Source organism: Betta splendens, chromosome 15 (genome assembly GCF_900634795.4).
Source record: "Betta splendens chromosome 15, fBetSpl5.4, whole genome shotgun sequence".
NCBI classification, from domain to species: domain Eukaryota; kingdom Metazoa; phylum Chordata; class Actinopteri; order Anabantiformes; family Osphronemidae; genus Betta; species Betta splendens.
Window position 1 is genome coordinate 6,304,000 of NC_040895.2, and position 110,724 is coordinate 6,414,723.

General features: G+C 45.8%; 15 protein-coding genes and 1 long non-coding RNA gene across 31 annotated transcripts; 9 read left to right on the forward strand and 7 right to left on the reverse strand.

The window, feature by feature from the left end:
• Positions 1-6,960: 6,960 nt before the first annotated feature.
• On the forward strand, positions 6,961-8,689 carry nanp (N-acetylneuraminic acid phosphatase). 3 transcript variants are annotated; one of them, XM_055502553.1, is made up of 2 exons: positions 6,961-6,988; positions 7,802-8,689. In XM_055502553.1, exons 1-2 carry the CDS (start codon positions 6,976-6,978, stop codon positions 8,437-8,439), a joined length of 651 nt encoding a protein of 216 aa, XP_055358528.1. In that variant the 5' UTR covers positions 6,961-6,975; the 3' UTR covers positions 8,440-8,689. The 3 variants fall into 3 exon arrangements, with proteins under 3 accessions (XP_055358528.1, XP_028983274.1, XP_028983273.1); XM_029127441.2 differs by lacking the exon at positions 6,961-6,988 and adding an exon at positions 7,005-7,545; XM_029127440.3 differs by lacking the exon at positions 6,961-6,988 and adding an exon at positions 7,009-7,565 and having other exon boundaries at positions 7,798-8,689.
• Positions 8,690-8,869: 180 nt separating this feature from the next.
• On the reverse strand, positions 8,870-14,413 carry polr1b (RNA polymerase I subunit B). Its single transcript, XM_029127439.3, has 15 exons — positions 13,727-14,413; positions 13,313-13,480; positions 13,017-13,163; positions 12,808-12,940; positions 12,578-12,714; positions 12,219-12,442; positions 11,965-12,136; positions 11,678-11,849; positions 11,312-11,593; positions 11,053-11,186; positions 10,810-10,980; positions 10,581-10,737; positions 10,297-10,493; positions 9,970-10,220; positions 8,870-9,842 (listed from the first exon to the last, which is right to left on the reverse strand). Exons 1-15 carry the CDS (start codon positions 13,901-13,903, stop codon positions 8,960-8,962), a joined length of 3,405 nt encoding a protein of 1,134 aa, XP_028983272.1. The 5' UTR covers positions 13,904-14,413; the 3' UTR covers positions 8,870-8,959.
• Positions 14,414-16,306: 1,893 nt separating this feature from the next.
• Positions 16,307-18,481, reverse strand: dnajc12 (DnaJ (Hsp40) homolog, subfamily C, member 12). The gene is made up of 5 exons (XM_029175637.3): positions 18,157-18,481; positions 17,664-17,742; positions 17,240-17,379; positions 17,008-17,152; positions 16,307-16,773 (listed from the first exon to the last, which is right to left on the reverse strand). The coding sequence occupies exons 1-5, from the start codon at positions 18,232-18,234 to the stop codon at positions 16,691-16,693; spliced, it is 525 nt and encodes a 174-aa protein (XP_029031470.1). The 5' UTR covers positions 18,235-18,481; the 3' UTR covers positions 16,307-16,690.
• Positions 18,482-18,922: 441 nt separating this feature from the next.
• On the forward strand, positions 18,923-24,137 carry sirt1 (sirtuin 1). 2 transcript variants are annotated; one of them, XM_029175634.3, is made up of 9 exons: positions 18,923-19,336; positions 19,723-19,845; positions 19,972-20,207; positions 20,311-20,463; positions 20,923-21,070; positions 21,195-21,274; positions 21,822-22,005; positions 22,103-22,603; positions 22,746-24,137. In XM_029175634.3, exons 1-9 carry the CDS (start codon positions 18,991-18,993, stop codon positions 23,027-23,029), a joined length of 2,055 nt encoding a protein of 684 aa, XP_029031467.1. In that variant the 5' UTR covers positions 18,923-18,990; the 3' UTR covers positions 23,030-24,137. The 2 variants fall into 2 exon arrangements, with proteins under 2 accessions (XP_029031467.1, XP_029031465.1); XM_029175632.3 differs by having other exon boundaries at positions 18,924-19,336; positions 22,743-24,137.
• A 254-nt stretch (positions 24,138-24,391) lies between these two features.
• Positions 24,392-27,954, forward strand: cacul1 (CDK2 associated cullin domain 1). Of its 2 annotated transcripts, XM_029175636.3 has the most exons (8): positions 24,394-25,044; positions 25,121-25,247; positions 25,342-25,444; positions 25,541-25,636; positions 25,784-25,886; positions 26,048-26,137; positions 26,219-26,357; positions 26,438-27,954. In XM_029175636.3, exons 1-8 carry the CDS (start codon positions 24,726-24,728, stop codon positions 26,475-26,477), a joined length of 1,017 nt encoding a protein of 338 aa, XP_029031469.1. In that variant the 5' UTR covers positions 24,394-24,725; the 3' UTR covers positions 26,478-27,954. The 2 variants fall into 2 exon arrangements, with proteins under 2 accessions (XP_029031468.1, XP_029031469.1); XM_029175635.2 differs by having other exon boundaries at positions 24,392-25,247.
• Positions 27,955-28,104: 150 nt separating this feature from the next.
• Positions 28,105-43,847, forward strand: mypn (myopalladin). Of its 4 annotated transcripts, none has more exons than XM_055502444.1 (20): positions 28,105-28,484; positions 29,720-30,817; positions 32,957-33,132; positions 33,208-33,259; positions 33,331-33,565; positions 33,648-33,722; positions 33,804-33,945; positions 34,580-34,696; positions 34,773-35,541; positions 36,117-37,172; positions 37,258-37,390; positions 37,844-37,921; positions 38,254-38,475; positions 38,557-38,706; positions 38,786-38,865; positions 39,302-39,428; positions 39,509-39,716; positions 39,899-40,064; positions 40,140-40,273; positions 43,680-43,847. In XM_055502444.1, exons 2-20 carry the CDS (start codon positions 29,721-29,723, stop codon positions 43,718-43,720), a joined length of 5,058 nt encoding a protein of 1,685 aa, XP_055358419.1. In that variant the 5' UTR covers positions 28,105-28,484; position 29,720; the 3' UTR covers positions 43,721-43,847. The 4 variants fall into 4 exon arrangements, with proteins under 4 accessions (XP_055358419.1, XP_029031464.1, XP_055358418.1 ...); XM_029175631.3 differs by lacking the exon at positions 43,680-43,847 and adding an exon at positions 40,391-41,430; XM_055502443.1 differs by lacking the exon at positions 43,680-43,847 and adding an exon at positions 40,391-41,430 and having other exon boundaries at positions 39,509-39,680.
• atoh7 (atonal bHLH transcription factor 7) lies at positions 43,829-44,733 on the forward strand. The gene has a single exon (XM_029175638.3). It carries the CDS (start codon positions 43,829-43,831, stop codon positions 44,255-44,257), a length of 429 nt encoding a protein of 142 aa, XP_029031471.1. The 3' UTR covers positions 44,258-44,733.
• Positions 44,734-46,016: 1,283 nt separating this feature from the next.
• Positions 46,017-51,688, forward strand: pkd2l1 (polycystic kidney disease 2-like 1). The gene is made up of 15 exons (XM_029127062.2): positions 46,017-46,531; positions 46,681-46,794; positions 47,525-47,652; positions 47,739-47,992; positions 48,078-48,302; positions 48,390-48,618; positions 48,702-48,872; positions 48,953-49,134; positions 49,216-49,336; positions 49,409-49,507; positions 49,585-49,706; positions 49,779-49,896; positions 49,996-50,126; positions 50,219-50,330; positions 50,545-51,688. The coding sequence occupies exons 1-15, from the start codon at positions 46,255-46,257 to the stop codon at positions 50,620-50,622; spliced, it is 2,361 nt and encodes a 786-aa protein (XP_028982895.2). The 5' UTR covers positions 46,017-46,254; the 3' UTR covers positions 50,623-51,688.
• On the reverse strand, positions 50,369-58,584 carry tial1 (TIA1 cytotoxic granule-associated RNA binding protein-like 1). 4 transcript variants are annotated; one of them, XM_029127809.3, is made up of 13 exons: positions 58,404-58,584; positions 57,834-57,930; positions 57,549-57,647; positions 57,364-57,418; positions 57,182-57,269; positions 55,581-55,656; positions 55,196-55,304; positions 54,595-54,690; positions 54,438-54,522; positions 54,131-54,257; positions 53,656-53,798; positions 53,445-53,564; positions 50,369-50,643 (listed from the first exon to the last, which is right to left on the reverse strand). In XM_029127809.3, exons 1-13 carry the CDS (start codon positions 58,430-58,432, stop codon positions 50,589-50,591), a joined length of 1,179 nt encoding a protein of 392 aa, XP_028983642.1. In that variant the 5' UTR covers positions 58,433-58,584; the 3' UTR covers positions 50,369-50,588. The 4 variants fall into 4 exon arrangements, with proteins under 4 accessions (XP_028983642.1, XP_028983644.1, XP_028983645.1 ...); XM_029127811.3 differs by lacking the exon at positions 58,404-58,584 and adding an exon at positions 58,274-58,314; XM_029127812.3 differs by lacking the exons at positions 57,834-57,930; positions 58,404-58,584 and adding an exon at positions 56,311-56,380 and having other exon boundaries at positions 57,549-57,634.
• A 177-nt stretch (positions 58,585-58,761) lies between these two features.
• Positions 58,762-65,238, forward strand: bag3 (BCL2 associated athanogene 3). The gene is made up of 4 exons (XM_029127808.3): positions 58,762-60,948; positions 62,492-62,827; positions 62,915-63,265; positions 63,382-65,238. Exons 1-4 carry the CDS (start codon positions 60,751-60,753, stop codon positions 64,111-64,113), a joined length of 1,617 nt encoding a protein of 538 aa, XP_028983641.1. The 5' UTR covers positions 58,762-60,750; the 3' UTR covers positions 64,114-65,238.
• On the reverse strand, positions 63,665-66,601 carry LOC129602991 (uncharacterized). Of its 3 annotated transcripts, none has more exons than XR_008692510.1 (3): positions 66,453-66,601; positions 63,879-64,044; positions 63,665-63,804 (listed from the first exon to the last, which is right to left on the reverse strand). It is a non-coding gene; the product is annotated as an uncharacterized LOC129602991 (long non-coding RNA). The 3 variants fall into 3 exon arrangements; XR_008692509.1 differs by having other exon boundaries at positions 66,407-66,599; XR_008692511.1 differs by lacking the exon at positions 66,453-66,601 and adding an exon at positions 65,881-66,008.
• On the forward strand, positions 65,942-76,987 carry inpp5f (inositol polyphosphate-5-phosphatase F). 2 transcript variants are annotated; one of them, XM_029127802.3, is made up of 20 exons: positions 65,942-66,398; positions 67,827-67,907; positions 68,387-68,523; positions 69,122-69,250; positions 69,376-69,561; positions 69,646-69,702; positions 69,789-69,987; positions 70,138-70,317; positions 70,417-70,484; positions 70,753-70,877; positions 70,964-71,041; positions 71,217-71,337; positions 71,738-71,866; positions 71,966-72,083; positions 72,181-72,379; positions 72,472-72,543; positions 72,624-72,697; positions 72,859-72,987; positions 73,065-73,152; positions 73,276-76,987. In XM_029127802.3, the coding sequence occupies exons 1-20, from the start codon at positions 66,302-66,304 to the stop codon at positions 74,441-74,443; spliced, it is 3,435 nt and encodes a 1,144-aa protein (XP_028983635.1). In that variant the 5' UTR covers positions 65,942-66,301; the 3' UTR covers positions 74,444-76,987. The 2 variants fall into 2 exon arrangements, with proteins under 2 accessions (XP_028983635.1, XP_028983636.1); XM_029127803.3 differs by having other exon boundaries at positions 69,394-69,561.
• Positions 76,988-77,123: 136 nt separating this feature from the next.
• On the reverse strand, positions 77,124-82,091 carry mcmbp (minichromosome maintenance complex binding protein). Its single transcript, XM_055502216.1, has 16 exons — positions 81,908-82,091; positions 81,384-81,475; positions 81,144-81,284; positions 80,978-81,019; positions 80,812-80,903; positions 80,542-80,681; positions 80,234-80,379; positions 80,022-80,119; positions 79,774-79,946; positions 79,427-79,550; positions 79,221-79,338; positions 78,975-79,140; positions 78,717-78,850; positions 77,921-78,088; positions 77,655-77,743; positions 77,124-77,412 (listed from the first exon to the last, which is right to left on the reverse strand). Exons 1-16 carry the CDS (start codon positions 81,963-81,965, stop codon positions 77,286-77,288), a joined length of 1,908 nt encoding a protein of 635 aa, XP_055358191.1. The 5' UTR covers positions 81,966-82,091; the 3' UTR covers positions 77,124-77,285.
• Positions 82,092-82,454: 363 nt separating this feature from the next.
• Positions 82,455-88,316, forward strand: sec23ip (SEC23 interacting protein). 2 transcript variants are annotated; one of them, XM_041067595.2, is made up of 18 exons: positions 82,455-82,694; positions 83,168-83,685; positions 83,829-84,036; positions 84,137-84,330; positions 84,404-84,493; positions 84,583-84,703; positions 84,982-85,071; positions 85,147-85,288; positions 85,481-85,689; positions 85,784-85,863; positions 86,046-86,216; positions 86,314-86,409; positions 86,506-86,670; positions 86,758-86,913; positions 86,997-87,099; positions 87,318-87,500; positions 87,581-87,743; positions 87,914-88,316. In XM_041067595.2, the coding sequence occupies exons 1-18, from the start codon at positions 82,562-82,564 to the stop codon at positions 87,993-87,995; spliced, it is 2,904 nt and encodes a 967-aa protein (XP_040923529.1). In that variant the 5' UTR covers positions 82,455-82,561; the 3' UTR covers positions 87,996-88,316. The 2 variants fall into 2 exon arrangements, with proteins under 2 accessions (XP_040923529.1, XP_028983637.1); XM_029127804.3 differs by having other exon boundaries at positions 82,460-82,694; positions 85,784-85,872.
• csgalnact2 (chondroitin sulfate N-acetylgalactosaminyltransferase 2) lies at positions 88,253-93,489 on the reverse strand. Of its 2 annotated transcripts, none has more exons than XM_029127806.3 (8): positions 93,334-93,489; positions 91,111-91,933; positions 90,809-91,025; positions 90,600-90,701; positions 90,337-90,515; positions 90,131-90,225; positions 89,973-90,054; positions 88,253-89,885 (listed from the first exon to the last, which is right to left on the reverse strand). In XM_029127806.3, exons 2-8 carry the CDS (start codon positions 91,760-91,762, stop codon positions 89,593-89,595), a joined length of 1,620 nt encoding a protein of 539 aa, XP_028983639.1. In that variant the 5' UTR covers positions 91,763-91,933; positions 93,334-93,489; the 3' UTR covers positions 88,253-89,592. The 2 variants fall into 2 exon arrangements, with proteins under 2 accessions (XP_028983639.1, XP_028983640.1); XM_029127807.3 differs by lacking the exon at positions 93,334-93,489 and adding an exon at positions 92,161-92,265.
• A 1,017-nt stretch (positions 93,490-94,506) lies between these two features.
• ret (ret proto-oncogene receptor tyrosine kinase) lies at positions 94,507-109,180 on the reverse strand. Its single transcript, XM_029175743.3, has 20 exons — positions 108,924-109,180; positions 101,768-102,013; positions 101,254-101,547; positions 100,934-101,172; positions 100,662-100,857; positions 100,383-100,582; positions 99,892-100,174; positions 99,671-99,802; positions 99,328-99,438; positions 99,112-99,225; positions 98,787-99,031; positions 98,562-98,709; positions 98,346-98,453; positions 97,860-98,074; positions 97,649-97,771; positions 97,497-97,567; positions 97,212-97,349; positions 96,973-97,072; positions 96,282-96,429; positions 94,507-95,470 (listed from the first exon to the last, which is right to left on the reverse strand). Exons 1-20 carry the CDS (start codon positions 109,003-109,005, stop codon positions 95,313-95,315), a joined length of 3,351 nt encoding a protein of 1,116 aa, XP_029031576.1. The 5' UTR covers positions 109,006-109,180; the 3' UTR covers positions 94,507-95,312.
• Between the last annotated feature and the right edge of the window lie 1,544 nt (positions 109,181-110,724).

Here is a 110,724-nt window from a genome sequence, read left to right on the forward strand (position 1 = left end):
CCCTCGTGTTTACTTCTTTCCCCCGTGAGAGGTCAAAGGTGACGCGGCGCTCAAAGGGGAGCTAAGCCTCTCCTCAGCGACCCCTCCCCCACCCCCCTCCCCTCCCCGCGCCCGGCTTTGGTGTTTTCACAAGAGCGTAATGATGAAGGACAGTTATGCTGCACGGGCCGAGGCCCGCGGAGGCGCATGTCACGCGAGGCGCCGCGACCCGATCGCTGCGGCGGCTCCTGGACTCTCCAGAACCGCGGCTCCTGGACTCTCCAGAACCGCGGCTCCTGGACAAAGCGACCCAGCAGCCAAAGCCGCCCATAAAGACGCCTGTGTTGCGGACGCTTAATGACGGCAGCTCACCTCGGAGCCGGGGGCCGTGTCGCGTTGCAGATTGTTGTCTTGTGTTTGTGTCTTCATGGCTGGAAAGGCCCAAACAAACCCAGCATCAGTCCTCTGAAGCATTAAACTGTGACTTATTATGCCAGTCATGTGAAAACAAACTGTGTATAAAATGCCTGGCCGCGACAGCGGGACGATCGGAGCGAGGAGGCCTAGAAAGTGGAGGCACCGTGTTTATTTACACGGAGCCAGTGCTGTTTTTGAGGCTTTCGTATTTGGAGGTCGTCTACTGATGACTCATTTTTATCTCTGGATAACAGTCTGAGCTTCTTTCTCCAGGAATCGAGTGTTTCAGGAAGTCCGATGACCCACGATGCTCTCTGGCTATTCTTGATCACCTGAGCGTCTTCGGACCGAGCACCTACATCCACCTGATGCCTCTTTTGTTTTTCCTCCACCAGACAACCTGGATTTCAACATGGGAAAACGGGGAAATCATCATCGTTAGTGTTTTTTAGGATCAGCTGATAGAAGACATTAGGTTCTTGTTGCTGTTGAACTAAACCAGAACTGACAGAACCGCCACATGTTGGAAGTAAGACTGGATTCTGGATGGGTTCGCTTTTTTTGTTTTTGATGTGCTGCTTTAGATCTCATATAGTAAGTACATTTATCTCTGATGACTTTAAATATTAGCCACAACAACTATTTATTTCTGATTATTTAATTTTAAGAATTGCAGGACACAAAACAAAGAAAGTAGTGTGCAATAAAACACCCTATTATATAAATCTTTACATGCAAATTGTCATCATCAAGTGACTCTATGCACAACATTAATGCTGTGAGTTAATGTCCTTGCCTATATGACTGAATTCCTCTGTGACGTAATCTGGCAAAGCGTCTTTCAAAACAGGCTGTCTACACATTTTTACATGTCAATGTAAAAAGTTTTTAAAAAGTGCATTTCAAAGTAGTTTCATCAGGTTCTTGTTTTTATTTCCATCAAATTTAACAAGGTTTCCTCACATTTAATAAAAACTACTATATTCACATTTGACTGTAACAACTCTCTGTTCATACACCATTCATGTGTCTTTGCATGCTCCTAATAATCAGCAGTCATTTCTGTAGCATTTGGTGACTTGAATAATTCAGCCTGACTGCGGCATTTATGTGATGACAAAAGAATCATCGCTAAGCGGGTCGGACGTGAAGCCTCCCGTCGGGTCCCTGGTACCTCCTCACCGCCGACCGTGACGCAGTGACGGCGGAGCTCTGAACCGTGACGGTCTCATGGTGTTCCTCCAGCACAGAGGCCTGTGGCCGCATGGGAACCTGAGCAACGGAACGCACCAGTGACCGGTCGGAACCAGGTCAGACGCCCAGTCCCGCTCGTCGTTGGGGTGTGAATGAGTTGACATGCTCTAATAACTCGGACTGAACTCTAATGAGACCCTCGCTGGTGGATCTTCACGTGGGTGCCTGCGTCTCGTTTGCAGAGCCTCTTGGGGTCTTTTGCATCCACTCCACTGAGACTTTCGTCTTCCTGCACAGTGTGATCACGTGATCTCCGGTTGCTGAGGCGCAAAGCGCAGACAGCGGTGTGGGACTGTTTGTTTCTCAGGCTTAAGAGTAGAAAAACACAGAAGCGCTGTCACGTCTGGTGGGAGGAGAGAGGCCTGGCCCGTCACTCTGGATTACTTCTGCCCTGACAGCACGCGATAACGTCGTCACGCTGCAGGAACACGCGCTTCCTCGGCGTGTTTGCGTTGGCTGCCGCGGACGGGACGCGGGCTCGACGGCCGATCGCGGCTGCCATTCAAGCGTCTGCAGCTTCTCCAGGGGAAAAAAAACAAAAACAAATAAACACCCGTTGCGCCTTGAGCTGAAGCGTGTTCGCGCCCCGCGTGAAACCGCCCGGGCTCCGTTCGCTCAGTCTCACACGCTGCGCGCAACAGTCTATTCCTGTGGATTTGTGAATGGTATGTGAGAAAAGCCTCCTCCATTCATAAAAGCCGTGGTGTTTTCACAGAGCATCAGCATTCTTTGTAGTTTACATTCCTGCTCGCGACCAGGTAATGTGTGTGTGTGTGTGTGTGTGTGTGTGTCAGACTGGAGCGAACACGCCGAACTGGACGGGCAACAGAAGCTTTGGAACATCACGCACACACACACACACACACACACACACACACACACACACACACACACACACACACACACACACACACCGTGCAGAGTTTGGGTTCATTCCTCATCGATCAGAACCTAACTCTCCATTCCGGGTCAGGCTCGGCCCTGGATGGGAGCAGTTATCGCTGCAGTGCAGCCGGTACGTGCGGCGGCTCTGCCCCGACAACTCTCCGCTGCGCTGCCTTCACACGGAAAGATCGCGTGCGGGAGGGGAGGCTTTGCGCCGTGTCAGACACGGTGACACAGTGCAACAAGCGAAGCTGCTCTGATCTGCCAGCAACGCACACTACACCCTCACAGAGACCCCGGACAGACATGACGTGATCTTTGATCAAGCATTAACATGTTCTCCTGTAGGGGGTAAAAAATGAACTTTTATTTTTTTTTTATTTTTTCCCTTCCGGCTGTGCGTCATTGTGAATCTCGATCCCGCCTGAGCTGCGTGTTCCATGAAGCTTTGAAGACCGTCCGCCGAGCGCGTGCTGAACGCGGCACTTTCCACGCACTTAGTGACAGACGCTTGTTGTCATGCGCCTGGTCAGTACTTACTCATGTCATCACTTTCCTTCCAGTGCTTCAGGTTAAACATATTGTAGCACGAAGGTGTCGGAAACATTTACAACCATTATTAACCTATATCCTTCCTTCCCGTCAGCTGACGGGACCAGGATTAGGCAACGAAACCCAACAATTACCCAAAGTCCAAACACGCCGTTCCCTGAGCCAAGCATCAGAGTCACGACATCATTCCAGCAATATTAAGTGTGTACTAGCACACCATTAATCAGCAGCCAACCACGGCTGCAGGCTTAGTCATGGTAAATGAGTCCTCGGAGCATTTCACCACACGGTTAATGGTTATATCACCGCTCACTATCAGTCACAGCTGCTGCTTTAAGACCACAGACAGTGGGTTTATTATGACTAGCACATTGTGATGTGAGCCACGGCAGCAGCAGATAAACATAGAGGGGACACAGGCGTGCGTGTCCTCACAGAACGGAGACTCGGCCTCTTTGTCGCCCATCAGTGGTGCCAGACAGGAAACAAAAGGTTCCCATCCGGACTCTGCGGGCCCGGTTTCATGGCCCAGTCCTGGCGAGACGAGGGGGTGCTTCGGCAGCTGTAAGCAGCGCTCGGTGTGTTTGTGTGCATCGTGTCTGTGCTGATGAAACCAGCTTGTCTCTCACTGGACCGTCACAAATATTTGGCACCTTGAACTGAAACCGAGCTGCCGAGTAAATACGGCCAGTGCATCGACGTGGGAACCATCCTGCGTCTTAATCGCCAGCAAAGAGGACCTGAAAAGCAGCTTCACACAGAGGAGAGGTTTGTTGTCTGTCTGTTGAGAACACTCTGTCCTACTGGACGGACTCCTATTGTTCATCTCAGCTCCTGCAAAGTCACACGAGGACATGAATCACATACTCAGTTCATTTGGAACCCACCTCCTCCACTCTAACGTCCTCTGGAGTCTTCCTTTGAACATCTGGTGCTGGCTCCTCTGGTGAAGAACCACCATCCGAAGCTTCAGCCTGTGACCACTTTGTCAAATAATCCATGATTTCTTACTTTTATGACACATTTCCAGTTAAGAATAAAGTATGGGAGTAAAAACATTTAATTAAACTTCATTACAAAAATGAGTTCACCAGCTTTTACTAATTGTAATTAAATGTAATTATTGCAATTAAATGTTTAGTGAGTTGTTTGGTCATTAGTTTTTACCAGTTCTTTTGACAATGGAGTTGGAGGAAAGGTGAGATTTTCAGCAGTTTGAGTTCCTGATGGATACGAATGTTAGGGGAATTTTATGAGATATGTCAAATCAGGTATGCAACGAAACTGACGTTATGACAAATAATATTTTCAGTTATATGAGATAGTTGGTTATAAAGTCTACACAATTAAGTGAACCAACTTGAACATAACAGTCTGCCATCATTTATCTCATTCTATAAACATTCAGGAAATGAACAGGAAACCGAGAAAGGAGGGGCCCCTCAGATTTCACCTGCGGCCCCTGTGGAGCTGGTGAGCCTCAGATTGGGAACCCTCATTCTAACCATTAATAGTATTCTGTTAGGTGCTATGTTTAGACGAGTCAGCCTGAAAGGAAATGTTACGAGCTTGAATGAGTAATCATCAAGAAACTTGATGCCGTCAAGTGATGTTCAAGCGTCTCACCTTCCTCAATGTCCCTGCAGGGATTTTCCAGGACAAATGTTCCGTGCAAACCCATGATGTCACAGTTTTTACATCACACCGGGAAGTCAGAGTCGACCGTCGCAGGCCAAGTAAAACTATGTTTCGTGTTCGACTGTTTCTTTCGGCCTCAGTCCAACAAATGACACAGCGCCTTGGATCTTTTACAGTATTTTGTTTTATGGTTTCCGATAATCACAACAATAACAATGAGAGCGGGGCTTCTTCCTCTAAGTGAACGCTTTGCTGCTGGAATCGGTACAACCACGGTGGATCTCTACGTCTGGGCTTTTCTCCCAGGTCACATGGGTTCAGAACCTGGAGCTGTGTTGGTGACGAGCGTTTTCCAAAAGTCTGAGGCTGTAAATGCTTTCAATACGATGAGTTCCTTATCTCAGATGGCAGTAATGATTCACGAGGGTTTATAAAGCAGCAACATTATTTTTCCAAGCAAAGCAGGAGGGGCACGGTTCATTAGAAACCAGTGACTTATTTATTCATTGGAAATTTTCTGCAAACCTGCTGTTGCACAGGATGATGATGAGTAACAAATATTTCAAGGACCAACGAACATCTGTTGTTTTAGCTTGTTTTCCACTTAGCGACTACCGTAATGCCAGGACAAAATGCACATGTTGCTTTTAATTGTAATAAATAAATGCTCTCATTTCTACTTATGGCATCGTGTTTTTATTATGTATTTGATCTGTCATCTTCATATTTAACAGAGCCTGATGGAAATATGAGGTCCTGTCTTACAGTGTTGGCAGTATGCCTCATACTCGTTAAATCAAATTACTTGTTAAAAACAACAAGAACATCACCAGATCTGGCTGTAGTAAACTTGATGCTGGTAATAGTAGAGGTCTGGTGTTTCACGTGTTAAAATGTTGAAAAGGTTCCACTAAACTCTAAAATTAGGAAATACTTTGGGGACCTCTTTAACCTTTGAGCTGTAAGCGGCAGACAAACCAAAAGATTGGTTCATTTAATGCAAATATTGACAAAAGCAGCAGGTAGTAAATACAGGTAGCAGGTAAATACACACGTCTTTAACAGTATGATGATGAAGTCCACACATCCTGCTGTGTTGCTGACCTTTGCTGTACTTCTGCAGCGACTGGTTGCGCTTCCACTCAGCTCGCGTGGAGGCTCAGGTGTAGCAGCGCACGTGCTGTGAGAGGTCTTTGATGTGTGTGTGTGTGTGGGGGGGGGGTATCACGGGTGTATCAGATACAGTGTATCACGACTGTCCATTGTTTGTGGGGTTTGACTTTGAATCTGCTTTGAAGGTGAGTGCTAGGAAACAGCACCGCGTTCCGCTGATTGTTTTCCCTCTCGTGTCAGCGGAGCATCACTGCATCCAAATCAGTCATCTGAAGAATGTTTAATATTTCTGAGCAGCTCATTGAAAGGGAAGATAACGACCTTCGGTGTCACACAGTTGCGTGTGAGGAAATCCGCGCATCTTGATTTACAGGTGACCTGCTCAGTTCTCTTGTCACGGAACGCACGTGCGTGCGCGCATGCGCACACAGGCTAATGAAAACTACTAATAAAACACAGGTGCAGCTAAATCCCAGGGCCCGTGGAGCCTCATAGAAATTTTGAAAAATGATGCAGATCGATTACACGGGAGCGGTTTGTTCCTGCTGGGGAGAGAGCGCCACCCCGACTAATTACTTGTTTTATTATAATCTGCGGGAGATTCATGCCCAGCTGAGAGATAGCGTGTGAACGTGCACGGCCACCCACACAGATAAAAGAGGAAGACCGTCACGAAGCCTCACCGGTGCTTCGCGTGTCTGCGCATTGCTGGGGGGGTCACGCGTGGACTGTCAGGGAAGTCATTTAGCTTATTTTTCCTCTCCTCTGCATCAGAGGGGGAATTCCACCTTTACACCCGCACGTTCACCCTTCAGACATCCACTGTTTATGTTTCTCTTCCCTTTAAGGGTTCTTCCGACGCACGTCTGTCATTTCAACGAGCGCGTTCCTCCTTCGCATGCGAACGGCAGCTGCTGTTTGTTTCTGGCGGTTAATAGCGGGCTCGGCCTCTCACGCCGTTTCTTGATTTACTGCTCATCTTTGACACTTAATTGAAACAATTAAGAGCTTCTGCCCAATGAAACGCGGGCACCTGACGTGAGAGCGCGTCGTTGCGGGTTCGGGTCGGGTCGGGTTTGGTCCGGTAGCGCAACAGGTCTGCACGCGGTTGCGTGTGAACCTCTGGCTCGTCGCCAGATGAGAGCGCGAGGTAAAGGACGAGTTGCATAAGTATGGGGCTTTGTTTTGATTTAGGAAACTGTGTGTCACGGAATGTGTGTTTGAATTGGCAATATCCACCGTGACGAGACACGTAAGGACATTTTAGTGTTTAACAACTGATCGCTTCCTCTTTCTTGGAAAGGTTGTGTCTGATAATAAACGGTTCACGGTCTCAGAGGCTGTGATCCGTCTCGACCTCGCCAGTTTAATGTTTTGCTTGACGTCAGAGGGTTAAAACAACTGAATTCATAAAATAACCACTGAGGAGAGACTCGCAGGTGAAATCAATGAGTCGGTAGCACGAGCGCTCCAATAGGACATTATGAAGCGTCATTAAGTTCGTGTTTTATTTCCTGGCGCCATCTAGTGGTTTAACGTCGAACAACACGTCAGAACAGCAACTCCCAGAATGCACTTCCGCAATTCCGCCATAGAACAACCGGCATTGTGGTGCAAACGTGGAGCTACACCTGATGATGGACAACAAACCCGTGAAGGCGATATTATTTGACTTGGACAACACGCTGATAGAAACAAGCCGCGCAGGTGAAGTGGCGATGCAAAAGGTGATCATGTCTAGAAGAATAACGACGGCGTTGTGAGTGCAAAAGCCTGGGTGTTATTGGTGGTTCAGTCCAAGAGTGAAGTTGTTTAGGAAGTTACATCATGACATTTGCTTGATTTTGACCATAAAATCAAAATCAATCAATCAATTATGTAACGTATGCTGACATGTTGTAAACTTGTATACTTTTATTTAATATACCCTTTTAAGTAATTTGTGTGTGTATTTTCCAGACAGCTGAACTCCTGAAGTCCTCCCTGAGCCTTGACGACGACATCATCCGTAGCATCTGTGACAAGTTTAAGAGGAAGCTCCTGCATGAAAGCTTTGACCCCACAGCAGGCAGATCCATAGACGAGCTCCGCGTGGGCCACTGGGAGGAGAGCCTGCAGGAGGCCGTGGGCGGCGCATGCAGCCCCACCCTGGCAGCTCAGTGTTACTCCCTGTGGAAACGCAGTCGCCTGGAGAGGCTCAGTCTGGCCCCTGAAGTGCGCAGCCTGCTCGAACTGCTGCGCAGCACATACAAGCTGCTGCTGCTGACCAACGGAGAAGCTGCCACACAGAGGCAGAAAGTGGAGGCGGCCGGATGCGAGGAGCTCTTCGACGCCATCGTGATCGGAGGCGAGCATGCAGAGCAGAAGCCATCCGTCTCCATCTTCATGTGGTGTTTTCACTTGCTGCAGGTGCAGGCAGAGGACTGTGTCATGGTGGGAGACTCCCTGGATACGGACATTCAGGGCGGCTTTGACGCGGGCGTACGGGCCACAGTTTGGATCAGCAGCGCAGCGGGTGTCGTTCCACATGATTCAGTAAAACCAGATTATACTATTCCTACAGTGCTGGACCTGCCCCAGGTTCTGGCACAGCTGAAATAGGCTAAACTGGACACAGAACCAGTCTTAAACTGAGTCTTGATATTTTACAGACATGTAGTTGACAGGTTATATTTCTACTAAAGTAATTTTTATTTGCAGGTTTTCCAAAGATTCCCATTCTGTTTTAATTGCATCACAGATTGTAATACAACTGGTTACAACACTAAAATGTCATCTATGCACCAATAAGTTATTGTAATTTAATACAAATTTTATTGCAGAATAAAGTTTCCCTTTTTGGAGAAATATATTTTGCAGTTCATTTTGCCTTTTGTTACAACACAAAGCATCCTGAAGATTACATTAAACATAGTGGGACATGACATCAGTTTTATTTCTGGTCAGTTTTGATTCGTTTAACAACTCCACAGATGTCAACACATTCATTCTCTCGCATGCTGTTGCTTGGTTATTTGGCCAATACAACACTTCAGTCATCGCAATATGACACACTTCAGTCAGAAGACCATTTACCAGTTTAACTCTGATAAAATCATGTATCTATTGAACTAATCCGACATCATTTGATGTCCAGTTTGACTTTAATGTTCATTGCTGCAAGCTCAGCTACAAAGTAGCGGAAGACGTATGGAACCGAGACAGAGTCAATAGAGTCACTTTTGCCACACAGGGTGCAGACAGTCTTCCGGTGGCGCATGGCTGACCAGTAGGGGGGTGGCTTCTCTAAAAGTGGGGAGAGCAGACTGCCACAGTCCACACACACCTGAGCCACCGATCGGTCTGAGCAGTTGAAGAGGCGATCGTGTAGCAAGAAGGAAGCGCCGTGAGCCAAGAGGGCGTCGCGCTCCATCTCCCCGAAACGGATCCCTCCCTGGATGTTCCTCCCTCCCACCGGCTGGTTGGTCACCTTGTCCCGCGCTCCCGTGGTCCTCACCTGGAACTTGTCGGACACCATGTGACGTAGGCGCTGGTAGTACACGACGCCGATGAAGATGTCAGCCTCCAGCTCCAGACCGCTTAGTCCGCTGTACATTCGCTCCGTGCCGTAGTAGTTGTAGCCACCGGCGCGTAGCATCTCGCCAAAATACTCCAGCGCAGAGTTCTCCTCAGAAAACGTGAAGGGCGTGGCGTCGTGGCTCAGGCCGTGGAGGGCGGCCGACTTGCCGGCCATGCTCTCGATCAGCATCCCGATGGTCATACGCGACGGGAAGCCGTGGGGGTTGAACAGGATGTCGGGGGCCATGCCGCTCTCCGTGAAGGGCATGTCCTCCGCCGGCCACAGGCGGCTCAGGATGCCCTTCTGACCGTGGCGGCTGGCGAACTTGTCACCGATGGTGGGGTTTCGTGGCACTCGTATAGTGATGCAGACGCGTTTAAAGCGGCCGGAGCCACTTTCATTGCTGCAGATCTTGATGTTGTCCACAACGCAGGCTTCTTGGCTCCTGGGAAAAAATGAATTAGCGATTCACTGAGAAAACAAGGATTCAAATCAGAATTAAAAAAATTTTCAATTAGAAATGTCTAAAGTTATTTGAGACGCTAAAAACAACCACAGATGCCAACACCTACTTGTAGTAATTGGTGAAGGTCTGGCCAGTGTTGAGGTTAATGTAGCTGTAGAAAGGGTCTCCATATTGAAGTGTTGATCCTATGTAAGGAAGTCCATCAGCGTCCAGTTTGTCACTCGCCTTAGGGTCGCCTGGTTTAGTCCCAAACACCACGCTGTCCTGTCCCTTCACTTTGTCTGCCAGGTCGATCAGCTCAGTCTTGTAGATACTTCCATGGGCGAAGCCTCTCTCCCACGACGACTTGTTCACAATCTAGTATGTACAAAATAGGTCAAGATGTTGCTGGTTTTAAGCCTCAGTTCTTTCGCTAGTACCGCGTTTTACCTACCATAGCATCCTCCATGTCGTAGCCTGTGTAAGATATGACGGCCACAATGGCGTTGGTGCCACTGGGGTAGTTGTCCAGGTTGTAGTGGTCGTACATGTAGGGCCTGACCAGCGCGCTCTGTGGGGTCTGGAGCCGGTACAGCTTGTTGTCGGAGCGATCCGTGAATGAGTGCAGGGGGAAACCCATCGTCTGCTTCCCTGCAGGGGCAACAGCTTTAATCTCTAATAGATGAAAGGATTCAAGACTCCAGAGGGGAACCTTCAAATAGCAATAAAAGAACATACCCATCTGACACTGGTACATGTTCCTGGGACTCTGGTTGTGGTCCGAGTACGGGATGAAGTTAGCCACCACGCTGAGCATGCTGTGAGGGAAGAGCTCCTGGTGTGTGGTCACTCCTGGATCAATCTCAGCCTCCAAGATGCCCACGTTGATGTAAAGCTAAGGAAGAAATTCCTGATACTTAACGACTGTCCGACATACCTTTTTGTTATACTTATACGTCAGACATACTTGTTCAAAGGTGCCGATTAACTCTTGCTTTCCGAGAGCCAGGTTTTGTACAGGCCGCACCATGCGACAGGGGGTTGTGAAGAGAAAAAGGCCTGGATACAGACTGGCCTTGCCCGTTTTAGGAACCAGAACAATCTCAGTCCAGGGAGGGATTTTCTTTTCTCTCAGAACCTGAAAGTATTAGATTATGTGTCATCTGTACATATAGTATGAAATGGACAAGACGGACCGTTACTGTTGTACCTTAAATCTGCGAAGGGAATTGACCACAACTGGTGCTAATTCACTCTCCACCCACCCTACAACAGCTCCATCTAGCAGCACAGGGTAGCAGTCTGAGAACGGCTGACCAGGTGAACCATCCACTGAAGTAACGCCTTGGATTCCAAAGAGAGAAAATGCTTTATACTTTATACTTCATTTCACCGCACTGTTAAAATACTCAGTCAGAAGCGTAATTCATTTGAAGCTCTGTAGAACAACTGATGTGGTGTAAGCTCACCTAAGGAACAGAGCAGAGCTGGGAGAGATGTGGTCAGCAAGGTCTGAGCCACAATTTCACAGCTGGCCGTCATGTGGTTCATGAGGCCGCAGGGCTCTCCGTCAGGGGTGTGGACGGGACACAGGAAGCCCCAGGACTCGGGCAGCAGCTTGCGGACTGAGGTGGTCCTCATCTTGGCGAACGCTGCTCCTCTGTGCACGCAGCGGAAATGGGACAGGTAACGGATGAAGTTGAGTTTGTCAGCTACGACACACAGACCTGAGCTCTGCAACATGCCGAGACCTGGCGACAGAAGGAGGAATGGAAACCAATGAGCACGAGAACAACTCGTACAGAAGACTTCTCGCAATGAAGTTGGGGTCGTACCGGTTTTAGAACTGAGGTTACCAGTGGCCAACAGATATTCAAATGGTTTGGTCACATCAGTGCCCATATTGAATATCTTCATCACGTTTTCAGCAGTCCATCCTCCACTCAGTCTGCTGCCTCTCTTGTCAAAGGAAAGCTTCACAGACTGCAACCAGGCTGACAGTCTCTCCTGTGGAAACATAGTAAAGTTCAGGTTGATATACTAAAGATTAACTTGACAGTCTAAATGTTTTAGTTCTTTAAATGTTCACAGGGGAAAACCACAAGATAAAAAAATAACTTGCCTTAAGAAACATGAGGTACAGCTGACCAGGGGTGAGCACTTCCTGACACATGATGCTGTCGGGATTCTCCTCCATGCACTCCTGCTTGGCGAACGAGAAAAGCTTCCTCGTCATCAGACACAGCAGGTAAAACTTCTCTACGCCCGACTTCAAGTGGATGCAGACACACTCGCTGGTGAAAGCAGAATGCAACTCAGTCCACTGCATTTAACAGAAAACGCACAAGGCAAAGGCAAGCGGCATGAAGTACTTACTCTAGCAGGAAGTTGGCGCACTGCTCGTTCGTGTACCACTCAGGAAGGTTCATTTTGACCCTGAAGCGCTCTCCGAGGTAATTGAGCACCTGGTGACGGGTGTTGCAGCCTTGCTCCATGACGACGCGAAGCATCTCTGAGGTGCAGGTCTTGTAGAGAGAATTATCCTCACGCCCCTTGATCAGCTCCTGGTAGATCTGGTAGTCTGTAAAGTCCACCAGGGCCTGAAGAACACAAAGATGTCATTTATATTAAGATAGTTTCAACATTTTGTGTGACCTATATATATTTAGACGTTTTTCTTTCCGCACGTGCTGCAGACTTGATCATTTTTAAGATTCCTTAAGCCTGGTTGTTACCTTGAGTGCAAAGCCTAGTGGGAGGAAGAAAAGCTCTTTCTGGTAGATAAAGTTCAGCATCACCGTCCCATTTTCCAGATAATGTAAGTTCATGTTTATGGCCGTGTGCTCTTCCTTCACGCAGCGCATCGAAATGCCTGTCAGCATAAAAAAGTAATGAAAGTTCTGCAATAACATTTTTAAACCACAATTTTGAGCTGGAACTATATTTTCGCCGTGCTTCTATTTACCATACTGTGTGTAGCCCTGGCCCCTGTTCTTCCACTTAGGCCTGGACATGGCAATGGGATAGTTCCTCCTTGGCATGATCAGCATTCGGATAACCTTCTCGATTCCATTCACAATGAAATAGCCTCCCATTTCCTGTTATTGTCAAATGCAGAGTTGTCTATAAAAAGGAAAGCATGCATTAATCTTCAAACTCAGCCGTGTGTCTCACCTCTGCTTCTTCGTGGTGCTCTACGAGCTCTTTAGGAGACATGCCATGCAGATTACACAGCTTGGACTTCACCATGATTGGTACCTGGCCCAGGGACTGCTTGATTATGCCTTTAGGAACCCCATCGATGGACCAACTAACATCTGCCTGAGAGGACATGAAGATGGTGATGACATGAAAACAACAAAGGAAATAGCTCTCGTCTTGTTGTTTCGATCATTTATAGAGCACTTCTTCGGCTCACAGTCAAGATTTAGATCGCACAGTCAAATTAAGGCCACAAATCTGAGTCTTACCACCAACTTCCCTTTGTATGAGCTTCTTCTTCCCCGGCATTCAGCTGGAAACACCCTCGTTTCGCTGCAGATGCTTCCTTTGGCGACCATTGGGTGGTAGATGGTCGCTTCCACAAACGAAAGGCTGATCGTCTCGTTTTTGACAGTAAACTCCAGGGGCGGGATGGCCTGAGAAGGACATTTCACACAACTGATCAAAAACACAAACGTTTCTGCGGGAGTAATGATACTGAACGCGACTTCACATATATTCAGATAAAACATTACTGGTTCAGAAATATTTTTGCCCAACATAAATTAGTTTACAAACAAACTGTTGTATCGTGTTTTAATTTCAAATATTTTTTTTACCGTTTAACCAATACAGTAATACTTTGCAACCATAAGAACTACGTTCGGATAAAGTGCCCTGACCTGCACAACGCGGCTGAGTCCGTCAGTAACAGCCTGGTCAAAAGACTCGATGTGAGCTTTTGTTAAATCCTGAACAGCAGCATGTTGCGTTTCCTTCAGGGCTCCAAAGCCTCCCTCTGTCAGGTTCTTTAAACTGGGACCTTGGGGTAAACTGCTCCACTTTCCTAAAGAGTCCATGCTTGCAACTTCTGAGAGACATACGCTTGTTTACCACATGTACTTACTGACACCGGAAGTGAATCTATGTGGTACCGGAAGTTAACATTATTCTTCTTCTGTCAGCTTGTGACATACTACGGTGCGTTACCGCCACCCACTGCATCTAAAAACCAACTCGCTTTCCTAACCGCACTAAAAATACCCATAAACGCCATCCAATAAAAAACTATCCAGCTGTATTCCCCATATCTCCTGCTTTCAAATTCAATATTATATTCAACTCTAACTTTGTTGCATGTACTCTCAAACACTCTATAGAATGTAAAAACACAGGTTTGATTTCAATAAATAAACTAAAACGACTGATGTAATGAGGGAGACAGTTGATATTTACAGGGTAAAATGTCAAAATTGTGCAACAAGTTGTTTGTATAACTTTAGTTTCCAAGACATTTTGACATTTTACCAAGTTTCTCTTGGAAACTAAAGCTATACAAAAAACTTGTGTAGTTGCATAAGTAACAGCAGCTCAAGTAGAGAAGCTTCATTTCATGTATTAACACCGTACTTCAGACGACGTCCAGAGCGTTCTGCTCGTTTTGTGGTGGAAGTGATGTCATTGCTCCTCTTGTCCAGGATGAGGCAGTGTTGTACCAACAAACAGCGAAGGATTTAATAGAAATCAGCTAATACAAATACTGTAAAGAAGCAGCTGTATAACGATCAAACATCAGCTGTAGGGCGTGTGTCGCCCCAGCTGTTAGTGGATCAGTGTAAATGGTGTAAAAAGACTGGGTCCCGCTGTATTACTCAGGCTGCACCACAGCGTCTATTCACAGGCGCGATCCCACTACTGAGCGGCACGGGGGCTTTGACCTGCTCCGTTACCGACCTGGGCCGGGGCACCCCTCCTTAGGCGACCTGGTGGTCCCGGGCTCCCCCAGAAGCACCATATCGATACCGAACTTAGTGCGGACACCCGATCGACATAGTCCGCTGCAGCTCAGAGCTCCTGAGCTCAAACGATCCGCCAGCCTCTGCCTCCCAGTAGCTTGGATTACAGGCACGCGCCACCGCACCCGGCGAAGAAGCTGTCATTCATGGCGAGTTTGGTTTTACTGGCGTGACGTCATCAAAGGGCGGTTGGATCTGGATTTTCTTTTCATTCACTAAATTCTGTAAATGACGTGAACATAGTATTGGAAATGTTATTTGTTGAAATTTGGCCGCTTAATATTTGACAGTGGGATGAGAATTGCATCTTTTCTGATGTTGACATTTTGCCATTTTTGCCAAGTTTGTCTTGGAAATAAAGCTATAAAAACAACTTGTGTAGTTGCATAAGTAACAGCAGCTCAAGTAGAGAAGCTTCATTTCATGTATTAACACCGTACTTCAGACGACGTCCAGAGCGTTCTGCTCGTTTTGTAGTTGAAGTGATGTCATTGCTCCTCTTGTCCAGGAGGAGGCGGTGTTGTACCAACAAACAGCGAAGGATTTAATAGAAACGAGCAGATACGAACCCAGAAAAGAAGTAGTTCTATAATGATCAAACATCAGCTGTAGTGCGTGTGTCGCCCCAGCTGTTAGTGGATCAGTGTAAATAGTGTAAAAAGACTGGGTCCCGCTGTATTACTCAGGCTGCACTACAGCGTCTATTCACAGGCGCGATCCCACTACTGAGCGGCACGGGGGCTTTGACCTGCTCCGTTACCGACCTGGGCCGATGCACCCCTCCTTAGGCGACCTGGTGGTCCCGGGCTCCCCCAGAAGCACCATATCGATACCGAACTTAGTGCGGACACCCGATCGACATAGTCCACTGCAGCTCAGAACTCCTGAGCTCAAACGATCCGCCAGCCTCAGCCTCCCAGTAGCTTGGATTACAGGCGCGCGCCACCGCACCCGGCGAGAAACAGTATTGCTCATTGGGCTTTTAGCTTTTACAGAAATTACGTCATCAAAGTCTTTCTAGTGACATCTAGTGATACAAAGCAGGTACTTTTTATACTTTTTACAATAGAGTGGCATAGTACTGTATATACACGATTGTGCTGAATGTCGGTATAAAGTCACTTTATTTGTATGTACCCGTAACGTAACTGTAACTGTAACGTGATTATGCTACGTACATGCATTTTACATGTATTTTGTTTAAATAAATGTTAGGCAATTACATTTCTGTGGTAGTTACTTCACAGATGCAAATACCTTGCAGTTGTTTGCCTTACCTTCCAATCTGAATCTTGAATCAAAACTGTATCTGCTGTCTGAGTAAATTGTGAACTACTTCAAATAATACCCCATTCTAATGATACCTTGCACAAGATCAGAGAACTGAATGTTATGTATCTTATGTTATATATACACAGTAGCTAAAACTTAGCTATGGTTGGTTAAAGTTGAAAACAACAAACCATGCACATTTTTAAGATTGATTTATAGCTACAAATATATATATTTATTTGTAGCACTTTGAGATTTGCACACAAATGCAAAGTGTAGAGCTTTATAAATAAAATGAATTATACGTTTTTAATCCAACAATATACTTGACTAAAACACATGATGCACATTAAACCAACAAATATACCCACTAACAAGGTAAAGTACTAAAAAGGTAAAGTATCTAACTCACATGTACATATACATTTACATCTCACAATTTCCTGTTTACTTCAAGATGTTTAGTGGAGTTTCAGCAAGACAATATTTACTATATCTGACACAATAGCTAACTGGGCCCAGGACAATAATAACTAGACACAACACACACTCTTAACTACTATTAGGGTGACAATAAATTTAGATTTCATAATTTCTGAACTTCTGCAGTAGACCAGATGGCGATTCTGCAGCCCATCGGAAACGCAGATGGCAGCAATCACCTATAGACGAGATAATGAGAAGTCTGTTAATTCGGTTACTACTGTACAAAGAATACACACTGTTAATACAATAAGCATAAAAACAATCACACTTAATAAAATAATCACATTTGCACACTTCCTCTATACTGTGGCTATAGCTGACTACCTACCAGTGAACCTTCTAGTATCTGTAGTTTATGTCCATTATACTGTAAGAGAATTATAGTTTCCAAAATGTTAAAATACACTTACTTGAAGATGGCATGGCACCACATGAAGAATTCCCTGGTGCTTTTTGGTCATAACGAAGGTCTTCACTTTGGGAAGCGTTTAGGATTTCGGATTTTGAGGCCTCTAACATTGGTTCTTTCTTATCTCTCACAGCCCAGTGCATTGACTGAAAACAAGCCATCAATTCACTGAATCATCTCCTTTTATAGAGGATTTATTTTTGAGAAACATCCATATAAAAAGCATCACTTACAGTTTTTACAGAGTTGTTTAAGGCTTGCCAGTCACGGTATGGAATAGTGACTCCGCTTCTTTCCCAAAGGTCATAGTTTTTCCTTTTGGTTTCATTGCATAAAACCTCTTTGGCTTCCTGCAACTTTTGAAAGTCTGCCACTGAAAGAAAGAAAATATCACATCTTAGGTAAAGCAAAATAGAAAGAAACACTTTTCACAACATGCTGTTAGGAGCTCTGTATTAACATAATTAAACATAATTAGCTTTGAAGTTATGGCATCAGGGAGAGGCATTAGGTGCAGCATAAGAAAACACATACAAGTACAACAATTATTACTTAAAAGCTAAAAAACAAATATAACATTTTTGGTTATGCAAGGTTGGTTATTTTCTTAATAACAATGTTATAAAAAAATAAATCAATTATAATTTGTGAGTTAACCTGCGCTTGGGTTGTCTTGGTGTTTGTCTGGATGACACGCCAAGGCTCGGATCTTGTATTCATTAAGAATCTGTTCAGTCTGGAAAAAAAACGTCTCAATATTTGGGTATCAAGAATAGCTCTTATTTACTTTTTCTGTGTTGAGGAATGATCACAATATCAGTATTATTAAAAGAACACACAAAAACAGCTGTTATTAAATCTGCATGCATGTTGGCATTTTCTAGCAGCACACAGTACTAACCACAGTAATGCTTCGGGAACACACACACAGGATGACGCACGACTTCACTTTGGTCAAATAAAATCAACAGGTCTCTTGGCTCGAACTAACCTCTGAAGTACGCAGAATTCTAAATGCTTGGGTTTTAACAGTATACAGAATTCTGGTCGCGCTTGTACATCGGCTTTCGGGTTTCCAACTGTTAGGCTAATTTGCTGATGCACAGTTAATGCCAATAGGCAGAGCTGAAACCCCCTGACTAGAACTTACCGACGACAGTTCATCGCAGCCTAATAACCCGTAGTAATCCTCCAAGTCCTCTGATTTGCAGTTCAAAACAGCCTCCATAAAAACTGCAATCTGCGTTTTCTTGGAACTTAGCAGCGTTTGTGCTACCGCGGATCACAGCTTTTTTGGGCCGAGCGGTCGATCGTTCGCCTTTGCTGCTCCTCTGTTTTACTCACTGACAGAGTTTATTTGGTCAGAACCCGATAATCACTTTTTACAGACACTGCCAAACGTGGTTAACGCTTCTCTTCTGGGTTGTAGGGGAGATGTCGTTGTAACCATATGACGTATGCTGCATTCAGGTGTATCGCTAAGGGTCCCACAAAAGATCCAGTATTTATGTGGGGGGGGGTCACGCAACAACGCAAAGGTAGTTTAAATAGAAAGTACAATAAAAAATAATGACAGGCAAATTGTCTTTTTGACAACTGGACTTTATAAAATATGTGGCAAAAGTGAAAAAGAGAAACCATTTGCATGTAGTATGCAATTAAATCTCTGATTATTTGTATGATCTTACATATGGCAAACGTGATAAATGTACGGTTTGTTTATTTGAACATCTCAAAATTAGTTCTAAAACATTTAGGTCTGTGTTTTACGCACATCCTTGCTCTGCCATTCACAAACTCCCGCTTGGGTCTTTCGTTTACCCACAGCCTTTGAAGGCACCGAGATTTTGTTATGGTTTTACGTCACCAGCGTAAAGGGGGACGTTCCGGCCGTGATAACTGGCGGAGAGTGAGTCACGTGCGCTATGCAAATGAGCCAGCTGTCCGAAAGGAAGGATCTGCTCGGCGGCTCTGCGGGCTGAAGATGGCGGACGGAGAGAGCAGTCTCGAAAAGGCCTATTCAGGCGGCCCCGAAATGGAGGAGCCTGTCCCGAAAAGGCCCAAAATCAGTCCGGCGGCCAAATCCGCGTTGAAAGTCGCAGAAGCAGACAATTTATCGTGCGTCTCCGCTGACACGGGGAGCTGGGAGTCGGCGGTGAATTGTGCGCAGCCAGCGGAGAGGGAAGCCAAGCCGGCGATGGCGGTAGAACAGGCCCCAGCAGCACAAGGCGGAGACAACAATGGACTGGGGCTACTGGTCTCCGAGCGGCGCAGACCAGCAGCAAAGCTGCACGACGGCGGCGTCCTGGGCGCGACCGAGGACGATGCTGGTATGAAAAGAGGCGCGCGCCTAACGCAGCGTTCGTGTTTACGCGACGCACAGTGGGCAGCGCGTGTTTTACCAACTTAGCTGCTACCGGCAAGTTGGCCTGATTTAAAACAGAATTAGCTTATTACTAAATGTTTATCACGGCGAAGATTAGTGAGAGTCGGCAGGTCGCCGCGGCCAAAGACGGCGTCCTCTATGTATTAAGATAATGTAGAAAGTGACTGAACCGTAATGTGCATCTTGCGGGATTTTAATGTTTTAGCCTATTCCATGTAACTTTTTAACAACACCAGCGCTAACTGATTTACTAGTAGCATTCTCTTTAGACATGGCAGTGGATAATGCACAGATCTAGCCTTATGCCTGGTTGTCTTTGTTTATATTCAGATTTTCTTGGACACGAGGATTTCCCTTCCAACGGACAGGCTGTGACACCGGACCACCTCACCGAAGAAGACGACAGATCCTCACATGCAAGCTCCAGCGACTGGACCCCCCAGCCTCAAATAGGTAACCACCCTATGAGTTTTTGTTACTTTCCAGGTAGATTTTTAAAAACCACAGTATAACTTCACTCATTGTTGCGCAGCAGTCAGACGTGTGGGATTTACACTGGGATTTTGCGTTCTTTGCCAGGTTCCTACAGCTTCTTCCAGCACCACATCCGAGAGACCGATCCGAGGACTATTCTGAGAGATTTGTTGCCCGAGACTGTGCTCCCGCCAGATTTAGATGACATGACATTGTGGCAGATCATCATAAATATTTCAGAACCTCCAAAAAGAAAGAAACGCAAAGACATAAACACCCTGGAAGATGTGGTCAGGCTACTCCACGAAAGCAAAAGGATCCTTGTGCTGACTGGTGCTGGGGTATGTGTTTATAGCAGTACTGTGTACTGCTATAAATGTACTTTTACTATCTGGACCCTGTGCAATTCATTCATCCAATGTTTTTTTTTTTTTCATGTTGCAGGTATCTGTTTCATGCGGAATACCAGACTTTCGCTCCAGAGATGGAATATATGCACGGCTTGCTGTTGATTTTCCCGATCTTCCGGACCCACAATCTATGTTTGATATTGAATACTTTCGACGGGACCCAAGACCCTTTTTCAAGTTTGCTAAGGTAGATTCATTGGATTTATTTATTCTTGAGCATTCCTACAAATGATAACCATTCTTCAGAATTAGCAAAAGGTCGCACCCAATGACCCCCCTTCATTTTTATACATTATGTCTAAAACATAAATGAAACATTACTGCTAAACATCTGTCCCAGCATCATGATGTTACACTGTACAATTTTTTTAGATTGTTTCATGTAGTTTACAATTTAATACTGAAGCTCTAATATTGCAAAGTGTTGTCTTAGACTTAAACCTGAAAGGAGATACTATATTTGACCTTTGCCCAGAGAATCTCGTATTGTATCATTACATGGTGCACCAGAGCTTTGTGTGAAGAAATGCCTTGGGAATTTCCGTACTGTACTTATTCATTCATTCATTAATTATCTGTAGTCATGAGATTGAACTGCAGTTGGGAAACTTCAGATTCTGTGCTTAATGCATCCCCTCTTTCACAGGAGATCTACCCTGGTCAGTTCCAGCCTTCGCCGTGTCACAAATTTATATCTATGCTGGATAAACAAGGGAAGCTGCTGCGCAATTACACACAAAACATTGACACATTGGAGCAAGTGGCCGGAGTTCAGCGGATTATCCAGTGTCATGGTGAGTGTCGTCATGCAGTTAGTAGACAGATGCTGTTTATGCATGCATAAAATGTAAACACAGCTTTTTACATATGCTGTCTGTGATGCTGAGAGAAGCCATTAATGTGTTTCATTTATTTCAGGTTCGTTTGCCACAGCATCCTGTCTTGTCTGTAAACACAAAGTAGATTGTGAAGCTATAAGGGAAGACATCTTCAACCAGGTATAAATTTGTTACAAACAGATCCAGAGTAACACATCTATATGCACTGCTGTGCCCTATGCAATCTAACGGGATCTTACAGACTTAAGTTTTTTTCTATCTTTTAAAGCATATTACGAATACTGCATATCGTGTAAAACCCACAGCAATATAAAATATGCAAAACAAAAATTAACCACTGTTCATATTTGAAGTAAAGCTAAAAATGACTCCGTCAGCAGTATTTTAAATACTAGCATGTTGTAAACTGCAAATATTTATACTAAAGTACATTTTTCAGAAGAAAAATTGATGCTTGTTGCGTTGGCATTCAGCTCTAATTTATAGTGATACTATGAGAGGGACAGTCGTGTCGTGTTTTCAGTTCAGTGCCTATGCAGTGATACAGATAGTATGCATCCTTATCATATATTAACTTAATGCCCAAAACGGTACAGCTGTCGGAAGAGCAGCCTACTTTACGGATCACTGGATAGTACTGGAGATACTCTACGCTGTGCATACAATTATATTGTTATAATGGTGACAAAATAAATTCCTCTTACAGGTTGTCCCCCATTGTCCACAATGTCCAGATATTCCTCTGGCAATTATGAAACCAGACATTGTCTTCTTTGGAGAGAATCTTCCAGAAATGTTTCACAGAGCCATGAAGCAGGATAAAGACGAGGTTGACCTGTTGATTGTCATTGGCTCGTCACTTAAAGTTCGACCAGTCGCCCTCATCCCCAGTAGGTTTTATCTTTAAATTGCATATTATTAATGAGCTTGCAATAAAAGCAGACATGCAGTACCTTAACTATCTTTTTATCTGTTTGTCTCATTTAGACTCCATTCCTCATGAAGTGCCTCAGATCCTCATCAATAGGGAGCAGCTGCCTCACCTCAACTTTGATGTGGAACTACTTGGTGATTGTGATGTCATTGTCAATGAACTCTGCCATCGACTAGCTGCAGATTTTGAGCAGCTCTGCTACAACACTGTAAGACTCGCTGAGATCACAGAGAAACCCCCTCGGTTACCAGAACAGCCACCAAGTGAGGCCTTGCCGGCTTCCAGCCACTCGGATCAGGAGGAGCAGAAGCAGCAGCAGAGTACAGATGCAGTAACTGAGCCCTCAGAGGACACCAAACGTTTGAATGTCAGGGAGTCTGCTGGTAATAATGTTACACCTCCAGAGCCTTGTCCGAATGCTTCAGATTCACCAACCAGTAACGCACCAAAAGAGGCGACTGCTGAAGTAAAGAGCCAAACCTCGAACCTTGAATTTCGTAGACAATGCTGGATGAGTCGGATCAACAGAAGTCCAATTAGCAAACGCCTTGAGAGTAAGTTTAGGACCAGAGAGATGCATTAGAGAGAACATTCACTGTAATTAAGCTCAACCATATTAGAAAATCCAGATATTGAAATGGTTTTCCACCTACTTATTTCAGTACTGCTAATGATGTGTATTTTTCCACACAGCAGGTCAGTACCTGTTTCAAGCACCGAATCGCTACATCTTCCACGGTGCTGAGGTTTACTCTGACTCTGAAGATGAGATGTCAAGCTCCTGTGACAGTGACAGTGAGGATTCTGAATGCAGCGCAGATGGGGAGGAGGACAGCGAGCCAGAGGAGGATGACAAACTAGCGGCGGATGAGGAGCGATGCCTCAGAGACACAGTGCAGCACACGTTAGCCCTTGAGGCCACATCAAGTGTGCAGAGGGACAGTACTTCTGAAAAGACTCAAAGCACCACACACCTTTAAATGTAAAATATCCAGTTGACAAAGCACTAATTGTCTTTTTTTATATATATAAATATATATATGTTTCGTATATTTTTCACTCATCAACCTTATTGTTTTTCATAAAATTGAAATTTCGTGACAACTTTGTGTGAATATGCAGCAAGTTTGTTTTCTTTTTTTTTTCCTGTGCCCATCATATGCTTTGTGACTGAAACTTTATGCTGTATGCTACTTACTAAGTGAATGCAGCAGGATTTTTTTCTTCTGTGTCCTAGTTTAAAGGTTTATCTGATGCGCTCATCTACGTAAGCGCACCACAAATGCAACACTAGATTAAGCTTTAAATTCCTGAATTGCGATTTTTACGAGCAAAGTTTTCAAAAGTCAGTCTCGTTCGTAGATTGTCAGCTGTGGTCTAATGCTGTGTTTTAGAGCTGGTTCCCGTTGGGAAACGTGCAAGTGTATAAGTCTACTGCCTCCTGATTAGTGGATGCAATGAGGTTCAGACACATTAATATTCAGAGGGTTTACGAAAACACATTCTAACTTGCAATATCATAGCTGTGCCCTTTGATGGGGGGTAAAAACCAACAGTACTCTTTAATTTTAGACCAAAGAACATTTTCTCAACACTCTCCTACACTGTCATAAGCTTTGTACGTTTACCCCGTCGTCCAAATCTTGGAAAACTCTTAATATTTACAAGGTGTTCCTTCTGACATGTGGCAGCTACTTTTCAATGGTCAGGCCTCTTATTTTTGTACTCTGATATGAGACATACTCATCAAAGGGTAAATGATAGTTTCTATCTGTATAAAGTTACACTAAGTTGTAATTTGAAGCCTTAGGAATATACTTAATGAGTTTATGTTGAAAATGGCACTTTTTCCTTTGTATAAAACCGGTTTTGTTGCTTATGTCAGATTTCTTAGTCTACTGCCTGTAAAGATTATGTGTTGGTGGACAGACATGTTTGAGCCATTGGGATGGATAAATGTCTACATCAGCATAATTCACATGCCATTTGAACTGTTATGTTTTGTTTACGGTTTTAGGAAACAAGGCATTTTTACATTGTTATAGTTGTTTCCTCTCATGAGGTTCTCAGTAAAAAAAAGAAAAAGAATGAAGGCTGTTGCTTATACTGTATGCTTGAACAAGCTCAGCTAGTTCTTCTTTCCCCAAGCAATGCGAGGGATGCTGCTAGAAATGTGAATGACCTTTCTCTATTTTATTTTTTTGGTGGAACTCCTTTACAAGTACATTAACGTTAAGGTTTAATTTTAGTGGGAACAAGGAAAGACTAAGGGACTCTCGCGTTTTTACGCTGGACGTTTGTAGTTTGCGCATGCGTACTACGATGGGCCGGCCCGTTGACGGACTACAACATGCTCCGTATGATAATACGTGTGTTATTCCTGTCAACACTGGATCCAGTAATTCTTAGTAATTGTGCAGTTGTGCGACTTTCTGACGAGTAACGTTTGCGCACACTGGGACGTTTCCACGCTCGCGCTAAGTCTTTGGGACTACATGTCCCTGTATTCTCTCAGCTGCCCCGTGATACGACGTGTCGTAAAAAGAAAAAAATCCGTCAACAACACCAAAACCGACATGGACACCGCCAAAGGGGCTTGACACGTTTTTTACCTTTGTTATCTGAAAATGTTCGCCTAGTAGCGCCAGGCCTCTGCACCCAGGGCGGACTGGAGGGATGGAGGCCATGGAGGATGACAGTTTGGACCTGAAAGATGACCACAACCACAACTACTGTGCGAGCGGCAGCAAAGTCCGCCCGTGTCTCAGTAGTCAGCTGTCGGAGGTGTCAACGGTCCCACAAGCCGTCTGTCCGCCGGTGTCCGCGGGCGAACCGGACGCTCGGCGGGCGAAGCTGTGGTCCGGTAGAACACGCGGGTCAAAGTTCATGGACTCGGACTCGGGCAGCGAGAGCAGCGAAGTCAGCGAGAGCGACTGCGCGGCTTCGCCGGCCGCCGTCGAGGGGAAATTCACCCTGGACTCTACCTCCAAGTTCCGTAAGGTCGCATGAAGGATCGCTTTATTACCGGGCGGATTGCTTTGCTGCTGTACCTGCTTCTCTCTGTCACGCAGTGCTCAACGCCATGGCAGTAGATGACTACAGGAAGAACCACTGGCCGGAGCTGGAGAAGGCCATAGACCGCCTGCTGATCCAGAACTCCACGGACCACATCGCTGTCTCCTACGCACAGATTTACGGGTTCATAGAACACACACCTGAGCTGTGACCTCATCTGTTGTGCATCAGTGGCAGGTGTAAATTGGGTGCTTTTTCTCTCCCTTTGTTTTCCTAGTTACATCTATAAATGTGTTTGCCAGCAGCATTCGGAGCTACTCTACAACGATCTGAAATCCAAAATCAGCAGTCATCTGCAGCAGGTGTCCGCCCAGCTACAAGTAGGAGAATCCTAACACAATACAAGGAAACGATCAAAGCTCCAGCACACAGACCGGCACCGTATACTCCGTCGGCTTGTTCTTGTTGTTTTCCAGGACAGCCCACCTGAGAGCTTCATTGAAAACTTCAACACTGCACTCACTCAATACACGGCTTCTCTCCAGTGTATAGTTCCTGTTTTCATGTACTTGGTGAGTATGTTTTTGGTTGTGCTGTAAAGACAATGTAGTAGCACATTTAAACTCTTTCCATCCAATCGGGTAGTAGCAAAGTATCCCTGTGCTGGGTTTGTTGTTGTTGTTGTTGTTGCTATCATTTATTTATTTATTTTTCTTCAGAACAAGTTCTACATTGAGTCAAAGCTAAACAGAGACCTGGGAGAGGATCTGATGAAGCTCTTTGCTGATCACGTGGCGGAAAAACATGTGAAAGTTCTGATGCGTGAGTGTATTTCTTCATTGGTTGTCATGACATTTAAGCATTTGTTCACTTCTGATTGTGAGTCTGGACATTTTGCTGAAATGACCTGCCGCATTTGACCTGAAACCTAAACCTTTAAACATGAATTCTGCCTAAAAAATCCGTCTTGTGTTGTTGCTTAGCACTTCTCATCAAAGCCCATTCCATGCCCTTTCAAGTGCAGCCGTCTACCATGGCCAGTGTGGTCAAAGGCCTCTACAGCCTCAGGCCGGGTAAGCAGTGCCTCTGTTCTTCACCCATGCTGCCACCTCAAAGCTTTTGTGTGTATGATGAGCTTTGGTTTGCTCTTCCAGAGTGGGCCCAGCTAGCGCCAGCGCTCTTCTCTGGCTTTATTCCTCAAATCAACCCCCCCGCCGTGGAGTCTCTGCTGTCCGACTATGCTGCTCATGACCAGAAATTACAGATGGAGCTCTCTATGAATGGCTTTCCTCGGTCAGTTGGTCAACCTTTGAGTCACAAAAAGTCACTTTTCACGACTTGCTTCCTCTGAACTGCCATCGTTTGTTTTCCAGAGGGGACCAGTCTCGCAAACGGGCCAGTGACGACTCCTGATAGTAGAGCGGATGTCTGCGTCTGTGCTGCAGAACTCAAACTGTGCCTCCCTTATGTCGTGATCACAGGCTGGCTGCATTGGGGACAATGTAAAGACTGTGAGGTCCTTCTCTAAAGACTCAAGATCACAAAGCACTGTGAACAACAAAGAGAGAGCATGAAGCTGAGCAGACGCCTAATCTCAGTGCACTAAAACAAACACAGACTCCTACGATGGTGCTTTGCTCTGCTATCAGGATGCATCCAGCTTCAGTATTGGCAAGGTGTGTGTATGTATGTGTGTTTGTGTGCCCCCGTTTTTACCAATTGAAGCGTGCCTTCACGGTGTCTGACTGACGGGAGGTTCCGATGAGGGTTGTGCCGATGATGGCGTTTTCATTCCTAATATTAAAGTGTCTTGTGTGTTTTTTATAAACTGGACTAATGGAGACATTCTACTGCTGCTAGTAATCGCATTCCCCGTAATAACTGCTGTTGATGCTAACACTGTGTGTGTGTGTGTGTGTGTGTGTGTGTGTGTGTGTGTGTGTGTGTGTGTGTGTGTGTGTGTGTGTGTGTGTGTGTGTGTGTGTGTGTGTGTGTGTGTGTGTGTGTGTGTGTAACCTTTTGGCAGCAGTCAAACACATGGGGGGGGGGGCATCAGAAGTATGGGGAACCTACTGATTCTGCTCTTCGTGTTGCCTTCACTGTGTTGTTCCAAACCCAGTAATGCCAAAGAGGATCGCAGTAATTGTTTTGGCTTCTCTCTACTTTTCTTTACTATACAGTGTTTTGCATTCGGGCTGACATCACTGTATTTGCTGGCTGTGTCTCTGAGCCCTTTACGTTTTGTATTAACACATTTTGTCTGACCCATTTGTAAGTTAGTCAAATTGTGCCTGTGTGTATTGCTTTTTAGTTTAAAGCCTTACGTGTTGTATTGGCAGGGATCACAATGCAGGACAATACACTGAGTGCCAGAAAGCTTAAAATTAGTCAATTCTCGTTTTTATGGGTGTTCAGCTAAATCATCTCTTAAATGTGAAACCTGTTTTAGAAAAACAAATATGCAAATATTTTGAGTCCGGCCTACTTGTATTTAAGGTTGTGCATATAAAGCCGGCTCACGGTGGAACTAGTTCTTCCTTCGCAAAGGGGTCAATGCGCAGAAGCTCGTCTCCCGGGTGATTTTATTTTCTAACATACACTTGAATCGAGACGCATTTGATACGCTGTCTTACACTGTTTTAAGTGTGAACACGTGCTCAGGCTCGCTCTTTGTTTCTGTCCGTGGGTCTTCGGCACGGTTCTCCCCATTGCTTTAAAAAATCGCTGAGTCAATCATGGAGCATGTTAAGCTGTTATGTTTTAATTCGGGTCAAGTAGGCAACAACTTGCAGCCTAACCTGCTGAGATTCCATCACTTTCTGTTTAATATGCTGCAAGGATATCTGTGTTAAAACAACTGAACAACTGTGAATAAACCTGTCTGCTCATATCCAGTGATTATTAACCTTTATTTAACCAGGAAAAAAATCCCATTGAGATTGAAAAAACCTCACCCCCATTGATGCGTTCCAAGAGTTTGATCTGCTTTGATCTATCACCATGGCAACACAAGTTGCCATGCCTTCTTTTTAGGGGTGTGGTCAAGGTGTAATACTGTTGGCCAGAGGTCCATGAGGAGGAGGAGGAGGACAACGACGAAGTGATCAGGAGCTGCACGCCCCCCCCCGGCCAATGAGCGGGCTCCTGGGCCAGGCCTCCCTAAAATAACCTGCCACCGCAGCGCTGACAAATGTTGCTACTTCTACTGGTGACGGGTTACCCTAGCTACTCAACTCCATATCTTCCTGTAAACTCCAAGGTTAACTGTGCGTGAGGAAAGCGGGGAAGCTGGGCAGCTGCCTGCGTCCAGGAGTCACCCAGGTGGCAGCAACAGGAGGACAGGAATCTGCTTCTTCCAGCACAGGTGCAACCTGAGGATTTACCAGACCCGCGCAGGGGCCAACTGTGTTTATTCTGGAGGTAAAACACACCACCCCCTAATCTAATTGTTATTCATGGTGTCCTGTTGACTTCCTCGTGGCATCAGGCTAATAAGCTGTGTAAAACCTCAGAAAGTCTCTTGACACCATGTATTTGTGTTTAAATGCTGTATTACTATCCAACCGAATGGTCCTAATGTGCTGCATGTGCTGCATTTGGCCGAGAGCTTGTTTGTCTGACTGTCATATCTCACTCACCCGAGCTCCATTTATCACAATTATAGTTCTGTTTGTGTAATTGGGATTGGATTAATGACTGTTGTGACTGAACCACCGAATCACGATAACAAGGGCACACAGAGGGGGGACTGCTTGCTTTTTTTTTTCTTTTTTTTTTTTGAACCTGAGCCCTTGCTATTCTTAGATATGACTTGGTGGGCCTGGAGCCCGTTTGCAAAGGATTAATGTACACAACAGCTGCAGCGTCGGGCCCGTTGGAAGGGCACTGCTGTCTCTCTTAATTGCACGATTCTGAGTGTCAGGAGCACATGTGTCCCCTATCTTGTGTCTGTATTCAATAACCTGCTCATGCGTACTGTCAAAAATGTGCAAAGATTAAACGTCACAAAATGTTAGTCTGAGGTGGACATCAGCAAAAAAAAAAAAAAGCCGGATAAAGTGTCAGCGCATGAACATGAAACCGAGTGGAGGCCTGAGGAACGCTGCGATTAGGCTAAAATAAAAAAGCTATATTTATATTGTATGTATTAGTGTCTTCAAATATTTCACTGGATTGTTGTAACATAAAGTGGGTGTAATATTAAACTTAATATGTTGTCATCAACTCTTTATTTTGCATATATGTGTTATATAAATACGCAAATATGTATTTATATATGTTATATATATTAAAAAGTACCAAAAAAAGAAAGAAAATTGAATTTCCTGATGAACAACAAACAAATTCACCGATTTAGTCCTGCTGCTTATTATTGATGCACAGAGCATGTTTCACAGCTTCCATCTCAGTCAATATCAGGTTAACCTACATTACTGATGGTCTGATGTTTTAACTAAAGGACGGTTAATAGTTTGGTGAAAAGCTCATTGCTTGACCTTTTTAATTTGATTTGGGCTCCCAGGGACAATACTCTGTTAACCCTGGTGTTAATTGATGGGCACAATTAACTTCCTATTACTTCCCTACTTCCTTTTTTTGTTGGGGGGTGAAACACAAACTCCAAAGTACCTAAATGCCTTGTTTTTATTTTACAGAATGCAAGAGAACAGCACTGAGCAGCCGCCCTCGCTGTCTCAGCTCCTCAGGGAGAGCTACCTGGCCCAGCAGCGCCACAGCGAGATGAGCCGCTCAGATGCGTCGTCCACGCGTCTCCAGATCTACGGCTCGCTCAAAGGCAAGGCTGACAGCTCGGCGGGCCACAGTGACCCCCAGCTCCCGGACCTGTCAGCCTTCCTCAGCCAGGAGGAGCTGGATAAGAGTGTGAACCTGGCTCGCCAGGCCATTGGACATGAGGCCCACGAGGAGAGGGCGGAGGTCAGGGCCCCTGTGACGCCGCTGACCCCTTCCAACGTCTCAGCGGCCCCCGTTTCCTCCCCTGCAGCCCCTTCCGTCCCACTCGCTAAGCCTTCTCCTGCTCCGCTGGTGGCCCCCTCCACCGTGTCCTTCATCCAGCCGGCCGCTGAATTCAAAGAGCAGCCAGCGGCAAAACATCCCACATTCACATCCGACAGACAGATGCATAAAGCCTCCTCGCGGCAGGACAACATGATCAGGAACAGCAGAGATCCCGCGGAGGGATTTAACGACTTGAGCAGGCCGGCGAGGAACGCCCCGTACGGGCTGGAGACCCAGTCCAAGAAGGAGTTCCTCAACAAGGCGGCGGACTTCATTGAGGAGCTCTCCTCCCTCTTCAAGGCCAACAGCGCCAAGCGGGTACGGCCGCGAGCGTGCAAAGCTCACAGGAGCAGGGCCCAGAGCAAGAACCAGAGCGACGGGACCGTTTGTCCGCTCACCTCGGACAGCAGGGAGCGCACCGTCGTGGCTTTGGAGGTGGAGAAGGAGGAGGGACTCAGACCTGCAGCTGTGAGCCACCAGCCGGAGGTCAAGCTGGACTCGGGGATCGGCCACGTAGAGCTGCAGGACTGCAGGGCGTCTGAGGAGCAGCAGTACGACTCTGTGGTCCAGGAGGCCGAGGCTCAGGGTTGTGCCTCGATAGAAACTCCGTACGCAGCGGAGGCTCCCGCGTGCGAGCCGCCTCACTTCATCCAGAAACTGAAGAGCAGGGAGGTTCCGGAGGGAAGCAAAGTCCAGTTAGACTGCATCGTAAGAGGACAACCGGTGCCCGAAGTCCGGTAAGAAAAAACAGTCTGGAAGGTCCAGTGTGCTGTGAGCTTGTGTCCGAGCTCTACTGATGTGGCAGCGTGTCTGTGGAACAGCATCTAGTGTAGTTTGAGGTGAGAACGTGTAGTGCAAAATTTATTTGATATATTAATATTGACTTAGTCAATATTATATTAACATATATTAATATATGCTCACAAATACGTACACAAAATAATATATAAATGAATAGCAGCCATGAACAGCCATATTTATAATCAGTGTATTTATATACCTGTAATATTTGTTTGCAGAGATACCTACGTTTGTATAAATATTATTTACTTTAGAACCGTTACTAATAATTATTCACAAAATTATACACAGTAATCAGTTTATTTGTTATTATTTTTAGAGTTATGAAGCATGAGTTAAAACAAACCATGATTCCAGACACAGACGAGACATGATGGTGGCCAGCAGCTGAGGCTCTGTGTGTGTGTGTGTGTGTGTGTGTGTGTGTGTGTGTGTGTGTGTGTGTGTGTGTGTGTGTGTGTGTGTGTGTGTGTGTGTGTGTGTGTGTGTGTGTGTGTTTGTTTCTTTCTCTTGTTTAATGACAGTGCTTTAAAACATCTTAAATTTAAAAATGAAAATTTGATTAGACGTGTCTGTAAAACACTTCCTCGCCTCAGAAGAGCCAGATCTAAGAGAACAGAAGAGCTAAGGTGTCAGACCACGGGGAGTGGGGGGACATGGCCTTGTTTGTCCGGCTGATCATTGTTGAGACAGTCGCATACGCGTGTCCAGGGAGAATGTAGCCCTCTGCCATTTTTAGACTGGACTGGCACCGTGAGCTGTGGTGTCCGCTGATAATGCAGCAGACCGAGCTCTGGTCCAGAGCGCTTGGTAAGACCCTGTTTTCTGATATGTGTCCATGTATAAGCTTTCATGTGTGATGACTTTAATTTTGCTCCAGGAGTTTGACGCGTCTGTCCTGTGCCAGACCTCAGCACCGTGTGTATTCTATGTCTATGTTTAGCTTTGTGCGTATGCGGTTGGGCAACCGCTCAGAGCTCCCGGGCTCCAGAGGGAATCTCCTCGCTAGACTCCATCTCCAGAGGGGAAATATCTGCGACAGGTGCAGCGGCTGGGCTCAAGCAGCTCCACAGCTACTCATGCTTTCAATTTAGACCCTTACTCATTAGGAGTGACACAGGTCGGCACACACAGGGCACCGAGGACGTCATCCCGCGTCTACTATTCTACTGTCGGGACGGAGCATCGCCGTGGTGTCACTGTACCAGATTAGGTTGCTGAGAATCCTGACTAGTTCATTATGAAGGCTGTAGACTGACAGCTTTGGGGCGCGTTTAGACTCTAGCAATGTACTTGGGTTATGACCGTATGATGACGTCTGTCCAGAGAAACCTCGCCTCATGTTTGTTTATTAGCGGGATTTAATGAAGCATCAAGACGTGGAGTGCTCAAAATAGATGATGAACCGCTGCTTAATGTTGCTGGTCAGAACAGGGAGGAAGTGTGAAGTTCACTAGCGTCACAATAAAAATAGATTGTTGCTGCAGCTGCAGTGTAATAAACTTTACTTGGTCAGACTGATGACAGATACATAACATAAGTAAGACTGAATGTGACTGTTCTTATGTAGAAACAGCTTGACAAAATAAAAACAAAACAAACTAAAAATACATTTTAGATTCAGTAATAAAAAGCTTAAATTCACATCACAAAACCTCCAGTTGTTCATAATATCACTAGTGCGTCTCAGCGTCTCCAGGCCGACTTCTTCCGGCTCATCCAAACTCTACTGGATGGCACCAAGTCAGAACCCCTGTTAGGGAACTGGGAGAGACACAGCAGGGTGCCACCCTCACAACGGCAGCATCACAGGGGTTAAGAGAAACAAAAGGGAGAAGTGAGTAAAGCCGAGCTCCTTAAACATGAAGCCACGGTTTAGTCACCAAAAAATCAGTATAGAAATAGAATGAATAGATTAACTGCTAAAAACATGAAGTTCACTCGCTCAAATCTGTGAATAAATGAGACCAAGATGCAGAGTGAATCTGATTTAAAGCAAATGGCAGTTGACGGTGTTATAGTAAAATGGTTGCAGACGTTAGAGGAGCTGTGCTGTTCAATGCTTCTATCTACAGGTGGTTTTGTGAGGGCAAGGAGCTGGAGAACAGCCCTGACATCCAGATCCTCTCCAACGGCGAGCTGCACTCCCTGATCATCACCGAGGCCTTCGAGGAGGACACCGGGCGCTACTCCTGCTTCGCCTCCAACTTCTATGGCACGGACTCCATATCGGCTGAGATCTACGTCGAGGGTCAGTCTGACGTGTGTTTTTCCACCACTTTAATAGTAGATATATAGACCTCCTGACCTGTGTTTTACCTCGCAGGCGCTTCCTCTTCGGATTCTGAAGGAGAACAAAACTTTGAACCCACAGCCCAGTGAGTTTAAAACAACACACCGCTGTATCTTCACAATATGCAGGTTTAAATGAAACCATCACACTGTCCAGGCTGCAGAAGCCATCAGCTCCGTCATCGAGCCTCAGCACAGAAGACCCCCTTCCGTCGCAGCCTGAATCAGCTGCCGAGGAGCCGGCAGAGGAGCCTCCTTCGCCCCCGTCGGTCCAGCGTCTCCTAGCGCCTCGCGCCTCCAAGATCCCCACGCTCTCCCCTGCACACGCTGCCCAGGAGACGCAGCCGCCGTCACCCGCTCAGGCAGCGCCAGCACAAGCTCCTCAGCCTGAGGTCGGTGCCGCTGAGATTTAAAAAAATGTCTTTACGTTGCGATATCAAATATATTTTACCCATTCGGATTCTTCATCTTCAGATTCAAACACCCACCCGCGACTGTCTACCAGGGTTAAAGGAGCCGCCTGGCATGTCTGCCCCCGTATTCACAAAGGTACAGTCACTCTCCATGAGCACACCGCTGCAGTGTGGGGCGCCTCCATTGACCCAACATGGTGCCTGATTGTCCCTCCAGAGCCTACAGGAGCTGGTGGCATCAGAGGGCCAGTTGGTGGTGCTGGAGTGCCGCGTGAAGGGGGAGCCCTCGCCCCGAGTGGACTGGCACAGGGACGGGAGGCTCATCCAGGACTCCCCTGAGTTCAGGATCCTGCAGAAAAGTAAACTCTGCCGCTGCAAGCAAGATTCATAAACTATGTTACATAATTGATTCGTAATCGAATTTGGACACATTAGAAAATGAGTGGCTCCGGGATCTAAGCGAGCGTGGGTTTAAAGGCAGCTCCCAATGCTGAAGGAGGCGTTCTCGTTTGTGATGACTGTGCATGCTTCTCCGCTAACACTGTCCATAATCATGTTGGCACTCGTCTCCATTTCAGAGCCGCGGTCTCCGGTTGAATCAGGTGCATATACATTTCAATCAGCCCTCATCTGTCCAAAACAAAAAGCATTTGAGCCCCGGAGCAGCCGTGCGTCCGTGGAGGATGGTAGTACGATGCTGCGCTGCTGCAGTGTTTATAGTTCCAGCGAGTCCTCCGCTGTTTTCCTTTGCATGAGCCGGGGCTGTTTTCCCCGACTCTGCACCTTATAAGGAAGTCTCTCATCCTGTGTCAAATGTGGCAGATCATCTCAACCTGCCTTGGCCGCACCAAGGATGAGAAAAACCTCCGTGCCGCGCGTTAGAAACACCAGTCATGGAGCTTTTCTTATTGTAGGACTTTTGGTTGGATCAGAGACGATGCAGTGCCGGAGCACGGAAGCAGCCTGACTGGATGTTGTTGTTTTTACTCCTAGAGGAAATCTGCACTCTGGTCATCGCTGAGGTCTTTGCAGAGGATTCAGGGATGTTCACTTGTACGGCAAGCAACACCCACGGAACCGTGTCCAGCTCCGCTGAGCTAAAGGTCAAAGGTAACGCTCGTGGCTTCAAGGTCAGGCAGCATATTCTCTTGTCAGGGCTTGGTTCTAATTCCCTGATCTTCCTCAGGCGATGGCAGCAACAACAGCCACGTGCGGCCTTTCAGCGTAACAGTGCTGTCAAATCAGGTCCAGGAGGCGTCGCCATCAGGTCCAGCTGTGAACCATCAGCCAGAGGCCACTGTGATGAATAACAAGCCACACTCCAGCGGCATCCGCCTCGACCCGCTTGCCTCCAGCAGCATCCGCCTCGACCCCTTAAGCACCAGCATCCTCCGCGTGGACCCCAGCAGCTCCAGCATGTCACGTCCAGACCCTTTGTCCACCACATCACCCAACCCAGAACCCACCCGGCTGAGCTGGACCAGCTCCAGCCTCAACTCCCACAGCGGCAGCATCCCGAGCTTAGATCCCCTGTACCTCAACCAGAACACTCGCGGACCGAGCGGCGCATGCGTGGAACCGCCGAGCAGCAGGCAGGCGCCCGCGTTCTCCAGAGCCTTCGCTGCTCCGTGTGCAGCGGAGACCGCGCGGGACGAGCCCGGACCTCGGGTGACGCCGCCCGACGCGAGCCCCAAAGTTAAGGGGACCTCAGGGCATCAGAACGGGAGCTTCGTGGTGCCGCTGCCTGACCCGCCTCCTAACTCCTGCCTGAAAACAGGCTCCCAAGCCAACCGCCGAGGCTCCCGCTCCAGGGCCAGAGTCGGCCGCAGGGTGCACTTCAAGCTGCCCGAGGAGGAGGAGGTCGAGCAGAGCGACGGGTCCAGTCCGTCGGACGAAGACGCCGCTCTGGCGTCGGCCAGCAGAGGACCGCCGCCCGTGCTGGCGAAACCCAAACTGTAAGTTATCAATTAACAAATAAATTGTTGTAAAGATGTGCTGCCCAAATTGGGTCCTTATTTTGCAACAAATCACGTGAAACACCCAGACTGTGATGAGAGTGGGAGGATCCTAAACTGTCTCAAGCAGCAGCTGTGGTCATTTGCAATTCATAAATGAATCCACGCAGACATCAAATGTGGACCTTCCAGCTTTCTAAAACCAAAGATGGCATTTTCTATTTGTAAGTTCATGCATTTACTTTTTATTCATCCATTATTTTAGGGAAGTTATTATTATTATTATATGAGGTAGTAAATTAATAAGTCAATCTCTTAACCTGTTTGTAAATGACTATTTTGTTTGGTGTTTGTTCCATGATGTTGTTAAATAAAAGAGCAGCTTCCTGCTTTGAAATGGAAGTTAGAGGCATCTTTAGCTGGGACAGTGTTGTAGGCTTCATGCTGGGAGCCCATACAAGGGCAGAGTGTTCTCATTCCTGCAGGAGTTCATTGCAAGGACATCGTTCGTCTTCACCATGTATAGTGTTGTGTTCGGGCAGATGATCAGCTGTTTGCGTCTCTTTTCTCAACAGGGACCCGGCCCAGCTCCAGCTCCTGCACAATCAGGTCCTCATGGAGCAGCAGCAGGAGACCGAGCCTCAGACCCCGGCCCACGTCCCGCCCCAGACCCCCGCCCCATTCCACATCCAGCCTGCGGTCCCAAGCTTTCATGAAGCTCCCCTGTGGTCTCCCAGAATGCCGCGGGAACCGCATCCACCGCCTCCCCATCTGTACCAGAACACAGCATCCGTGCACTCTGCACCTCCGCTGACCTCCGCCCTCTCTGCTCCCGCGATCAACACCACCTTTCCAGCACCAGCCACCACGTCTCCAGCTCCCTCTTTCAGCTCCCCTCCACCTATTCCTCAGCTGAAGACATCATCACTGACCCCCTCCCCTTTGCCCGCCCCACACCTACACACAGCCCCTCCCCTCAGCGTGGCCCCTGCAGCTCAGATGACCACCATCCACGCCTCCCACCTCAACCTGTTGCCTGCAGCTCTTTTCAGGACGCCGCCTCCCTTTTGTTCCCCTCCAGCACCAAAACTGAGTACAGTTTCCACAAATTCAACTCCAGCCTTACAGCAGATCACGTCTCCCACTCCTCTGCTGAGGAGCACCCACGCCTCCCTCATGAATCTCACCGCCACCTCCCACGGCTTCAGCTACACCCGGCCTAAAGAGTTCATAGCAGCTCAGACCTTCTCTCCGGTCATGAGTCCCTCCCCAGTTGAATCCCCCGTCCCTCTGCTCCAGGAGCTGGCCGCTGAGCTGAACTCGTCTGCGGCCAGCTCCCCCACTCTCCCCCCGTTTCCTCCTCCGCCCAGGACCTTCCCCACCAGGGTCCTCACGTCTCCCACGAGTCCCCCGTCTCTTGTGACGTCGCCCACTCCGGGGTCGGCGCCGTTTCCGGGCAGCGTGTTCGCCCTACGAGCGCAGTCGCCCCCCCAGGCCTCCTCTCCCACCTCCAGCAGCTCCACCCCCAGCCCCATTCTGAACCCCGTGGCCTTCCTCAGCTCCGTCCTGCCATCTCTGACTCCAAGTCAACCCACCAACTCCATGGGTTTGCCAAAGCGTGCTCCTCTGGGGTACGGCCTCTGAACGACTGCAGTGGTCACAACGATGCTAAACTGGCCCCTAATGTGTTGTTTTTTTGTTTGTTTTCCCATCTAGGCCACAAAAGAAAACACCCAAATTGCGTCTCCCGTCAGCTGAAAACATACGTGACAGCAAAGAACTTGTCCTTCATGAGATTGAAACCAAGCTACGATTTAAGGACGACACTACACATTTTGCTTATCAACAGGTACTCGTCATGAAAATCTTAAAAAAATTTAAACAGTTTCCAAACTGTATATTTATAAATGCTCCATACAACTGTAGCATTACATGCACTGAAGTACTTTCATTGTTAGTCACAATGAAATTACAATTTTAAAATACCAGTCAAGCGATGATTATGATTATGATGATAATGGTGATGAAGAAGTGATTGCAACACTGCTGCTCAAGTGACCTTCTCACCTATTATGAGTCACAGAACAGTAATTGACGATTATGAATGGAAATAACATTCAGATACAATAATACATTTGTTTGATTAAAAACCCCTCCAGCAGCGTTCGCAATCACTTCCTTTCACCTGTGTGTGTTCATGTAACATACTGCGCCTCCATACGCATGCTAGTAACTGTAGCGTGTCTATGTGACATGCCCCCTTTGTGTTGCGTGTTCATCATCCATCCATGTCCTCTCGTAGAAGCTGAGAAATGAGGGGAAAACAGTGAGCAGACCCCTTGGACCAAACATTCCTGCTACTGTCATTAACTATCACGAGGTACAAGGATTCCTCCGCCTGCTTCGCCCCGTGTGGCTCCGTTTAATGCACACTGTTGACTAACATGTAATTCAGGTTCATGTTTTATAAGCGAATGTGACATCTCTACTGTTCATTGAATTGTGTTCATTGTAATCCAAAGGTTCCAAAAATTGGTTGTGCATTTTCTCCATTGAAACTTCAGCCCGAGCTTACGGATTTTATACCAGATGCCTGATACTTCATGTTCCTAGCATGCTAGAGCATTGTGCGCATGTTACTGTAGTCACCCACATCCAAAGCCAGAGGGGGGGAGCAGCTCTAACTCTACTGTGGTGGTTTTCCTTTTCCAGGAGTACAAAGTGTCCAATTTTGAGCAGAGGCTAATGAGTGAGATCGAGTTCCGTCTGGAGCGAACGCCCGTGGAGGAGTCGGACGACGAGGTGCAGCATGACGACGTCCCCACGGGGAAATGCATCGCCCCCGTTTTTGACAAGAAGCTACGGAGCTTCCGGGCGACAGAGGGCGGACCCGTCACATTCTCCTGTAAAATAGTGGGAATCCCTATTCCAAAGGTGAGCCGGCGTCTGTGCCGCATGGACGACAGCGCCACCTTTCACCCTTGGTTCATTCCCTGCTTCTGCGTCTCTCATCAGGTTTACTGGTTCAAGGACGGCAAACAGATCTTGAAGAAGAACCTCCGCTACAAGAAGATCAGAGAAGGGGACGGAACCTGTGCTTTACACATAGAGTCCACGACCAGCGACGATGACGGCAACTACACTGTCATGGCAGCCAATCCACAGGTAACGTCTGACTGGCTCTGCTCAACCTGCCTGAAACTGCATTCTCTGATTCCACTGTTTTGTGTTTGACAACCAACAGGGACGACTCAGCTGTTCAGGTCACCTGATTGTTCAGACAGGCCCTTCCCGGAACCGAATGACGCCCGTTCAGCCCCAGAGGTGAGCCACACCGGCTCCACAGTGTAACCTGCCAGTTAAAACGATTCTTTATGTATAAATATTTTACATTTTATTAGTAAAAATCTGCAACAGCATTTAACAGTGATGGTCCAGGTCCAGAGAAAACAGGGAAAACGAAATCAATGGCAATCAGTCCCGTGAGATGTCTCAGGGGACCTTTGCAGAGGAATAAATGATCATTTCTCTGCATAGAAAATATGCAGGAATCTCAGTGTCCCTTCATTCTTAAATACTACCCACCATCTTTTGGCTCAACCCCCATTGAAAATCTGTGACATTTTCCTTTAAAGTCAAGTTTATAGTCTATAAGTCTAGATCTCTCTCTAGAATGCAAAATAAACCATTACTTAGAACGTACTGTATAAACATTTAATTGAAACAGTTGGAGTATTCAGTCCTCAACGTTTGCGTTCAGGGTGCGAAGCCGCATACAGGAAGTTGAAGGGGAGCAAACCCACGAGCACGTGTTCCGGCCTCACTTCGTCCAGGCTCCGGGCGACCTGCTGGCTCACGAAGGACGACTGTGCAGGCTGGACTGTAAGGTAGGCGGCAGCAGGGCCTGGCGTGGGCTAGTGTCAGTGTAGCACTGCTACTGTTACTGACATCCATGTGTGTTTCCCAGGTGAGTGGGCTGCCCAGCCCAGAGCTGATGTGGCTGGTCAATGGGAGGCCGATCTATCCAGATCTGACCCACAAGATGCTGGTGCAGGAGAACAGCATTCATTCTCTGGTTATTGACCCCCTGACGCAGAGCGACGGTGGAACGTACACATGCATTGCAAGCAACAAAGCAGGTCAAAGCTCCTTTAGCCTGGAACTGAAAGTTGTGGGTAAGAAGCAGATATACAATGTTGGAGAAACCTAGTTAAGCTAGACATGAACCAAAACAAAAGCCTTTACAGTCCTAACACAAAAACAGTCTTCATCTTGCATTGACAGTAGAGTTGTGTCTTTTTAAAAAAAGAAATAGTTCCAATTTGTTTGAATCGAAAAGCATGTCTTCCTCCATTAGAGAGAGAGATGAAGCACCCTCCCCAGTTTGTGGAGAAGCTGCAGAACATGGGCATCCCTGAGGGGAGTCCGGTCAGGCTGGAGTGTCGGGTTCTGGCTGTGCCCCCTCCACGGATCTTCTGGAAGAAGGACAACGACCCTCTTGACAAATCCAAGGACAGATTCAGGTGAGTAAAGGCTCCCGAGGCGCCTGCTGCCGCTGATGCTGCTCATTGACACATTATTCATGTTGCTTATTTCAGCATGACCCAGGACCCCACAGGGTACGTGTGCCTCCTCATCCAGCCCACGACTAAAGACGATGCCGGCTGGTACACCGTATCCGCTAGGAATGAGGCTGGAGTCATGGCCTGCACCTGCAGGCTCGATATCTATGGTAAATATTGTGTGTAGCTGTGTAACCATCAGCTCTATCCACAAAGGGGGGGGGCGCGCGCCTTTAAGGCCCCACCTCACCTACAGCAATAACACCAGTTGTCTGCCGCGCCTTCAGCACAGTGGCATCAGAGCATCCCCGAACAGATGAAGAGAGCTCCGCGCGCCGGCAGCCGCTACGCGGCGCTGACGGGACAAGGGCTGGACATCAAGGCGGCGTTCGCCACGTCGGACACCAGCCCCATCCTGTTCTCCAGCTCCCCCCCCGAGGCCATGCTGGAGAGCGAAGAGCTGTGAGCCCCGCAGCTAAGCGGGCGTCTGGTGATCGGTGTGACGCGTTGGAAGCGAAAGATTCACAATCAAGTGTAAATGAAAGCTCTCGGCGCTGACGGCGGGTCAGTCACCATTCCTATCGATTCAATTCAAGTCATGAGACGCAGGTTTTACATTAATGAGTCTTACTCCATGAGCCGTCGGTGGAGCTAACGTTGTCCTCTGGGTTTGAATGATTGGTGTTTGTCACTCGCTACGTCATGTTTAACTGTAAGGGTTGTTGCTGAATGTTGATGACGAAATTGGCTCTCAATAGTTTGTTCTATCATCAAAGTGGTAATAGCGTTGCCTATATTCACTGCAGATCATACATGTCCTGGCAGTATTAGTGTATTTCTATAAAAAGAGGTTATAAGTTATTGTTTACTGATAATCAAAAAGTCTAGAGTAGAAGTCAGCAGACGTGTGAATGTGCTCTTTAGATTAGTGATTTAGGGATTCAGTTATTTATTGATGTCCATCACTGGTTCACTTTTTTGACACCATGCATTTTAATGCCAATGGAGGCTGAACAAACACTGTGTCTGCTCACAGTCCAAATATTACACTGCTAGAGGAACTTGACGCAGTAATGTAACAGTGTTGTCTTTAGGTGAGTTAGGGTTTAATGGCATCTGCAGCTCAGGATGCATCATGAGACGGATGAGTCACTGAAAACCCCTGAGGTCACTGCGTGATGATGCCTTGCTTTAGCAGGGACAGCGACAGGTCACGTAGATGTTAATTATTGAGCTGAAAAAAGGTTTGAAAGCATCAACAGATGTAAAGTTGCACATTGTAAAGTATTTTTTTCCTTCTCAGAATAAAGTTATATTTATTAAAATGCTCAATGTTTGCTTTTTTAAACAAGGTTCAGGTCATAAAACACAGACAGCACATAAACTCACCCACGTCTGATCATGTGACGTCATTGCTTCTGCTGTTGCCGCCGCCGTCATCGGCCTCCGTTGCTCAATCTGATGCCGAACACACCGCAAACAGGAAGGACACAAAGTCAATTAAGCGTTGGTAATTAGTCCAATTAGACAGGAAGAGAGTTCAAATAGGCAGAAAATGTTTTCACCTTACGTGACCTAATTACACCCTGAGCCTCATCTGACCAGCTGCTAGACCTGCTTGATAACTGGGTGGTGTTTGTGTAGATAAGCAATTAATTCTAAAGCTCAGAATGTGGTTTTATTTATTTATGGACATTTTTGGAAATTAGATTTATTTTGTTTCTAGTTTTATTGAATTTCACTAGTACACTATTATTATTTATAATATATATAATGTACAGCAACGTATATATATTGTCAATATATATAGCCAACCATAGACACAGTCTACTTATGTGTTTCTCTACTAAGTAAATCCTGTGATGGTGAAGGATTTGCAAACACAAAATCCTTCCTTACACTTTCTCCTGGATTAAAAACATACGCTTTGTGCCCTAATCTCCCCTTGTCCATGAGGAGTTGAGGATTTTAAGTTAGTGTCAGAGCAGACGGGCCACTCCTCAGTCGTGACATATGGCTTTGGACGGAGGGCTTGGCTCAGACAAGCCAATCACACAAACCTACACCAAAAAAAACGAAAAACAAAGAGGAGCAGAGACACGGAAGGGACAGGGCATGTCTGAGACGAGGCCCTCAGACAAGACAAGCAGCAGCTGGCAAACTACATCAATCTGTAATCAATGAACCAACGGGTAGATGGGATTATATGCCTAATTGCACAGCTAACCAGTCCATCCCAACATGAGCAGACAGCATCAGCTTGTGTCCATGACCCAGTACTAGAGTTGGGTATTATTCTAGGCCTCTGACAGTGATTAATCATTCATAACCTGCCTCTACGCCCCAAGCTGTGGGTTTGTCAGCACGCAGTGACAAGATGGATGTAAAACAAAGACGACACCAGCGATGACATTCTGATTTTAACTCGTAAAAATCTATTTATCTGCTTTTTGTTTTCGTTTGAGGGAATTCATTTCTTACAGGGAAATCTGATGCACCAAGAGTACATTTTGTCTGAGTGGCGCTGAGAGACGAATATGTGTGAATTACAGAATTCTAGTGTTGGCAAATGGTAAGCACAGACAGACAAATGGTTCTGTCTGTGTCACTTAATCTCGGACCAATAGACTGATCAATTATTTATTTCACATGTGGCTACATAAGGTTATTACGATTAATGCACCACATGCAGGACAATACAGACTCATCTGCCTCCATAGGACACTTGTTTTTAATGTTTCTAAGAACACTGTACACCGAGGCACAAACTGCTCTCCGTGCCCCCGATGGTGCAGTAATCTGTAAACCATCTTGGTCCATATTGTTTGAAAGCCATAATCCCCTGATGTGCTGTTAAAGTACCTCAGGTTACAGACCACACTTACACTTCTGTTGCCTCGGGCTAATCTCAGATTATCTTCCTATCACATGGAGACAAGTTGGATGGGAAGTGAAAAGAGACTTTTGATGCCTTATGTAACTAATAAAATGTGGACTTCCTGTTTCCATATATAGTTTGTCTGTTTTCACTTGCATAAAAGTTTATTATTATTTTGTGGTCTAAATTTTAATTTTAAATTGAGCATCTGTGTCCTGTGTTTCCTTTTAGCTGCAGTTGTAATTTTGTGGTTTAAGTTTAATTGACAATGCAGTTGAGATGTTACATATGTTACATATATATATACATAATATATGTTTATCCAAGCAATGCCAGCAATCATAAGCTTTTCAAAGTTTGTTTGCACCATCAGCTGGTGTGAGTCGAGCTACCAGATGGTACACGTTGGTGTTTGTGACACATGGCTCTGAGTGAAGCCAGGGCCACAGAGCCCAGCCCAAGATAATTGGAATTTCATTAAGGTTTTATTGTGTGTGTGTGTGTGTGTGTGTGTGTGTGTGTGTGTGTGTGTGTGTGTGTGTGTGTGTGTGTGTGTGTGTGTGTGTGTGTGTTTATTAATCTGTATGGCTGTGTTTCTCTCTGGCCAATATTGAGGAGAGGTGGGGGTACGGACTCCACCTGCTGCCACCTGGTTTCCTGCTCCATCTTATAAAAGCTGCTCCCTTATTGTCTCCCAGACCACAGACACCTTGGACTCTTGGCTGTCCACACTTTTTAATGCAAAGCTTGGACACATAGCTGGATTGTATTGAGGAGACCTCTGCAGACTTCTGTGACTCTATCTGCTCTGTGGACCAGCCCCTTGTTCGGTTCCTCGCTTCAAACCATGAAGTCCCGTCGACAGAGCTGCACTGACTCGGGATCAGAGTCCTCGGAGCTGGACTCCAAGAGCCCAGAGAAGTATGAGACGGCCACGAGGCGGCGGATGGCTGCCAACGCCAGGGAGAGGAAGAGGATGCAGGGTCTGAACACGGCCTTCGACCGCCTGCGTAAAGTGGTCCCACAGTGGGGCCAGGACAAAAAACTGTCCAAGTATGAAACGCTGCAGATGGCTCTGAGCTACATCATGGCCCTCAACCGGATCCTCACGGACGCCAAGAGGCCCGGCACTTGTCACAGGCAGTGGCTGGAGCTGCAGTTTGACTGTGTGCAGCCGGAGAACTACCCCTGCCTCATATACGACCCTGCCGGCGAACAGGACTACCTCCACTCATCGTTCTCCTACCAGCTGGACGAGCACCAGGTCCACACATGAACTGCTGCTGTAGAGTCATGTTGGTAGATGTGAGTGACAATGTGAACGCCTTCCTCCAGTCTGGGAGACAGTAAATACGTTTGTATTGCATTATTTTTTTGTCGTATTTATATAGCGTGACAATCGAAACACTTCTGTTGCATTTCAAGTCTTAACTTATTTGTGCTAGGGAGTCCAGCAATGTTGAGCAGTTTTTTGTTCGAAGCCCAGCGGCATCTTTATATCGACCTTTATATTGTACTGAAGAAACAGGAAATGGTGAATCTGAAGCACGTATTTAAACGTGCCCCCAAAAATGTTGTGCAAATGGTACAAGTTTAAGAAAATCATTGCGGTCTGAGCTCAGTATGTAACTGCTTAGTCGAAATGGAAGCATGTTTGTAGCAATGAAAATACACGTGATATTATTTTTCACATGCAGACTCTATTTTGTTACTTAAAATGTCCGATCAAAAATTAAAACTATTTTATACGAGCATTTTGTTTGGTAGTGTTTTTCTGCATTCATAAACAATTTATGATTAAAATCAAATATGGGATTATTCAGCTTCATTATATATAGTTTTGATATATTATTATACTGTATATCATTATATTTAGCTGTATACAGGTGATGTTTTAATTGACATATTTGACAACAACAAACATTCTAGTAGGTCGCATCATATACATATATTATTATAACATCATGATATCAAACCCTTATAATGTTCACAGCCAGTTCTGAGGCTCACAGCGAGACTGATGGTAGGTCATCCGTCGTCCGTGGCGTTGCCTCCCTCTGCTCCCTGGGGAATAAATCCTCCTTTTGTCCAGAGCTGCTGTGTTCTTTGATAAGACACAGTTGTGTCAATATGAGAACCAATGTCTTAATTTTTTGAGCAATTTCTTTTCCTAAATGAAAACTTTCTCACACTTACAAAACCTTTATAAAGTTTATTAACGTTAATGTAATTTCTGAATACGTGTAGAGATAAAGCACTCGGCCATGTGATCTGTTACCTCCTATTGTTGGAGTCACCGGCTACAGATTTAACTGGCAGCCATGGGCCACTCAAAAGTGACTGTTAGTGCTTGAATGGTGGCACAAGCCACAGCAGATGAAGGAAGCCTGTGGGCCGGGTCCTGTCACGGCTTCAGCGGAGGAGGAGAAATTAAAACTCTATTGTGTGTTAATGGCTGCGTGTAATCGCTGTGTTCGGAGCCAGTGAAGCAGAACTGCCCATCGCTGGACCCAAACCCGGCCTGCCTCAAGTAGAATACATGTACAGGAGTGTGTCCAACTGCTAATGCATGATGATTTGTGTGGTGACACTAATAGGAATTTTTATATTTGTTTGTTTGGTTTGTGTCAAATTGCTTCACAAATGGATGATAAGAATCCACAGCTTTGAAATGTGTCGGACCCTAAATGACACAGCTGGTCTGCTCTTCATTAATTCATCCACAAACGGCGAACCGTGGATAATAAGCATGCAATTAAATGATTTCCTTTAGAGGGGGCTTTACTGGATGAGTTGGTAATCAATAGTGACAACAATGTGCTCAGCATGGAAGTAATTGAGATGGCAAAGCAAATTAAAATGTCTAATTAGTGCCAAATTATTGATGTTCGCTTTGCATGGCATTAATAAACGGGTGTGATTCTTCCCCTCAGCTGTTTGTTCGGCCGGTTTGAACAGGGCTGTTATCGAGATTCAGTTCAGTTCATTTAGGTTTTAATTCTATAGAGTGAACTAAAGGCCCTTTACTGTAAATATATTCATAAATATAATATGACACATAAAATATAACTTCATTTTGCAGTTTATGCTGGCTTCATTTTAAAATACGGGTTGACAGTTACCTCAGTGTTTTCTAACCAGGTCTCAGCCTTAACACTACAAAAGCTCCGGGACGAGCGGCTGCTCCCACGTCACAGCGTGTGCGTCACACAGTCTTTATAAGCACCCCTCCGGCAGGTGCTCTGCTTCACTTCTCCCTCCGACCCCAACGCCATGAACAACCGGGCCGACAGCCACCTGACGGCGCAGGTGGAGTGCGAGATGGACCGACTGGGCAACGGGGCCTGGGTGAACCAGGGCTACTGTGGCTCTCCACCCCCGACCCGAACCGTCAGCACCGTCTACGCGCCCCAGACCCTTTACAAGGGCCCCACAGAGAGCATGTACAAACTGGACACCCCCGCTCCATTCCTCCACCCGTCAGAGGGCCCTCAGTCCACGGAGAAACCCCTGGTGAGGAAACAGAGAAGCTGCTGCTCATTTATCAAAGGTAGGAACTGAGTTCATCGATGTGTTCCTGCTTTGGAGTCTTAGACGCCAATCAACTACTATAATTCAGTGTCAGAGTGATGGTCCATCTAAGCCGACTGAAAGGACCCTCGTCTGTGTAATATAACAATGTCGGACATCTTCTTGTAGGTCTGTGGGGAACAACGCTGACTGAAAACACCTCCGACAACAGGGAGCTGTTTGTCCGAACAACCATACGGGAGTTAGTGGTCTACCTGGTTTTCCTGGTGGACATGTGCCTCTGTAGGTATCAAAATATGCATGAAGTGTATATAAGCAGCATTTGCAAATCATATTCTTCACTCCAAAGTATAAAGGATAAAGTAAAAACTGGAGTAATTAGTCAGAATGTTGATCCTTAATTCATAAATCTTAAAAAAGTAAATATTGAAACTCGGGAAACTTCTAATTACAAAATGAATAGATGTTTTGCATCAATCATCAGTAATGTGTCCGATGGATGATGTGGCTTCTGTGTCAGGTTAAATTTTGAATGTATGTATTATTGTTGGCTGTTTGTCTTTCAGCTGCGGACGTCATTATGAGTCAGGATGTTACTGTACCGGGCACTTTAGACTGTTGACCTATCATTAAAGGCTGCCTCCTGCTTTAATGCCTACAATGGCCGTTCCCGTCCCTCGGCCTGAGAGCCATTGTCCCGCGGAGCATCGGGGCTGAAAGGGAGATGGACACGCTGCATTTGCCTCTTGGCGATAAGAGCATTAGGCCTGCGCCATTGTTGCTTTGTCTGGATGGGTCAGACATTGTTTGAGGGGTTGTTTGCGTCAGGCCAACGTCGCTATCTCGGCAAACAAACCACAGATGCATTTGACTGCAGAGACATAAACATAGTAGAACAAAAAGCACACCTTCAATGAGGTTTTGTGCGTGTGATCCTGAGTGCTTGTGGCAGCGATCAGGGATCCGCCTGAGCCAACGCAGATAATCTTAAACGACTGATGGTGTCTTTCAGTGACGTACGGTATGACCAGCTCCAGCACCTACTACTACACCAACGCCATGACAAACCTGTTTGTCAACACACCCAGTGCCAGCGGAGGTAGCTTTCAGTCCATCGGTGCAATGGCCGACTTCTGGGCCGTGAGTTTACCTCCATATTTATTTCTTCACCACTGTCCACCACACTATATAGTACATAATATTTTGGTCTTTCCTGCTATGACTAGTTTGCCCAGGGCCCCTTACTGGACGGCCTCTACTGGTCTACCTGGTACAACAACCAGTCCATGAATCATGGAGACCAGTCTTTCATCTACTATGAGAACATGCTGCTGGGAGTCCCCAGAATCAGGCAGCTCAAGGTCAAGAACAACTCCTGCAAGATCCCCAACGACTTCCAGGAGGAAATAATAGGATGTTACGACGTGTACAGCGAGAAGAAGGAGGACGACCTTAGCTTTGGGCTCATCAATGGCACAGCGTGAGCTACTTGTCCTTTCTGTTACTGTTACATACCAGCATCACGTTTTCCTGACAGGTTAGTGTGCACTCTTGTACTGATGCAGCTGGACCTACCACACTGAGAAAGCAATGAATGGTTCCTCCTACTGGGGCCTGCTCACCACCTACAGCGGAGCGGGATACTACCAAGACCTGAGTCGAACCAAAGAGGAGAGCGCGGCTGTGCTGGAGGAGCTGATGAGCAACCTTTGGCTGGACCAAGGAACCCGGGCTGTCTTCATAGACTTCTCCACATACAACGCAAACATCAACATGTTCTGCGTTCTCACGTATGAAAGCGCACGTGACATTATCAACACTTACAGTCAATGCCAACACTCCCGGCGCCTAACCAAAGCGTTCCCCACTGCTTCCAGGTTGGTAGTTGAATTCCCAGCGACCGGTGGAGCGATCCCGTCCTACCAGATCCGAACAGTCAAACTGCTTCGCTACGTGGCCACCTGGGATTACTTCATCCTGGGGTGTGAGATGGTCTTCTGTTTATTCATCCTTTACTATATTGTGGAGGAGATTCTGGAACTTCGCATACATAAGCTTGCCTACTTCAAAAGTATCTGGAACATACTGGATATTGTGATAATAATGGTACAAACATCTTTATTTACTGGATTTAATCACCTAAGGTAGCTTGGCGTCAATTAAAGACGCATCATAACTCTCTTTTCCAGCTTGCCATCGTCGCCATCATATTCAACATTTTCCGAACGGTCAAAGTTGACAGTCTGCTTGGCAGTCTGCTGCGTGACCCTGGCATCTATGCCGACTTTGAATTTCTGGCCTTCTGGCAAACACAGTACAACAACATGAATGCGGTGAACCTATTCTTTGCGTGGATCAAGGTACTGTACAACGCTCGCCTCTGCCCTCCTAACATTTGACTCCAAGACTCCAAATGACGTGTGCTTACTCGTCCTTCTAGATCTTCAAGTACATCAGTTTCAATAAGACCATGACTCAGCTGTCTTCTACACTGGGACGATGTGCTAAAGATATTTTGGGATTTGCGATCATGTTCTTCATCGTCTTCTTTGCCTACGCCCAGCTTGGATATTTGCTCTTTGGGACAGTGGTTCAATCCTTCAGTACCTTTGCAAAATGCATGTAAGAGATGTTAGAAACAGCTGGAATTAATTAAGTAGCACAGCAGGGCCTCAGCTAATCAATTATTTCTCTTTCTTCCAGTTCCACACAGTTCAGGATTATCCTTGGAGACTTTAATTATGATGCCATTGACAGCGCTAACAGAGTTCTGGGGCCAATCTACTTTGTGACCTATGTGTTCTTTGTCTTCTTTGTCCTGCTGGTAAGCCACTTTGCTTAACTTTATAAGAATAACTTTGAGAAGTGTCATTATCTCTTTGCATTGATCCCTCAGAACATGTTTCTGGCCATCATAAATGACACATATTCTGAAGTAAAGGAGGAGCTCTCATCTCAGAAGGATGATCTGCATTTCACTGACATTATCAAACAGGTAAATGCAGTGGAATCAAAGTAAAAATGTTTCTATGAGGTTTTCAAACAGTTACAAAGAATCCTTCTGTAATTTAGAGCTATATGAAGACATTTGTGAAACTGAAACTTAAAAAGGAGAAAATATCGGATGTTCAGAAGGCACTGCAGTCTGGATCTGGAGAAATTGAATTCAAGGACTTCAGGGAAACTCTGAAAGGGTAAGTGGAATTATTGTGTATCAAAAAGTGACTAGTATTAAACATAACCTTTCTATTCTGGGGATTTTGCAGGATGGGACATGGTGATGAGGAAATTTCTGCAGCCTTCGCACAGTTTGACTGCGACAAGAACCAAATTTTAGACACGAACGAACAGGAGAGGATGATACAAGAGCTGGAGGAGAAGAGGGTTAGTAAGCCATACCATGATAAATGAGGCAAACAGAGTAAAGCAGAATGAATAAAACAAAAAAAGCTGTGTTTTAATGATGGTCTTTCAATGTTTCAGAATGCCCTGAGTGCTGAAATCAATGATCTTGGAATGAATTATGAGAAAGAATTACTGGAGAAGCCTCCCGTTAACTCTGAGCAGAGGAACGACCCCAGCCAAACCAATGTGGACTGGGAACAGTTTCTAAGGTGGAAGATTTTAACATTCCAAAAATTAAAAATAGTGTAAATAAATGAAATTCACTCAATACCTAAATGACCTTTCTCCGATTTTCCAAAAGCCTGACAAGACAGTTTGTGCATCTTGAAAACAATATGGCTGGAATCACACTGAAAATTGACCTGATCATGGAGAAACTAGGATTACAAGAGAAAGCTCATAGGAAGGACATGGTAAGAAAACCCATTAATGATATTACAATAGAATGGACTTAGAAGTTTAAAGCTTTGTCTTTATTTTCATATTCATATTTTCATTGAGGACTTGCAGAAGAGAATGTATAAAATCAATAGTTATGTAACAGATCTGTGAAGTAACCTGAGGAGATGGAGACTATTCTGAAGGCTAGTAATTAGAAAATACTTGTCTGGGTGTTCATTTATCCAGAGTGATGATGGGAGTGTCCTGGTTTCCATGGACAAAGCGCCACTTCAACTGGATTCTTCATTTGTGTCTCGTATGTAATTAACCTCCGTCAGCGGGTCACTGAAACAACAAACAAGTCTCCAACGTTCAATGTGAAGGTTCATCAAGGTGTATAAATCAACTGACAGTATGATCCGCTGCTTTTTAGTTACAGACACTGTAACATGTCTATACTGTACACATTATGGAATTCTTTATTAGCAGATTGTACTAGTGCTAATTTATTAACCTGGCAATGGATTAGGTAAATATAAACATATGTGCCTAGCTTATGCAACTTTAGGCATCGCACTCAATGTTTGCTTTGCATTTAATGCCTATGAAAGCTCTATTACAGTTGCTCATTGTGTACCAACCATTTTGCAATTACATGTTTAAAATAGAAGTGATTATTTACTCCATTATTCTTTATCAAATACACATTTCCCAGGCTATTTTATCTAAGTAAACAAAATTTGTCAAATTTCTTTGTTTACAAGTAAATTACCAAATTAATTGAAGACAGATTCCAGCTAATGTATAGAAAACAGATGCTACAAATGTCGTAATGTCTGTTTAATATTTGTTAAGTAGGTACTTTATGGTGTCTGAAGGTGGTCTAAGGCATTAGTACTTTTGATGTGTTGCCGTTGGGATTTTTGTGTAAAACATTTAATGACCAAAACATTTGCTTAACAACTATGTTCAAAAGTCTCTTTATTTGAAGTGTCTTGAGTTCTCCCATTAAATGGAAAATTCAATTCATTCTCTCATATTACTGCAAAAAGCAAAAATTACCAGTACATTCAATATTTTATGCAACAAATATATCACATATCTTAAAGTGTGTAGTTCAAGCTCAAACATCAACTGCTTTCTGTCACATCCTGAAAGAGGCACACAAACGTAAAGATGGGAAAATCAATAAAGGAAAAACAATTAGTCTGCAGTAAAGCCAGTAAACAATGCCAAAGTTGACATTATTGCTTGAGGCTTATTCATAAATTATATTACCAAAATTGAAATCATGGCAGTTCAGTTTATAGCTATGTACAGTACTTTCACTAAGGTTTATGATCAAAGTTTATATTTACAAACCTGTGTTGTCACATAGCCCCCCCCCAAACACATAACATACATAAGATATAAGAGATATCTAATTAACTACCTAGTTAGGAAAAAGAGACAGGCTTGCAAGGAGTGGAATATACCGGGAAAAATAGCATTATTGCAAAAAAAAATCCAAATGGGAAGACAAGGCTTTCTTGCAAAATAGTTTATATATGAAACATTGAAAAAGTCTGTAAATACTGAGAGAATTCAGGGAGCACTGAAGGGCAGAAAGCTCCCATTATACAGAGGAAGCATTCTATATTCAGTGGAATTACTATAGCTGACAATCTGAACTAACAGTAAGCTTCAAGCATTGCTTTGTCTATACAAAAGTGGGTGTTTAATACACAACATTCTGAGTAGCATTAAGCAAGTTGAAGTTAGGGGCTGGTTTTTGTGCTAAAATGTAATCTCTGCAAAAAAATTCAGCCATTAAAATAAACGAGTATAAATTAGCAAAGGTCAACAAAGGATGAAAGAAATTACTGAAGATGTGGAAATTCCTCGACGAAACCAGCCCCAGAATCAGCCCACAGTCTGCTGCCATTACAAAGTTTAGGATCAGACATGTTTTATAACATTGTCTTTATGTACGGAACATGTACTATAGCCTTACCTTTGGATTACAGGATTATGAATTAGGTGAGGCTACAATGAGGTGTAAAATATTATCCATCAAAAGTCTGCCAAAAACATGCAGATCACAAGAAAAACAAACTAATATTTGATTGCTTTGAAATCAGTCTAGAAAAAAAATCCTTACACAATATTTATCTAAGATGTACCACTTCACGCTAAAAATCTGCTTTAAAGCCAGAGCTGTTTTTACACTTGAAAAGGTACCGTCCCCCAAAAAAGGTTTTCATCAGTGAGTGAAAACATGACTGGATATTTAGTTACGAGCTTGAGTCAAGCCCAGAGCAGGCTGTCTCAATTACGCCGCTTCGTGCATTTCAAATTATGATTACTGATTCGTGGCGACTGATCATATTCATTTAATGTATTATTATGCACAATACTGTTTCATTAAAAACGGACACAGTACAAAAATCATTTGAATTAATGTATGAATATGAATACCCGCTGTATGTAAGTAAACAAACAGTTTGACATGTCTGTAACAAATAATTTCCTTTTGTGAAATAATTAAAAAACATTGGCAAACTGAGATAAGATATTGCTTTAGTTTAATAATTTTAAATTAATTTTTTAATATTACTAAACTATCCTTTTCCAGTTTCAGTGAGCAGCTGGAGTAAACTGATATTTTTCACTAAGTGTGCTTTTAACTTCACAAAGTAAATGAGTACATTCTGATTCACACACATTGCTGATAGTTTGAATATTAGATGTGTCACACTGGCTTGGTGATGTTTGGCCCTGTGGTCAACTTACCGAAAGTGTAATGAGACAACACATCAAATGGTTTGTCTACTATACAGATTTGCAGTAACCCTGCAAATCCTTTAGGTGAGATTTTCATAGGTCTAGACATCAAATTACACAGTGTGACACACAATGACAGTTTTTTTGGCTTTAGCGCAGGAGGACTTTATCACATCAGAAATATAAATTATCATCCAATTAAATCAAATGAACACTGTCCTTTAAAAAATAACTTTTTATGATAACTGCCTGCTACAAAGGCTTTATGAATGTGGCCCCATCCTTCTTCAACCACAGCAGCTGTGCATAAGAAGCAGCGCTGTGTGGTCCAGAAAGACTACTAGAGCCCCCTCTGTATAACAGGTATTTTAGGGCCAGCTCACTGTGTTTGATAGCCAGCCATGCTGAAGTTGGCAAGGTTGGACACGACTGAACCGGGTGTGGCTGAAGCCTGGGATGATGGCGATCCAAAGTTTCCCATCCAGGTCGGTGACTGGGGCTGCCTGAAAAGAGCCCACCAATGTTAAAGTTAGCAGCCATCAAAAAAAATTTGACCTGTATTGGAAATAACAGGAAATCATCAGTAAAACTCACTCTACACCAAATCCTTGCTGGTTCCACGTTTGCCCATACATGTTGTAGGAGGGAACTTGCCACCCATTAGTCACATACTGCCCGTACTGCTGCTGTGGACTGCTGTAGACCTGGTTCCACTGTCCCCACTGGCCATACTCAACCTAGATGACACCATCTCTTTAGAAATGACTTATTTCTATGATATTACAAAGACTATATTCAAAAATTGTATCCCTTTGTTTTAGTCTGCAAACTTTAGAAATAAATAGATTGAGCCATAGTTCGTAGTAAAAATTCCAGCTAATGTCAAATTACAAACAGATAAGCATGAGAGTGGGTGCTGATTTTCTATCGATCAGAACAACACCAGAAAATATAGTTAGTATTTGTCATGCTTCTTGTTTTCCAAAAACCAAAGGTCGCCTAATTTACTTACCCCCCCCCCATTTATCGTCATTTACACAGTCTTCAACTTGACAAAGGAAATTTTTACCTGTTGCTGCTGACTTTTTGCCATGTCAGGAGATTCTTTGCCCCAGTAGCACTTAACTACATGTCCTTCAATTACTGTACCATTTACTGAAACAATGGCATGAGCCGCACTGTCATGGGAAGAAAACCTTAAAAGGAAAGCAGATGTTTAGCAAATAAATGTTTAAAGCAATGATAGCACAATTGAGATTTCTTTTAGAGCTACAATATTCCTAATTTTAACAGTGCTATAAAGACAAAATATCAAGAGAGCACTAAGTCAGGTATTATATCGCTTTGCACTTAGCTGAAATTGACAGAGACATTACCGGATGAAGGAGTATCCTTTCTCTGGGAAAACTCGAATTTCCATTATTTGACCAAATGGTGAGAAGGTCTGTCGCATTAGATGTTCTATAAAAAATCATCACATAGTTAATATAGCGATAAAATACCCATGGCATGTTTTAAAGACATAACACTTGCCCGATAGTCCTGTCTGGATCCCTCCACAGTACACGGTACAGTTCTGTGGGCTGGACTGAGTCAGTACGTCATCAAACTTCAGGTGCTTCGAGCCATCTAATAAACAACCATGGAAATGTTTTATACAAGAATATTTACACATCAACTCCTAGTACACCTTACTCAAATCAGTAACTTACCATCAGTTATACATTTAAATATGAAGTGAATGCTCCAAATTTATTTGGCAGAAACAAACAAGCAAATGCTGTATTTATTTACACTAATTATATTGAAGTACTAAGTACTAGGCTAGAATGTGCATGTTATTTCCCTAATATAGTGACCAGTAGAAAGAACTGTGTATTTGAATTTTTATTAGAATGACCGATTCTGGTAGAAGCTAAGCGAAGGAGATCAAATTTAGATATTTTCAAATTCATTATTGACTGCGTTGCTTTTAAATTGACCATATATTATAACTGGTTTAAATCTGAATTGTATCCAAAGCAGCAATGAAAATAAACAACCTGTATTTTGTTCAATAAATCCAACAGCAGCGTGGGGTACGTCGGTTCCAGTCATAAAATGTCACAATATGCGGGGTACTTAAGTAACTTACTGTCTTGGGCAGTCTTTGGGGCTGGTGGCTTACGTGTTGCCCAGTTGGTCCTGATTTGACGTCCTCCAAGCCACTGCCCCCCCATGTTGATGATGGCATTCTCTGCATCCTTCAAGTCCAAATACAAGATAGCTATAATTCTGAAGTTTTATAAATCTCTCAAGGTTATTAATAACCAGATATGCTATCTGTCTAGTTCTACTGTAACTAGCATTCAAGATGGTGATGGAAAATGTAATAATGATGATATTAAATGACTTAGTTTGTTATGACTATGTTAGTAACTATGATTAATGCTATTTTAACTAGTATAAATTCTTTAAAGTAGAATAATAACAAAAAATTGAAATAACCTTCAGTCTGTGTTCTTGCACTGGAGCCTTACCAGTTTGTTGTAGAAGGACACAAATCCATACCCCTTTGATTTGCCTGTCGCCATATCCTTCACAACACGAGCATCCCTGGAGGAAAACGGAATTACAACTTAAGTGCTTTTCTCAGTTTAAACATTTTTTAAGTTAAAAGGAACCACGCAAAACACACTGAACTGTGAATCCGCTGTCTGAATACTCTGTCCTACAAGTATATTAACTACATCACCTTGTACTGAGCACTTACTCCTACTGTCAAAGCAACACAAACAACATTACAGTTACATGCAGCTTACAGTTGTGTTTTAAATACTTCCAGATGGGACTTTGAGACTAAAGCACAAATCCTGTCCAACAGTAGGCTACTGGTTTAATTTCAGCTTACACTGAATTATTTTATAGATTACCATGCAAGTCTTAAAATCTGCTGTTGGTGCTCTTCATACAAACATTAACATTCAGAAAAAGAATCATAAAAGAGAAAAGGAATTAAAAGGCATACGTGGCCTGTTAACAGATTTCTTTATTTTTCCTGGTCAATTCTTTACCACCAATATGGAGTATGGGAGCTGCAAATTTTGAGAAATTGACATTTTCAGAAATGTTGGAGGAGGATCATTGCACTACAAACAACACTATGCAAACAAAAATAGACAATCTGCTTATCTAAGCTAGATCATGATGACATATTGCATCTATGAATAAAGACATATTAAAAATTGAATAAATAGAGAAAAAAACTACATCTGAGTCTCCAGAGTGCACAGTTCCTTGCTGTTAGCCTTCAAGCTCCTGTCCAATCCTATGAGCATTTCTGTAAAATAACCAAAGTGCTATTACTTTACTGAGACTAAAAGCTGTTCAGGTTTATACACAGCTAAACATTTTACTGACATACTGTACAGTTTACTTACCTAAAATATATATAAAAATAACTAGGAGCCGACTCTTGAATGATAAAAAAGACAACTCAATGCACATCAGAGAATAACTTTGATAGAGTTCTTTTAATTAATGATGATTTAATTTAATTAAAATGCTGAAGAATTCTATAAGATGCTGAAGAACACTTTTCTAAATGATGAACATTGTGTCCATTCTCTATACCTCTAAAAAGGTATTTTGGGCCATCATCAACTATGTTTACATGCTTAATGCACAAAATCAAAATATGAAGTTCTGTTGTCCTGACCAATTCGCATATATTTGACATGCTAGAAAGCACCCGAGAAAGACTCATGAATAAGGCAGTTCACTGTCTGCCCCTTGACTCCTAAAACCAAAGTTCCCCATTTCTTTTCATGGTACTGAGACATTATTTTTATCCAAAAACAAGAGAAACAATCAGAGCTCAGATGTAGTTTATGCACACTCAAGGCACTCAAGACTCTAAATGTACAACAAAAGCCATCAGTATAATTAGTTAACTTTTTCATTTTTTTGTCTATTCAAAGTTAAAGTCAGTGCCCATGTGGTATGCATGTAAACATGGTCAGATGGTTGTTTTAAGTACAAGCTTGCAGTAAGTTATTATACTGTATGTTAATGAATAAACGTGCAATGTAGCACTACAGCCATACTACACTTTTAAATAAATGTTTCAGTGATAACTTACGAGATTTTCCCAAAAGGTGCAAACGCAGCCTTGACATCTTCAGTGGTAATCTCAGGGCTCAAATCACCCACAAAAACATGGAAGTGATCTAAAATTTCAAAGAAGACAAAGAGATAATAAGAAAACATTATTAAACTCCGATAAATTTTAGGTAAAGCCCTAGAAAATTAATAGATACTTACTGGATGTGTCTTTCTTCTGGCTACTTGGAGTAGTAGCCCAGTTTACTTTGACCTCCTGAAAGTCAGAGAACAGTCAAAAGACAAAACCTGAATTATCTAGACAAGGTACAAGAACATCAAGGAAATACTGACTAAGGTGAACTGAATAACTGGCTTTGCATCTTAGATCAGTCAAGTTGCCCTACCTTTCCTAATATCTTCCTCCCATTCATGGCTGCAAGGGCTGCCGCAGCATCCCTGTGTTCAAAGAACTCCACAAAGCAATATGGGTCGTTGCTTGTATGCTGCAGGAGAGAGGATCAAGCACAATTTCCAACAGTAAGCGTCCACAAATAAAACCACTGGATCGGTTAACAGGTAATTTCCTTCATATGACGGAGTGGTGGAACATCCTGGTGTTAATATCAGAGCAGGGGACCTCAAATGCAGAATATATATTTAGAAAGACTGAACAAGTAGTGTCTACTTACCTCCGTGATCATTTTACAACTTTTGCAAGGCCCGATCTGAGTGAAGAGCTGCAGAATCAAAATTTCGGTTACATCCCTGGAAAGGTTCCCCACATACCTGGAAGAGATAGGACAAGACACACTGTTAATTTTCTGTCCAGGTAATGATCACGTGGTGCAGACAGCGACACATGGGTGACTTACTCCAACAACGTTAACTTTGTTATAGCTTTGGCCGAGAGAAATTAATATGACTGTTGTTCACATTAGCTTAGTGTTAGCTCAATTATCGCTGCAAGTTGTTCCCCCACGTAGCATTAACTGGTAACTTTGGACAGTTGCTATCGGTGACACTTACAAGTTACGTACGCATATATCTGTGGAACCCAGTGTGTAACGTTTATTAATTTGGTTTTACCTCATCGGACGTCACTGAATTATACATTTTAACATTTTGTTACCTGGTAAGTTCTACTCGGACGGCAAAGGCAGTGGGTAGCCAAAGCTAAGCTTGCCACCGGTTCGAAACGTTAGCAGAGCTAAGGATAGCTAGCGTTTAACGACATGGTTTACAGGCCCAAAACGACTTACAAGGTTCTGGGGTGGATTTCGTCATCCATGGTCGACTCTGACAATCACCGGATAGAAAACGTTGGTTACTAGCTAGTTAGTTAACGATAACCGTCTCTGGTGAGTTGGTTTCGACTGTGACAGCTACCAGACTAGCTTACGGCTCAGAAGCTAGCGCTGGCTAACCGGGCACTCGGGTATACGTCACGGTGCGCGTGCGTGCCTGCGAAGAGCACATTCTGTAACAGCGGCATGGTCAGGGTGAGGTAACATGTTTACAGTTTCACTTCGGAAATTATAGGTGAGTGATTTTTTTTACCACACAGGGAATGTCTGATTGCATTTTGAATAAAAGACCTTTATTTTGAAGTGGAGCTGGTTTTGATCACAGATTCTTTTGTGGCCAGACATGTTTGTCGATATATTAATACCATGTACGTTGATCTAATTATTATACCGTAGATTTACATAGATAAATAAACGTATGAACTTCATAAATTAAACAACTAATTTTTACTTCTTATCCTGGCTTGGCAACATGCAACGGAATAGGCCAGGATTAGTTTAGCAGAGTAGGATGAGCCAAGATGCTTCACTTATCCAGAATTAAGATGTCCAGAATAAGAGAAGAGTTTCTTGAACCTTTTTAAGCTGTCACTTGGCAACAGGTGTACGTACACCTTGGACAGGTCACCAGTCTATCAAAGGACGCGCTGTAAAACTGTGTATACTATATGACATCAGAATAAAACTAAAAGATCCATAGCAACACTGTATATAGTAAAGGTCTGTTGGATAAAAACAGTGAAACGCAGCTGTACTAGGCAAGTGAGGTAAGTGATGGGACAGACACACAGATGCTAGCAAGTTTTCTATTTCAAATGTACACTGTAGCAAAGGTGTTTTATTCTGTCACTATTAACAAAATGACTGTGTTCTGTCAGTAATAATAAAATGCAGTAACCAGCTGATGTTAATCAAAGCAACACAAGAGGCAGGAGTTTGATTTACTTCTGAGAGTATTTTTATTTTTAATGATTAATCATGCACCCATTGTTGCATCACCAGGCATTCTGGCCAATGGTGTAGATAAATGGTATAAAGATTTTAACTTTTATCTGAAAAAAAGCAGAAGAATCATGGGACTCAAGGCCATATACAGAAAAAGGGTAAAATGCTGAGATGAGTCTTTGAATATGTTTGTAAGCTTCTATTTCTGTCTGCTACAGTGTCTTTTCTACATTGGAGAGCTAAAGGATTAGTGTCTCTAATTTGAACTGAGCAACAGAGGTTTCTCTCAATTTCACACAATTCCGGAGTGTATTTAAGAGGGTGGCGTGACTAACAGACACATATTATGTCAGTGTTTGCTCCTATGTTTGCAAAAGACAGATCTGCCCCTTGGTCCTGGCCAGCTGGTAACATGTGCTTGAATATTCTGACAAGAAAGTCATCACTGAATAAAGGGACTCATCATCATTTACCAGTCATTTATCACTGGATTTATTTCTGGAGGGCTCGTTAGTGAGAAATGTAGATCACTGGAACTGTTCAGTTAGAAATGTGTCATTAAATGCAGACTGAAATTTAGGAGAGTGGTGATGATTCGTTTTTTATTCTTGTTTTCCTCCATTATTCTGTCGCTACACTATAATAATCTACAAGAATCCCTCCAAAATTATAACATGTAGCTAATTTATTCTTCTATGTGTTAGTATTTTTATAAACACCTGTTAAACTACAGAAATCAATGAGATTGTAATGCAGTGGCCAAACTAACAAAGCCACTGTAGTCAGGTTCCTGCTGGGTTAAATATGATTTTACTACAGTAGCATTTGGCTGGTAGTATGAGATTGAACTGGCTAAGTCTGTGATTAAGGAAGATCTGTCATTAGAAGTGTCACTGTGCCCACACTATCACACCACCACACTTACATAATAGTGAACCAAATTATAGCAAAACCCAGACTTAAGAAGCCTTGGACAAGATTTTTCATGTGGGAGTTCGGGCACATCTATTTTGGGGAACCTTTATTGATGAAAAAGCTTGGGATTCCCTTGTCTTTTACAAACAAATGTGTTTGTTAAGTGGGGTCCGGGGTGTAGACGTCACAGAGGGGGGTCCCGGCAAAATTGTGCTAATATTCCCGTGCACAGAGAAAAAAGCCGCAGCAGCGGGGCTCCCGGGAGGAAAACACGCAGACCCGAGGTTCGGTGTGTGTTTATGTTGGGGGGTTTGAGAGCCCGTGCCACCGTATCCAGCAGCGCCGTCCGCCCCCGACATTAACCCTGCTATTTCGAGAAACTTCCAGCCCACTTTTCCACGTCACTTGAAGGATTCTTTAAAGCGTCCGCCGCCTATATAAAATGTCTCAGTACTCGGCAGCCGGCAAGGTGAACGGCATGAAGACGCAGTCGCCGATAATGACAATGGCAAATAATGACAACGAGCCTCTCCCCCTCGGATGGGAGGTGAAGATCGACCCCCAGACTGGATGGCCCTTCTTCGTGGATCACAACAACCGCACGACCACCTGGAATGACCCGCGACACGACACGAAAAAGGTGGGACAAAGTTGCCCCGCGAACGCCGTCGGCGACCGCGGGCGAAACTTGCGTTTTTGCGTCGAGCCGCGTCGGTTTTTCAGCCCGTCACGCCGCCAGCGCGGCCGGAGCGCCGCGCGCCGCCCGCGTCTATATTAATCTTGTTTTCTATAGGCCTTGTTTGGCACGGCCGCCTCCCCCTCACAGACAGCTCATAAGCCTGTTATAACGGGTGATCAAGTCCGTTATGTCCCCGAGTTATGATCTAATGCCATTATTACTCGGTGACTCACCGCGCAGAATGAAACGGCTTCACCCGCGCAGCGTCTACTATTTTAATAACGCGCTAGAAAGCACCGCGACGTCCGGCTCGCGTTAAACTTTTTCCCGTACATGGACCGAGGCAGGTCCGGTTCGCGTCGGCCCGCGGAGCGGGTACCGAGCGGCCGCCCGTCGGGTGCGTTTCGTGCGCGCCGTGGGAACACGCGAGGCTCCACGGAGCTCGCCCGTGGGCCGGAGCGGGCTCCGCCAGGCCGCCAGCTGCCGAGCGTTCGTCTCGGGCAGAGACGCCGTCGTCCAAAGTTAGTGTCCCGAAGAATCTGCTGGAAAGACACAGCTGTCGGGGGATAAAATTGGTGCCGTAGTGCTGGCGGCGTGCAGCGTCCCACACGGAAACGGCAGAGGGCAAAGGGTCGTTCACAACTTTTGTATTGAGGGGAAAATGTCCCCCGTGTGCAAATGCGGGTTTTATTCTGCTAACGGTATTTTTTTGAAAGCTCCTGTAGGGACTTCGACCGCTTCTCGCATTTATCATTGACAAAGTGCTGAACTGCTCGTAGACCTGTTGCTTGTACTAAGCCTTAGCGTTCAGTGGAAGGTGTGCGTAGTCATTATTAACAATATACTAGTATTATTAAAACTACTCTAATGAAAATTTAAAACAGGATTCTTTCACAGTAACATTGATTGAGTTCCAGAAACTGCAGGTCCCAACTTAGAACTTGTTCCTGTGTTAAATATATTCAGGGAATAATGATAATCTATTTCACAAGACTGGACCAGAATAGAGCTGTAGAGTGTACGTTGACTGAAACAAATATTCATCTATAATCTGTGAAAGGTGCCTGCACAAAAAATCAAAAAGAAGTGTTGGCTCTTTCTTTTAGTTGTCAGACAGGGGTTTCACTGTTTCCCACTCCTAACAACTTAATGATGATTAGTTAATAACTAGTTTGTTTAGAGATTGTGCTAATTTGGTGAGTCTAAAAACCAAGGTATTTACTTTAAATCTGATTGGAAAAAGCAATGAATCAACCCTAGAGTGTATTTGCATTTGTCAAATCCTCAGCGAGGTCATATTTTTGACATCTCCCTGTGGAAATGTCACATTTTAACCTATGACCCTTGTAATGATCAAAGACAGAGAATATTTTCTTACAGTATTTTAAATTCATGCTAATACATGTCTTTGTATTTGCTTTGTTTACTTTCCTGCAGTTTGCAATGCAAATAGATGACAAGAACAGACTTTTTGAAGACCTTTATGTCGTTGGCTTTGCTTCAGGTCAGAGAAGTGTCAGCAAATGGACCCAACATACCACCAGAACCAAGCCCTCAGGACACGCAGAAGACGTTTGTGAGGGAGATGAAGCACCCCATCCTGCGCCCGGGTTACGTCCCCATCCCAGTCTTCCATGAGGGCGCGGACATGCGGCAGCCACAGCACCCATGTTACTCCTACATCCAGCCATCCACAGCGCAGACCGTCCGCACAGACAGGCGGACGCCGTCCCCGACGCCGGGGCTCCACTGCAGGCCTCGCTCACCTTTGCATGGCCCTTCAGAGAGCTGTCCCGCCGAGCCCGGAAAGGTCAGCTCACCTGTTTCACCAACAGCAGAGGTAGGACATCGGAGAATAGCATATCCTCAATGTTTAATTATCTGTATGCTGAGTTTTGACAATTAGTTTTATTGTTTTATGGTTTAGGTGTATCCTGCCCCACATCACCAGCCCTCGCGGCCCAGCAGCACTGGTCTCCAGGCGGGTTACATCCCCATCCCTGTGATCCACGAGGGTGGAGGAGGCCAGACCCAAATGCAGCCTCAGTTGAACCCGTCCGTGTACTCCCAGCGCGTCCCCTACCCGGAGCACCAGCAGCCCTTCCATCGCCACCAGTCGGACGAATGGCCTGGCTACGCCGCCGCGATGCAGCCGCCGCGAGAAAGGGCTTCTCCCATACTGTTTCCACAGCACCGCGATGCTGCATCTGTACACCTCCCACCTCACGTGAAAAGCCAGTCACCTGTCATATCACAAGTGCTGGGAGAACGGCCACTGGTAACTTGACTTCCATGTATCGCTTCTTAGCTTTTATTTAAATATCCATTGCAGTTTGGTTGAGGGTTGTCTCACTTAGATTGTGACAAATACTGATGATTTCTTTTTCGTATCAGCCACATGTCGCCACAAGAGACCCGCCTCAGAAAATGGAGCAGGAACAACAGTGTACTCAGGCGAAACCTGAGAGCCCGCAGCTCCCTCAGCCCATGCACACAGACGCCGATGTCCCAAAGCCTCCGCAGCCTCAGCACGTCCAGCATCCTCCACCTCACCAGCACGCGGCGCCGCCGACGTCTCCGCAGCCTCAGCAGCCAGAGCAGTTCCAGCCGCCACAGAGAGCGGAGCAGCCGCAGCAGCAGCAGCACACGTCCGACATCACAGTTCAGATACCTCCGAAACCAGAGGGCCCGGACAGAACCGCTCCATCGCCGGAGTTCCCACCTGCGAAGTCGGAGGCCGAACCGGCTCCAGCTCCCCAGTGCCCAGTCCATCCGGGCTTGACTAAAGTCCAGCAGATAGTCGACCGGGTCGCCAAGCTGGAGCAGGAGGTGAAATGTTTTAGCGGAAAGAAAAATGATAAGAAATACTTGTTACTGGAAGAACTGCTGACCAAAGAGCTCCTAGCGCTGGACTCGGTCGACCCGGAGGGTCGCGCGGACGTGCGGCAGGCCAGACGGGACGGGGTCCGCCGCGTTCAGAACATACTGGAGGAACTGGAACAACTGGACGAGCAGCGCGCCAAGCCTGCTAGCGACGCGGCGATGGAGGGGGACAACCTGACGCAAAAGGGAGACCCCAGCATGATCACCACGGAGAATGTAGAGATGGCTAAGGAAATATTGTAATGACCGCACCGAGTGTGAGCAAGAGGAGCGACGGACAAGCTGCTGGGTATTTGATTTGAACAGATCTACTCCAGCTCACTCTCCTCCTCCTATGTCAACAGCATTTGTGGAAGTTGCATGCATTGATTAACACTTTTGCTATTTCCTGCCATTAAGCACATAATTGATAGTATCTCAGTGCAATTAAGTTTCTCAAGCCAATGTTGTTGCCTTCTATGTTGTGCCAATGTCTTCACATTCAGACAGCTGTCATGATCCAAGTGTTGACAACAATATCTGGTCAAATTTGAATAAGAGGCCTTTATCAATAAAACGAAGAAAAGCTGAAGTATTTTCTTAAGAAATGTTCCATGTCGTTGCCTTTCGTCTCGATCAAATATTGTACAGAGCTTTCCTCGAGCGAGTCAGCACATCCGCTATTACTCGAGCGCAAACACCGGGGCTTTACAGCAGATCTCACTGCAAACCTCCATCAGCAGGAAAGCATTTTCTCCTTTATAGCTGCTTTGTCACAAGGCACAGTGAAGACGTTTAATATATGCTGCTTTTTTGGTGCATTGCTGATTTCGCTGTCTTTGCACTTCGCCATCAATGAAACGTTTCCTGCTGAGATGTGAGCAGCACTTCAGTTAGTTTTGATTGATGTGTTTGAGTGTTAGTATGTGCATCGGTTTATTTGTTGTTTCAAATCAATATATCAGTATTTATATCAATATATAGTATTTTGGTACATTTATGAATGTGTAAAAACAAAAGGAGGTGAGACGGTGTACCTTACTTGAGACGAGAGACAATCAGCACTTTGTGCTATAACAGAATGTCCATGTATTGCTACCAAAGCCACAATCTGTACTAACACTAACCCAAAATGGTCTAAAAGCCCGAAACACAGTTTTATTTGCTGAGTAAAAGATGTAGTGCAAGAAACCATAACGGTCCTAAATTACTTTTATGATTAGCCCAACTGTTTTTATGGTAATCTGTTACACGATCATAAGTCATTTGTAAACCACAGTCAAATTGTGGATTTTTGTTGATCCTGATTTGCGGGCAGCAGGCTGATTCATTGTTGAAAGCAAGTCAGTCACATTCGTATGGTTGGAAATAAAATGTATTTGACATGGACTGTGACTCATATTTTGATTCACACAAATTCAGACAGATTGTTTTATTTCTCTCTTATTTAGGACTCTATATGTTTCATGCTATATCTCAGAGTGTCTGAAATCGGCTCTATCCTATTATTGTTTTCTTTATGAAATGCCCTTATCCCACAAAATGAGCCAAAGTCAAATGCTGACTTGAACGTGAACTATCTGCTGTCGGGGTTAGTTCCAAATGTAAAATTGAGAGTCAGGTTGACAGCTGCTCCCTTTTACGTCAGGGCCCCAGTGAGTCACAGCATGAGAACGTTTTTGTCACCTCACGCCTATGTACGTGGGGCATACCAAAATACTCACGTGGTATATTTTATTCCAAACGCATGTACAAAATAATGTTTTTTTGTTCAATATACAGTTGCTTTAGTCTTTAATTTCACATACATCTGGCTCACCTGCATTATGCTGTCACCGAACAACAGCTGGTGGGATTTAGGCTAAATATCACACTTTCTATAAAAAGCTGCAAGCTGTTGTGGGAAAAATAAATTAGATTATATTTCATATAATCTCTGCACACCTCCACATTTAGCAACGCCGTACCTGCAGGTGAACATTGCTGTAATCATATAAACACTTGGGCACGATGATGTTCTCTGCTGTGTACCTGTTCACCGGCGATGACGGCGATAAGTCACGTCACGTGTTTTTGTTTGGAGCAGGAAACTCGGTTGCGTCTTGAACGGCGCTCAGCGGCTGCCGCCCGGGACGTTTTCCCCACTCATTGCCGCGTATATGTATTCATTCGCTGTAGCACGAGTGCCGGGAGGGAATATTGACTAGAACGTGAATTCTACCATCAGTATGTGTAGATATGGAATAAGCAAATCGGACGCGCATCCAGCCGCCGCCGCTGGCGCTAGCTCGCTCGTTAGCTAGCTAGCTACCGTAGATCACCAGCCTGTGGGAAGCGAGCTAGCCAGTAGCCGTCCGGCTAGCTGCGCGCGCCCTCCCAGACGTGGAAGCCGATAGCTACCTGTACCTGGCTGCTAAGCCCGCTGCTTATTCCGCTAACGTAAAGGGACAACATGGAGCTGTTTCAAGCCAAAGACGACTACATTCTCCAGAGCGGGGACCGGGCGCTGTGGTGCAGCCGGAAGGATGGGACAATGACGGTCAAAGCGGGTACGTACGTGCGTCGCTGGATGCCAGCTTTGCCCGCAGCAGCCGGCCATTTACCTGAAAGTAACATTTGGCGGTGTTGCCCGTTGGAACCACACGAAAACAGCGCGTTTCGTGGCCCGTCTCGAGCTGACAAGCGTTATTTGACTCATACTGTCACCGTCCGTCTAAAACTTCCTGAACGGGTTAGTCCAATCTCAGTCTTTTATCCCACTAGCAAATGTCATAATCTGACTCGTTTAAATCGCCCATCTGGTTTGAAAACAGTCTTTCTGCTTAAGAGCAAGCAGAAGTGGTTGGAGGAACCACTGCCGGAGCTTGAAACCAGCGTTGAAGCTTTCATTCCGGGAATGCCAACACCCCAAACAGGCATCAAAGTTCATGCCTGGCTTCTTAGGTCACACTCTGAAAGTTAGATCAGGCTCCTCGGGTCGTCTTTACACTGTAAGAAAGGTGGTGACAGTAACAGAACCAGCTGTCAAATACTGTTCTGTAATCATAACTTTGTATAATAAGGCGAGTTATTACGTATACGTATGTTAAAGGTATGACCTGATGAATACAGGTATGAAAAGTGGCCCCTGACTTTATGCTTGGTTTGAAGAAGTGAGTGCTAGTCCTAGTGCTTTATTTCATAGTGTGCACAAAGAATCAGGCGTCCTTCCCCAATGAATGAAGCGCTGTAGGAAAGACATCAGCTCAGTGCTCAGACCAAAAGGAAAGTTTTCTCCGTTTCAGCAGGAGGCTCGAGAACGTCCTCTGTGTCGGCGGAAGTGGTGTCGCGGTGCACCCATCCTGAACAGGTTTTCAGTTGCACCACTGTTTCATTATTTAATTGGAAAAAGGGATTCCACTCCTCGCCCGGTTTCCACTTCGCTCTCAGGCACAACAGCGAAGTATTTCCACAATATTACACGTTACACAACCGAGGTGTTGCTTTTGTTTGTTGTGCTTGTCCCTCGCTGTGGGTTCCTCTCTACATGGAAATTTCTGTCTAGTACAACAGGAAGAGTCATTGTTTGAGGCTGCCTGCACTTGATGTTCTGCACAGCCTTTTCCTCCTCATGCCAATTGTTTTTGTGTTCATTAAGAATAACCGTGCTACAAGACTGGTACAGATATAGTCAGATGTTTGTGTGTATGCCATTGCCACTTCCTTTATCTGTGCTACAACCACTAGTGGCAAGCGTTTTTTTTTACTGGGTAAAAAGAACAAGCTTTAGGTTAGTGACAGGAAATCGTCCAACCATGACTGACATACATTCTGGTTAACTGAGGTTCAAGCACTTACTGTAATATAAACACTTCACTGACTGGACACACTTCTGGACATGAAAACACAAGCCAAGTGACCACCATAAGGCCTCGCTCGCGCTCATATGTCGCCCTTTCATCCTTCTCTCACGTTTCGTTTCCATGTTTTCTTTGCAGCAACCGACCTGCTGTTGGCCTGGAATCCAGTGTGTTTGGGTTTGGTGGAAGGCGTGATCGGAAAAATACAGCTTCACACAGGTGAGTGGAGGAGAAGAAGACTCTGAGGAGATGCATTCTTGCCAGGATTGCTGCCTGTGTGCGGTGGACTTCACCAGATCAGCCAGCACTTGGTGTGTTTCTTACTCACCAGCAGAGGTGCAAAAAAACAGTGTAAAAACACTTTGGAACGTGTGCAGTTATGAAGAGGAGTGAGCTGATGGCAAGGATTCAATTGATGGAGAATGTGATTTTGTTTACTGCGTATGTCTGTGCACATCAGAATAGGATGGTGAGATTAGACCTCATGGGAAAATATATTGACAATGATAGTTTTCTGATGAATTACATTTATTAGTATGATTTAAATATTTATTTACCAGATGTCTTCTGTTGCCTTATTAAAAAAATCTGTAGTTGATGGCTGGTGTGCAGCTGCTTCCTTCACACCTTTCAGAATGTGAGGAATCCTACACCCTTGATGCTACTCCCCCCTCTCTGTTTTTTTTCCCTTCTGGCAGATCTTCCTCTCGGCCTCGTCTTAATCCGGCAGAAAGCGCTGGTGGGCCATTTACCAGGCAACCATAAAGTCTACAAAATCACCAAGATAGCTGTCATCCCTCTGTCAGACGAAGAGCCCCAGGAGCTGGAGCTGGAGGTGTGCATACTAATGCTGGGAAAGAGACAGGAGAAGGCAGTTTTATGTGCTTGGGTTTTAATTACAGTGTTGCTTTCAGTTCCTCATATAGTCATTGTAAAAGCACTTGGAAATGAAGTTAAATTGTTATATTCTAGAGAATACTGTTGTTACGTCAGCGTGTAATTCATCCTGAACATGGGCTGAGAGTTCAGCAAATTGAGTTTATCTTAGAGTTTGAGATGCGTCGATCTTTTGTTGTCACCTTGTTGGTCTTGAATTGCATAACGTTGCTGTAACAGAGCTCAAAGGATGTTGACCTTTGCTAAGATTTCAGTCTTTCAGGGGAGCTTCATTGATGATGAGACAGAATATTATCAAGTGAGTAAGTAGAGAATAGATGGTTGGTACTGGCTCGGCTTCTAGACCCCTCCCTTATGTGGTGTCCTTTCTCTGAAGAGCGATCATTCCACCTTTAGATATGTGCCGTACTAGTCTAGGAAAACGAATTTCAGTCTCACTCATGTTTCTACAACTTTATCGATAGATATATACTACATCTGAATCCTGTGCTATTAGGCTTTGTTGCCAAGGTTTGATTGAAACGCCTCTTTTTCAGCTGTGTAAGAAGCATCACTTTGGAATCGACAAACCAGAGAAGCTGGCTCCGTCTCCTGACGACTCCAAGTTTTTGATGAAAACTTTTAGTCAGATCAAATCTAATGTAGCTGTGCCCATCAAGAAAAAGGTATTTTTACGCTAAACATTCAAACTATGCATTACCTTTTTATTTCTCTGAGGTTTTCTTGGGATTTCTTTTTCATTGCTTTTTTCCACCCTACTGCTTTTTCTCCTTCCACCCACCCAACCCAGTATTCCCCTGCTTTCCAGGTCAAGGAAAACAAAGAGAAGGAACGGCTGGAGAGGCGGCTGCTGGATGAGCTTTACAAGATATTCATGGACTCCGACTCCTTCTACTATAGCATGACGTATGACCTGACCAACAGCGTGCAGCGACAGGGAGACTCAGACAAGTCCAGCCTGCCCCTGTGGAAACAGGTTAGTAAAAGACCGGCTGCCCTGTTTTAACATTTCTATCCTGTCTAAACATCTTCAGAGTGTTGCTTGTTGTCTTTGTTAAAGGTGGATGATCGTTTCTTCTGGAACAAGCACATGATCCAAGACCTCACTGACCTTAAAGTAAATGATTCAATCACACTTATGCCTACACTTGCTTATTGCTCTGGCCAGCTGATTTTAAATCTTGTTTTTTTTGAACGGTGCAGGTCCCAGAGGCCGACTTCTGGGTGATACCTATCATTCAGGGCTTTGTACAGGTGGAGGAACTGGTCGTGAACTACAACGAAACCTCGGATGAGGAGAGAAGCAGCCCTGAGACCCCGCCGCAGGAGGTCACCTGCGTCGATGACATCCACCCCCGTTTCACTGTGGCCCTTATCTCCAGGCGGAGCCGCCATCGAGCAGGTAAAGCAATAAATTACTGTCAGTGTGAATTAGAGAAAAGTCCTATTCAGCCAAAATGAATATTGTTTGTATATATGTGTCTCTTCAGTTGATGTATAATGTGTAATGTAAATAATCAGAGATGTGCTCATGTATTGTCATTGGCCAAAGGGATGCGGTACAAACGCAGAGGGGTGGACACAGACGGACACGTAGCCAACTACGTGGAGACAGAGCAGCTGATCCACGTGCACAGCCACACTCTGTCCTTCGTGCAGACTCGTGGCTCTGTACCTGTCTTCTGGAGCCAGGCAGGGTATCGCTACAACCCCCGACCACGCTTAGAGAAAGGTCAGTGGCGCTCCATTATGTTACATAAGTGCATAGATATTGTTATTCAGATGTGGTTATGTGAAAACCCTTTGTATACTTGTTTTTCCTTTGTTTCAGGGGAGAAGGAGACCATGGCTTTTTTTGCTGCTCACTTTGAAGAGCAGCTCAAACTCTACAAGAAGCAGGTTTGTGTGTGTGATTCTTTGCATGCGGCGGATTTGTCATATTAAAAGTGCGGCTGCACTGATTTAAATGTTCTAACTGTGGTTCTGATAGAGGTTCTTGTGTGGTAACTAAAATTGTTCTCCATCACCCCATTGATGGCCTCTGTAAATATAGTTTATGATCAGTCATAATATTTCGTAAACCTTAGAATACTGTGATAGCATTATTGTGAAGATGGACAGATTGTTTGTGTGACTAAATGACAACAGTTTCTACTGTGTTTTTCAGGTCATCGTTAACTTAGTGGATCAAAGTGGACGAGAGAAGATAATCGGTGATGCATATATGAAGCAAGTCCTGCTTTACAACAACCCAAATCTCACATACGTGTCATTTGACTTTCACGAGCACTGGTGAGAAATTGATTCCCCCCCCCGATATGTACAAGCAAAATGATGTCTATGAAATACTTTAACTTCCTCTTTTTTGTGTTTCTCAGCCGAGGAATGAAATTCGAAAACGTTCAGATATTGACAGATGCCATTTCTGATATCATCACTGACACGAAGTGGGCATGGTAAGTGACATATACAATGTGTCACATTTATTTGGAAGAGAAGTACTAAGAGCATGAGCACTAGGACTTGATTGGTTTTATATTATGGAATAAAAGTAGATGCTGACTTGGTACTGGGTTTGGTTTTATGAGGGTGATAATATGAGTGCATCATATTCTGTGTTTTATTTCTCAGGGTGGACCAAGCGGGTGTCATCTGCAAGCAGGAGGGAATCTTCAGGGTCAACTGTATGGATTGTCTTGACAGGACCAACGTGGTCCAAGCTGCAGTTGCTCGAGTGGTGATGGAGCAACAGGTGGGATGCTTTTACTCGTCTGGAAGAATCATCATCACAGAATTATACAAAATATTGTCATAAATGTTGCCGACATGTTTTATGAGGTGCATATATGGTACATCAGATTCATTAAGCAGTACATATCATGGTCTCGTACTTTGTAGGAAGTCGGCCCATGTTTGTACAGCAGGTGACTAGTATTTGCATGTATTTGTTAATCGGATTGCAAATGATAACGGCACACCTTTTATTGCTTGTACAGCACTACAGAAACTGAAGACTAGCTCTCTTGATTATGAACCCAGGTGTTTAACAACCTTTAAAAAGTCCAGCATTGTCATTATAATATTTATATATAAAATCATCACAACCTACTCACACTTGTAAACATCTACTCGTACGTTTTTCTTTCCGGCAGCTGAAAAAATTGGGTGTGATGCCTCCAGAGCAGCCTCTGCCTCCCAAGTGCTACAAAATCTATCAGATCATGTGGGCCAACAATGGAGACACCATCAGCAAACAGTACGCAGGCACAGCAGCCCTAAAGGTAACATTCTGCCGGCTTGTGTCTTTTCTGGTCTCTGATCATGGGCTTCTTTGCAACGTTGACCCAGAAGGCGTTGTTTAACAGTCCTGTCTGCTTTAGGGGGACTTCACTCGAACCGGGGAGAGGAAACTGGCCGGTGTGATGAAGGATGGAGTGAACTCTGCCAACCGCTACTATCTAAACCGTTTCAGGGACGCTTACAGACAAGCAGTCATTGGTACAGTATGAAAAACAGACAGATAATACTGCTGTAAAAGCGAGTGAGCACAAACAATAGCTGAAATTTTTTTGGTGACTGGCTCTTCTCCCTGCAGACCTAATGATGGGCCTGCCAGTAACCGAGGACCTCTACTCCATCTTCAGTAAAGAGAAAGAGCACGAGGAGAAGGAGAAAGAGAGCCAAAGGGGCGCTCAGGAGCAGGTCAGCCTCCTGCTGCAGACCTACATGCAGCTTTTGCTGCCAGACGACGAGAGGTTTCATGGTGGGTGGGCCCTCATCAACTGTGACATGAGGTTAGTGGCCTGGGGTCCTTCCTGAATACAAGGGAGTAACTTTGGAACAATTTAACGTCCCTATTACGACACACTCTCTTATTTCCCTTTAGCCTCATTGATGCAACCAACAAAGATGTGGATGTTCTGCTGCTTCTGTCTGACAAAGCCTATTACATAGCTTAGTAAGTCTGTCTTTACATTTACCAAAATGCCTTCTTTTGTGGAATAACTTGGACTAAGAGTCTTATTTCTTTCCTTCTAGCTACGATGAGGAAGCGGATAAAGTTAACCAATACCAGCGCCTCAATTTAGAGGGTTTGGAAAAGATTGAAATTGGTATGAAGTTAGCTGCGAAGCAGAAGTTTGGTTTTCGTGCACTCAATGAGTCACTCAACAGTTTCTTTCAGCAATATTTCCGCTTTTCATGATTAATGCCAAGAAACACTTGAGTAAAACTGGGAGACCTGAGTTGAGTCTTTGCGTTTTGTGTGCATCAGGTCCGGAGCCCACTCTGTTTGGGAAGCCAAAGTATTGCTGCATGCGACTGCATTACAGGAATCAAGAGACAAGTGGATACTTTCACACGCTGAGAGCAGCGACTAGAAATCCTGAAGATGATGGGAAAGGTAGGATTCAGTTCATTGTTGTGTTTAGGCTGTCAAATCTGAATACCGGTTAAGACTTGTTTTGTGATGTATTTCAGACACGTTGCAGTGCATAGCTGAGATGATTCGCATAACAAAGCAGTCCACGGGGCTGGACTTGCTTGTCGTTGAAAAGAAGCTGGAGAGGTGAGCAGTAATTTAACAATTTAGCTTTATTGTTTCTTTGTATTATTCAGCTGGCTTTCCAGACTTGATTGAATGTAACACTTGCATCTGTGTCTAATTCACTCGTGTTTATTTGTGTTCAAGGCGACAGAGTAAACCTCACGAGGACATCATGGGCATCCAGAACAAACTGGCTCATCAGGTCCAGGGTAGTTCTGGTTTGGCTCAAGGCAAAAGCTTTTTGCTCAACAAGTTTTCCTCGCTCAATCAGAAAGTCAAGGAGACCAAGACAAACGTGAACATTGGACCCTTTAAGCCACTTGGGAGGCTGGGCAACTTCTCCAAGCCTGACGTAAAGGTCAATTTCCTAAAACCAACTATGCATGTCAACCTGTGGAAGTCAGACAGCAGCTTAGAGACATCAGATAATGCCCCGGGCACAGGAAAGGTGTTGAAGGACATCGGCGATGAGCACTCTGAAATGTCAGACGACTCTGATTCTTATAATTCAGACCCAGACCACCCGTGTTCTGGCTCCTTGGAGAATGTGGACTATGTGCTGCCCAGCTGCGGAATCGTAGCATCTAACCCACGTCTGGGCAGCCGCTCCCAGTCTATCGGTAGCGTGGAGCTAAATGTCCCCTCCGTCATCCGGGTCACTGGCTGTGACGGAACGCTGGAGAGCTTCTCTCACGTAAGTGACGACAAATCCCCTGGGGCCGTCTCCGTGGCTGAGGAAGCCATCCTCATTGACTTTGGTACTCCAATTGATGCCTACTGCCACCAGTTCATCCAAGATGCACAGACCAAACCTGATGAGGTGTTTGGAGAACAACCGGCAGCTGCTCAGCCCCTAATTAACCCACTGGTGCCTGAGCACAAAAAATGCCCAGCAGATTCAGACAAGCATCCGAGCTCTGAGCTCCAGCATCAGCAGAAGGAGCCCCAGCTCCCCAGACCATCCCAGCTAGACGTCCAGTCCACTACCTCCACTTCCAGCCTCCTCACCGTCCAGAAACATAGCTCGGCAGCGTCAGGGGGCTCTCAGAGGAGCCTGTGTTCACAGACGGAGGGAAGCCTCGGCCCCTCGCCCGCCGACAGCAACGGCAGCAGGGTTGTTTCCCCCTTTGCCAAGATCAAGAGCTCCATGGTCCAGGTGGCCAGCCTCACCCAGGCCGGACTCACCCAGGGTATCAACTTCGCGGTGGCAAAGGTACAGAAGAGCCCCGAGCCGGAAGCAGTCAACGAGACCCAAGCGAGCGAGCTGAAGGCAATGTTTACACAGTGCCAGACCAGGATCATTCAGATCTAGTGCTTCTCCTCGTAGCAGTGCGATGTGTAGAATCTTTATCTACGTTAGCAGTAGCCAAAGCTTGCACATAGCATTACTACTTAGCCAAGAAATGCGCTCCTAAACTTGCCCTTTAGTCACGTAATGATAATTCCTGTATAGTATATAGTGAAACCCAACATTGTCAGTGTCCATGTTTACATGCACAACATTTGGGATTCCCTCCGTCTTAGGAAGAAACTGACCTGACGTGTCTGATGCTGGTTAGAGTCGCTGTTTGGCTCCAGATCCTGTTTTTATACCAATGTCCTTCTTATCAGTGTATTCCTTCCACGGAAAGCACAAAATGGTGATACGATGACATGTCTGGTGTAATGTCTCAGAATAATACCTAGTACAAAAGAGAGGGTACAAAATGGGAACTGGTCGTAATGTGTTCCAGAGCTGTGAGCCAGATGAGCATCAGAAATGCTGCCTCTGCCACATGAATCATTTTATAGGCAACTTTTGATGATCTCATTAGGATGGCGACGCGTGAGTTCGAGCCTGCGGCTAGTGAGCACGGAGCGCACAGTGCTCGTGCATGTAAACATGTGGCTGTCCTCGGTCCGACAGACTCGCTCTGCTCCCCACAGCGCTCGCGTTAGCTGCAACGCTGAGCGCGTCATCCTGTACGTGCACATCACTCAATGGCGCGCGTGACCTCGTGATAGCAGTCGTGGGATCCGACCAAATGTTCGTGCGTGACTCCCAAAGGACAGTTGTGTCAACTATTCCCCCTTGTATAGCCGGACTAGCCAGACAACGGTTAACTTATGTAATATCAATGTTGTCAAGTGAACCTTAGAAGATATACTATAGAAATAAGACCACACAAGCCCTTAGTAACAGTATCCTGGTTGTTAACGTGTACAGTGAGTATTGTATGTTCATCCGTCCCCCGTGGACCCCTCCCTTCAGCTTTTTGTATGGACGGCAGGGTGGCAGCTGAATATGCTCAGAGGTAATGTTTATTCTATTTTGAAGATTGCCCAGTACTGTCCCGAATGAGCAGAGAACAGCTGGTTGGAGTTGCTCTTGATAGATTTATGTCTTGAAATAACTATTCTGCAAATGGTTTTACTATTTAACTGAGGTTCTGTTTGACCCAAGTTCTTGGCCAGCGTTGCACATGGACGTTGCATGGAGAGTAGTATATAGTAGGTATATATGCAATTATTGGACACATTGACGCTTTATGCACTTCCCCCAAACCGAAAGCATATTTGCCTTAACAGGGAATTGATGTGGGATTATGTATATCAGGTATTTATGGCAAAATCTACCTTTTTAACTCCATTCTTACATGTTACATGTAGCGTACTGTATTAAAACTTATTTTCAGGGTAACTGTACATCATCCAGCTTTATCTTGGGACATTTCATGCACCGGCACATACATTTTCCATGTCAGTGAGAAGTTTTAGAAATATTCCGAGAGCTTTGGGTGTGTGTTGTTGTACTGTGTGTGTGTGTGTGTGTGTGTGTGTGTGTGTGTGTGTTTGAGCATCCCTGCTGCTGCTGGTACTTAGGATCGCTCCGACTCATATTTCTGTGCTTTCAAGCTGTAAAAACGACATTGTACATTTTCTGTTAGCGTTTCCTTTTGAATATTAGGTGTTTAACTCCCTAGGGACTGGTTGGAAGTTCCTGTTTTTGTCCTCCAAAAGACATAATTGAACTGAAGTCACTTTTTTTATGTCAACTGGTTTTCCTGAAGCTGAAATATCTCAAGATAAAGTGTCCCACATCACAACTGTTGTTACATTTTCTGTTTCCTTCATTCCGCTGACCAGCAGATAATGTGTGACCTATATTATCATCTGACTTACAGCGTACAGTAGCCTGGGCTGCTGTGCTGGAGCTCCAGTGATAGTTACAGAAGGTGCTCCTCGTGAGTGGTGCTGCCAAAGCTTTAAGGTGATCGCTGCGATGCAGACTTTTATTACAGAGTATTTCTTTTATTTAAAATTTGTTCAGAATTGAATACACTGGAGCAGTTCTCAAGTAGAGAGAAGCGTGATTTCTCCTAAAGTGGCTGTATTAAACCTAAAGGAGCAGTGATCCTCAACATTCCAGATAGAGAAAACAAGGCTAGAGTGCTGGTGTCTGGTTTTTATATGCAAACGATGTAGTCATTTCTGATTTCATATTTGCTGGGTGTGCTTTTTCCTTTTTGATTTTACACCAAGTGCTTTTGCAACCACCTCTTTGTTTGTTGTCTGGTTGTTCTCCCTGACCTTTAAGACCTTGGCTTATGACAAGACATCATGTGCCACCAGGTCTAAAACCATTTGATTTGCACTGTTTAAGCACATTTTCTAGCATAAGTACCATTGCATCTGAATGTTTGTGACCCTGTTGTTCCTCTTTACCATCAAGGTTTCCATGGTGTACTGACATTGTATTGTATATTAAAGTAACCTATTTATTCTTATCCTCTTTGGGTGTTTTACTTGATAACAAAGTGCACTGTAAACTATTTGTTTAGGAACATATTCCACTGGAATAAAATGTTAATATATCCATGTTTGTCTTTTGTATACTAACAAGACACTGCACGGTAGGAAAATAAGTCTTCAGACGTCATAAGTTTATTTACGTATAGGTGAAAATTATTTAGTAATAGAAAGGTAATGCCTCATCCCTGTGTGTATTTAAGGAACTTTAACTATGCCTTTACTCAAGTGAAAATATTTACATCTTCAAATCAGTACAGTAAAAAGGTTGAAAACTCTGAACTACATTGTGTATGAAAACTTTATTACAAAGATTTTATGTATCAAAAGGAAAAACAAAAGCTATGTAATCAGTGCCAGTGTGATCACGGCTCGTTCCCATTGACACACTTGTGCTGCTCCAGTCGACTACTCCGCAGCATCTCAATGTGTTTGGCTCTCAGCCAGCTGTCTCTGGACAGAGAGGTCTGTCCGAGGCTCAGGGACTGCAACCTGCAGACGGAGTCATAGTCACGTCCTACTCAGCACTTACAGGCTCCAAATACTCAGGTTACACTCATCACATAAGCGTTTGATCACTCAGTCCATGAGACAAACAACTCAAATTGTTTGCCTATTATTAATTTGGCTGCAGTGACACATGAAGACATCATCATCCTGATTATGTTATAGCTAGCTGTTTTCATTATGACTTCTTGTCCAATAACTAGACAAAGTAAAATTAATCAGCTCACCGCGCCACGATGAGCATCCTGTGGAGGTCCTCAGCAGTTATGCTCTGGGGGTCGTCCTTCCTCATATCTACAAAGTCGTCCTCAACTGACTGAGGACATCGGAAAAGGACAAAGCACTTAAGACACACTAATGCACATGCTGCATTACACAAATACAGACCAGTTACTGTCCATCAAGGACACACATGACTGATGTGCATGAAACTGGTGCAAAGTAGCCACTCTTAAGCATAAGCACAAACACTGTTGATGACAGGATGTCTCACCTTTGTCATTTCATCCGAGATGCTGTAGTCCAGCACCCGAGCCACACTCAGGTACATTCTGAACTTGTTCAGCTGTGATGAAGCCGGCTGATGCAAATGGATGCTGCTGACATATTCCTCTATGTGAGGCGGTGTGACTTGAGGCAGTAGGTGTATCCGACTGTCTGACTGTAAAAAGATAAACACTGACAATGTACCAGGGGAGAACTTTGGAAACAGATATAGAAACAGAATCATGCAGTGTTGCTATGCAAAACTCAGTCACGTCTTGTGTAAAAGGGAGGGAGGTGACCCTGAAATTTCTGATCAGCCTGACTCCCCAGCTGCTCATCAGTCAGTAGTTCTTCAAGTAAACAAAGCCGCGTACTTTTGACTTCTAATCAACCCTGGGAGTTGTTTACAGCGTGCTGCCCTTCAGTGCAGGACTAATAGATGGTCAAGCCCGACGCCACTCCCAGGATTGTTCCGGTGGCACACAGCTGCCGCCATGGCAACCCATTAGACTAACGCACAGGAATAGCACACAGCACATTCCTCGGCCTGTTCTCAACAGCGTGAGACCCAGCCTGCAGGAGAGGTTGCAGTGGCCAGCCAATGGCTGGGAGGACAGCATGACGCAGGCTGGAAACAACCTCCAGCGTTTGACACTGCCGGGTCTCATGAGAGGCTGGAGGAAACCTAACCACTTCCAACTAGGTTGGGAGGGCGAGGTAGTGTGACATGGGGTGCAGACCAGGGGAGGATTGGGCTGAGTTTTAGCCCTGAGGTTTAACTCCTCGTGCTTCATTGTGCTCACCGGCAGCAGAGAGCGGCCCTCAGACGTGATGAGCACATTAATATTGCAGGGGAATTCCATCTGGTGGTAGTTAAAGTCGTAGTCAACCTTCTGCCACGAGATCAAGTTGCCCAGAGCTGTGACGTTACGCACACCTACCACACAAAACATAAACATAGAAGAGGATCCAGCCGGGTTAGTGTTAGCTCAGTCGACGGTCTGCAGGTTGCAGAGTTTGTCCTCTGAGTGTCTTGGGCTCACGGTTTCTAGAAACCTCACCTGTTGTGTCCAGCTGACCCTGCTCCAGCTGGGTTTCATCCAGGAAGAGGGAGGTGTTTCTGGCTAGCTGCAGGGCTCCACTCACTAGCCGGTTAGCCACATAGTCCTTTTTTGGCACTAAGCACATCTGGTTCATGTTCTGGAGGCTCATGCCCAGATAATATGACTGCAGGTTGGGAGAAAAATAAGACCTTCACTCCAATACAAAACTAAAACTGAACTGGCTGAGTGACAACGTTTACTCACTGAAGGAATGAGTTGGCGTATGATCTCGTAGAGGCGTTCAGTGTAAGAGTTGACCATGGGACATCCACTAATATTCAAGGTGAATTTGCCCATTGGAAGAACATCTCGTCTCGAGTATCTGCAAGATAATCCAACACAACGAATGAAAAACTTGAGAGACAAAGGCAGCTGTTAAATGACAGACTGTGCTTTTATCTGATACGTACACGTTAGAGATGAGGTGCAGAATGAGGTACTCAGCAGCCAGGGTGTCTCCGAGGAGAACATGGGTGAGGTATGCCAGGAGCTCTTCCCTGACAGACGCCATCTCACTCAAGGAGGAAGATAAAACTAAGGAGAAAAGACAGAGATGTAACATGCTTCTGTGACTATTTGCTCCTTCACACGGTGGGAAACATTTGCTGCATTATTAAGTCCTGACTCACACATTGGTTCAACACTAATGTCTCTATATTTGATATGTTAAATTGTGCACAACTAATGGTGTTAGTGTCCAACGACAAAACAGCCGAACCCGTAAGTGCATCATTCATACTCTACTGTTTGTCCTTACAGGCACTGTTGTCCTCTAATGTGGCAGAAGGCAACAGGGGGTTGTTGTGAGGAAGTGACTTGGCGCAGATCATGTGGAGACGAGGGACGAGCGAGGCCGGTGGACTGTGCACTCTCTGCTCCTCAGCAGTCTCCATGCACTCTGCTGGGTCCAGGACACACGAGGAGGCGTCTCTGTGTGGACATACTGAGAATGAGTAACAACCAGGTTGATCACCACCAGAAAGACTTTAATCTTGTGTGTCTCACTTTTCATCAGCAAGCGCACTGAGAGCAGGACTGACAGAGAGGATGCCGTAGACTTCTAGCATGTCGTTCAGTTTAAAACTGTCCCAGTCTTCGTACACCTGCCAATGACAAGCATTGATGGAATCACGAGCATTTCACTAGAGGAAACATAACTGTGTTGGGTTTCATATTATAGTCATAAAAAAACAAGGTGAACACCTCCCATGCCCTACCTTGACTAAGCAGGAAGGGCCTTTCTCTCCTGGCAGAGGGAAGTTAAGGTTGAGATGGGAGGCAGACGCTGGCTGCCTGGCTGGCGCTTCTGTCTCCTGCCGCTTACAGTCACCATTGCCGTGCTGTTCCGTGGAAACATTAGAACCTGCAGAGACCGAACACGCAGACTGCATTTAACACAATGTCTACTCTCATTGTAAATTGCACATAAGAAATTTGTTCAGATTTTTTCCATGTAGCCTCTGTAAGTAACATGCTGAATCAGGAGATTAAGCACAAAGTTATGTATCTCTAGTGAATCACATACTACAATGCGGCTCCCTCTGTTTCTGCGGCTGTGTGTCCATGTCATCAACATCGTCGTCGTCTTCCTCGTAGCTTCGTTTCTGCCTGCTCGGCACGTACGAGGTGGAAGGAATCACTCTTGCTTGACTGGAGCTGGCATAGATGTGCAACAGGATTAAGGAAATCTAGAGGGCAGTTCAAAAGGATCCCCACACATCTTCCATGCTTCTTATAAAGACGTGTGTTTAACATTGTGCAGAAATTGCATGATGGACGGTGACAGGGTGAGGATATCTCTTTCACCCAGGGATTTTCACCAGGGATCGGCACACAGTAGAACGTCTGTCTCTCTGCAGTCACAGTGCTTTTGGAGTTAAAATCCACCTGGAGATAAATATCTTAGTCACTGTCAGTGGGTAACTGAGGCGTTTGCAGATTCATTGGATTACAGAGCATACCCCGCTTTCTGTCACATCTTTGTACTTGCCACACTGCAGCACCTGGGAACAGTCACACAGTAATATGAGATGATCAAAGGATGACATGCAAAGGACCAACACTGGGCACAAGAGGTGACTGTACCTATGCAAACGGGTGCACAGAGGAGCACAGTAAGGCACTTACCTTAGCCTTTGTAGCAGGATCAACAGTCTCGTAGACTCCCATATAGAACTCTGGATCAAACATGTCTTGGATTAAACAGCGGAACTTGACCAGGCTGTTTGGCTTCAGGTAATGCAGAGGGATGTCATTCAAAGAGGGAACCTACACCACAACGAAGGCGATTGTTACGTAAGAGCGCATGTTATTTGTATTTTGCATCCGTGTGACGTACACGTTGAGAGGACATTAGACATGCATTACCCAGGTATGAGCATCCTTCTCCTTCAGCCTGTCTCTGAAGAATTCAACTGCTTTTGCCTCCCACGCTAAGTTAGTATTGCCCAGAGAAGCAGCTAAAATATCAAAACGAGAATATTACTTATTACAAGGTGAACATAACATAAGACGTATGTTCCACTGTATCAAGCCAATCAACCGACTCATTGGGTGATACACGTTAAACAGACCCCAGCAAAGCAGAGTTTATTGGTGGTTCGGATTTAAGATTTAAAACTACTTTAAACACATGAGCGTGTGGCGTGCATTTGCACACAAGTCTCCAGCTCAAACTCAAGTATAACAAAAGCTGTTTAAAGATAAAATGAGTTGGAGTCGGCACCACTGGAGTTGAATTAGTTAGTTGTTTCGGAACGACTGGTAATAAAGCACGACCAGCTCATCACATGTCGCTAGCTTGGTATGAATGTAGGCAGCTTGGGAAGCAGCCATGTAGCTAACAAACTAGGTTCACGCGTTTTTACGTTAAGTTCCGGTGTGTCTCTTACCAAACATCCCTTCAACAACACCCAGAGGGTTGTTAATCCAGTCGTGTGTGGACGGCATCGTGTGCTAAGAACAAACGCCGGAAAAATATAAAATACCCCAAAGTAACAGTAAAACTGCTTTTTTTTTGGTTTCTCTACAAACGGAATTGCAGAAGTGACGGCGGGAAATTTGCGTCACCAATCGATTAACTGGGTCGTTTGTTTTTGACACAGAGACCAACCGGCGGACGGAGTTACCGCCCTGGCTGAACGATTTACTGTCCTTGCCTGTTTGAATTGTGTAATATGCTTTTTGCTTGTTGCTTTATTAAATAAAGCTGGGATGCCTCTTTATAAAAATATAATTCAATTTTTTTTCTTTTTGGGCACAGTCGGAACCAAAAAACTACTTGTACGTAATCAATGTGTCCTGTAGGCGGCAGCAGCGGCAGGCTCAGTTTGTTTTTCTCACAACCAACGAATTGCGCTCAAGTGACCCTGCGGCATTTTAGTAGATCTGTAAAGCATCTGCAGCATATGTATCGCACCATTACTAGCTGTTCAGCTGCTGATTATGTTTTAGAGATCATCAAAATAAACGGCCACGGAAATCCTATTTGAGTGAGTGCAGCGTTTGCCTGCTCCGGTAGTGGCTACGTGTAAATCTAGGGGAAAATGGCAGATAGAAGAACTAACAATGTTCCAAACACTGGAGCAAATTTATTGTTCAGCGCTGCTCCGGAGTTTAACTTCAACTTGCCCTTCATACCAGTGAGTCAGGCCACTGGTCCGGCGGTGTTGTCAGGAGGTGAGATGACGTACCGGCGGAGGATACTTAGACGTTTACAATCGTTAGCAGGCTCGCTAGCTAGCTAACCTAGCCGGGGTCACTGCTGCTGTCAGCTCAAATGATATTGCTTTAAAAAATAAATAAGAAATAAGCAACGTTTCAGATGTATGCTCCGCTGTCAGGCCTTCTTTAGTGATATATTATGCTCATGCCTTTCATTATCTGACTTGTTATTATGAGATTCACTGCTAATTGGCTTAACCATATTATCAATCAGATTATTGTTTAAAGTGTAATTTCTACATCGATCTACCAATAAACAGGTAAATCAAAGACACTTTGTCCATTGAAGAGTTAACTTTGGACTTTTGGAGAGAGTGCTGGTCCTTCTCTAGTGATGAAGAAGATCGATTTAGCCTCATCTATCAAAGTGCTTAGAGTGTTCATTGCACCGCTATGTGTTGACCTGTGAAACCATATTGCCGTCCCAGACGATTCTGCTGATGTTGGTGAAGAAGACAGCTTCCTTGGGCAGACCTCTGTGAATGGACCACCCCGCTCTACATTTAACTACTTCTCAAGCCCTGCAGCCAGCAGCGATCCATTTGCCTCAATCGGCCAGTCGTCATGCCCTTCGCCTTCTCTGTCGGCACCGCAGATGACATCAGGCTCCGTTTCTGTTCCCAGCAGTGTTAGCATGGCTCCACCTCCGCTCGCACCTATGGGCTCTCAAATGAACCCTGCTCCTGCCCTTCCAGCATTTGGCAGTGGAGTTTATCAGAGCCCCGTGGGACGCCACACTCCTCCCCCGACCACAATGACCCCACCACCTCCCCAGATGCAGCCACAGACTCATAACCCGTACCGACACACCCCCATCAGCAGCAGAGCGAGTCCCTATATCCCCGCCCCGGAGATGATGGCGCCAACGCTCGCACCTCAGCAGAATCCTTACTCCCTCAACTCTCCACCACAGACGTTCCAGATGTCAGGACCTGCATTCACAAAGGTAGATATCAGCTTTTACAGTTTCTCTGATTAACTCGTTAAGGAAATGAACCAGTTGTGTAATTCAATTGCAACCGGCAAAATATTGAAAAATCATTCAATCAATCAATTTTTAAAATAAGCTTTCTTTTTTTCCCTCATCAGCCTCCTCCTACACAAATCCAAGCGCCTCCACCTCCAGCCAGCACTGCTGGAGCAATAGTTCCCACAAGCCCCATGATGCCATACAACTACAATGTTTATGAAGCTGTTCAGCCTCACTGGTTTTACTGTAAGCAGGTGGAGTCAAAGAGTGTTTGGCTTCCATTCAGCATTATTGACTCAATTCAGCTGGAGGAGACCTACAATTCAGGTATAATGATACACAATCCATTTTGTGTCCAGAGTATCTTAAACAGATAACCATGACAGTATTATTTGCTCTAATGCCTCTCTCCCTTTGATTCTTGTAGTTCAGCCAGACCCAGAAAGTGTGATTGTACGTACTGATGGAGGGCGTTATGATGTGCAGCTCTACGATCGCATGAGAAATGCAGTATACTGGGAGGAGGAGCAAACGGAGGTCCGGCGCTGCACCTGGTTCTACAAAGGGGACACGGATAGTCGTTTTATCCCATATTCCGAGGAGTTTAGTGACAAGCTGGAGGTTTGTCTTACTTCTGCATCTATGAGACTGTTTTCATCAAGGTCTTGAACTCTAACTTGGAGTTCATTGACAGGCAGAGTACAAGAAAGCTGTCTCTACTAACCAGTGGCACCGTAGACTGGAGTTTCCATCAGGAGAGACCATTGTTATGCACAATCCAAAGGTAAACCATTGACTGATAAGTGTGACCATATTGAATTAATCCTATTGGTTTGACTTCTTGAGTTCTGACGATCGTCTTTATCTGTGTAGGTGATAGTGCAGTTTCAGCCTTCCTCCCTACCAGATGAGTGGGGCACAACACAGGATGGTCAGACCAGGCCCAGAGTGGTGAAAAGGGGGATCGATGATGACCATGATGAAGTGCCTGATGGTAGTGAAGCACCTCTACTCTAGTTTAGTACAAGTGAAAAATACAACATGCTACAACACACTTTGAACGCAACAACTCAACTCACAAAAATAGATTTTCAGGATAAAATCAAATGAGACACTTCAAAGAATGATGGAGTAAATCAAAATCTGTTTTAGTACAAAGTAATACTAATACAGACAGAATATTACTTAAGTCAGGAATTTAACCAGTAGTTATAAGATAGCTTAGGTTCACATTAAGATGCAAACAGGGCAGTGACGCTACTTATTCTTCAGGTGAGCACTCCAAAGTGGATCATCTTGTGTTCATGGTTCATGGAATTGGTCCAGTGTGTGACCTGAGGTTTAGGAGCATGGTCGAGTGTGGTGAGTGCCGAGCAGTCAACCAGTTTCAGTTTTTGTGTTGATCTTATTTATTAAACTATGAAACCTTGCTTTCAGTGGACGATTTCCGTAACGTGTCGCTAAAGCTGCTGCACAGTCACTTTAAGAAATCGCTGGATGAGCAAGGCATAAGCAGGGTGGAGTTCCTGCCCGTCCAGTGGCACACAGCGCTCCACGGAGATGCCACAGGAGTGGACAGGTGAGGAGCAGCTGATTCACGGTCCCAGTGAAGCATCATACCACTGAATTTAGCAGCGAGATGTTGAACTTCACAAAGCCATCAAATGACATTGAATAAAGACTCCAAACACGCCTCTCAGATGAACTAAATCCAGTTTTAATGGGGTGACCAAATGAACTAACTGAGATGTTGCTGTATTTCTCTTTACAGGAGAATAAAGACGATCACCCTGCCCAGCATTGGACGATTGCGTCACTTTACCAATGAGACGTTGCTCGATGTGCTTTTCTACAACAGCCCCACTTACTGCCAGACCATCATGGACACAGTTGCTCAAGAGATTAACAGACTTTATGCTCTGTTTATGAAGAGGAACCCAGACTACAGCGGTAGCATGTCAGTGGCTGGACACAGCTTGGGTAATCATCCAGTTTGCTGTGGATTTCAGCACCACTGGTTTACATTGTATTCAGTTGTTCAACTGAATTGTCACGTTTCCTTGTTGGCTTGCAGGTTCCCTGATTCTTTTTGACTTGCTGTCAAATCAGAAGAATGCACTGACCGTGCCACTCATGCCTGCGGCTAACGGAGAGGTTGAGCAGGTTATAAACTTGTTGACCTGTATACTTAAAGTCTAGACTCGGTCTCCTCCCCTGATAATCAATTGAAAACCGTCATATTTGAGTTTATTGCTAACTATTGATTTTGGTTCGTTGCCATAGCAGTGTACATGGTTAATCATATGCAAATAATATTAAGATGCTTCTTATTTCAGGGGGCAGCGACAGTTACTCAGAGAGATAAAGCTGTCACTCCTCCAGCTGTTGAAGTGGAGACCAAGGAAGATGAGGAGGAGTTTGAGGACCTTTCTGCCATATTGGAACATCTGGGACTATCTGAGTACAAGAGGACCTTCGATGAGGAGAAGATTGACATAGAATCATTTGTAAGAACAAAAAGCTCACTGCTTTTTTTTTTTTTTTATAAAAATTATTTGGAGTCTTGTTTTACTGTATCTTTTACTGTGTCTGTCATTCGTTCAGCTCATGTGCACAGTTGACGACCTGAAAGAGATGGAAATTCCTTTGGGCCCCAGGAAAAAGATATCCAAGTTTGTTAGAGAGAGGGTAAATAAGCAGGTATGCTTCCCTTACCAGTGCCTGTGAGGGCTGCAAACAAAGGGATGGCGACGTTTACTTAAAGGGCGATTGTCTCTGTGGTTTTTGTGTATGCAGGCTGCACGTCAGGCAGCCCAGGAGCAGAAAGCAGAAGTGAAGGAGCTCAGTCCGGCTGCAGCTCCAGCGCCACCAGCGGAGTCATCCGCAAAGAAGCTTCCTGCGGGTGCCTCCTTTTCCTCCATCCACGTCGACTACAATTACTTCGAAGTTGGTACTGGACAGGTAAGTGTGGCTTAAAATACAAGCAGGGCGCGTTTAGGTTCCACACATTACTCAACCCTGCAACGCTGTTCATGTTTTGTCCTGCAGGTGTCAGTGGTCTACCACACTCTAGACTTCGAGCCAGTGAATTTCTTCGCCTTGGGTTCTCCCATTGGCATGTTCCTAACAGTCCGAGGAATGGAGAAGATTGAAGAAACCTACCAGCTGCCAACATGCAAGGGATTCTTTAATATCTACCATCCGGTACTCACAAATAACCCTCTTTACTGCACAGTCTGTACAACACTATAAATCAGTAATTAAATAGTGACTGCTATTGTTTTCAGCTGGACCCAGTGGCATACAGGATCGAGCCCATGATAATTCCAGACTTGGAGTTGAAGCCAGTTTTGATTCCTCATCATAAGGGGAGAAAGAGGCTTCATCTCGGTATGACTCACTTCTTTCTATGATAAATGACTGTCATCAGTACATATCGCTTATCAGTATTACTAAATCCTGACACAGTTCCATGTCTAGTTTTGTCATGGGAAAAGAAAACTCAAATTATTTATCGTCACACGGAGTGACGGAGCAGATTGTGGTTCTAAAAGACGTTGTGTAACAGCGTTTTCATGTAGAGGAATAACTGAATGTCTGTTGTTCAGAACTGAAGGAGAGTCTCTCCAGGATGGGCTCTGACCTGAAGCATGGCTTCATCAGCTCCTTGAGGAGCGCCTGGCAGACACTCAACGACTTCGCCCGTGCGCACACGTCGTCTGCTCAGCTTCAGGCCCAGCTCGCCATTGTGGCCAATCAAATCGAAGAGCAAGAGAAGGAAGTGCAAGAAGGCGAGTTTCTGTCATCGTTGAGTCATCGCAAGTTATTTCTGCGTCATATAAATGACCCTGGTTGTTTTGGTCTGACGCAGAGCATAAGGTTTCTGAGAGCCCTGAGCCACAAAAAGAAGAGGAGCCTCAAGTGAAGGTCGGGATGTTGAACGGTGGGAATCGCATTGACTACGTGTTGCAAGAGAAGCCCATCGAGAGTTTCAACGAGTACCTGTTTGCCCTCCAGAGTCATCTCTGCTACTGGTAGAACTGGCCTCATTTACTTCTGAAATATAACAATTTAATACTCAGGGTTCTGTTACTGTGCCTGCTGCCTTCTTTGTAATAATCACACCTACACCTGTGTTTCCTACTGATAAAATGTCTGCTGTGATAAGACCTGTAGACTGACCCAACGTCTGTCTTGTTTTAAGGGAATCTGAAGACACAGCGCTGCTCATTCTCAAAGAGATCTACAAGAGCATGGGGATCCACCCGGAAAACCTAGCCCATTAATGAAGCACCAGGAAGTCACATGTCTGGTTCATTAAGTTTGATGATACTCCTATTTTTTAAGCTTATTTTCTATTCATGTACTTTATTGTATTCAGATGAGTAATACAGCTGTATTATGCCATTTGTCTTAAATTAAGAAGCAAATGAGTTAGAATATTAAATAACTGGTTTGATAATACATTTTTATAGTATAAATTATAAGTGAAGTTCACTGAAAACATGTATCATCAAATCAAACGTTAACAGTGGAAATGACATGGTAGCCTTTGATAAGTTTTATTTCATGGCCAAAATTTAAAAATAAACCATTTCCTCCCACAAGCTGTGTGTGAACCGTTACTTACTGCTGAGGAAGACACGTAACGTTTGTCCTTCAACGTAAGGAGAGTCAAAAACTATCTACAGAAAAGGTGTTATTTGCAAAGTTATTGATTTGAAAAAGAATACAGTACAGGAATGAGACGCAAGTATTACCTGCTTTCATAGTGAGACAAACAAAGCGCTTCCTTCCTGCTCTACGAACATGTTCACGGCTTTAGCATTAGGCCTCTACTCTACGACGCCGCTCCCCAGCTGTGCTCATTATGAGACGCAATCCAATGAACAAGCCCACAGCTACAAAACCTCTCAGAAGAATCCGCTCAACGTTTTACATCACTTTAAGCATGTAGGCACGTGCGACAGAAGGGTACAACAGAAGAACGCTAAAGTATTTACAAAAGTGGAACATTCAATCTCAGTCGAATATTGGGAATCTGAGAGCGACTCATTGAGCGGAAATGACAAGTCTGTTATTTCAACATTAATACTGGTCGACAGACCTGATCTCATGCTAGAAGCAGATCTTTGCTCCTGGTTTCACTGGAGCAACATGCTGATGATTCTGATCCCATCAAAGCAGTCATCATCAACAGCGAAGGAAGGCGGTCACCGTCCTGAAAGGTCCCTTTTACCCTCACACACACTCACAACACAACTCCAACTTTATACACACACTTTGACAAAGCTGAGGAAGTAAAAACGTTCAGGTTTATATCGTGTCAAAAAACATTTCTTTAACTTCTATTGTGAGAAAGTGCAACGTTGCAAATTATTCATCAACAGCTAATACTTAGTTTTAAAGTTAAGACATATTAGCCTTCAGTTGCTGTTCCAAACTCTTCAAACATGAACACTGGTTGTATTTCACAACCTTCAGTATATTGTTCTGGAATGCAGGACCATGTGAAACAGCTGGAAACCACTGGTGAGGATGCTCACCACTGACTGGTAGTTACGCAGCAGAGAAGACAAGGAACTAGCTGCTTCGTAGCAGGTAACATGGTTAAACAAAGCGAACTGCATGCTAACTCAAATATTTCAATGCAGGTTACTCATGACAGATTTGATCATTTGGTTTTGTTTGCTACTGCTGTAGCTCTTCTAAGAGTGGAACCATGTTGTGAAGTTTCACATCGATCAATGTGCTTTTCGTACATTCATTTGTCTACAGCTGTGCAGTGAAATGCAGAAAGACCCACGTAAACACGTCTTTGTTGTGGCGCCGCCGGCGCCTCACAGTCTTCACGTCGGTACGACAACAGGCAACTGGGGGCGCTCAGTCCTCAGTCTTGCTCTGCGTCTTGAAGGCCTGCTTGCGTAGGTGAGACTCGATCTCCTCGCGGAAAACCAGCATGCCCAGGTGGGAGTGGGAGGCCTCGTTCATGGCTTTGGACTGGATGCACATGCGGTACTGCTCCGGCGTCAGCTCGTCCGCGCACTGCTTCTCGTGCCACAGGTGGAAGAGACCCGACACGGGCGTTCGGATCACTATCAGGTCACTTCGAAGGTATTTCCTGTACAGGTGGACGTCTTCTACCCCCCAGCCTTTGACTTCCAGATCGAATCCTCCTACAAACACGCAAATCGCTTGTAAGACAGCAATAACCAGGAACAAGTACACGAAACATAAAGTTACACAAGTGCATCTGCGCTTACCAATATTCAAGAAGTCTGAACGGTACTGACACGTCATTCCAAAGCCAAAATCTCTCCAGAATCCAGCATCTTTTTTGTGAATCTGTTTGAAATAAATATTGTAATCAGTAAATGCTTAAACATCACAGATCGGCTGGGGAACTATTTTCAGTTCTTACCAGCTGAAGTTCAATGGGTGGAGCCAGCTCCGCGTTTCCATAGACTATGGCAGGATTGTACAGACTGAACACCACTGGATAGAAGACCTTCTTATCTACAGAAGAATAAAGATAAGATATAATAAAAAAGTGTGGTTTATTTACTGAGACTTTAAAATACTACTAAGTAAATAAAATAGCAATCAAGACTGAGATATCGCATGTACTTGGAGCAGTGTGCAGACGGCAGGTGTTAAGGAACTCCAGTGTAAAATGGATGTCAACATCACAAAAAAACATTAGGACGTCGCCTCTCTTCCACTCATGGGCGCCAATGTCCAGACCCCGACCACGTGAAAACTCCTCATCTACCGGGATCAGGGTATAATTGGAGAAGCTCTCCTCCCTGAAAAACAACATAAAACAGATTTTAATTCTCAAAAAGCACCTAGCACAAAAAACACAGTTTATTCTTTGCAGACACACAAACCTGGACATTTTTTCCAACGATGCCTTCACTTCCTGTAGGCCGTCCTGCCCAAAATAAACCACTGTCAGATATACTCTTCTGTCCTGCTGTATGCACACCTCCCTGGAAACATTTACACACATTAGGTTTCTCATATTCAATACAATCACACACTGTACGTTTGCACATGGAAATTGTGAAAACTGGGTCGTGTTCTGATTCATTCTTACCTGAAGTTGTGTAAGAACTGTGAGAAAGTTTCTACTCTGCCTGCCAGCGGCACAATGATGTTAATGATTATTCCTGATGTTTCTATCGATGTGCTCCTGACTTTCAGTAAGGGACCGAACGGCCTGAAAAGCGTGACATGACGGAAACTACTGGAATCCTCTTTGGCAAAGAAGAGCTCGTAAAGCGTCCCTTTGTCCCTCTCTGTCCTGTACAGTCCTGCGAAATGAAACAATATCAGAAAAATTATTATGCTTGAACAAAAGGTGCCGTAATAATTCGTCAGTAAGAGTCTGGCTCTCGCCTTCAGTGAAGTGGCCCTCGGTGTAAGTCTGTCGCTGCATTGGCACGTCATCCTCCACCCCATCCTCCTCATCTGGGTTGTTGATGATGTCCAGCGCGGCCTCAATGACCTCCACCAGCTCGTCCCTGCGGTCTTTGCGGACGGGTTTCTCCTCTGGGTGCCTCGTGAGTCCCATCTCCAGCTGATACACCTTGGACGACGTGAAGCTCTCGAAGGGCACCAGGGCATACTCGCTGGGCAGGCGCGCCCCTGTGTTGACCTCAGCCTTGTCAATCTGAGAGTGCAGGTACTCCAGCAGGTCCCCGGGTTCCTGGTCTTTCGTTTCATCCGGACCCCTCACCCCAGGGACCTCCTTCTTATCCTGCAGGAGCTTCAGCTTCTCGCCCATTTCCTGCAGCTCCTGCTTCAGCTGGGCGATCTGGCGTTTGAGACTGGCAGCGCGGTTCAGGTGGCGCTCCTCCTGCTCCTGCAGTAGGGCCTGGTAGTACTCCTTTCCATAAGGCTCCCCTGGTAGACCAGGGAGATCCACACTAACGTCTGCTGGAGGGGTGCACTCCAGCAGGTAGGCAAACAGCAGCAGCACCAGCAGCAGGAAGAGGCCCAGGAACAGCCAGCGGACCCGGCCCTGGAACGGCAACCCGCGCCGGGGCATCACGCTTGCATACAGGCTATAATCGGAAAGTCTGCATCCTCCTTCCCCGCTGATCACATTATTTGGCACTGGATTTGCAGAGCATCTCAGAGATCTGAGGTGTCATTTTAATGTGGAGGTCTCGTTAGTGTGTTCATACATTTGCTCTGTGTAGGTCCATGCGGTGGTCACCTGAGAAAAATCACAAAAATCCACAATGAGACATCAGGTCGTTGCTGCACAGGGAGCTTTTCTGATTCATGTGATTAGCATAGTCAGACAATAACATCTGATGAGACAACCCTGTGTTAACGCAACGCGTTATTTCTTTTAACACGGTCTGGAGTCTTTTCAGCTTCTAATCGGGTTCGACGGGTCAATCACCATCAACAAACAGAGACATAGATTATTCTCTACACCTGGACTGTCCTCGCTAGCAGTGGCTAGCTCCCAGCTAAACAGCAGAACAGAGAAGTGGAGGTCGACGAACTCATCAGCTTACGCTGAGCCGAAGAACGACTTCCGGTATGACTTTTCACAATAAAAGCACAGCGTTTCTAAAACACTTGAAACCTGCAACATTAAAGAATTAATTGTGTTTCTGCTCATCTTGTGGCTCACAGGTCTGGGTTTTAAATTACTTAGTTTCCACATCAGGCATGAAAGCTTGAGCCTTAAACACCTAATCCCACCACACGCTGCGCACACTTGGTTTTCAAAAGGTCACGCAGTCAAATCTACAGCTGCCGACATCAGTTCCTTTCCTGGCACCCAGGATAAGTTTTAACTTGTAAATCTGACTCAAGACATGTATAATGAAACGCAGCAAGCAAAAAGTCTAAGGGGCCACAGATGGAAAACCACAACCATGATGTGTAGGAAATTAGTCACAAATATCAACCAGTTCTTTGTTATTCAACTTCTAAAGTGAAACCACAGTTAAGAAAAATAGTGGGACAAACAGGATATTACTGCTACATTGATCCTGCTGATTTATTATGGGTTAGGTTTCACTTCACACTCTCACTGACAACTCTTCTTTGTCCTGTTTCTGAAGGATGACGATAAATGCAGCACTTCACTCACAGCACTAATTACAGGCTACAAATTTATCCAGCAACAGGGACACATAAATCCAGTCAGTCAATTGACTTGGAACGTGCAATCTGACTTACAGGGATGGTCATTGTTTTGTCATAACATGTTTTATGAACAGAAAAGACATCACATCTGTGACGTGTTAGAAACTACTGTAAATAAATAAGATTCGGTTTGAGACACATCAATTGTGTTGACAACATATGTGCCACGGAGACTATTACAGTGGCCGTCAAACCTAACTATACACATTTATTATAACCTTTATAGTCACAGCTATTAAAGACATAACAATGAAAAGTAATTAACATTCTGTCCTTGAAGACGTCGAGCCCACAATTGACAAGAAAGTTTATTTTGAAATGTCCAACCCGGATATTGCTACCGCTGTGCATTGGACTTGGCAACGTTCGGCGCTCCACTAAGCATTCATTAATTCGATGACCGCTGCACAGCCAGCTATAGTTCAATGTTTGGAAAACGCTTTTACTCACATATTCCAGTCCTTGGCCATTCCTGTACGTGCTTGTTGGTGCGGGCTTGGTGGGAAACCAGCGGCAGCGCACAGCCTCTGCTTCAAAATGCCACGGAGCAGACAGAAAAGAGTGTCTGAGTACACTTCCGGTAAAATGAGAACCAATGGGAGTGAATGTCGTCATCAAACACGTTGAGTAGACTTTGTTCACAATAAGAGCATTCATTATTGTCATAATTACTATTATCATTATAATTATTATCATTGTTCATCATTGTTGTTGTTGTTTGTCCATTTTATATATCTCTGTTATGCAAATACTTCTTATCTTCTTATCTGAGATTATACATTTGCTGGCATCACTCAATTGAATTATCAGTGAGTACAGGGCTGTAACTCGATACAGATCAATTGTTTGATGTGCAAACAAGGGATATCTGTGATTATCACTATGCAACATAGAGCAAACCAGGAAACGTTCCCATGATTTTCTATTTTTAGTTGTTCCTTTATTTACTGATTTCCTGCCTTAGTTCCCCCTATGAAGTGGGACGATTTTAGTGTCTATCTCAGCAACAGGATGTATGAGGACACAGTGATACCGTGACTTGTTATCATTCTGCTCTGTGATGTTGTTATAGGGTTTCATTTACAAGGGACTTGACACAGAGCCTTTTAAAAGTTTCATGTGTGGTTGTAAAAGGCTCATAAATATTACACACCTGGATTTAAATACTGATAATAGAACATACAAGTAAGTTGTAAAATGTATTTTGCTTTTACATCTTACGAGCTCCAGTTTTACTGAAAGTCAAATATCTGTGTCTAAAACCTCAAAAGTGTAACATTTATCGGATCTTTGCTTACAGACAAAACCAGAGAAAAAACAGATGCGAGGCTTAGTAGAAGGTAAACACAAATATTTGCCTGCAAGACTTTGCTTCTATACTGTACATGAGATGTCGTCTTTGGTCCAACGCTTCCAAAGCCATCACTGTGAATGTTTCATAACGATGAAGACATAAACATTTGTGCAAGCTGTTCACAATGAACAATTCATATCTGGAGTCTAAACAACGTGTTGTGATATTATAACAGCTAATTAATGTCAACCATCAATCACAGGCTGCGTTATTAAAAAGCAACCACATCACTGTCCGACTTACTGTAGGAGACACGGGGTCAACAGACATACTGCACATTTTTAATGTTTATTATTAATTGGAACATAATCAAATCATAGCATAATGATAACACTCAATAGTTTACATAATCATGGGTTTTCCACCACGTTTGCCATTACAGTGAATCAAAACATCAGCTGTAGTCGGACACAGGACGTAGTCACAATCTACATTACAGCTCATGTCTTTACACCAGAGTTTAACTCGTTAGTTGATATCGTTCATGTATAAAAAAGAAAGTAAGAACAAAAGCAGGAAAACCGCTCGCTGAACATGTCTGCGTTACTTTCTTTGGCAAAAACAGTTTTGAAACATCTCGTGGGAGAAACAGAAAGTGGGTGTCTGACATTTGGAGCGGCGCCGCCCTCTAAGGTAGAAACTTGCATCTTTAGAACAAAGTCGGCATTTTGCTTTCGTCCACTCGGCCCCAGCTGTCTACAACAGGTGATGATGCGGACGTTCCCTTTAATTCCCAGGCTGGAACACGATCTTCCCAGTCGTTGTATTAATAATCGGAGGCTATTGTAGAAGCGGCACAGGCACTTAAAAGACATTGACACTGACATACAATCTGGTACAATAGTCATGCAGTGATACAACTTGGCCGACAGGAGCCATGAGGTAATAATTAACATAGTGACGAGCTGAATGAAGCTTGGTCTGTGTCGTTCCAGCCAGAAAAAAAAAGACTCTGAACTCCCCGTGCAACAGAAATAAAAGGGAACCAACTTTAGCATCAGATTGTATTTGTACAGTCTCATAGAAATATACACATCTACCAATTAGTCATCTTTTCTACAGTGGTGCTTTGTCTTTAGCTATCAAGCTTGTCCACAGCTTTTGGGGGTGAAGGCAAAGCCATCCAGTTTGCATAAACACTATCATTGGCATATCTTGTAAAGACTGGATTAGTGGCATCATGTCTGCTGAGCGGTACCGGGCTCTTCTCGGGCCAGTTGGGGTATGACATGCCTAAAAACGAGAACACATCATTTTTCTGCACTCAGTAAAAGGCAAACAGCGTGCAGACAGTAAGGCTCTCGAGTCACACTCTGCAGTGAGACCCGGCTCCCAGCGACGCAAAGCTGCGCGTTCGCAAATGAAGACGACACGTGGAGCGTTTACTGGCGGTTTGTGAGATGTTTAAGGCTACGGCGCCGCCCGCGTACTGGAGCGACGCTCTCACTGCGCAACGCTGCAGACGCACGACAAGTAACCGGTTCAACACGTCACTTGAGAGCTGCATCAAAAGCCTTACTGTGTCTCTGTTCATCATTGTGGAGACCGTACAGAGTAACGGCTAGCAGACGAGACAATCAGGAGTTCAAACCACAGTGAGTGACTGAGGACCTGTTTCAAATGTGACACACTGTTTCTGCCGACGCAAACCAATGATGAAATGACCACAATGGGTGTGTCGTGAAATGACAACGTGAACTATGTACAGAGAAAATGCAGATGGCGCACACGCACGGGAGGTGCAATATAAATTGGAATGAAGATAGTCGATATTTACAAAATGGGGTATTTTTGGTCAACATTCATGTACATTCGAAGCAGGTCCAGATTAAACAGAAACCGTCAAGACACAAGTTCTTTTTTTTTTTTTTTTCCTCTCACTGAGCCTCTCATTTACGATGAAATGGGAGACGCGTCATAAGGCATGCCCAGGTCACAGTCACACACGCTCCACTACAGAGAAGCCAATCACAGCCTGCCAAAAAAGAGAGCTTGTGTTGTGTGTCCTGTTTCTAAAATCTAGTAAATGCGTGGGAGATTCTACCATAGAGCTTGTTTTCAATCCATGTGGAGGGGAGGGTTCGAGGGACAGGGGCGCTATTACAGTCCACTAGTGGCGTGTCCTCTTCGGAGAGCGCGTCGTCGTACAGCAGGGCGTCGGCCGGCGTGGACGCCGCCAGGTCCAGGTAGTCCTGCGAGAGCAGACCAGGGGTTGGTTAGGCAGGTCGCTAACTTGTCATCGCATTTCTACTCATTGGCCTTCGCCTTGCCTTCGATAAGGCCGTGAACCAGCCTGTTGCCGGGTGTCTGCATTCCCTTGGATGCTCTATGTTTAGCCTGACCTTAGCAGCGGGGGCCCGACGGCCACGCTCTGTGATTACGCTGCCTCCAAGTCTGCCTTTTGTTCCTCAAACACTAATTATGGTATGTAAAGCATGCGGGAAGCGTGACAGATATTTCAGTAGAGCAGGAGCAGTGTGTGTGTGTGTGTGTGTGTGTGTGTGTGTGTGTGTGCGTGTGCGTGTGAACACAAGCCAACAGTGCATGTCGTCCAGCAAAAACAGCAAAGTGCTCATTCTGGTATAGATGCAAATCTAAAGGCAGTGGGAAACTAAAGACTCCAACCTTCTGCCTGTCATTACTAAAGCTTCTTAAAATTGCTCCAGCTCCAGGAAGAGGCTGATTCAACTCTGTATGACGGAGATGTCTGAATGCGCCGCGTGGCGTCACCATACCCGACTCTTCACCATCATCTTTTCCAGCTCTTTGCTGATGTCGGAGAACGTCGGCCTCTTGTCTGCTTCTTGTTTCCAGCATCGAAGCATGAGGTTATACCTGCGGAGCATGAGCACAAGTGTGATTTACGCGTCCCGGCGGGGCGCTTTTCCGGAACGCTTGCCAAAATGTACTGGAGGGGAGTCATGAGAGTCAGCCGGGACGACTGGATGCTGCGGAGTGACCGAGCGGAGCTCACATTTCCTCGGAGCAGTTCTCCGGCCTCTCCATCCTGTAGCCCGTCTTGAGGAGGTTGAAGAGGCGTTCGGGGGCGATGCCGGGGTATGGATTCCCCCCCAGTGTCACTATCTCCCACAGCAGCACACCGAAGGACCAGCTGGAGGAGAACGCACGAGGTTACAGTACAGCAACATTTGATTTGTGTGATTAACACATCACAGGGAAATGCAGGGGAAAGTCTATTTGATATGTCATTGACTTTATATAAGACTTATTTAATAAATGGTTTGATTATTGGACTCACACGTCACTTTGTGTTGTGTAAATGTGATCAAACAAGGACTCTATCGCCATCCATTTAACAGGAATACGGCCCTGGAAAACAGAAGCGTTGTTTATCATTTATAATATTGTACATTGACAAAAATAGCTTTTTTCCGGGATCGATTTTCTCACCTTGCTCCTCTTAACGTAAGAGTCCTCCTCGTACACGTCTCTGGAAAGGCCAAAGTCGGAGATCTTCATCTTCCGGCCTTCGGCCACCAGGACGTTCCGCGCCGCGAGGTCCCTGTGGACGAGCTGTGGGAGCGAAACACTCACGTCAGGGCGTTCGCCGCAAATATGAGCTGTAGCAGCAGCACGCGGGCGTCCCCTCATTCTGCTCTACCTTCATCTCGGCCAGATACTGCATGCCCCTGGAGATCTGCCACGCGAACGAGATCAGGTCCCCCATGGTGAGCGCCCTGTCGTCCGGGTTCTCCAGGTAGCTGGAGTTCCTGTTGGCGTCCCGCCCCATGTAGCTCGGGCCCACTTTCCGACTCTCGCGCAGGAAGTTGCGAAGCGAGCCGTACTTGGCATATTCCACGATCAGATACAAAGGGCCTATTGAGGGACACGCACGGCGTCAGCAAACAAACTCTGGGAGTGTGTGTGTGTGTGTGTGTGTGTGTGTGTGTGTGTGTGTGTGTGTGTGTGTGTGTGTGTGTGTGTGCGTGCGTGTGTGTGCCTGCGTGCGTGCGTGTGCGTGCGTGTGTGTGTGTGTGCGTGCGTGCGTGCGTGTGTGCGTGCGTGTGTGCGTGCGTGCGTGCGTGCGTGCGTGTGTGTGTGTGTGTGTGTGTGCGTGTGCATGCATACGTGTGTGGTCTGGTCTTACCGTCCTGGCTGCAGGCTCCGTACATCTTTATGACGTGCGGATGGTTGACTTGCTTCAGCAGAGTGAACTCTGACAGCAGGTCACGCAGCTCGCTGTGCGAGGCGTTTTCTGGGGCGGAGGGAAACCAGAGATCATAATGCTGAAACCATCCGCGTCCTCACACTTCATATATCACCCAGTTCCAGACGCGCCGGGCCTTCGCCTGGCGCCTCTTACCTTTAAGCATTTTCACAGCCACCGTGGTGTAACCTGCTTTTCCCTTCAGCCTGAAAGCCGTAGCCTTGACAACCTTCCCAAACTCTCCTTCCCCTAAGGTCTTGCCAAGAACAAGGTTTTTACGGGGAAACTCCCACTTTGGATCCTCCTGCAGAAGCAAAGTGACGTTTTCTGAAGCCCCCGGTGAACAATCCGGACAGAAATAGAGAGAGCGAAGCAGCTTACGGGAATCTTGAAGGTGTCGGTCTCGATGGATTCCTGGGAGCCTCGGCGCACGTTGTTGGCGGGGAAGCTGATGGGGTAGGCCTGAGCCGGCCGGCGGAACGTCATCTCTGCGGAGGCGATGGGGGGCTTCGGGGAGTTCTTGTGGTAGCGGTGGATGAAGTAGGAGGACAGGAGGATGGAGAGCACGAAGGAGAGGAGCAGAGCGGTGGCGATGATGGTCTTGCACACGTCGTCGCACATCACCTCTGGGAGAGTTGGGTGACGGCCGGTGAGATTCATTTCCCGCAATCTGAGCTCCACGATTGTGCCGTTTGGGACAACTCACCCTCGACGTCCTCCTTTTCGCAGAAGCACTTCTCGGAGTAGCAGTAGCAGGTCCCATAGCCGGCCTGGATGCCGTTCCTCAGGCCTCGCTCATGGCCGCCAGTCACAGTTTCCTCTTCAGGGGCCGGACGTGCACATCAAATCATTATCAGGCTTTTATAGTAAACAGAGTGCGATTCAAACCCATGAATGAGTGTGGGAGGAGACGCGCTGTTACTTGTGCAGTCTTGTGGGCATATCGATACATCCTTGCTCTCCACTGCATCACAGAAGCTGTCTGGGCAGGTGCGCAGGTCCGGAGAGCAGGTTGAGTAATCTTCAGATATCCCTGAAATAAGAACCAGAAGGGAAAAGAAGATGGTGAGAGGAATATTGTAAACCACATCTCTTTTATTGCCGAATGGACCTGATCTAGACCTCTGGTTCCTCTATTTCACCTCTGAGGGAAACATGTTCCCTCACGGCCCCATTTGGTTCTAATGTGGTTCCTAATGAGCTCATAATTAATAAGCACATGGTTCGGTGGTGTTAAAACCCACCCAGCATTAAATGGAACCTACCCTTCTCCACGCCTTGCCTCCACTGGCATCTGCCCGTGGTCGCTCCCAGGCCCCGGACCGGCTCGCATTCCCCTCGCCGTCGGTTTAAGGCGCAGGACGGGAACTGCTGGCTCTCCTGAGCGGCCCTGTGCGCTGCGTCAACCACAACCACACACAACCAACGCTTGAGCCACTGAAAACCGTGAGCGGGCTCCACCCGGCCCGGTCTGTTCCTGCCTCACCTTCGCCCTCCAGCCGGACGTGAACGTGCGCGCTGGCCTCCAGCTGCGCGTGCTCCTCCCTGACCACCACCACGTACTGCAGGTCCTGGCACTCGGGCCTAAGCAGAGCCCCCGAGTCGTTCACGTAGAGCAGCGCCCACATCTCGTCCGGAGCCTGGGCGACGCTTATGGCTGCGTGGCAGGCCTGCGCGTCGGCGGACGCGTTCCTATCCGGCACCTCCAGTCGGTACGTGACACGGACGCCGTCCAACTGCTGGCAGTTTTCCACGCAGACTCTGCCGACCTTCGTTAAATGGGGAAAAGATGAAACTAAACGTCTGAATAGGCTTTACAGGCTGCGGTCAATAAAGTCCACCAGCAGGGGGCAGTGTTGCTGCGTTTCTACCATTCGCTGGAGCCCGACCAGTATTCCCAGTGACCCTGTGGGCATGTGGACGCCCGCTGATGGTTGATTTGCCTACGGCAGCACACCAAACTGGGACTTCACGTACCTGCGCGTAGTCGGAAGCTCTGCGCGACAGCGAGAACCCGTGCGTGACGTTAGCGAAGCGGATGTCGACCGGCAGGACGGTGACGTTGAAGTGCAGCAGCACCGTCGCCTCCAGGCCCGGATAGGTGGTGTCGTTGACCAGGAAGTCCAGCTGCACGCTGCGATTCTCAGTCACCCACAGGTTTCTCTTCAGGACGAGCTCTAAGTAGAAGGAATGAAATCGTCAACGTTGGCTCCCACACAGCAGCCGGTTGCGTCCGGTGGCCTTTGGGCTCCTTACGGTAGTCGCGGACAGTCTCTCGAATGCCTCCGTGGGCTGCTGTTGTTTCACTGAAGGTGGATTTTATATCAAATGTGTCCTTCACCCACGGGTCGCTGCTGAGCAACGTCCCCACGTACTTGTTGTGGCTCTGGTCAATGGGGTAAATGGGCGTCAAGTCCCGGTCGAACACAGACACGGACCCAAAAGTTCCGCCCTGGAAACGAGGAGGGAGAAAGTGAGGCACCGGACCCTGATGTGTCTACAGACCCGCGGGGTTCTGGTCGTCCCACCTTGGTCCGGTTGAAGCTGATGATGACGTCCGCGGTGTCCGTCCCGTTCACGTACGGCGCGTTGTCGTCCTCGTCGTTGACGAACACGTCCAGGGACGTCTCCATCTTGGTGATGAGCGTCTCCGTTCGGACCGTGCAGACCAGCAGCAGCCTGTAGCGCTCGCTCTCCTCTCGGTCCAGCCGGGCCGTCACCACCAGCTCCGCGGTGCTGCCGTTGACGGCGAACGGCACCGGGGTTTCTGGGAAAGCAGGAAGGAAACACATGAGGCCCCGTGTCAGATGTGAGAGGGAAGATGAGTGAGCTCCTCATTGAGTCGAACCTGATTCCACGTTGTAGGAGACGGTGTAGTTTGGGCACACGTTGGTTCTGGTGAGCCGGCGCAGTTGCCGTATGGGCCCTGGGAACCTGTTCTCCATGATGTGCGGGTTGGACGTGTCCCTGTGGGGGAAGCACAGCTCCTTCAGGTCCGTCTGGGCGCACTGCGGCAGCGTGGCGTTGACGAAGTCCAGCGTGATCCGAGCGGAGACCCTGGGAACGCACGGGGCCTTCCTGGAGAAGTTGGACAGCGCCACAGCCTGCAGGTGCAGCTTCTTCACGGACCACGAGTGTTGATCTGAGCCAGAACACAAACAAAAGAAGGCTTTTTGATGACGGGGCTCTTTTTGCCCTTATGTAATTACATTATCATCCCGGGGGCTGGGACCTGGAGCCAGAGCCATAAAGCATCGTTAGTATGCAAAGAGCACAAACGCCAGGGAGCTAATCTTCTCTGGCGTGCACACGGATCCCTGGCAGTGAAGCAGGAATGTGCATTACGTCTGTCCTCGACTCACTGAGCAGGGCGAAGTCGCTCTCCTCCAGGGACTTGTTTAAGGACAGCACTCCGGTGAGGACGTCCAGGTGGAACCAGGAGCTGTAGACCAGGCGCCTGAAGGAGCTGCCCCAGCACAGGTAGAAGTGCGGCCGCTCCGCGCTGGAGTTCAGCACGGCGTGCAGCTGCAGGACGGCCGTGCCCGCCGGCTGGCCCACGTGCACCGTCTCCGTGTACTCATTCTGGGGGAAGCTCATGCCTGCCGCTCCTGGGGACACGGAGGAACCAGATGTTCAGATGACACGGCGGCGACGAGGCCTGAGGTTGCTGCTCTGTCACTGACCAGGACCGCGCACGCATCTGCTGCTGGACACAATACCCGGCAGCTGGATGGAAATGAACACATGCGCGGAACATGACAGGTTCCCTTTCTTTCCTCTCAGATCAGCCTTTCATCTTCCCCGGTAGCGGAAATTGAAAGTGGGGCTCAAATGACACTTATGCAGCTCTTTTAATGAATTTCTCACGCGGTCAATAACGTGGTTTCCAATTCTCCTTGTGTTCACCTTGACTAGTTTAATTACAAGGGATAACATGATATGGAGGAGAAATGAATCACCACCTGCCATAGGGTGCTGTGTGTGTGTGTGTGGGGGGGTAGACCATAAAGAAGCTATAGCTGCTTGCTCTTTACAGGAAAGTGGAGATGCGCGTGTGCATCCTGTAATTATATCCCTGTTGTGTTCCTCTTTGACGACGGTAGGCGACCATTTAGGAAACACACTAATGTCATTAGCAGACAGCACAACTAGATTTTCTATTTCTGTTGGTGCAGTTGAGGCCTCGGCTCTGGTTTCAGACATTGATTTAATTTTGCGGGTCTTGGATGACAGGAGGCCGAGCTGATGGATAAAATGTGGCCGTCCTCTCTGAGGAGGGGGGGGGGGGTCACTGACAGAGGCTGCGGCCTTTTCATTAGATGCAAAAACAAACAGTGCTTGCTGCTGGATTGTAATGGAGGTGTGTGTGTGTGTGGGGTGGGGGGTGGGGGGGTCGCCTTCACCACTGGTAGCATTTAGCATTGTAGTGATGGCTTTTTTTCTGATTTACTGCATCTCTTCTACTACTTAACACAGCAAAGTTGGAGGCAGAAGCAAATTGGTTTAACATGGATGTTTTATGAATGTGATGTTTTATGCGTGGAAAGGCAGGAAGCGATACTAAAACTGTGTAACGCGAGCAGCTCTCCGTCTGTGTGCTCAAAGTGCCCATTAGAGGGAGTCGCTATCACACGGACACAAACAAACAGGCCGCTTCCTTCTTCATGCACGCCTGACGCCTGTGCTGACCCCATAATAAAATAAGGCTTCTGCATTTCCACCCGGCTTGAAAACACTCCTTTCAATACAATTCATTTAACCCACACAGGTCTCAGGACGCCGGCGTGAATCACGCGGAGCAGATGACGGCAGCTCCAGCAAATCAAAAGTCGAGGGGCGACGCGTTAACGGGCGGCGGCCGAGCAGCGCTGCCTCTGGCTCCGGGCCACGTCGGCTGGACCCCCGGGCCACACAATACCTTTATATCATTCAAAACTCAATTTCTTTTCAGGACCGAAGCCAACAGAAAGCAAGCAGTTTATATCAAAACTAATTAATTGAATGGATCAAGCAGGCCTCTCCCAGCGAATGGCATCTTGGCCGTTCGCTGCCATGACGATGATTTTCCAAAGCATTACCTCATTACCTTCACCGAACGACGGACCAGAACGATGGAAATACAGATAGTAATGACATTTCACCTCTTATCACTGCGCCTGCGATTTAAATAGAAACCACGCACAGCGAGGTTTTCCGCCATAAGCTGCATTTGGAGCAGCTCCAATCTGCCCGAGCTCGAGCTGTGCAAACACGAGCATCACAAACAGACACTTTACTGCCTTTGCGCCGATAAAAGCGACGCAGCGCGGCCACGGCGTCACGTCTTCAAAAGCTGGAGTAAGTAATTTAGCAAACAGAGCCCGGGTTTGCACAGAGGGAGCCAATCAGTGTTTACAGTAGATACCATGTTCTGCTGAAGAGACGGTCGCTCCGCGTCGTCGTCTGAGCTAATTGCGACTGCTGTTTTGTCCTGCATTTCACCTGGTGAAGGACACAGAGGACAAAAGCGGATCACCACAAGGTCCGACGCCGCGAGCTCAGCCACAGACCGCAGCCCGTCTAGGACCGGTCGGAGCCGACGGGGTGGGACGTCCTCTCCGTCGTCCCAGACAAAGACAGAAACTCAATTAAGTCAATGCGGGCTGTGGCTGATAGATTTAGTAGCCATGAGCTCATGTGCTGGAGTCACCCACAGCCTTACTAATACACCTCAGTAGACCCCCCCCCCACGCAGGCGTCCTCGCCCAGCATCCTTGTCAACGGCCCGGTTGCTGTGCGACTTTCATCCATAATCGGAGCTGCTGCGGCGGGAGCCCAGACCGACGCCCTCTACTTCCCAAGGTCAATGTGCTTTTGCAGGAGGCGCTGGTAACGACCCATCGGAAGGGCAGCGTATCTGGCAGCAGGCCAATCAATAACCCCGCTAATCAACCACGATGCTGATTGTTTTCCACTGATGAGGCGGACGAGGGGGGGGGCGGCTGAGGGACGCGGGTGTCCCATCATCTGGGCTGCTTATAACACAAGTCCACTCGTTCTGCTGTGCTGCTCGTGGAAATATCGCAGCTCCCGTCGAGGGTTAACGTCGCAATTTGCCTCGTTCGATATCTCACACCGTCCATCATACGTTGCTAAGTAGGGAGCATTAAGGAGCCCGTTGTACAATAATGTAACTCCTCTGCTTCCACACAGGACTCCTGACGGGTCAGTCCACTAAAATGCTGCACATTGTGTCATTGTTGGACTGTTTCACCTACTGGATGTGCTCTAGATCCTGAGGCTCTCACAGCAAAGAATCACTGAGAACGAAGGAAAGCGGTTTCCCGTTGTGATGACACAGTCGTTACACCTTTCATCAGAGTAACATGACACCTGGTCTTAGTTGGGAGGAGGCAGTCAGGTGGATTTCCAGTTTACTGTGATGCATGCCGTAACATAATAATCAATTACCCCATAATGTAATCCCCCTTAGCCCTCAGCGCACACAAGAGCTGAGATGCAATGAACCACGGTCATCAGTCATCAAGTAATCTAATAGAACATCTCCCTGGGGTTTAACTACAAGCACAGATCCAGTTAGGGGCATTCCTCTGGGGGGTGACGGTGGCATCAAAAATTTAACATCCAGACTGAACAGTCATTAGGCCGCGTTGATAAAAACATCTCCGTTCTCATCAGAGCGGCGCTAAAAGCCCTCGGATGCAAAAATCAAGTCAAACCGATGGGATTTGAGCAATTAGCAAAGTTAGCTACTACAGGTTTTGTTCTATCAGTAGATGTTTGATGCTGAGTCAGGGCTTCTCCGCCAACATGTGGATAACTAGCACAGCTGTACAACCATCACTGTTCACGTCTTAACGAGATCGAGCTAATCCAGGATGATTTTCTTTTCCCAAAGAAACTGTGACATGCAAACAACACAGGGAGTCTGCAGCCGCGCTAGCAGCTCTGGAGGTGAATGTCCCCACGTGGCAACATGTTACTGTGATGATAAACAGGCCCAGGCCTCACTTTTTCCTAAACCATCATTTTGTTCCTATGCAAACACACCACTTACGAAAGAGAAGAAAGATGTCACAGATCTTTTGATTCTATCAAAAGGTTTGTTGTGTTTAAAGGCCGTGGGACTCTCCAGCGCTCCTCTATGCATTTTGGCATCATTCAATTTGATTTGCGATTTCAGTCGATGCACTAAAAAGATGCTGCGATGACTATTTGTCCTAATCGTCTCAGACTCGTTGCACCGTGTGCCACCACATCGGGTTTCACCGTGATCCAGTGGATTACACTATGGAAACAGAGGGAGGGGTGCTGCTTTATGGCAGAGAAGGGACGGTGCCGATCTCTCAGCGCGGATGGAAGTGAAGCTTTAAGAGTTTCTGGCAACAGCAGGTGGTGGAGAGCAGTGGAAAAATAATTCCCAACGTGTTTACCCACTTCACTAAAGTGAAGGATAAAACAAATGGACGCTGAAGGATGCCAGGGAGTGGCTGGAGGAGGAGGAGCAACATCTTTGGGATAAATAACAAAAGGGTTTATGGAAAAATACTGAACGTTCTGAAATATTACTTGAATTTAAGACGACTCCAAACTGGCAAACTTTGCACATTACGACTTGCAGGAACACACAGACTGAATGAGCCGAGCGTCCTTTGTTTTAAGCGGTGGGTCAGGAACAGCAAATGGAAAATAACTTGTCAAGACCCATGTGAAACAAGAGGCCTAAATGCCCCAGGGGCGAAATTTCAATCAATGTCTTCTTGTCCTTTCACCACAGCAAATTAGATTCAAGCCACGCATGAGAGGGAAGTGTGACCCCGAACTGACTAGTGGATGAGGGAAAGAGCTTTGACAGGTAGGAGCAGCGTCTCTGCTTCACCAGCAAAGGTTGGGACGTCCAGCAAAGACGGTGATGATGGACAGGAACACTCACTGAGCTCAGATGGGTCAATGGAGCTGTACAACAAATTCATCATCAATAAACTATTACATTTGTAACTTGAAGACTTTTGCTTCATTTCCTTGGGGCAGTTGGGGTACGTTGGGTCGAGGTACCAGAAACATGGAACCAAGATTTTATTTCTACCACAGACAGAAGCGCAATTTAATCTAAGCGATTAACGCTGCTGCAAACTACTTGTATCATGATGTTTTCCAATTGAACTAAGACAGACGTAGTGACAGGAAGAGTGGGAAATGTGATTGACAATCGCATCAATGGGCAACACAACACAGAAGCTTCACTAAATCATATAATGTAATAAGGAACTAAATCCAATAGCAGCATAAATCAAATGAGATTTATTGGTCTGGAGCTTCTCAAAAGCAAAGGTCGCTGCTGAAAATGCTTCAGGAAGGAAGCCGACGCCACCGCAGACGCAGCTTCCTCTGAGGGCAGGGGTCACCGCCGAGGCCGACCGCCCGCTTAGGGTTTTAAAGGTCAGAGGGGAAGACAGGGTCAAAGATACAGTAACAAGGTCACGGCGGACGACAAACGGATCGATGCTTTTATGTGAAAACATCTGGGGCCTCTGTTTTGTGGGAGTGATGGATAACACGGGCCCTTGTGTTAAGAGGACTCGGCTGATTTCAGTGAAGGCTTTTAAAAGGCTTTCACACACACACACACACACACACACACACACACACACACACACACACACACACACACACACACACACACACTGCTGATCAGCCCAACATCCTCTCTGCTCTTTGATCTAGAAGTAAAATATAAACCTGGATTCATTTCTGTGATTAAACAGCCAAAGTCTAAATCATACAAAAACGAGGACCAACCAAAGTGCTTCAGTGCCTTTAATCCTCAGACATCAGCAAAGAGGCACCAGCCACCAATTCATTCTAATTTATGTCTGGTAATGCTTCACTTAACTCGACTCCTAAGTGCAGGGCGACGTCGCAGCCACATTTAAAGATGCTGATTGTTCTTATGATGAGTGCTGACTGTCAGTTTCCTTTGTTTGATTAGCTCCTAACTAATCAATAACTCTGGACCTTTAAACAGCAACAAACACTCATTACTGCAACTTTTATTTTCTACTCTGATTCTAGCAAATTTTAAATGTCTTGAGTTCTGATGAACTCATTAGAGGTCACGCGGCACAAAAAGAGCAAAAAGAGCGTGATTCAATTACTGGAATATGAGCGCGGACACATTTTGATGATCTACAGCCTCAGAGCAGGAAATGGCTTTTATTATTAGTGACGTCAACAGTCACAACATCCTTCAAACGGCCAGATGAAATCAGAGACAGCTAAATCAATCTGATGTCGTTTTGAGGGCCGTTAACGTCCGAGCCGCGGTCTGAGCGGTGTGTGCACTCGCATAACAGGCCATTTTTCCCTACAGAAAACAAACAGCCCGTGTTTGCTCAGAGACAGGAGCAGCTGCTGCACACCTGCCTGCAGCGCGCTCCCGCCTCCCCTGCACCCGTGCAGGCCTTTGGTGGAAACAAACAGGCAGGTGAGAGCCAAAGGGTCTAATTTGGGTTTCATCGCCTAGTTAATTAAAAATCATGTCCTCGGCTCATGAAAACGTGCTGATCGAACGGCCTGCTGTGGAACAAAGAGACCTGAACGTAGGTGGGGTGTGACTGGAGCATCGTGTGCGATGGGAGTCACCCTTCTGTGCTCAGGCCTTCACTGGTCGCCCCAATAAAAATAAACAGGGTAATACGCATTTCATTAATCATTTTAACAGCGGAGCTAATATATGTTCACATCTCAATTTCACTAAAAGGCTGTAAGAATAATCTATATTTACATTCTCCCTGAGCAAAGACGTGGCATTAACCTCCATCACGACTAGTTTAAAGCCCAACCACATATTCAGGAATTACAAACAGTGGCCTAAATTGTATATAATGTATTTATATGTGTGTACATCCCATTACTGCACACTCCTGAGCAATGACAGTCACTTTAAATATAGAGCGCACGAGCACGGTGTTGGTACAGTTGGGCTGCGGGATTGGGAATGGGATTATAATATTATGATATATGAGAGGATCCGTTTGACTGAGCCATACCACGCATAGCGACCAGCAGCACAATGCAAGCGGGCTCGCTCCCCGCAGCGGCCCACGGCGCCGGCAGAGTGCTCGTGCCATTTGCCACACTTCTCGGAGAAGACCTCAAACTCACTCAGCTTCCAAAAACGTCGCAATTTGGGGAAAAGCAATTTGGCTTTTACGCACGAGCGGCCGAAACCTTGTGCCTTCGTCAGGTGCCATCCAGGCTTCGGCTCCAGTGACTCCGTCCGCAAACAGCGCTATCTGTCATTTTCACTTCTCTTCGGCTTTGATGCAGATAATCACGAACGGTTTGAATTTGAGGTGAAAAGACAGAAAAAGAACAGTTGCGCGCAGAATAAAACGAACCTTATTTTCTGCAGTAAGTTCCGCTCGTTTAAGACATTGTGTATTTCGGCAGAACAACCTTATTCAAAACACTTTCTTGCTTCATCTACGTCCAAATAGAGCAGAGGATGACGTTTACCTCCCAGCAGCGGCGGCAGCAGCAGCAGCAGCGGCGGCAGCATCGCCGCGATCCCTGGAGACAAACCACAACTTGGCCCCATATTCGCGAACCATAGGTGAAAGTTTCTCAGTGAGAACGCGATTCAAAAAAGTTCCTTTGCGCGAAGGCTGAAAATGAGGCGCGCGGCCATAAAATGAGCGAGGGCGACCACACACGAAAGAAACCAAGCAGCGCGCGTCCTCTGCGCACGGCCGCACGCGTAAAGTCCTCAGTGTCCCATAGACGGGCTGCTGTGCGCGGCGGCGGCGGCGGCTGCTGGGCTCACTGGCTGTCGGGGTGGTGGGGGGTGGAGGGGGGAGGAGGAGGAGGCTCTCTGCTCCACTACTCACTGCCCCGCTGCTTCCGCAGCAGCAGGCGGCCCAGCATCTACAGGAAATTTAAGAGCATCATTTAGCGGCAGGTCAGTCGTCTCATTAACGCTCTGCGGGTGGAATTATTAATTATTAGCGCCAGATGCGTAATGGCGCGCGTAAAGGCGCAGTCGCTGCTTTTTAACAGCAGATTGTTGCGCTCGAATTAGTTATTATAACTAACATGTTTATTGTCATGGTCTCACATCATCACAACACTCCTATTTATCATCATCTCGCCGTCAGACGCGTGCAGTGACTGTAGGACCAGCTGTGAGCAGGTCTCAGGACCGAGGCTGGGTCGCTGGGGCGATGCCGTGGAGCGATGCCTCGCTGCAGCCTCGGGGCAGGACACGAGGCGCTCGCGGAGCAGTCGCTCCCCAATCAATGGACTGAACCCGACGCTCTCTGGGACGCGGAGGGAGCAGCGGCGCTCCAGCAAGTTCCGCCAACGAAAGCGCACATCTCTAACGCTTTACTTTTCTCTGCAAAGACCATTTCTAAAAATAATGTTTATAAAATGCCATAAAAATTCGCAACCCTGGAGTAATACATGTAAAGATCAGACGTGTAAGTTCATAAAACATCCCAGTAACACAATTCTGGGTGATTCTAATTAGGGCAGGTTGACTGTAAACAGGTGTTACTGTCAGTGCATCAAGCGAGGACTCACATTTAAAGCGAGGATCATTTTATAATATCATGCTAATGACATTATAAATCATTCTGATGCAACGCTGGGCAGTCACATGGCGTCCACAGAGAAACACAGTCCAGTTGTCAGGCCCAGACCCATGAAGGCTGCACCAACGTCTACAGAAACCTCTAAAAAATCATTAACAAAACTAAAAAGAATTGAATTGGACTTATAAATACATGTTGCTTTTATGTGCACATGTGAAACTACAGGCGCACATGAAGCTGTACATTCAGCAGGATGAATTGAATACTGTTTGCTGTGTCAGGGGACAGTGTGGTGAACATTATGTGATATAAGAAACCCAGCGGTCTGCATCAGCACCATGTATCTTGGATAAAGTTTCCATATGACAGACTATAGGTATCTTGAGATATATGCTCAGCGATAATCGATGAAGATGAGGAAATGTGATGTGTGTGGAAGCACACGTGGCAGTAACGTTGGAGCCCCGGGTTCAGCAGCACCTCGATCTGACATCTGGCTTCAAACCATGGAGCATGTTTAACATGCTTTAAGCCACTCTCAACCAGGCTGTTCACATTTAAATGCACAATGCTTCATCATAAACGCAGATATTTGTCTTTAGCCCTCTGTGACCCGCCCGTATCGATCACATTTTCCTCTCACACTACTGCGTTTCCTCTGCTGGCACAGGAGTTTGGGAAAAGCAATTACAGGTTTCAGTTTGGATCAAGGAGGCACGATGTAC

Bases quoted from the DNA above. Each gene is read 5' to 3' on its own strand.
- nanp (XM_029127440.3), top strand. From the start codon at position 7,473: ATGATGGACAACAAACCCGTGAAGGCGATATTATTTGACTTGGACAAC. The intron at 7,566-7,797 runs GTGATCATGTCT...TGTATTTTCCAG, and splicing joins GTGAAGTGGCGATGCAAAAG to ACAGCTGAACTCCTGAAGTC.
- polr1b (XM_029127439.3), bottom strand. From the start codon at position 13,903: ATGGACTCTTTAGGAAAGTGGAGCAGTTTACCCCAAGGTCCCAGTTTA. The intron at 13,481-13,726 runs GTCAGGGCACTT...TGTCCTTCTCAG, and splicing joins GACTCAGCCGCGTTGTGCAG to GCCATCCCGCCCCTGGAGTT. The intron at 11,850-11,964 runs GCAAGTTATTTT...ATGTTTCCACAG, and splicing joins TGTACCTCATGTTTCTTAAG to GAGAGACTGTCAGCCTGGTT.
- dnajc12 (XM_029175637.3), bottom strand. From the start codon at position 18,234: ATGGAGGCTGTTTTGAACTGCAAATCAGAGGACTTGGAGGATTACTAC. The intron at 17,743-18,156 runs GTAAGTTCTAGT...TTTTTTTTCCAG, and splicing joins GCTGCGATGAACTGTCGTCG to ACTGAACAGATTCTTAATGA. The intron at 16,774-17,007 runs GTAAGTGTATTT...TCTCGTCTATAG, and splicing joins TGGTGCCATGCCATCTTCAA to GTGATTGCTGCCATCTGCGT.
- sirt1 (XM_029175632.3), top strand. From the start codon at position 18,991: ATGGCGGACGGAGAGAGCAGTCTCGAAAAGGCCTATTCAGGCGGCCCC. The intron at 20,208-20,310 runs GTATGTGTTTAT...TTCATGTTGCAG, and splicing joins TTGTGCTGACTGGTGCTGGG to GTATCTGTTTCATGCGGAAT. The intron at 22,604-22,742 runs GTAAGTTTAGGA...TTTTCCACACAG, and splicing joins AATTAGCAAACGCCTTGAGA to CAGGTCAGTACCTGTTTCAA.
- cacul1 (XM_029175635.2), top strand. From the start codon at position 24,763: ATGACCACAACCACAACTACTGTGCGAGCGGCAGCAAAGTCCGCCCGT. The intron at 26,138-26,218 runs GTAAGCAGTGCC...TTGCTCTTCCAG, and splicing joins CCTCTACAGCCTCAGGCCGG to AGTGGGCCCAGCTAGCGCCA. The intron at 26,358-26,437 runs GTCAGTTGGTCA...TTTGTTTTCCAG, and splicing joins TCTATGAATGGCTTTCCTCG to AGGGGACCAGTCTCGCAAAC.
- mypn (XM_029175631.3), top strand. From the start codon at position 29,721: ATGCAAGAGAACAGCACTGAGCAGCCGCCCTCGCTGTCTCAGCTCCTC. The intron at 33,260-33,330 runs GTGAGTTTAAAA...CACACTGTCCAG, and splicing joins AACTTTGAACCCACAGCCCA to GCTGCAGAAGCCATCAGCTC. The intron at 33,723-33,803 runs GTACAGTCACTC...TTGTCCCTCCAG, and splicing joins CTGCCCCCGTATTCACAAAG to AGCCTACAGGAGCTGGTGGC.
- atoh7 (XM_029175638.3), top strand. From the start codon at position 43,829: ATGAAGTCCCGTCGACAGAGCTGCACTGACTCGGGATCAGAGTCCTCG.
- pkd2l1 (XM_029127062.2), top strand. From the start codon at position 46,255: ATGAACAACCGGGCCGACAGCCACCTGACGGCGCAGGTGGAGTGCGAG. The intron at 49,508-49,584 runs GTAAATGCAGTG...TCTGTAATTTAG, and splicing joins TCACTGACATTATCAAACAG to AGCTATATGAAGACATTTGT. The intron at 49,897-49,995 runs GTTAGTAAGCCA...TCAATGTTTCAG, and splicing joins AAGAGCTGGAGGAGAAGAGG to AATGCCCTGAGTGCTGAAAT.
- tial1 (XM_029127809.3), bottom strand. From the start codon at position 58,432: ATGGATGACGAAATCCACCCCAGAACCTT. The intron at 57,648-57,833 runs GTAAGTAGACAC...TCTCTCCTGCAG, and splicing joins GTTGTAAAATGATCACGGAG to CATACAAGCAACGACCCATA. The intron at 55,657-57,181 runs GTAAGTTATCAC...GTTTTCCTCCAG, and splicing joins GCACCTTTTGGGAAAATCTC to GGATGCTCGTGTTGTGAAGG.
- bag3 (XM_029127808.3), top strand. From the start codon at position 60,751: ATGTCTCAGTACTCGGCAGCCGGCAAGGTGAACGGCATGAAGACGCAG. The intron at 60,949-62,491 runs GTGGGACAAAGT...GCTTTGCTTCAG, and splicing joins CGCGACACGACACGAAAAAG to GTCAGAGAAGTGTCAGCAAA. The intron at 63,266-63,381 runs GTAACTTGACTT...TTTTCGTATCAG, and splicing joins TGCTGGGAGAACGGCCACTG to CCACATGTCGCCACAAGAGA.
- inpp5f (XM_029127802.3), top strand. From the start codon at position 66,302: ATGGAGCTGTTTCAAGCCAAAGACGACTACATTCTCCAGAGCGGGGAC. The intron at 69,562-69,645 runs GTTAGTAAAAGA...TCTTTGTTAAAG, and splicing joins GCCTGCCCCTGTGGAAACAG to GTGGATGATCGTTTCTTCTG. The intron at 71,867-71,965 runs GTAACATTCTGC...TGTCTGCTTTAG, and splicing joins CAGGCACAGCAGCCCTAAAG to GGGGACTTCACTCGAACCGG.
- mcmbp (XM_055502216.1), bottom strand. From the start codon at position 81,965: ATGCCGTCCACACACGACTGGATTAACAACCCTCTGGGTGTTGTTGAA. The intron at 81,020-81,143 runs GTAAGTGCCTTA...GACTGTTCCCAG, and splicing joins ATCCTGCTACAAAGGCTAAG to GTGCTGCAGTGTGGCAAGTA. The intron at 80,380-80,541 runs GTATGTGATTCA...CGGTCTCTGCAG, and splicing joins ACAGAGGGAGCCGCATTGTA to GTTCTAATGTTTCCACGGAA.
- sec23ip (XM_029127804.3), top strand. From the start codon at position 82,562: ATGGCAGATAGAAGAACTAACAATGTTCCAAACACTGGAGCAAATTTA. The intron at 84,704-84,981 runs GTAGTGAAGCAC...CTTATTCTTCAG, and splicing joins CCATGATGAAGTGCCTGATG to GTGAGCACTCCAAAGTGGAT. The intron at 85,873-86,045 runs GTTATAAACTTG...TTCTTATTTCAG, and splicing joins CTAACGGAGAGGTTGAGCAG to GGGGCAGCGACAGTTACTCA.
- csgalnact2 (XM_029127806.3), bottom strand. From the start codon at position 91,762: ATGCCCCGGCGCGGGTTGCCGTTCCAGGGCCGGGTCCGCTGGCTGTTC. The intron at 90,226-90,336 runs GTACATGCGATA...ATTCTTCTGTAG, and splicing joins CCGTCTGCACACTGCTCCAA to ATAAGAAGGTCTTCTATCCA. The intron at 89,886-89,972 runs GTAAGCGCAGAT...GCGTGTTTGTAG, and splicing joins TTCAGACTTCTTGAATATTG to GAGGATTCGATCTGGAAGTC.
- ret (XM_029175743.3), bottom strand. From the start codon at position 109,005: ATGGGGCCAAGTTGTGGTTTGTCTCCAGGGATCGCGGCGATGCTGCCG. The intron at 101,173-101,253 runs GTTCGACTCAAT...CTGCTTTCCCAG, and splicing joins CTCCTACAACGTGGAATCAG to AAACCCCGGTGCCGTTCGCC. The intron at 98,710-98,786 runs GTAAGCTGCTTC...TTGCTTCTGCAG, and splicing joins CCGACACCTTCAAGATTCCC to GAGGATCCAAAGTGGGAGTT.